General features: G+C 46.0%; 2 protein-coding genes across 3 annotated transcripts; one reads left to right on the top strand and one right to left on the bottom strand.

Moving 5' to 3' along the window:
• Positions 1–60,993: 60,993 nt before the first annotated feature.
• VDAC2 (voltage dependent anion channel 2) lies at positions 60,994–78,438 on the top strand. Its single transcript, XM_066600378.1, has 9 exons — positions 60,994–61,122; positions 64,609–64,681; positions 66,644–66,693; positions 69,213–69,365; positions 72,805–72,857; positions 73,604–73,831; positions 75,021–75,171; positions 75,729–75,786; positions 77,828–78,438. The coding sequence occupies exons 2-9, from the start codon at positions 64,615–64,617 to the stop codon at positions 77,917–77,919; spliced, it is 852 nt and encodes a 283-aa protein (XP_066456475.1). The 5' UTR covers positions 60,994–61,122; positions 64,609–64,614; the 3' UTR covers positions 77,920–78,438.
• A 7,731-nt stretch (positions 78,439–86,169) lies between these two features.
• Positions 86,170–117,999, bottom strand: COMTD1 (catechol-O-methyltransferase domain containing 1). Of its 2 annotated transcripts, none has more exons than XM_066600380.1 (7): positions 117,855–117,999; positions 113,684–113,811; positions 102,099–102,198; positions 97,156–97,274; positions 93,137–93,191; positions 89,614–89,750; positions 86,170–86,949 (listed from the first exon to the last, which is right to left on the bottom strand). In XM_066600380.1, the coding sequence occupies exons 1-7, from the start codon at positions 117,934–117,936 to the stop codon at positions 86,797–86,799; spliced, it is 774 nt and encodes a 257-aa protein (XP_066456477.1). In that variant the 5' UTR covers positions 117,937–117,999; the 3' UTR covers positions 86,170–86,796. The 2 variants fall into 2 exon arrangements, 1 of the variants encoding a protein (XP_066456477.1); XR_010792587.1 differs by having other exon boundaries at positions 86,813–86,949; positions 93,168–93,191.
• Positions 118,000–144,179: the final 26,180 nt, after the last annotated feature.

Raw genomic sequence — 144,179 nt, 5'->3', positions numbered from 1 at the left:
TCGGTCGTCCGTGTTCTCACTAAAAAACATCCACACCTTTGAACACCTAGCCATCTGCACAGAGGCTTGTCGCGAGGGGGTGCTTTGGGAAACAGTTGGGGGATTCTTTGCTCTGGCCCACCCCACTCCCTCTTCCAACCTGTCCTGCTGCTGCACTTGCCTCCCCCTCTGAAGCCCTGTCTTCAGTAGGCTTAGCAAGCCAGGTGGGGTCAGTCACCTCATCGTCCAGCAGCTCTTCCTCCGAATCCTTTGTGCGCTCCTCCCTCAGACTTACTGCCCTTACTACTACCTCACTGACAGACAACTGTGTCTCATCATCCTCATCCACAAAAAGTTCTTGAGACAGTTGCCGGAAGTCCCCAGCCTCATCACCCGGACTCCAGGAACTTTCCAGATGTTGGGCATAGGTCACGACAAACTCCTCAGGTAAGAGAGGAACACTTTTTTCCCACTCAGGGCAGGGGCCCGAGAACAGTTCCTGGGAGTCTGCCTGCTCAGAATCTGTCATTTTCATGGAGTGAGGAGGCTGGGAGGAAGGAGGAGCAGCCAGAGGATTCAGATGTGCAGTCCCTAGGCTGGTAGTAGTGGACAGGGTAGAAGACTGGGTGTTCGATACATTGCTGGACGCGTTATCTGCCATCCACAACAGGACCTGCTTGCACTGCTCTGCTTGCAATAAAGGTCTATCACGCGGACCCGCAAATCGTGATATAAAGCTGAGGTGCCTAGAAACTTGCCTCTCTCCTAATCCCTCAGCACCCAGCTGTGATTCACCCCACCCAGGAACTCGGCCTGTGCCCACACCCTCACTTGAACGCCCGCATTCACGTCCTCAACCCTTAGCCGTACTCCTCATCATGGGGAATTAAGGATAGAGCAGGGCCTAAATAAATTACCCCACTGTACAGCTCTGACAACTGTGGCTAATTCCCCGCACACAGAGACTTGTAGATAGTGGAGGCTCTATGCTGTGACTTAAATTAATGGTTTAAGTTAATTAATGGTTAATTACTCCATTTTCATCCAAGTACTTGCATACATGCTGTTTAATAATTTGTTCAAAGATCTTTCCCGGTATAGAAGTCAGGCTCACAGGCCTGTAGTTTCCTGGATACACCATTTTCCCTTTTTTGAAGATAGGGACAACATTTGCCCTTTTCTAATCTTCTGGGACTTCTCTTGTTCTCCAGGAATTTTCACAGATTATGGAGAGTGGTTCATCAATTACTTCAGCTGCTTCCTTTAGTATCCTAGAATGTAATTCATCTGGACCTTGAGACTTGAATTCATTTAAGTTAGCTATGTGTTCCCTCACCGTCTCTCTGCTTATAGATAGCCTGCATTCTTTTTTCCCCCCAATAACACAGGGAAAATCAGTTGTTGTTGCATCTACTTTCTGAGGGAAAACAGATACAAAATTGGAATTTAAAAGTTCAGCCTTCTCAACATCATTCTTACGTAATTCACCATTTTCATCCTGTAAGCATCCAATGGCATCTTAGAATTTTCTTTTGCTTTTTACATATACCCCAAATCCTTTTTTATTGCTTTTCGCCTCTGTTGCAAGCCTCAATTCATTATTAGCTTTAGCTTTTCTGACACTTGCCCTACAATTTTTGCAGACCGCATCATATACTTCTTTAGATATTCCCCCCTCTTTCCATTTGATAAATATATTTTTCTTCCTTTTTAACATGTGTGTAAGTTCAGTCTTCCTGGTCTCCTTAAATGCTTCCCATTTTATCTTCTTTTAGGGATTGGTAATTATATCCCGCAGCGTTCTGGCCTCCCAGTCCCAATGGCGCCTTCTGCTCATGCGTGCCAGATGTCATACATCAGGCGTGTGCACAGAACGGTGCATGGCCCGGGAAATTTTAAATCTCTCTGGCTCCCAGCTAACGTGTGTAGCCTGGAGCAGAAAGATGTTACGCTGTTTGCGGTTCCTGGTCACATGATCGCTGCTATCCAATGGATAAAAGCGATCATGTAAAGTTAAAAAAAAGTAAGTGTATGTCAAATTTCCAAAATTTGGTCTGGTCATTAAGGCACAAACAGGCTTGGTCACTTAGGAGTTACAACAGAATCGTCCATGGTTCCTTTGTTACTCAGTTTCTCTGCAAACATACTGAGAGCAAACAATTATTTTGCCTATGTGGTCCCCCTTTGTTAACCCGATAAGTAACTTTTCCCCTTTTTTTCTGTACCCAACTAGAGATGAGTGAGTATACTCGCTAAGGCACATTACTCAAGCGAGTAGTGCCTTAGCCGAGTATCTCCCCGCTCATCTCTAAAGATTCGGGGGCCGGCGCCGGTGACAGGTGAGTTGCGGTGGGGAGCAGGGGGGAGTGGGGGGGAGAGAGGGAGAGAGAGATCTCCCCTCCGTTCCTCCCCGCTCTCCCCCGCTGCTCCGCGCCCCCCGCCGGCCCCCGAATCTTTAGAGACGAGCAGGGAGATACTCGGTTAAGGCACTACTTGCTCGAGTAATGTGCCTTAGCGAGTATACTCGCTCATCTCTATACCCAACCCTTAAAATTTACAAATAAAGAATTTATATTAAAAAAAGGAAAAATGTGTTTTTTGAAGAACTTTTTAGAGGCAGAATTTGATATGGAAAGTTCAGTGGCGAATTTGCCATGTGAACATACCGTAAGCAAACCAATTCATAGTTCATCATTCAATTGTTTGCCATATTTACCCACCCACCTACCATACTTACAGGAACCTTCAGGCCATTCACACCCAGGACTTTGCTGAGTCCCTACAGTCCTCACTGTCCCTTATCTCGCTCCTCCCCTGCCCTAACCTGGCTGCCGCACACTACAACACCGCTCTAAAACTTGCCCTGGATCAAGCAGCCCCTCGTGACCCAAACCATCTGCTGCAGACCGCGGCAAACCTGGCTCACACCTCAAACACGTTTCATCCAGCGGTGCTCCAGAAGTGCGGAACGGCTGTAGAGAAAGTTGCAAACATCCGCGGATTTTCTACAAATTCATGCTCAGAACCTACAGCCTTGCCCTCCACCATGCCAAACAAGTCTACTTCACCTATCTCATCTCCTCACTATCGCACAACCCCAAATGGTTCTTTGATAGTTTTCACTCCCTTCTCAGCCCTAAACCGCAGCCCCCAGTGACGGATCTCAGTGCTGAAGAGCTGGCTGCCTACTTCAAAAAGAAAATTGATGACATCCATCAGGAAGTAACCTCCCAATCTCTGACTAGCCCCGACCCTAGTCTTGTCAGCACTGCATCTAGCTCCTGCTCACTGTCTGTACTCACCAACGACAGAGGAAGAAGTCTCCAAATTGCTTTTCTCTGCTCGCCCCACCACCTGCGCTAGCGATCCTCTTCCCTCACACCTCCTCCAGTCCCTCTCCCCTGTGGTTATCTCCCATCTCACCACTATATTCAACCTGTCTGACCTTTGGCATCTTTCGCTCTTCCTTCAAACTTGCTATCATATCCCCACTGCTAAAGAACAAGGCTGTCTTACCTTACCTCCTGACAGCCAAGTTGAGGGGCGATTACTCCCTTCTGATCCTCCTCGACCTCTCCACAGCATTCAACACTGTTGACCACAAACTTCTCCTCAGTATGCTTCGCTCCATTGGTTTAAAGGACACTGCTCTCTCCTGGTTCTCCTCCTACCTATCCAACCACTCCTTCAGTGTCTCCTTTGCTGGCTCTACCTCCCCTCCTCTTACCCTTGCTGTTGGGGTCCCTTAGGGCTCGGTCCTTGGCCTCTCCTCTTCTCTATCTGCACAGCCCCTATTGGACAAACCATCAGGAGATTTAGCCTCCAATACACCTCTTTCTGTGACATCTCTGCACCTTTCCTCCAAAACATCACCGACTGTCTGTCTGCTGTCTCTAACACTATGTCTTCTCTCTACCTAAAACTGAACCTCTCAAAAACTGACCTCCTGGTGTTTCCGCCCTTTACTAACCGACCTCATCCTGACGCTTCCATCTCAGTGTGTGGCACCATAACTCCCAGACAGCACGCCCGCTGCCTTGGGGTCATATTCAATGCCAATCTCTCCTTTACCCTCTACATCCAATCTCTGGCCCGAACATGTCAGCTGCACCTCAAGAACATCACAAGAATACGCCCTTTTCTCACAGTGGACTCACTAAAAACGCTCACTGTTGCACTCATCCACTCGTGGCTCGATTATTGCAACTCGTTGCTGGCCAGCCTCCCCTGCACCAGACTCTACCCTCTCCAATCCATCCTGAATGCAACAGTCAGGCTCATCTGCCTGTCTAGCCGCTACTCGGATGCCTTTGCTCTGTACCAGTCACTGCACTGGCTGCCTGTTAAATACAGAATTCAATTTAAACTTGCTACCTTCATCCATAAAGCCCTCCACAGTGCAGTGCCACCCTACATCGCCTTCCTCATCTCAATCCATCACCCAGCCTGTGCCCTCCGCTCTGTTAATGAAACCAGACTGAGCGCCTCTTTAATTCAAACCTCTCATTCCCGCCTCCAAGAATTCTCCAGAGCAGCACCAGTCTTCTGGAACACACTACCAAAGGCTATCCAGGCAATCCATGACTCACAAAACTTCAGGCGTGCTCTAAAAATATACCTCTTCAGGGAGGCATGCCATATCTCCTAAACCAAATCCCTCTGTATGCGGCATGATAACATTTTCCTTGACCTACTTACTGCAATTCCTGCTAGCTACCATCAACTGTCCCCTGCAGTCACACCGTTTCTGTCGTCACATGGCTTAATGTCTGACTATTGTCTATGTGTATAGCATCCCTCACTCTCCACTTCGTCATACCGTGCAGATCTCCAGCCCCTTTACCTTCTGTATAGGCCTATTTAGACACAACGATTATCACTCAAAAATCATTTAAAGCCATCTTTTGAGCGATATTCATGTCTAACTGCACTGACATCATGCAGTTTTCCTTAAACCATCCCTCATCGTTGTCTTTCAGCGTACACAAAGACAACAATGAGTCTTATCAGGGATTCACAGAAGGATACAGCTGATACTATTGTTTCAGCTGTATCCCGCTCCCTGATGACAGGCGGGGATATGAAAAATGCAGCTATCCAGCTGCGTTCTCCATACCCCTCACGGAGCGCTCAGCTATATAACAGCTGGGCGCTCCGTGCAGAAAACAGCTGGATGCAGAAGACAAGCGGGGCCACCGCACTTGTCTTCTGCACCCTCTGCTCAGAGCGCTCGGCTGTATAACAGCCTGGAGCTCGGAGCGGGGAACAGCTGGATGCAAAAAGGCAAGCGGGGACACCGGGCCCTCTCAGCAGGGAACAGCTGAATGCAGAGAACAAGCGGCCCCCCACTTTTTCTCTGCATCCTCTGGAGCGCAAGGTGATCACTCAACATTTGAGTGATCATCTTGCGATGCCTATGCCACAACGATTATCGCTCAAAAGTAGCTCAAAATACATCTTTTGAACGATAATCGTTGTGTCTAAATGGGCCTTATCACCCCATTATTTGTAGTATGTAAGCTCATTGGAGCAGGACCCTCACCCCTATTGTTTCCATCAACTGATCACTACATGTAACCGTGGTTCTGTTATTTTTGCACTTTTGTCTTCCTGTCTTCCCCCTGTCTTTGTAAGGACTGCGGAATATGTTGGCGCTATACAAATAAAGATTATTATTATTAAACTATTATTGTTCAATTTTGCATGATCCAATGATCTTTTTAGAACGATAACGTTCTGTGTGAGGGTCCTGAATGTTGATGTTCAGCTCAGACCTTCATGTTACCACAGACCCAGGTAAGTGAAGATTGTTATCTTGTCCCTTAATTACTTTATGCACCAGTGACAGCCTACATGGTGGTGTTGTACAAACTGGATCTGTACACTATCAGTACAATACAGGATGCTAAATACCTTCTGCAGCTCATTGTTTTCCTCAGATAATGACCATGATTGGATAAAACTAATGGCCCTTTTACACAGGATGAGAATCTCAGCTCGTCCGCGCTCCAACCGTCTGTTTAGACTACATGATTCTCGTTTAGATTTGTGCAGTTCTCGCTCACTTGTCGTTTAGTGTTTCACATTTCTATGGACAATCAGGGGTTAAACTGCCCAATAACTGCCCAAGCTTGTTTCTATGCCGATTGAAACTGAAAGACAAGTGAAAACCTCACGATTCTCATTTGTTGGCTCGCGTTTAAATTGAACAATTATCGTTCAGTTTTGTGAACTTGAAATAAATAATACAGCAATAAGATTGGCCATTTCAGATTTTCAGACTGGCAAAAACGTGTTTGAAGACCCTAGAAAGGCGTAGATTCCCATATCACAGAGTAGCGGCTTCCAGTCTGTCAAGCTCAAGGAATGTGAAAAGGAATCTGCTAATTGGAATGAAATGAAACCTTCTCCTTGTCGCCGTGTATCACTGTATTCTGGTCACTTCTTACAAAAATGTCCCAAATTTTTTTGATTTTGTTTTTTTACTATGCTAAAAGCTTGAGACTTGCATACTTTATAACTTAAGGCTTAACCCCTTAACGCTCCAGGGCGTACAGTTACATCACGGAGATTCAAGGATAATATAAAGCATTGCTGGTGCTGGTTGTCTTTGAGAGTCGACACCTGCTGGCAACAGCTGCAATTGGCAATCCCACTGATTTGCAGCTGTTAACCCTTTAAATACCACTATAAATTCTGACAGCTGCATTGAAATGCCATAATTGGAGTTAAGCGACCCCAAACAGCCACCCCGAAATGAGATTGCGGTGTGTCATTTGGCTGACATGTCAGCCGGGGGCTCTCTGAAGGCCCCCTGGGCTGCCATGGCTGATTGCCTATGAATCCATGTCTGTAGCGTGGCTTGATAAACTGACTGTCCGATCATAGTATAATGTAATACTATGTTATTACATTATACTGCAGGAGCTATCAAATAAGTTCAAGTCCCCTGTGGCAACTAAAAAAATATATATAAAAATGAATACAATTTTTTAAAAAACAAAAAAACCTTTCCCCATATTTACAATAAAAAAAATCAAATTAGAAAAAACTAAAAATATTTAGTATTGCCACATCTGTAAAAGTCCAATCTTTGAAAGTACAAGATTATTTACCTCACACGCTGAAAATATATACTCAACATCAGAATTGCACTTTTTTGGTCACCCTGTCTCCAAGAAAAATTTTTTTATAAAAATTGTTCAAAAATCGTATCTACTCCAAAATGCTACCAATAAAAAACTACAGAACATGCTGCAAAAAATGAGCCCTCGCTCAGCTATGTCTACAGAAAAAAAAAAGTTATGATGGTCAGAAGATGACAGCAGAAAATATGTTTTTTTCCAAAGAGATTTTATTTTTTAAAAGTAGTACAGAAAAAAAAGACAAAAGTTTGATATCATCATAATCATACTGACCCACGGAATAAAATTATCATGCCATTTCTGCCAGAATATGTACCCCATAGAAACAAAACCCTTGCCCAAAGATGGTGGAATAGCTGTTTTTTTCCACTTTCACTACACTTTTTTAAATGTTTTCTAGTAAATTATGTGGTACATTAAATAATACCACTGAAAAATTCAAGTTATCCCACAAAAAACTGTGAGGAGGAAAAACAGAATTTTTTTTAAAAAGGCGCAGTCCTTTCAGGTTAAGAACACGGCTTATTGTGGCCCTTGGAGCATCACTTTTTTTTGTTTGTTTTTTTCATCCCTACCACCTAAGAGACATAACTTTTTTATTTTTCTGTCCACACAGGAGTGTAAGAGCTATATAAGGCATTTTTTTAGGGATGAAGTGTATTATTATTGGCACCATTTTGTGATAAGTTTTATTAAAGTTTTTCAAGGGAGAATAGAAAAAAGACCATCAATTTCACAAATTTTTGTCTTGAAAAATTTGTGTTCATGTAAAATATCTTCAGAAATAAAGTATAAAATATCATAGTGGTGGCTATTTGAAAAAGGAACCTCCAAACATTCAAGAGCTTCAGAGAATTTCAAAGAAAAATGGAATAAACTACCTGTCCATGTCATATACTGCGTTTCCTTTTTATGTCCTTTTATAAATGACTGCAGCCGTACGCTCTTGAACACGCCAAACGGATATGACTTATGACAGCCAGTGCTCGATGAACCAATCACTGCCATTCATCAAGTGCTGACTCTGATTGGCTAAGCGTCAGCGAATCACAGCCAGTGCTTCCAGGGGGTGGGGATTTTTCAATCCCCGACCAGAAAAGAAGACGACGACCAGTGCCAGGGACCCAGGGAGAAGCTGCAGCAGAGTCACGGACAGCTCTTCTAGGTGATGTATACTTTTTTTATACACTTTTTTCTTTAGCTACAGCTTTTTTTTCGGGCTAGGGCTTATTTTTCAAAATCCGCGCTGCCCCCCCCCCCCCCCCGAAAATCCTTCACGTGGTGCTACAAAGTCACGGTATTACCGTGAGAAACAGCAGCAATATCGCATGGACCAGCGATGCGATATTGCTGCGATTTTCTTGTGGCGATGCCATGTCGCCCGTGTCAATGAGGCCTCAAGTACTTAAGTTAGAATTCTCTACCATCACCACTTTTTTTACATTCTAAACGATAACGGTTCTGCCCTCCCTCAGTGGATTTGTCGTTTTCTGGATTGGCAGCACTTCCGCAATTCTTTCACTATATCAGTACTGGGCTGTTCAGGCTTTATACCATTCACGGGTGGCTCTGCCCACTTTCTCATCTACAGCCTGTCAACATTGGAATTTCTTTGCAAAATTGTTTCAATTTGGCCACATTAGAGACTTTTCGAGCATGAGCTGCCTGTTCAGTGGGATTTAATTCAACTCAATGGGATTCAAGTTGGGGCTGTCAAATTTAAGCAACTGTGAGATGAAGCTTTGCATTCTTTTTGGCTAGCAGTAGTTCTAATTCTTCCATGGATGCCATTTTGCCAATGTCTTATTGTGGAATCGTATACACTGATCTTAGAGGGGTTTTACAAGTGGTATAAAAATGTGCAGAGGGCAGGAAAGGATTAAAAATAAACTAGGATATACGCGCTGCTCTGTTTCGGCGCAGACATTCCCGTGTCCACCAGCAGTATTTGTTTACATTGACTGCAGCTGTTACATCCCATACACACGCATGTCTGCTGTATTCAGTCACTGACCTCAGCAGTATACGGCTCAAAACTGCTGAGCCCAGTGATTGGCGGCAGCGCTCAAGCGTGTGTGTTGAATGTCACCGCTGCAGTCATTCATTGAATGGGTATGACTTGTGGTGTGTTTAACCCTTTTCTGCTATTTTCTCATTTATTTTATATAAATTGGAAAATCCCTTTGAGGGTATTTTTTTTACATGTAGCAGATTTTGGTGCAGATCTGCACAAAAATTGAAAGTATATTTTGCTCTGTGGATTTTAATGCAAATCTGCATCAAAATCTGCACCATTTGCTGCAGAATTTGACATGGATCCAAAGCTAATTTTACTCTTTAAACTAAAGGGCTGACGTTTGCTGCAGATCTGCATCAGAAGTTGCACCAATGCTGCACTTTTTGACACATTTTTTAATGGGGATTTTGGTGCAGATTTTCCACTGTTGAAAATCCACACCAATTCCATTATGTATGAAAACCCTTCACTGGATAAGTGAAAACTGCAGTTCTTTAGTTGCACATCTGTATTTGAACCGTTTAAGATGGTGGCATCATGTGAGTACTTTTTAGCCTGCTTCACATTGCCAGACATGTTCTATTGTGTGATTCTTAGATTAATTAGGTCTGGCAGTAATCATGCCCAACTGCTGCTAGTGAAATTCAATCCAATTGTTAATTAAATGTAGTTGATGTATTAGCCAAAGGAGCAATAACTTTTTCTATATATGGCCAAGTTGGGGTGAACAGCATTTTATGTTTACTTGGGTTATTGTTGTGTAATATTAAAGGGGTTGTCTCGTGAAATCAAGTGGGGTTCAGCACTTCTGTATGGCCATATTAATGCACTTTGTAATATACATCGTGCATTAATTATGAGCCATACAGAAGTTATTCACTTACCTGCTCCGTTGCTAGCGTCCCCGTCGCCATGGATCCGTCTAAATTCGCTGTCTTCTGGCGTTTTTAGACGCGCTTGTGCAGTCCGGTCTTCTCCCTGGTGAATGGGGCCGCTCGTGCCGGAGAGCTGGTCCTCGTAGCTCCGCCCCGTCACGTGGGCCAATTCCAGCCAATCAGGAGGCTGGAATCGGCAATGGACCGCACAGAGCCCACGGTGCACCATGGGAGAAGACCCGCGGTGCATCGTGGGTGAAGATCCCGGCGGCCATCTTGGTAAAGAAAGAAAGAAGTCGCCGCAGCGCGGGGATTCGGGTAAGTAATAAACTTTTTTTTTTTTAACCCATCCCTTGGGTTTGTCTCGCGCCGAACCGGGGGCCTACTGAATTTTAAAAAAAACGTGAGACAACCCCTTTAATATTGGTTGGATGATCTGAAATATTCAAGTGTGACCAATATATAAAAATAGAATGCTTTTTCAAAGCACCTCACCATCTCCTGCTTCCCCTAGCTATTCCTATATTCCCAGCAGTGGATAATGCTGGTCTTTCCTTTTAACTGCCATAGATTCCTAGTGACCCATTTTTATCCAAAAATTAAGTTACAGGATAGTGCTGATCGTGATCCTACCTGGTCGTAGTGCTGAGTGTCCTATCCTGGACGGAGGGTGAGGTGACGGAATTTATGACTGATCTATACATCGCAGCCCGTCGACAAGGATATTTTGTGAAACGTCATATCGCCAAAAACCAGACACAGGTACTCCCATCATGGCGAGGCGCTCAGAATCGCATGTCTGTAAAAATATGTATCTGAACACATTCGTGTGTGGGATCAAACCATATGTAAAATCATGAGAGGAAACAGCTGTCATATTTTCATTGTGGGCCCCACCCACACAAATATCTTGCATATGCCTCTTGCCTATTACCTTGTAATATCATTTTTTGTATTTTTCTGTAAAAAAGGCACTGATTAACTTTTAATTAATTAGTGAGCACAGTGTTAACACAAAACTATATCATAATTGTGGGTAATTAGCATTTGGGTCCGATGCCCGTGAACGTTGGTGGTGGCAGCTATATTGGACACAGGGCTTGGTGAATTGCTGTAGAAATGTGTCTGGAGGTGATGGTTGCCTGTTCGGTTGACGTGCAGAGTCCCAGAAAGTTGGGTACTAATCACTCCATAATCTAAGCCTCGCCTACGTGACAGGGGGAACCATTTTTAGGGAGTCAGGTCACAAGACAATTCATCTAATCACACCACAACTCTCATCCTTTATATATCTGCTTGAGATAGAACTTGATGCTGACTATTGCAGAAAATGACAACTTCTAGGTGCGAGATTGTTTTTGACAGAGTGTATTTAAAGGGGGATTCTCATCTTGAAATACCCAAAGCTCTCACCCATTACAGTCCTATTCTGAAAATGTTCCAAAAGCCTTCTAAGCAAAAAAATAGTAAAGGGCAGCAGTAACTAGAAAAATGATAACTTCTTCTAGGTGTTGGATTGTTTTTTTTTGACAGAGTGTATATAAATAAACATAAACACACACACAACACATATATTTGTATATACATACAAATAAAAAACATTTATGCATTAGATCCCTGACACAGTATATATCGATCACAGTATATAGCTCAAACCCGGGACCTCCTGTACACCAGTCTGCAACTTTCTCTGCTGAGCTATCCAGCACTTGGACAGTTCCCCTACATGACTCTTTGTGTTCTTCCCAGATTCTACAAACCTAGTCCCTGTTCTGGCTCCGCATGGTTCCTGATTAGGCTCACTATAAAAGCCTGGTCCTACCATTCCCTCAGTGCATGATTATTGTGCTCCACTGCCACAGTCAAGCTCCATTGCCAGCCTGCTCTGCTACAAATAAATAAAATAAATCTTGGTATTTGTATAGCGCCAACTTATTCCGCAGCGCTTTCAGGTAATAATTACTTATTATCCCCCCACCAAGCTGGGTTCTCATGAACTGAGACCTCCTGTTACCGACCTCTGGCATTCTTCCTGACAATGCTACCTGTCTCCTCCCTTGTACTGCGAACTTAAACCTACTGTTGCCGACCCCTGGCTCTCCCATGACTACTCTCTAGATCTGCATGGCTACTGCATACGTCACTCTAACCCATTGCCTGAAATGCTACATACTGTATATATACCACTGTGCATGAAACCTTATAGGCACACGCAAAAAAGCACGATAAAATGTTATTTTATTCATAATAACAACTAAAATGCTGGGCTAGCTTTGGCTTTAAGGGGGACAATAATCCTGCTAAGAGAGCTGTCCATCAAAAACTGCTAGATGTGTGGTGATTTTCAACTACAGCGCTTGAGTGGCTGAGCAGCTACTGATGCTCGGAAATGATGGGGGTGTTGGTCGTGCAGTGATGATGTTGTTCCTCCCTAAGTTGTTTAAAGGAATGGATATTTGCTCTTTTCATAGATGAATGAAGTCTGCAAATGTTGCACATCTTTATCATTGCATGTATCTTGGTATTGCGTTACATCATGTAGGTAGAGACAAATAACTGAATTAAAGTATGGCCACAGGTTGAGAAAGTACACATTGGTGTCGAATGTGGACTTCACATAACACTATTGCCATGGTCCTTCCCAGTATGAGGGCATACACCAAATTATGCCAAACATCAATAGCATCGGGCCATTATTCACGAATGCTGATTTATCACCCGAGGGAGAGAAATCCCAGTCTTGGTGTGTTGTGATTAATCTTCCTGTGAAGCCTTTTAGATTTCATGGTTTTAGTATAGCTGTTGCTTCGCTAAGGCTGGGCTCACACGAACAGGTCAGATTGCATGTGCAGATTTCCGGAAAGTAATTGTGAATGATCACAAAAGATCACAGATGCAAGTGTTTTTCCGCACTGGTGTACACAATGCACAGCATGTCGTCTGTGCGGAAGATCTCTCTCCCTCTCCCTGCAGCCCGCATTCCCACTTTTCTATGTATTTTCCTTGGAAGTAGCAAGCATTTCCACCGCTCATACGCATTCATTGACTTTAATGCAGACCTTCCACGTGGAATTCGCGCTAAAATAGAGCCTGCTGCAAGTTTTGTTCTGCGTGTGGAATACGCAATTCGTATTTGGGAGTGTGAATGAAAAAGTGAAAATGCATGCCTTTCAATGTCCATGTTTTACTGTGGTTCGCCCGTGTGGACGCCGATTGCAGAATCCGCAATCCTAATCTGCCCGTGTGAGTCCAGCGTAGTCTTACATCCCCCACCTCTGATAAGCAGTCACCCTGCACAGACTTTTGCCTGTGGCATCACACCATAAACGTTTACTCTGCTTACTGTTTAGAAAAGCAGACATCATTGTACTGTCATGCTACCAATAAACATGAATCGGATGATAAAATTCAATAATATCTCTGCAGTCATGAAATGCTGTAAACGCACACTAAGTGGTTAGCACCAGACAGTGTGGTGCAGCAGAATCTAAAACAAGAATGTTGTGAAGGAGCACTTAAAACATACAGAGGGAAAAAATGATGTAAGGAAAAGATCAAAAATGCCAAGGAGGAGACAGAGAGAGCAAAAATAACCCTAAACTATTCTGTAATTATACAAACGGTAAAAGAATTTGCACTAAAAGCACTGGCCTTTTAACAAATAATGCAGGAGAAATCATAGAACATAATGGGGGAAAGGAGAATCTATTAAATAGTTTTTTCTCAAGTGTATTCACAAAGGAAAAATGAATGTCACACGAGATGTAGGGGGATAAAATGAACCTGCCCAACTCAGCAGGAAGTGCAAAGTCGGTTTAAAAAGATCAAAATCGACAAATCACCAGGTGCAGATGAAATACTGCCATGGGGTTCTAAGCGAACTAAGTGACCACTATTTCTTATATTTAGGGACACTATTGAGACTGGGATTGTACCACAGGATTGGAGTATTGCCAATGTGGTTCCAATATACCAAAAGGGGTCAAGAAGGTAGCCTGGTAACTACAGGCTGGTAAGTCTCACTTCAATAATTGAAAATATTTTCGAGGGGTTTCTGAGAGACGCCATCCTAGAATACCTTAAGGAAAACAATGGTATAACTCATCATCAGCATGGGTTCATGAGAGGTCGATCATGTCAGACCAATTTGATCAGCTTCTACAATGAGTACATTTTGGGCTAGTTCTAGGAAAGTCTATGGATCTGGTATATCTGGATTTTTCTGAAGCATAATAGGCTGATATATAAAATTAAACATCTCAGTCTCGACGAAAATATGTGTAGTGTGGTAAAGAACTGGCCCGGAGATAGAAAGCAGAGGGTGGTAATAAATGGTTTATACTCTGACTGGGCCACTTTTGCTAGTGGGGTGCCACATGGTTCAGCATTAGGCCCCTTTCTGTTCTGCTCAATATTTTTATCAATGACCTGATAGCAGGACTGCACAGTAAAATATCAATATTTGCAGACGATAGGGAAATATACAAGGTAATTAATACAACGGAGGACAATGTATGGGTGCAAAAGGACCTAGATAAGTTGGGAGCTTGGGTAGATAAATGGCAAATGAAGTTCAATATTGATAAATGTAAGGATGTGCACATTGGCAGGAAAAACGGATGTCACCAATATACACTAAATGGGTACTACTAGGGAAAAGTGATATGGAAAAAGGCCTGGGGGTACTACTTGACTGTAGACTTAATTGGAGCAATCAATGCCAGTCAGCTGCTGCAAAAGCAAATAAAGTCTTAGGGTACAGTAAAAGAAGTATAGGGGCGAGGGATAAGTACATTATTCTTCCACTATATAAGGTACCTGTCAGGCTTCACATGGAATACTGTGTGATTGTTCTCAATGAGAGAAACCAAATAATCTTGTAGATATGATACCTTTTATTGGCTAACAAAAAAATAAAAACATAATGTATTTTTGTTACCCATTAAAAGATATCATATCTACAAGATTACTTGGTTTTTCTCATTGAGAACAATCACACTTTGCTCTACTAGCTAACACAGCTACATATATATATATATATATATATATATATATATATATATATAAAGACGAAAGCCCTCACTGATTCACTCACTGACTCACTGATTCACTGACTGACTGACTCACTGACTGACTGACTCACCACTAATTCTCCAACTTCTCAATGTCGTAAGAAACATGAAATTTAGTACGAGCATAGATTATGTCCAAAATAGGAAAAGTTAATGGGCCCCAACTCAATTATTCAATTTTAAGCACAAAAGAATTATCGTCCAAATTTTACATACGTAATCTAATTCTCTCACTTCCTGATGTCATTTTATATAAAGGAGTTGTCGCATTGTTACCTGCACACTGTGTTTCCTGCATAACGCAAAGAACCATGCAAAATGGTCAACATATTTTTTTTCCTGGTATCTCTAAAGTAACCATGATTTCATAAGGTTTTCCGTGTGAACACCAGATAAAAACTAGTACCAAATTAACTCGGGCAAAGCCAGGTATATCAGCTAGTAACTATATATAAATACATTAGGGGACAAGACAAGGATTTCTCTCATGATCTGTTTATACCTAGGACTGCGATGATAACAAGAGGGCATCCGCTACGTCTAGAAGAAAGCAGGTTTCATCTCCAACATAGAAGGTGGTTTTTTACTGTAAGAGCAGTGAGACTGTGGAACTCTCTGCCTGGGGATGTGGTGATGGCAAAATCGATAGAGGAGTTTAAGAGGCAACTAGATGCCTTTCTAGAGTGCTATGAGATTACAGGATATAGACATTGAATGACCAGCAGGTTCTAGATCTGGGTCTTGGAGTGAGGTAGGAACTTTCAAAATGCTGATCCAAGGAATATTCTGACTGCCATTATGGAGTCAGGAAGGCATTTTTTCCCCCAAATGACTAATTGGCTTTTGCCTCATTGGTTGTTTTTTTTTTTGCCTTCCTCTGGATCAACAAGGGGGAGCGGAAACAGGCTGAACTAGATGGACATTGTCTCCCTTTAGCCTAACACACTATGTTTCTAGGTATGTTGTAATTAATAATCTGCTCAGGGATATAAAATATATTTTCCACTTCTGTCACACAGGTGATTTGGAGGTGCAAAGAATCATAGAATGATAGAGTTGGAAGGGGACCTCCAGGGCCATCCAGTCCAACCCTTGCTCAATGTAGGATCACTAAATCATCCCAGACATATGTCTGTCCAGCCTCTGAAGACTTTCATTGAATGAAAACTCACCACCTCCCGTGGCAACCTGTTCCACTTATTGATCTCCCTCACTGTCTAATATCTAATTTGTCTCCTACCTTTCAGTTTCAGCCCATTGCTTCTAGTCTTTCCCTGTGCAGATGAAAATAGGGCTTATCCCTCTGCACTGTGACAGCCCTTCAGATATTTGTAAACAGCTATTAAGTCTCCTCTCAGCTTCTTTTTACAAGCTAAACATTCCCGCATCCTTTAACAGTTCCTCAAAGGACATGGTTTGCAGACCGCTCACCATCTTCGTAATTCTTCTCTGAACTTGCAGTTTGTTGATGTCTTTTTTATGTTGGGGCGCCCTGAACTGGACACAGTATTTCAGATGAGGTCTGACTAAAGAAGAGTAGAGGGGAATAATTACTTCACGTGATCTAGACTCTATGTTTCTCTTAATACATCACAGAATTGGGTTTGCCTTTTTTGCTGCTGCTTCACACTGTTGACTTATGTTCAGTCTGGGATCTATTAGTATACCAAAGTCTTTTTCACATGTGCTGCTGCTTAGCCCAATTCCTCTAATTCTGTATGTGCTTTTTTCATTTTTCTCGCGCAGGTGTAGGACCTTACATTTTGCTTTGTTAAATACCATTATGTTAGTTGCTGTTCAAGCTTGTTAGATTTTTTTGTAATCCTCTCTCTCTCTTCCCTAGTGTTAGCTATCCCCCCTAGCTTTGTGTCGTCAGCAAATTTGATCAGTTTCCCCTCAATTCCCTCCTCCAAGTCATTTATAAAAATGTTGAACAACATTGGGCCCAGGACAGAGCCCTGTGGTACCACATTTGACACATTATTCCACTTGGATGTGTAGCCATTTATGACCACTCTTTGAATATGATCACTCAGCCAGTTGTGAATCCACTTAACAGTTGCCTTGTCAATCCGATATTTGGTCATTTTTTTAATAAGTGAGATACTTCATCAAATGCTTTACTAAAGTCAAGATATACTATATCTACTGCATTTCCCAGATCAACTCAGTCGGTGATTCTGTCATAGAAGGAAATTTCATTAGTCTCGCATGACTTGTTTGTTACAAACCCATGTTGGCTCTGGGTAATTATTCCATTCTCATCCAAGTACTTGCTGTTCACAGATCTTCCCCGCTATAGAAGTTAGGCTAACAAGCCTGTAGATTGTTGTATTCACCTTTTCCCATTTTTTAAAGATAGGGAAAACATTTGCAGTTTCTTCTGGGACTTCTGTTCTCCATGAATTTTCACAGATTGCAGCGACTGGTTCAGCAACTGGTTACCGTACCTCTGCTGCTTCTTTCAGTATCCTACGATGTAATTCATCTGGACCTGCTTATAAATATCCTGCATTCTTTTATTCCATCAATATCACAGGGAAGATCAGCTGATGTTACATTTACTTTCTGAGAGAAAACAGATATAAAATAGGAATTTAAAAGTTTGGCATCCTGTGAGTGTACTTCAGTTTAGACAGCATTATAGCACATACAGAACTGGCGGTGTTGGGTCACAATGAAAATGTTGGTCGTGTACACCTATCAAGCATCCAGGAATGTAACTGTCAGGTCAAGCAGAAAAAAAGAACAGGGTGGAATATTCTAAGGTGCAAAGAGCAGATGGTTAAGATACTCTTTAGGCTGAAGTCTATGGTCTTTACTAGAGATGAGCGAACGCGTTCGTCCGAGCTTGATATTCGTGCGAATATTAGGGTGTTCGGGATGTTCGTTATTCGTGACGAACACCATGCGGTGTTCTGGTTACTTTCACTTCCTTCCCTGAGACGTTAGCGCGCTTTTCTGGCCAATTGAAAGACAGGGAAGGCATTACAACTTCCCCCTGCAACGTTTAAGCCCTATACCACCCCCCTGCTGTGAGTGGCTGGCGAGATCAGGTGTTCGCCTAATATAAAAGTCGGCCCCTCCCGCGGCTCGCCTCAGATGCGGTGTGAGTTAGATGAGGGACAGTGCTGTTTATACCGGAGCTGCTGTAGGGAAAGAATTGGTAGTTAGTGTAGGCTTCAAGACCCCCCAAAGGTCCTTATTAGGGCCACTGATAGCTGTGTGTTGGCTGCTGTTAGCAGTGGGATTTTTTTTTTTTTCTCAAAATCGCCTCTGCAGACCGTTGCACCTGGCATTAGGGACAGAAGTGCTGCATAGGCAGGGAGAGTGTTAGGAGTGAGTGTAGCCTTCAAGAACCTCAACGGTCCTTTCTAGGGCCATATTTATCCGTGTGCAGTACTGTCCAGGCTGCTGTTGGCTGTGCTGCATTTTTTTTGGGCTTCTCAAAATCGCCTCTGCAGAGCATTGCACCCTCCATTGATACTGCAGGGAAAGAATTGTATAGGCAGGGCCACAACACAGTTATTATTCATAGAATATACGCAGTGCTGCCTGTTGGTGGGAAAAAACTGAAAACAAATCTATTTGTCCAGCCTGTGTCCGTCCTTACGCCTGTGTAGACGTGTGAGCTGCGTGAAAAACATTGCTAAATCATACGCAGCCAGCTACGCTTTACTGCTGGGTTCGCCATTTGCTTTCCTTAATTGGGAAAAAAAAATACCTGCTCTCCAAGAGTTATAATAACTCTGCTACCCTCACGTTCTGTGACACATAAGCAGGGACACAGCGCAGTTATTAAACTTCGCAGGTTCATTGAATATACGCAGTGCTGCCTGTTGGTGGGAAAAAACTGAAAACAAATCTATTTGTCCAGCCTGTGTCCGTCCTTACGCCTGTGTAGACGTGTGAGCTGCGTGAAAAACATTGCTAAATCATACGCAGCCAGCTACGCTTTACTGCTGGGTTCGCCATTTGCTTTCCTTAATTGGGAAAAAAAAATACCTGCTCTCCAAGAGTTATAATAACTCTGCTACCCTCACGTTCTGTGACACATAAGCAGGGACACAGCGCAGTTATTAAACTTCGCAGGTTCATTGAATATACGCAGTGCTGCCTGTTGGTGGGAAAAAACTGAAAACAAATCTATTTGTCCAGCCTGTGTCCGTCCTTACGCCTGTGTAGACGTGTGAGCTGCGTGAAAAACATTGCTAAATCATACGCACCCAGCTACGCTTTACTGCTGGGTTCGCCATTTGCTTTCCTTAATTGGGAAAAAAAATACCTGCTCTCCAAGAGTTATAATAACTCTGCTACCCTCACGTTCTGTGACACATAAGCAGGGACACAGCGCAGTTATTAAACTTCGCAGGTTCATTGAATATACGCAGTGCTGCCTGTTGGTGGGAAAAAACTGAAAACAAATCTATTTGTCCAGCCTGTGTCCGTCCTTACGCCTGTGTAGACGTGTGAGCTGCGTGAAAAACATTGCTAAATCATACGCACCCAGCTACGCTTTACTGCTGGGTTCGCCATTTGCTTTCCTTAATTGGGAAAAAAAATACCTGCTCTCCAAGAGTTATAATAACTCTGCTACCCTCACGTTCTGTGACACATAAGCAGGGACACAGCGCAGTTATTAAACTTCGCAGGTTCATTGAATATACGCAGTGCTGCCTGTTGGTGGGAAAAAACTGAAAACAAATCTATTTGTCCAGCCTGTGTCCGTCCTTACGCCTGTGTAGACGTGTGAGCTGCGTGAAAAACATTGCTAAATCATACGCAGCCAGCTACGCTTTACTGCTGGGTTCGCCATTTGCTTTCCTTAATTGGGAAAAAAAATACCTGCTCTCCAAGAGTTATAATAACTCTGCTACCCTCACGTTCTGTGACACATAAGCAGGGACACAGCGCAGTTATTAAACTTCGCAGGTTCATTGAATATACGCAGTGCTGCCTGTTGGTGGGAAAAAACTGAAAACAAATCTATTTGTCCAGCCTGTGTCCGTCCTTACGCCTGTGTAGACGTGTGAGCTGCGTGAAAAACATTGCTAAATCATACGCAGCCAGCTACGCTTTACTGCTGGGTTCGCCATTTGCTTTCCTTAATTGGGAAAAAAAAATACCTGCTCTCCAAGAGTTATAATAACTCTGCTACCCTCACGTTCTGTGACACATAAGCAGGGACACAGCGCAGTTATTAAACTTCGCAGGTTCATTGAATATACGCAGTGCTGCCTGTTGGTGGGAAAAAACTGAAAACAAATCTATTTGTCCAGCCTGTGTCCGTCCTTACGCCTGTGTAGACGTGTGAGCTGCGTGAAAAACATTGCTAAATCATACGCACCCAGCTACGCTTTACTGCTGGGTTCGCCATTTGCTTTCCTTAATTGGGAAAAAAAATACCTGCTCTCCAAGAGTTATAATAACTCTGCTACCCTCACGTTCTGTGACACATAAGCAGGGACACAGCGCAGTTATTAAACTTCGCAGGTTCATTGAATATACGCAGTGCTGCCTGTTGGTGGGAAAAAACTGAAAACAAATCTATTTGTCCAGCCTGTGTCCGTCCTTACGCCTGTGTAGACGTGTGAGCTGCGTGAAAAACATTGCTAAATCATACGCACCCAGCTACGCTTTACTGCTGGGTTCGCCATTTGCTTTCCTTAATTGGGAAAAAAAATACCTGCTCTCCAAGAGTTATAATAACTCTGCTACCCTCACGTTCTGTGACACATAAGCAGGGACACAGCGCAGTTATTAAACTTCGCAGGTTCATTGAATATACGCAGTGCTGCCTGTTGGTGGGAAAAAACTGAAAACAAATCTATTTGTCCAGCCTGTGTCCGTCCTTACGCCTGTGTAGACGTGTGAGCTGCGTGAAAAACATTGCTAAATCATACGCAGCCAGCTACGCTTTACTGCTGGGTTCGCCATTTGCTTTCCTTAATTGGGAAAAAAAATACCTGCTCTCCAAGAGTTATAATAACTCTGCTACCCTCACGTTCTGTGACACATAAGCAGGGACACAGCGCAGTTATTAAACTTCGCAGGTTCATTGAATATACGCAGTGCTGCCTGTTGGTGGGAAAAAACTGAAAACAAATCTATTTGTCCAGCCTGTGTCCGTCCTTACGCCTGTGTAGACGTGTGAGCTGCGTGAAAAACATTGCTAAATCATACGCAGCCAGCTACGCTTTACTGCTGGGTTCGCCATTTGCTTTCCTTAATTGGGAAAAAAAAATACCTGCTCTCCAAGAGTTATAATAACTCTGCTACCCTCACGTTCTGTGACACATAAGCAGGGACACAGCGCAGTTATTAAACTTCGCAGGTTCATTGAATATACGCAGTGCTGCCTGTTGGTGGGAAAAAACTGAAAACAAATCTATTTGTCCAGCCTGTGTCCGTCCTTACGCCTGTGTAGACGTGTGAGCTGCGTGAAAAACATTGCTAAATCATACGCACCCAGCTACGCTTTACTGCTGGGTTCGCCATTTGCTTTCCTTAATTGGGAAAAAAAAATACCTGCTCTCCAAGAGTTATAATAACTCTGCTACCCTCACGTTCTGTGACACATAAGCAGGGACACAGCGCAGTTATTAAACTTCGCAGGTTCATTGAATATACGCAGTGCTGCCTGTTGGTGGGAAAAAACTGAAAACAAATCTATTTGTCCAGCCTGTGTCCGTCCTTACGCCTGTGTAGACGTGTGAGCTGCGTGAAAAACATTGCTAAATCATACGCACCCAGCTACGCTTTACTGCTGGGTTCGCCATTTGCTTTCCTTAATTGGGAAAAAAAATACCTGCTCTCCAAGAGTTATAATAACTCTGCTACCCTCACGTTCTGTGACACATAAGCAGGGACACAGCACAGTTATTAAACTTAGATAATTCATTCACTAGAGGCAGTGGGGCCTTTCGTTTTCCAAAAAGGGCAAAAATTATATTTGGCCTGCAGTCTTGCGCCAATTTATTTCCTGCCTGGGAAATCTAATCACTGGTAATACAGCATGCTGAGGGGTAGGGGTAAGCCTAGAGGACGTGGACGTGGACGTGGCCGAGGACGCGGAGGGCCAAGTGAGGGTGTGGGCACAGGCCAAGCTCCTGATCCAGGTGTGTCGCAGCTGTCTGCTGCGCGATTAGGAGAGAGGCACGTTTCTGGCGTCCCCACATTCATCGCCCAATTAATGGGTCCACGCGGGAGACGGTTATTAGAAAATGAGCAGTGTGAGCAGGTCCTGTCCTGGATGGCAGAAAGTGCTTCGAGCAACCTATCGTCTACCCGCAGTTCTGCGCCGTCCACTGCTGCCAATCCGAATCCTCTGTCTGCTGCTCCTCCTTCCTCCCAGCCTCCTCAGTCCACTACAATGACACCTGCTCAGGAGCGGGAACACTCCCAGGAACTGTTCTCGGGCCCCTGCTTAGATTGGGCAGCAGCGGTTCCTCTCCCACCAGAGGAGTTTATCGTCACTGATGCCCAACCATTCGAAAGTTCCCGGGGTCCGGGGGAAGAGGCTGGGGACTTCCGCCAACTGTCTCAACAACTTTCTGTGGGTGAGGAGGACGATGACGATCAGACACAGTTGTCTTGCAGTGAGGTAGTAGTAAGGGCAGTAAGTCCCAGGGAGCAGCGCACAGAGGATTCGGAGGAAGAGCAGCAGGACGATGAGGTGACTGACCCCACCTGGTGTGCAACGCTTACTCAGGAGGACAGGTCTTCAGAGGGGGAGTCAAGGGCATCAGCAGGGCAGGTTGCAAGAGGCAGTGCGGTGGCCAGGGGTAGAGGCAGGGCCAGACCGAATAATCCACCAAGTGTTTCCCAAAGCGCCCCCTCGCGCCATGCCACCCTGCGTAGGCCGAGGTGCTCTAAGGTCTGGCAGTTTTTCACAGAGACGCCTGACGACCGACGAACAGTGGTGTGCAACCTTTGTCGCGCAAAGCTCAGCCGGGGAGCCAACACCAACAGCCTCACCACCACCACCATGCGCAGACATATGATGGCCAAGCACCCCGCAAGGTGGGACAAAGGCCGTTCACCGTCTCCGGTTTGCACCCCTGCCTCTCCCCCTGTGCCCCAACCTGCCACTGAGATGCAACCCCCCTCTCAGGACACAGGCACTACCGCCTCATGGCCTGCACCCACACCCTCATCTCCGCTGTCCTCGGCCCCATCCAGCAGTGTAGTTCAGCGCACCGTTCAGCCGTCGCTTGCGCAAGTGTTCGAGCGCAAGCGCAAGTACGCCGCCACGCACCCGCACGCTCAAACGTTAACCGTCCGCATCGCAAAATTCATCAGCCTTGAGATGCTGCCGTATAGGGTTGTGGAAACGGAGTCCTTCAAAAGTATCATGGAGGCGGCGGCCCCGCGCTACTCAGTTCCCAGTCGCCACTACTTTTCCCGATGTGCCGTCCCAGCCCTGCACGACCACGTCTCCCGCAACATTGTGCGCGCCCTCACCAACGCGGTTACTGCCACGGTCCACTTAACTACGGACACGTGGACAAGCACAGGCGGGCAGGGCCACTACATCTCCCTGACGGCACATTGGGTGAATTTAGTGGAGGCTGGGACAGAGTCAGAGCCTGGGACCGCTCACGTCCTACCCACCCCCAGAATTGCGGGCCCCAGCTCGGTGCTGGTATCTGCGGAGGTGTATGCTTCCTCCACTAAAGCACCCTCCTCCTCCTCCTCCTCCTCTGTCTCACAATCAAGATGTGTTAGCAGCAGCATGTCGCCAGCAGTCGGTGTCGCGCGGTGTGGCAGCACAGCGGTGGGCAAGCGTCAGCAGGCCGTGCTGAAACTACTCAGCTTAGGCGATAAGAGGCACACGGCCCACGAACTGCTGCAGGGTCTGACACAGCAGACCGACCGCTGGCTTGCGCCGCTGAGCCTCCAACCGGGCATGGTCGTGTGTGACAACGGCCGTAACCTGGTGGCGGCTCTGCAGCTTGGCAGCCTCACGCACGTGCCATGCCTGGCCCACGTCTTTAATTTGGTGGTTCAGCGGTTTCTGAAAAGCTACCCACGCTTGTCAGACCTGCTCGTAAAGGCGCGCCGGCTCTGCGCACATTTCCGCAAGTCCCACACGGACGCTGCCACCCTGCGCACCCTGCAACATCACTTTAAGCTGCCAGTGCACCGACTGCTGTGCGACGTGCCCACACGGTGGAACTCTACGCTCCACATGTTGGCCAGGCTCTATGAACAACGGAGAGCTATAGTCGAATACCAACTCCAACATGGGCGGCGCAGTGGGAGTCAGCCTCCTCAATTCCTTTCAGAAGAGTGGGCCTGGTTGGCAGACATCTGCCATGTCCTTGGTAATTTTGAGGAGTCTACCCAGGTGGTGAGCGGCGATGCTACAATCATTAGCGTCACCATTCCTCTGCTATGCATCTTGAGAAATTCCCTGCAAACCATAAAGGCAGCTGCTTTGCGCTCGGAAACGGGGGCGGGGGAAGACAGTATGCCGCTGGATAGTCAGGGCACCCTCCTGTCTATTTCTCAGCGCGTACAGGAGGAGGAGGAGGAGCATGAGGAGGATGAGGAGGAGGGGGAAGAGACAGCTTGGCCCGCTGCTGACGGTACACCGGCTGATTGCCTGTCATCCTTTCAGCGTGTATGGCCTGAGGAGGAGGAGGAGGAGGAGGAGGATCCTGAAAGTGATCTTCCTAGTGAAGACAGCCATGTGTTGCGTACAGGTACCCTGGCACACATGGCTGACTTCATGTTAGGATGCCTTTCTCGTGACCCTCGCGTTGCACGCATTCTGGCCACGACGGATTACTGGGTGTACACACTGCTCGATCCACGGTATAAGGAGAACCTGCCCACTCTGATTCCCGAAGAGGAAAGGGGTTCGAGAGTGTTGCTATACCACAGGACCCTTGCGGACAAGCTGATGGTAAAATTCCCAGCCGACAGCGCTAGTGGCAGAAGGCGCAGTTCCGAGGGCCATGTTGCAGGGGATGTGCGTAGATCGAGCAGCATGTACATCCCAGGCAGTGCAACAGTCTTTAAGGGCCTGGCCAGCTTTATGGCTCCCCACCAAGACTGTGTCACCGCTCCCCAGTCACGGCTGAGTCGGCGGGAGCACTGCAAAAGGATGGTGAGGGAGTACGTAGCGGATCGCACGACCATCCTTGGTGACGCCTCTGCCCCCTACAACTACTGGGTGTCGAAGCTGGACACGTGGCCTGAACTAGCCCTGTATGCCCTTGAGGTGCTTGCTTGTCCTGCGGCTAGCGTGTTGTCGGAGAGGGTGTTTAGTGCGGCTGGGGGAATCATCACAGATAAGCGTAGCCGCTTGTCAACCGACAGTGCCGACAGGCTAACACTCATCAAGATGAACAAAGGCTGGATTTCCCCAGACTTCTGTTCTCCACCAGCGGACAGCAGCGATACGTAAGCAATACGTAGGCTGCACCCGCGGATGGAAGCTACGTTCTCTCTCACCATCCAAAACGGGGACATTTCTGCTTCATCAATCTGTGTCTAATATTCCTCCTCCTCCTCCTCCTGCTCCACCTCCTGAAACCTCACGTAATCACGCTGAACGGGCAATTTTTCTTAGGGCCACAAGGCTCACTCAAATAATTTTTCAGAACAATTTTTATAAGTTTCAATGCGCTTAAAAGCATTGGAACTTTAACTTGAACCAATTTTTCGTTACACTGGGCTGCCTCCAGGCCTAGTTACCACTTAAGCCACATTAACCAAAGCGATTAATGGGTTTCACCTGCCCTCTTGGCTGGCCATGGCCAATTTTTGGGATGTACATTAGTACTGTTGATACAGCAATTTGTGTGGGCCCTCGCCTACAGTGTAATCAAATTAATTTTTAGCCCACCTGCATTACAGCTGACGTTACCTCAGCTGTGTTGGGCAATGCAATGGGATATTTTTGTGTACCGCCGGTGGGTTCCAGGGAGCCACCCATGCTGTAGGTGCACACTGAGTTTTTAATACATCTGTACACTTCTAAAGAACCCGTCTGACCGGGGCATGCAGTGTGGGCCGAAGCCCACCTGTATTACGCACGACATTACTACCTCAGCTGTGTTGGGCAATGCAATGGGATATTTCTATGTACCGCCGGTGGCTTCCTGGCACCCACCCAGGCAGTGGGTCCACAGGGAGTTAAACCTACATGTGTCCACTTGTAAAGAATCCCAGTCTGACTGGGGCATGCAGTGTGGGCCGAAGCACACCTGTATTACGCACGACATTACTACCTCAGCTGTGTTGGGCAATGCAATGGGATATTTCTATGTACCGCCGGTGGCTTCCTGGCACCCACCCAGGCAGTGGGTCCACAGGGAGTTAAACCTACATGTGTCCACTTGTAAAGAATCCCAGTCTGACTGGGGCATGCAGTGTGGGCCGAAGCCCACCTGTATTACGCACGACATTACTACCTCAGCTGTGTTGGGCAATGCAATGGGATATTTTTGTGTACCGCCGGTGGGTTCCAGGGAGCCACCCATGCTGTGGGTCGACAGGGACTTCACAATAGGGAGTTGTACCTGCCTGTGTCTATGAATTAAAAAGCCCGGTCTGACTGGGGCATGCAGACACCTTGACAGAATGAATAGTGTGTGGCACATAGGTTCCCCATTGCTATGCCCACGTGTGCAGCTCCAGATGGCGGTGGCACAGGATTCTATTTCTCATTGCTTCTGTACAGCATTGTGGGCTATCGCTCCGCCACTTTTAAAGAGGGTCGCTGCCTAGCCGTGCCAACCTCTGCAGTGTATGCCTGCGGTCCCTCGTCATGGCAGACGCAATTCTAAATAGACATGAGCGTGGTGTGGCATGAGGGCAGCTGAAGGCTGCGCAGGGACACTTTGGTGTGCGCTGTGGGGGGGAGGGGGTGCGGTTGGGCAGCATGTAACTCAGGAGAAGTGGCAGTGGAGTGTCATGCAGGCAGTGATTGTGCTTTGTTGGAGGTAGTGTGGTGCTTAGCAAAGGTATGCCATGCTAATGAGCGCTTTTCAGAAGTAAAAGTTGTTGGGAGGGGGGGGGGGCCCACTCTTGCCGCTATTGTGGCTTAATAGTGGGACCTGTGAACTTAGGATGCAGCCCAACATGTAGCCCCTCGCCTGCCCTATCCGTCACTGTGTCATTCCCATCACTTTCCTGAATTGCCCAGATTTTCACACATGAAAACCTTAGCGAGCATCGGCAAAATACAAAAATGTTCTGGTCGCCCATTGACTTCAATGGGGTTCGTTGTTCGAAACGAACCCTCGAGCATCACGGGAAGTTCGTTACGAATAACGAACACCCGAACATTTTGGTGTTCGCTCATCTCTAGTCTTTACACAAAACATTATCAAAGATATTTTAAGCTACGTTAAAAATTAAACAGCACTGATTTTGGAGTCGGGTGCAAAGGACTTTCCTCCCAACATCACCCAGTACCCAAATCACCAAAGGAGGAACTAGATACAAGGTTGAAAAGCAGGTTCGGAAATAGAGATATGACAATGGGGTAAACCGGTCGTAGTAGTGATAGTTACATGGACACTGTAACTATTACAACACAGAGGATGTTACTATGTTGACCTATTTACCACATATTGATGCATTTTTTGATGGTGGTGGGGGAGTGCAGTGGCTTCTAATGCTTTTTGAATAAGTTGCATTGAAAAGGAAACCACAATTTGCACAGTAAAGGCAGCATAATTAAAAGAAATTCACCATCTCCGCAGATGTAAGACAGCACCGGAATAACTGCGCAGCACCAGTTTTAGATCTTGGAAGTGAGTTATTGCAGATTCCCTCTAAATTTCTCAGGATCCAGACAAAATCTGAACGATTGTCATTTAGTCTAAATGTATGCACCAACTCAGCGACGAATGAGAATTTGTGTTTTCTTTATCATTCAGTTGTTGCATGCATAGAGCCGAGTGATGGATTGGCCCATGTAAACGGGCAGTCGTTCATCTATGAATAACGGCCTGTTTGCTGTGAACTGAAGTCGGATGCCAGAAGGATCTCTGACTGCTCTGCTTCCATTCACTGAGTGATGCTCCTTCCTGAGTAAAACCACAAGAGTGGCTATCACTGGGACAATTGTTTGGCGTCTGAACCCTGACAGGTTGTCCCGTGTAATAGGGCCCTTATAACTGTGTGTATGGGGGACAATAGATCTCTTCTTTTTGCCACGGTGAACGTGCATGATGATGCAGTGTATCAAAATACTAACGACCACTTATCCGCGAGTGAGTTACACGCTTTACCCCTAATCACATGACAGTGACATCATCAAAAGTCCAAAAACATAAAACATGCAGAGCCGAACAGCTGCCATGTGCTTACAGGACTTGTAATGGTGTCACCATCATGTGATCAGTTACTTGAGCTTTGTGTCCATGAGTAAGTTATATGCTCTGCCCCTGATCACATGACAGTGACATCATCACAGCTCCTTCATCCTTGTGCAGATTACAGGCGGACTACATTGGCCTCATTTGCTATGGAATACTAATGACCACCTGCCTGTGAGTGACTGTGTGAGTTACATGTGAAATGCCACCATCATTGGATCAGTCACTGGGGGTCTGAGCTCCACCCTTGATCACATGACGGTGACATTATCACAAGTCCTTTACTTCATTAAAAACTTGCAGAGCTGGACAGCAGCTGTGTGCCTACAGGACCTGTCATGATGTCACTGTCATGTGATCAGTCACATATGTAAGATGAGTCCAAGGAGGTGATCAGTGTGTGCAGGACTCTGTGGTGCTGGTTGTGATCCCTGTTTTATGAGATGAAAAATGCATGTAGCAGAGCTGAATGTAATATACATGTAGTAGAGCTGTGTGTGTGTGTCAGGAGTATGTAACAGAGCTGTGTGGCGCATTGCGCCACCAAAAACACCGGTGCTATAATTTCCTAATAATTACTAGTTAAGTATATATAGATTAGAGGTTCATGTTTTAGATTACATATGTGGCTGTCACATTCAGGACCTGTCCTCTGGCTATCTATCCCGCTAACGTTATTAAACTGGGGTAATTTGATTGGGATCAAGCTGTACGTGCTACCTGCACTGCATCACTAGCTGTCGTTTCTCATAACAACTCTGTGGCAAATAATATCACTGCTAGCTCAGAGTTTGCTTCCAGTGCCCCGCCTACTGAGACAGACTAGGACGGTGGACAGACACTGGCACTAAAGACTAGACATGGGGAACAAAGAACTACCATTCATACACATTAAATCATGCACACTATTCATATGGTCTCATTCAAACAGGAGCATTTGTTAGTGAAGCTGAACAAATTTTACTTTTTAATTAATAAGCATACTTGGTCTACCTCCTGCACAGTACTTGAGCAATAAACGTTGCATAAAAACAAAACAATTTTAATATGAAATAATAATAATAGACTATCAAAAAGGGGACATTTATAACTTTTCAGTCCTTTTGGGGCTTAAACTGGCGACAACAAATGTCTCTTACGTAAAGAGTCCTTAAAACTGGTGGTTGCATGGCGGGTCAAACTGGAAACCAGGATCAGCTGAGAATCATCACTGGATGATGATGGTGATGGGTGTTGGCAGATCCTCTCTAGTGGGGACTTAAATCACGAAACTTCCCATTGAGCCGGCCTGATAAATTCATCTGATCTCCTTTTATCACTTATCCAGGGACTCAGACGCTGAATAACTACCTATAGTAAGCGAAGTCAGCATGGAATCCTCCTCTGAAAATGATGTGTCCTTGACAGAGATGTGAGACGTAGCAGGCCTGCATTGGGATTGCCACAGAGGCAGGTTTGGTAAACCATGGCGTGCTCCCATGAACAGGAAGGAAAAGTTCTGGTCCTCAATTTCAACAACGAACTGCTTCAGGATTCTCCGGCAGGTAGTCCCTAACTGCAATGGTGTTGCGTACTTGGTGTAGTACTTGCTTACAACTGCCACTGGAGAGGAAACTTCTGATACAACTGAAGAAATGGCAGGAAAACTTGACTCAGAGGTTTTCTTTGGCTCCAGACTCGACAGAATTTGTTTTTTCTTTTCTTAAGTACCTCTGGGGTAATGCAGGTAGATGTGGTGCAGAGGAATTTGATCCTGTTCCTGACACCAAAAGAAGAGGTCCTGCAGCATCCCAGTGGCCACCTAGACATGGGGCCCACACTGAGGAGCTGGTGGAATAAAGTTGGCACTTGTCACGGTGGTTCTACCAGACTCCTCCCGGAGAGACGCACACAACCTTGGCCCAAGTACTGCTAGGCCTCTTCCATAAATGTGTGGTAGACTTTAGATTTGTCACCGTTTCTTCTCACCATAGCTTGTACCTGGTGGTTAAATGAAGAGAGTCCACATACACAGTTGAGTCGTGATAACTCAGTCACTGGGAGCGGGCAATGGGCAGTGAACTTTACTGGAAGCTTGTCAGAGTATAACATTACACATGCCAGTGCAAGAAAAACAAAGAATGTGAGGTCAAGGAGGAGACACAGGATGACACCGGTCCTACAGTCCACGTTATCTGTAAGCGACCACTCCTGGAAGGGGAACACTCCGGAGGAGGATAGGGGTAGGGATACTTCACAGACACTCAGTATTTGCAGGCAGCTCTTCATTTCAGTTGCTCATTTGAGGTGGTACCTGGAATAGAAGGTCTCAAGATACCTCTCCTCTTCCTCCATCACTTCACCACATGAGGGTTGAAGGTACCCCCATGTGGCCGGCACTCCAATCCACACTCAACCATAGAAGATGACAGAAGCCTTTCCCACTCTCAGACACTCACATTGGGGTCTTACATACCACATGACAGGACATAAATTGATACTTTTCCAGACATATCCCAGCCACTTTCAGACATTAACCTCTCACATGCTGTAGCTGTGCAATACACATAACAGCAGACAAGACACTTTGCACAGTGCATTCACATTTATGACATGGCATGTATGACAGTTATAGAGGAGCCAGAAATATAAACTTCAGGCCACTACAGGTGTAGTAATTGTGCAGGTCACCAGAGAGTAGTCAGGATAGCCAGGAGTCATTAGTGGGAAGTCTTAAGTTTGCCGATTCTGAGCGCCTGGGCCTTGGCTGTGTCTTTCTGCTGCGGGAGAAGATGGGTCCTGCGGAGCTCTTTTCCATCCTCTTCTACCAATGGCTGGTTTTTAATCGGCTGTCTTCTTCTCAGTGGCAGCAGGGTCATCTCCTGGATGACTACACTATCAGAATTGCAGGAAATCCCGTAGTAGCAGCTTTTACCTAAGTGCTCACAAGTCGCCTACACTCTCTCATCGTTAGAGTAGAGTGTGGGACGAGGCTATATAGATTCTCACTAGTGAGGCCTGTTTGCTCCTGCAGTAGTAGGGCCTTGCATGAATCACATCTGAGGACCTTTGCTTCACTTCACATTGAGAGGGAAGAAGAATAAAGGTGTACTCTCCCCGGCAGTTTGAACACAAGGGCTGCAGGTGAGGGGAGTTGGTATATAAAAGTGAGATTTCTGCACCTTGCCCTGCTGGAACCTGGGAGGGCATATTTAATAACTACTGGTGCCTTCATAGTTACATTTAGTACGAAAACCTAAGAAGCGAGCGTTTATGTCAACTGGGCTTGCTTTTTATATCACCACTTAGGACAATGGTAGACTGAATCCTGCATTCTTGAATGTGTGGCTGCAAAGCAGCTCACAACCCGTCCATTCAAGCTAGCTTTTGTCACTTCTCACATTATGTATAATGACCATTCTTGACTCATTGTTTGCAGACCATTAATCTCAATTTTATGTTCTGTGGACTTTCGTTTGTATGTTTTACTAGCTGATATACCCGGCTTCGCCGGAGTTAATTTGGTACTGGTGTTTATCTGGTGTTCACACAGAAAATCTTATGAAGTCGTGGTTACTTTAGAGATACCGAGAAAAAAATATTTTCACCATTTTGCATGGTTCTTTGCGTTACCCAGGAAACACCACGTCGAGGTAACCATGCGACGTTTTCCTTTATATAAAATGACATCAGAAAGTGAGAGAATTGAATAATCGAGTTGGGACCCATTAGCTTTTCTTATTTATGACATAATCAATGCTTGTGCCAAACTTCAAGTTTCTATGACATCGGGAAGTGAGAGAATTAGATTACGTACGTAAAATTTGGACGCTAATTCTTTTGCACTTAAAATTGAATAATCGAGTTGGGACCCAATAACTTTTCCTATTTATGACAATCAATGCTTGTGCCAAATTTCATGTTTCTACGACACTGGGAAGTGAGAGAATTAGATTCCATATGTAAAATTTGGACGCTAGTTTTTTTGCGCTAGAATTGAATAATCGAGTTGGGACCCATAACTTTTCCTATTTATTACATAACTAGCTGATATACCCGGCTTCGCCCGAGTTAATTTGGTGCTGGTGTTTATCTGGTGTTCACACGGAAAATCTTATGAAGTCGTGGTTACTTTAGAAATACTGGACAAACATATGCTCACCATTTTGCATAGAAACACCACAGGGAGGTAACCATGCAACGTTTCCTTTATATAAAATGACATCAGGAAGTGAGAAAATTACACTCCATACATAAAATTGGGACGCTAATTCATTTGCGCATAGAATTGAATAATCGAGTTGGGACCCATTAGCTTTTCCTATTTATGACATAATCAATGCTCGTGCCAAATTTCACGTTTCTATGACACCGGAAAGTGAGAAAATTACATTCCGTACGTAAAATTTGGACGCTAATTCTTTTTCGCATAGAATTGAATAATCGAGTTGGGACCCATTAGCTTTTCCTATTTATGACATAATCAATGCTCGTGCCAAATTTCACGTTTCTATGACACCAGAAAGTGAGTTAAAACATTCCGTACATAAAATTTGGACGCTAATTCTTTTGCGCATAGAATTGAATAATCAAGTTGGGACCTATTAGCTTTTCCTATTTATGACATATTCAATGCCCGTGCCAAATTTCACGTTTCTATGACACTGGAAAGTGAGAAAAATACATTCCGTACGTAAAATTTGGACGCTAATTCTTTTGCGCATAGAATTGAATAATCTAGTTGGGACCCATTAGCTTTTCCTATTTATGACATAATCAATGCTCGTGCCAAATTTCACGTTTCTATGACACTGGAAAGTGAGAAAAATACATTCCGTACGTAAAATTTGGACGCTAATTCTTTTGCGCATAGAGTTGAATAATCGAGTTGGGACCCATTAGCTTTTCCTATTTATGACATATTCAATGCCCGTGCCAAATTTTAAGTTTCTATGTGAGAAAATTACATTCTGTACGTAAAATTTGGACGCTAATTCTTTTGCACATAGAATTGAATAATCAAGTTGGGACCCATTAGTTTTTCCTATTTATGACATAATCAATGCTCCTGCCAAATTTCGAGTTTCTATGACACCGGGAACTGAGAGAATTAGATTCCGTACGTAAAATTTGGACGCTAATTCTTTTGCGCATAGAATTGAATAATCGAGTTGGGACTTATTAACTTTTCCTATTTATGACATATTCAATGCTCCTGCCAAATTTCATGTTGCTATGACACCGGGAAGTGAGAGAATTAGATTCCGTACGTAAAATTTGGATGCTAATTCTTTTGCGCATAGAATTAAATAATCGAGTTGGGACCTATTAACTTTTCCTATTTATGACATATTCAATGCCCGTGCCAAATTTTAAGTTTCCATTTGAGAAAATTACATTCCGTACGTAAAATTTGGACACTAATTCTTTTGCGCATAGAATTGAATAATCGAGTTGGGACCTATTAACTTTTCCTATTTATGACATATTCAATGCCCGTGCCAAATTTTAAGTTTCTATGACATTGGGAAGTGAGAGATTTAGATTCCGTACGTTAAATTTCAACGCTAATTCTTTTGCGCTAGAATTGAATAATTGAGTTGAGACCCAATTACTTTTCCTATTTTGGAGATAATCTATGCTCGCGCCAAAATTCATGTTTCTACGACATCGGGAACTTTTGGCGAGTCAGTCAGTCAGTGAGTCAGTGAGTCAGTCAGTGAGGGCTTTCGTCTTTATATATATAGATCAATGCTCGTGCCAAATTTCAAGTTTCTATGACATTGGGAAGTGAGAGAATTAGATTCCGTACGTAAAAGTTGGATGCTAATTTTTTTGCGCTTAGAACTAAATAATCGAGTTGGGACCCATTAGCTTTTCCTATTTATGACATAACCAATGCTTGTGCCAAATTTCAAGTTTCTATGACATCGGGCAGTGAGAGAATTAGATTCCGTACGTAAAAGTTGGACGCTAATTCTTTTGTGCTTAGAACTGAATAATTGAGTTTGGACTCATTAACTTTTCCTATTTATGACATAATCTATGCTTTTGCCAAATGTAATGTTTCTATATATATATATAGATGGGAGTTTGTCCTATGTATTGGCTCAATTAATTAAAAGACCAAAAATTAAATAAGGAAGGGCTCCGGTTCCTGTTTACTGTGAACCAGTTATATTGGCTGGATAATCACATCATTAACTGCAGTGGTCAACGTTTCCTGTGGGGAGTCTCTCATCCTGGAGAATATTGCCTGAGTAGGTGACTTTCTCTATTTTTTCACAACTGAATATAAGTAGTGCAGACCTTTTTGAACCTCTTTTTTGCTCCACGGTTTATTCAGGAGTGTTGGGTACTTTTATTTCCCGGATCGCTGATTATACAGTATCTGATGTTGTGTTTGGGGTCTTGCTGCTCTCCACCTATCAGTGGATTTGCTTACTACTCTTGGCTCTCACATCTATACAAAATTCTTATTAGTCTTTTGTGATTATCAATTTTACCAAAGCGCTCTACTTTTTCTTTATTCGTTTGCAGACCATGAGAGCAATTTGCTGGAGATATATATATATCCACCTACAACTAACAAGGGAATATTACCAATCTACAAAAAAAACATGCTATTTCTAAAATGCTCACAGACAGCTTGCAGATTTTTTTAACCTTTTGGCACTCATGGTACTAACAAAGACATAGATTCCTATAATCATGACCCAGTTCCAGAACAAATGGCAAAGACGTCTCAGGAGTAACACCCACCGGTATTAGTGCAATATGTCGACACTGGAAGTATGGGTGGAGACTTTGTTTGGTGGGGTTGGAATGCCCACAGCTGTTGATTGGCTGCCAGACATACACCTTCACAGGGGCACACCCATATCATCTACTCCGGTTGTAGACAACATACTACAGGGACAACACACCGTACATCATCAGCACCTGGAAGACAACATGGGATGAGCGTGTCCACAGAAGCCGCTGCTAGCTCAGCACTCCCTCCAGGTGGCAGCAGAGCGGCTCCCCAGCCACCAGACTGGATGGACATATAGGTGGAAAGAGAGAGGTGCCCCAACCCCTGAGTCACAGGGACTGTCTGCAGCATCCTGACCGCTTGATGACGGTGGCTGTCAGGAAGGAAGGCACGCAGCCATTGTCTGCTAGCAGCCGCTTCTCCATTGGCTGAGAGCAGTGTCCTTTGGCTGAGTGTGAGGAGTGCCATGAACACACAATATGCCAGTAAGCAGCTCCCAGGAACTGCGGGGGGGGGGGGGGGAGCAGCGGTACAGCGAGCTGCTGCTGCTGCTACTGGGATGAGGAAGGTCAATCAGTGGAGCAGCCAGCCTCGAGTACCCCCCTGCTGCTGCTGGCTGCAAGATGAGGAACGGCAATGACTGTAGAGCTGAAGCAGTACAGTGGTCAGCATGCTTTGGACTCTTGAAAGTGTGTGTCCACCCAGCCAACAATCAGCAGCTGTGAGTGTTCCCTGTAACTCACCCCTGCCAAACCATGACTCCACTTCCAGTAGAGACATGGTACACTAATACCACACCAATCATCACAGTGTTAATCCATTGGCATTTCTTTATCTGAGATAGCAGAAAACCGACTTGCCTCCAAAGAAGTCACTAAGGCTGTCTACAGGCTTTCTCTAACTCCAAGGGTCCCTCCTCTAAAAAATGATCTCATGAAGACCTCCCGCTTACCAGCCTGCAGTGGGCGCCACTCCTGCTCTTCTCCCTGTTTGTTTTTTCTGTTAGTCTAATAATGGAATCTCTGCACTCCAATATAGATTTGGCTACATCCCCCTGCGTGGGGTCTATGCGGCAGAGTGTTGCCAACTTTCTTATTAAACCCAAATGAAAACCTTTTGAAACATAAAAAATGATCTCATTCTACCAACATCGGAAAATCTCACCTGTAATTTACAATCATATCCAGGCACGGACACCCCTCAAACTCACAAACACTTCTCAAGGTATGCAAAAAATCTACAGTCAACTTCAATCTCACATTGACCATCTCACAATGAACAAAAAAACTGGTGAATTCTCAACCACTCACAATGGGCTGATAGATGCCCATAATATCCTAGAACAAGAGATCTCCCATTTACATGAAAAAGTTACAGATCTAGAAGCTACGTTATGGTGAAACAATATTACATTCTGTGGGATTCTGAAATCAGTGTCTCCTATTGAGCTCTTTCAAATCTTACTTCCATCCCTATCTCTACTGAAATATACTATTGATAGAGCGCCCGGGATTTACCAAAGGTTGCTCCGTCCTAGAGGCTTTTCCACAGGACATCGTAGCCCAAATTCATTTTTATCCAACCAAGGAGAGACTTTTAAATGAAGGAAGGTAAAGATGATCTCTACAAGGCCCATGCGATGATATCTTGATGTTCACAGATCTATCTCTAGCAACTCTGCAACTCAGCAAGCAATTTTCACTAGTTACCTTTGCTCTTTATGGCACCAACATTAAAGGGGTTGTCCCGCGCCGAAACGGGTTTTTTTTTTTTTCAATAGCCCCCCGTTCGGCGCGAGACAAACCCGATGCAGGGGTTAAAAAAAAAAACCGGATAGTGCTTACCTGAATCCCCGCGCTCCGGTGACTTCTTACTTACCTGGTGAAGATGGCCGCCGGGATCTTCACCCTCGGTGGACCGCAGGTCTTCTGTGCGGTCCATTGCCGATTCCAGCCTCCTGATTGGCTGGAATCTGCACATGACGGGGCGGAGCTACGAGGAGCCGCTCTCCGGTACGAGCGGCCCCATTCAGAAAAGAAGAAGACCGGACTGCGCAAGCGCGTCTAATCCGGCGATTAGATGCTGAAAATTAGACGGCACCATGGAGACGAGGACGCTAGCATGGAACAGGTAAGTGAATAACTTCTGTATGGCTCATAATTAATGCACAATGTACATTACAAAGTGCATTAATATGGCCATACAGAAGTGTATACCCCCACTTTGTTTCGCGGGACAACCCCTTTAACTATAAATGGGGCTTCCATACGAAACTTATGATCTCAGAAAATAGCGCATTCTATGTAGCAGCTTCTGTGATGGACGGATTGTTCCTCCTGAAGAAATGTGACATTCCTTTTTGAGTAGGTTGCACCTACTTTAGCAAACAAGCCCCCACTTTGGGTCACAAAAGAATGGTCCTCCGCTGGCTGGCAAGAATGGTGGTCATACCTAAATGATAAACACTTTTATGATAATGTTATCTTTTTTTACTTTTCTCCAAATTATTATTCATCTTTAGTGCATTAGGCACTGTGTGAACATTATTATATTGCTTTTCCGTTTTCTTACTTTACGTACTCTTATTATTTTTAATATATTAATTAGAGGTCATTCTGTATGCTACGTGTCCACCACTCTCTGTCCACCATGAAGATTTTTTAAATTTGTACATCATGCCTATTACTATTTCCTCATTAGATGCCAAAGGTTTGAACAGACCATTTATTAAAGATAGACATCTTAAATGCTCAATCCTAAATCTCTACATCTTTTTCTTCCTTTTGCTTTGAACTCTGATAGGAAGAAAGGAGGATTATTAATTGCAATCAGTAATTCGGTATCATTTTTCAGCAGGACCTATACGTAGATCCTTTAGGTCGTCTCATAATTCCCGTCTGTGAGATTAATAATGTGGCTTTCACCTCGGTGAATGTATGTTTCCCATATAGAAGACAGATTAGATTTTTTCTCACGTTTTGAAAGAAACTGCTAAGATACAAAAGGGCTCTTTGAATTGAGGGTGACTTCAATTCAGTTATGGATCCGTCTTTAGATTCCATTTCTGGATCTAGATTTACTTCCCCTACAGTACAGAGAGAGGAACTGTATGATGTTTGGTGCCGTCTTTAGAGCTCTGAGAGGGACTATACTTTTTTATCTTTGCCTCATTCTTAATATTCAAGAATTGATTTGTCTCTCTTGAATGCTTGAGGATTGAGGAAGGTTAAAAGGACTGAGGTCGGAACCATCATCTGGTCAGAGCATTCCCCAGTGTCTATCGCTATGCAAGAAGATTTCGCATACCCCTTTGTTTCCCTGGAAACTAAACAAATACATTCTTTGCCACCCAGGATACAAATCTAACTTGAAAACCATATTAGAAATGTTTTTTTTACCATTAATTCTTAGTTTCTAGCATCTTGTGGAATACCCACAGGCCTATTTATAAAATATCGCTCCAGAGCTAAGAGCAAAAGAGAGAATTAACGTCTCTGACCTCTCAAGTTAATATCATTGACTCCCTAAATAATACTAATCCCACACCTCAGAGAATGGAAAAGATATTTAGGTTGTGGGCCAAGCTTCAGAGTCTTTTGACAGTAAAACATGATTTGGTTTTTCAAAAATGAATATGTAATTTTACACACATGATAACCATACTGGGGCACTATTGGCTAAACAACTTAAAAATGTTAAATCTAAGGAAAAGATTACATATCTTTTAGACCATGGTGGGCAAAAAAATAACTCATCCCCAATAAATTGCCAATGCATTTGCCTCATATTACTCATCCTTTTACAATTTAGGATACAAATATGAATTATCCACAATTGGAAGAAATTTAGAATTACCTTCAGATTATTAATCTCCTGTGCCTGTCACCTGACCAATTAGCCTATCATTTTAGGTCTGAGATTCTAGAAGCCATTAAATGTTAAAACTTTTCAAATCTCCAGGCCCAAACAGCTTCTCTAATGGTTACTGTAAGAAATAATTGGCCCCATATTTAGTGACAGTGTTCAATGAGGTTCCGTTCCCTCAGAAATTAGGGAAATTGTCACTTTACCGAAACCTGCCAAAGAAGCTACTTCCCCAACTAATTTTTGTCCTATTTCCCTATTGAATACTGATGTATACTAAAAATGTATGCCAAGATCCTCAGCATCCGACTTCCTTCTATTCTTCCAACTTTAGTTCTGGCAGATCAGGTAGGTTGCATTTCTCAGAGACAGGCTCCCGAAGGAATCTGCCGGTTCCTGGATCTCAAATAACACTGCTGGTGTTAGCCACATAGCTTCTTTATTTTTAGACCTAGACGCAGAAAAAGCATTTGATCTGATTCATTGGGGTTATTTGGAGGCTGCCCTAGGAAAATTTCATTGTTTTGGTCCCATTTAATCTGCAATATTGTTGTTATATTTGGCACTATCTGCACAAGTTTTTTTTATCTAAGTGCATTTCCTCTTTATTTACAATTTCTAATGCTACGCGACAGGGCTGCCCTCTCTCACTCCTTATTTTTGCCCTTCTTATGGAACTTCCAAAGCTGAGAGGATTTGAATGAATAGCAACACTAAAGGAATTAAATTAGGACATCAAGAACACAAAATAGGACTATATGCAGATGGCGCCATTTTGGCCTTAGTGGACCCTATATTTTCTTTAAAACAGACCCAATCTGTAAATTCTGCTTTAGGGAAAATTTCATATTATAAGACAAAGAACACAAAGTCTCAATTGCTGGGTGTTTGGACTGATAATAAAACTAGGCAATGTATAATTAATTCTTTCCCGTTTGTATGGAATAACCCTTCCATACCCTATTTAGGCATTTACTTAACAAGCCCTACCTCACATACATTCTCTCATAATTATTTGCTCATGCTTAGCTATACTCTACAACTCTTAAATAACTTTCGCAAACCCTTTATTTTCTGGGCGGGAGGCATAGCAGCAGTTAAAATGATGGTTCTGCCACAAATTATCTACATTTTCAGAACTCAAACGATTTCTATCCCAAACTGTTTTTTCACTAAACTACAGACTATGTAGTGGCCCAGAGTTATTGGGATCGCCTCCAGAATGTTCTATGTTTGTCTCGCGTCAGTATCTTATTTGTGGACTGCATTTGATTCATGTGTATTGGATGGCTGCAGGACTGGAAGGGTTAATGTCTGGTATGTTCTGTCCTGTCTGAAAAATTAATTGTTTTGTATGTGTCATGTGACGTTTTTTGATATATGTGTTTGGTGAATGCAATGCAAGTCAGTCAGCGAGAGTCTGACACAGTGAAGTTGGTAAGTCGGTCAGTCAGAGAGTAGAGAAGAATGTAAGAGACATGAAAGAGTCAGAGAGGTGGTCTGCTGTTCACGCCAGGGCCTAGCCCTGGAAAAAGACTACCTATGGCCTCCATTTGTAGAAAGAATGAAAGCCCGGACATGATGGAACCACGTGGGTGTACAGAACCAGAACCGCATGCATTCAGAATAATGATAAACCGCTACTAAGCGAGAGGAATGTGAGTATATGACAGGAGACAGAGAGTTTGCCGGGTGAGAAATCTTACAGGTAGCTTAGACTGTGGATTATACAAATTCCCCGAGAATCCTCCCTGCTGCCCCACTACAATTTGCTTCTGTGCAAAGACTGTTTTATTTGTATATAATTTCAAGAGTTAAAGTAAACAAACAGAATCAACCATTCCCGATTCTCGTTCAGAAAATACTTTGTGGACTTTATTACATCTGAGAGATCCACTGCAGAGGATGGAATGGGGCCAATAACAAGTGACAACTGGACTACAGGTAACCTCTGGTTACTATCCCTGTGATCTCCCCCAGCAGTACCATGTCAAATCCTGAACTACCCCCAGGGGAGGAGATGGTAGAGCCCTGTGACTAGGTTTTTCTCTATCCCGCTGTCTCCTCGGCTGTGGGCCTGCTCCTCGGACGCTGCAACTATTCTTAGCAAATTTGTTTGGGGCAGTATTCATGCTAGAATTAAACTTTTCACTTTCACTCAGCCTTATGAAATTGGTGGTACGAAAGCCCCTGATATTAAACACTATTTTCACGCAGCAATTCTGGACCAAATCAAACATTGGTGAACATCTTCTTCAAATAACAGGTGGGTATCCATTGAGTCCACCGTCTTAGGATGCCCTCTGATTTGTCTTTTAAGGGTCAAACTTCTCACTTTATTGAGTCATTCTTTAACAAGCTTGCTTAGTCCATGTCTGTCGGCATTATGTGTCTTCATTAGTATCTATGTTACCGATCTTGGTCCTTCTTTCACATTTTATATCCTCTATTCTCACAGATTTTAAATTTTGAGCTTGGGAATCTCTGGGCATAAGGAAAATTGGTGATTTATATGAAAACAATTTCTATATTAGATTTTTCTGCAGTTTGCAAAATGTTTTCAATACCTAGTATGTTTTTTGCCTTTCTAAGATTGAAACACAGTCTTCGAACCCTAGATGTTCATAAACCTACTTTCCCCAAATCCACTTTTATTTTTTGTCTGCTTACTCAGGCATCCAAGGGCATTTCTATGTTTCATGATGATTTTTTTCCCTAGCTTCTCAAAGCAAATCTCTTCATATTCAATTATGGGAACAAGTCTTTAAACATCAGTTCAGAAAGGAGGATAGGTCTGTCTTGGACTTAAAAAGTTTCACATAGAATCAGGCATTGGGAGTCCTCGCAAAAAATGAATGCGTTGGTATCAAACACTTGCTAGAGTTGCCAAAATGAATAATTCTATACCAGAAGCATGTTGGAGAGAATGTGGAATCAAGGATACCTACTTACATATGTGGTGCTCCTGTCCTGTCATTCGTTCTTTTTGGAATATGATTTTTTATTTTGATGTAATAAAACGGGAATCAACTAATTACACCAACACCAATTGTGTGATTTGTCTTGACTTCTGGAGCAGCTCCTGAATACTTATTCTTGCTAATTTGACACAAGCAGGATATACCGGTTTAGCAGATTTAAAACTGCGATAACATGGGTTGAATACTCTTGTTTTTTTTGACTAATTACAAACGAAGTACGAATTGCCTCATACCCACTTTTATAGGTACCTACAGGTTAGACATGCATTAAATGCACAGTTCTTATCTGCTAATCACATTAGCCCTTAATTGGTATATTGCATTCCCAAGGCCCTAGGGGCCTCATTTCCGCGTTATATTTCCATCTGATATTAGCCAAAATATCCCATGCAACACCTCCAGCTCTGACAAAATAGGGAACACTTATACCCACATTAACAGACAATACCTATCAAGAGGTATTGGAATCACCTTTATTTGTTTCTCCGGCTGCAAATAATAAGCTGATACAGCTATACATTGTACACTAATGCTACCTTACTCCTGCAAGGCTACACAAAATGGGTAGAGTGTTATCAACAAGCTGTATTTGTTGCTCATGCGTGTATGCTGATTTTTGGCATATGATTTGGGAGTGCCCTGCCATTCAGGATTTTTGGTCACGAGCCTCCTCTCTGAGATCTTGGGAATTCGTGTAACTTCCAGTCCTGGGATTTGCCTGTTTGGGGTACTTGATGAAGAGATCTGGCAACACCACATAAGAATATTTCTGAGGAAAACTCTGTTTTTAGCCAGGAAAACTAGCGCTTTACAATGGATGGATCAGAAAAATCCCTCATTGTCTATGTGGAGAAAACTGGTAAATTCAGTTGTGCCATTTAACTACTTAGTCTAAAAAGGATGTCAATGTCCTTAAAAGTTTGAGAATGTATGGGGTTAGCGGCACAATTCCCCTCTCACTTCTTATCCTCCACACTTGCTCTCCTCATCAATATCAGTACTCTAGAGGGGCTTCCGATAGCTAGTCTACTTCGAGATGAGACTCATAATGCTCTGGATATATGTTGACCATGTTAATTCTGGTAGCTTAGTTGTGGTAATTGCTGAGAGGATTTAGATCTCTCTCCCCTCCCTTGCTCTTTCTGTTTTGTTGTGCTTTGCCTGTATGTGGAATGTACATACTTCAATAAAACGAGTTAAAAAAATTGTGAAAAGATATGTTCCAGGTCCGGGCTGTTACCGCTCAAGTTTGTTTTGTTAATTACTTCACAATAGTTTAAATAAAGAGAGAATTGTCCAAAAAAGAAATGTAGGTAAAAATGAAGTAAACTGATCACCGGATACCTCTTTACAGTGATGTCAGCCTCTGGACTCCCACCAGTTTCATGTGTGCGCACTCCATATTAAGTGACATGGGAGAACATGCACACCGTTATATGAAGAGAGTCCCTTTTTCTAGCAACGAGCAATCAGCATGGGCTGACAAGGAGGGAGTCGGGCCCTATAAGTAATTCCTTACAAGCTACTTTTATTACGGTCTTGTGGGTACATGATAATTTCCCTTTAACTTTCCGTGCACTGCAGCAGGCAATATGTAAAATCATGTTAATTTAACTTTAAACATGTGTCATACTTACTGGTTATCAGTCACGTCATACAAAAACCTTGTAAACATAGACGGAATTTGCAATGTCTGCTCCACTTGATCCCTTGCCGATGCTTTCTGGTGGAACAGATTGCACTCTGTAATGCAGCTGACCTGACAATCAGGAGGCTGGAACCGGCACACGTCATGGGGCGGAGCTACGCGATGACGCGTACAAGGGGGCGGAGCCAAAACGCTGATGCTGCCGAGCGGAGCCGAAGGGAGAAGACCGCACTGCGCAAGCGCGTCTAAAAAAGCAAGAAGACACCGAAATTAGACGGAACCATGGCGACGGGGACACTAGCAACGGAGCAGGTAAGTGAATAACTTCTGTATGGCTCATATTTAATGCACGATGTATATTACAAAGTGCATTAATATGGCCATACAGAAGTGTATAACCCTACTTGATTTCGCGAGACAACCCCTTTAAGTCCAAAATAGGCCATGTCCTTAAGGGGTTAAAGTCAAAGTTTGAGAACCGCAGCACTATAGGCAAGCTATTTGGAAAATCTGCTCTCAATGCTGACAAAGGCTCCCTTGCTTCCTATAAAGTCTCTTTATTAATATCGCAATGTGGCACATCACATACTTTTGGGGAATTACTTGTGTTACCTGCAGTTAAAGAGATTGTCAGTACTATGCTGAGGCCTGACGCGTGTGCCATGGTGAAATCGACTCCTTTGAGTAATGACACAGTTTCAAGAAGAATTGACGAGATGGCTGCTGACATGGAAGAAAGTCTTTTGGACGTGTTAAAGAACGCAGAATTTGTAATGCAAATTGACGAGTCAATGGTTACGAACAATGACGGAATTAATCGGAATAAAGAGGTAGTGGAGGAACTGTTGTTTACCAGAAATTTAACCACCGACACAAAAGGCTCCTCTTTATACAAAAGAGTGGAGGAATTTTTCCAAGAAAAAAAACACCCCTTTAACAAATTTACTTGCTTGTGCAACCGACGGAGCTGCATCCATAATTGGACGATATCGTGGATTTATAGCCCATTTAAAATCTGCTATACCTGGCATAATGGCAGTCCACTGTGTGATCCATCTGCAGCACCTTGTTGCTAAACATGTATGCGAGAGATTGCATGATTCTCTGCGCTATGTAATTAATGCTGTTAACAAGATAAAAGTGCACTCTTTGAACAAAAGTCTTTTCTGCAAGCTCTGTCAAGACCATGACGAAGAATTAGAATGTCTACTCCTATACACAGAAGCGAGGTGGCTGTCAAGAGGAAAGTGCTTACAACTCTTCTACAAACTTTTTGAAGCAGTAGTGAAGTGTCTTCAGCTAATTGACCTGAGGTAAGTACATAAAGGTACAGGAAGACAGAAAAAGTCAGAGTGAGGGGGCCAATGACAGATGTTGCTGCAATCTCCTAGTATCCATGTACACTGTGTTCATCAGCTACTATATGGGAGACTATTACATAGAGGAGGATGAGATAGAAAAGCAGACTGTATCTACTTTTGTTAAAGAGAGAAACACCTTTTAGTCAGCTACATTTATAAATGGGAAGTTAATAAAAGGTAAAGTTAGTATACAGTATAATATGCTTTAGCCTTCGGGCTAATAACTGAGAAACAATAGCTTATAACTTCACATACCACATTTCCCTCCCTTTGATAGCTAGCACTTGCTTATAGCCTATCATCCTAATTTAGGGGTTGATAACCCCCATACACCTGAGTATAGCCTGGGTATCCCATGCTCCATCAGTGTCTATCCATCATTTAGAGGGAGGATATACTGGATTATAGTATATGATCTGTGAACCTTGTCCACACATGTAAGTGATCTTATTGTATATGCACCCCCCTTCTTGTCTCCCCTTACCAGTATAGTAAGTATGGTACACTAATATTCTTGTGATGAGTATAACCAATCTAGCTTCTTGTATACATTTATCACAATTATTGGCATAAGTCCAAATTTTCTGTATAGCGTAATCCCCCCCCCCCCCCCAACACAGTCTTTAGCAGCATCTGCATTCTTTTTGTTGTATTACAGCTGTAGCTCTCCCACTCTCCTAGGTGTCTGAGGGAAAAACAATGTCTCTGTACAAAAACCACTGCCTCATTGTAGTGAAAACTATCTCTGTGAAGAAATCATTGTCTCTGTGAAGAAAACACTGTCAGCAGGCGCCTTCCCACTTTGCAGGCTTCCAGTAAGGGGCAGGGTCTTTGTCTGGTCTAAGGCACTTCTGGGGGGTTTTATGGTGAGCTTCAGGGGATCTGTTGGGTGTGGTAAGCAGGCATGGTCAGTGTAGGCCACTCTGACTCTGGTCTGATGGATTCAAGGTCCCATCTCAGCAACTTTAACAGCAGTCGGAGTAGATAAAATAATGGTGTATGGACCGCTTTCACCTTTTGTTGTCTGCTCTAATTCCCAATACTACTGGGCCTACCCACATCATCTCAAACAGAGAATAACCAGTTCTTTTGGTGTTATCCAACACTGTACATACAGACGCATATACTAGTAACTCTCATCATTGTCAATGACTTTGCATCTTTTCAAGTATTTCTAAATCAAAACTGCTCTCTGGTGGACAAGTTGGTAATAGCTTTGGCCATTCTATTTCACATAAATATTTTAACCTTTAGTTGTCCAATTTCACATTACTAACTTTACAACACAGTTAACTGAAGTTTTTCTTTTAGCATGCATTCAAGTGGTGATTGTGCGATTGCACTGTCCATACTTGGTTGGTATTATTTTCCCTACGCACTGAAAATAATCAAGATTTTACAGTTTTTTATCTGCAGGTCTGTACCAGGGTATACTACAATTTTTTTCTTCGCTGGACCTGGTAACCACACTATATATAATAACAAAACGTCTTCCCTTGCAAAATCCGATGAGGGTTCTAAGAATTTGTCCAGGACGTGATCAGCGGCCTTATCCATCCCTATGGGATAGGTCATTTACCTGCGATTATCTCATACTAATCACTAACATTAACTCGACAGGGCATATCTCACAACCACAAAACATATTACTTCACAACTTCAGAATATGTCAGGTTCTTACCTTTTCAGCTGATTTCAAAACTATCCCATATACCATTCAGTTCCATAGTCCCATTTGGGTTCTTTGTCACTTACCTTGAGAGTTCAGGCAAGTACTCTTCCAGAACATTCTGAAGATCCCAGCAGAAATCTGTTGGTAGGGACCATGGTCTGGTCTGGGCAGACCGTTTGCCTTCCTTCCCAAAGAATAGCAGATGCAAAAATGCAATCTCCATCAGATCCCGGCTGACGAGCCCCCATTTGATGTACTATGCGACATCTGATGTGATACCCAGGCCATAGGAAGTGACATTATGGACAGGACATTATGCAAGTTACGTACATAAAGGTACAGAAAGACAGGGAGAGTAAGAGTAAGGGGGAAATCTCCTAGTATCCAGTTACACTGTGTTTATCAGCTACTTTATGGGAGACTATTACATAGAGGAGGATGAGATAGATAGAAAAACAGACTGTATCTACTTTTGTTAGAGAAAAACATCCTTTAGTCAACTATGTTTATAAATGGGAAGTTAATAAAAGGTAAAGTTAGTTTAAAGTATAATATGCTTCAGCCTTCGGGCTGATAACTGAGAAACAATAGCTTATAAGTCCTCATACCACAAGACTAGTAGTGTATACTAGTGTATAGTGTGTTAGACTAGTGGTGTGTATAAGTGTACGGTGTGTTCATAGAATCATAGAATGATAGAGTTGGAAAGGACCTCCAGGGTCATTTGGTCCAAGTCCCTGCTCAGTGCAGGATTCCCTAAATCATCCCAGACAGATGTGTGTCCAGCCTTTGTTTGAGCACTTCAATTGAAGGAAAACTCACCACCTCCCGTGGTAACCTGTTCCACTCATTGATCACCCTCACTGTCAGAACGTTTTTTCTAATATCTAATTTGGGTCTCCTCCCTTTCAGTTTCATCACATTTCTTCTAGTCTTTCCTTGTGCAAATGAGAATATGGCCGATACCTCTTCACTGTGACAGCACTTCAGATATTTGTAGACAGCTATTCCGTCTCCTCTTAGCCTTCTTTTTTGCAAGCTAAACATTCTCAGATCCTTTAACCATTCTTCATAGGACATGATTTGCAGACCTCATCTTGGTAACTCTTCTCTGAACTTGTTCCAGTTTGTTAATGCCTTTTTTAAAGTGGGGTGCCCCAGAACTGGACATAGTATTCTAGATGAGGTCTGACTAAGGAAGAGTAGAGGGGGATAATTATCTGATGTGATCTAGACTCTATGCTTCTCTTAATACATCCCAGTATTGTGTTTGCTGCATCACATTGTTGACTCATGTTCAGTCTATGATCTATTAGTATACCCGTCTTTTTCACATGTGCTGCTGCTTAGCCCAATTCTTCTTATTCTGTATGTGCTTTTTTCATTTTTGTTGCCCAGATGTAGGACTTTACATTTCTCCTTGATAAATACCATTCTGTTAGTCATTGATCGGTTTCCCATCAATTCCCTCCTCCAGATCATTTAGAGCCTTGTGGTACCCCATTTGATTAATTTTTCCACTTGGATGTGCAGCCATTTATGACCACTCTTTGAGTATAATCACTCAGCCAGTTGTGAATCCACCTAACAGTTGCCTTGTCAATCCCATATTTGCCATTTTTTTAATAAGTATGCTATGAGATACTTTGTCAAATGCTTCACTAAAGTCAATATATATTATATCCACCGCATTTCCCTGATCGGTGATTCTGTCATAGAAAGAAATTAGATTCATTTGGCATGACTCGTTTGTTACAAACCCATGCTGGCTCTGGTTAATTACTCTATTTTTATCCAAGTACTTGCATACATGATGTTTAACCCCTTAGTGACAAAGCCTGTTTGCGCCTTAGTGACGGAGCCAAATTTTGGAAATCTGACATGCGTCGTTCAACATAGCATAACTCTGAACGTAAATAACTTTCAGAACATAAATTTAGCTTGAAGGCGTTTTAGGCCCCATTGCACTTTTGTAGAGCTCTTGAGCGGCCAAAACCAAAGATAATCCCCACAAATGACCCCATTTTAAAAACTAGACCCCTTAACAAATTTATCTAGGGGTGTACTGCCCATTTCGACCCCACAGTTTTTGAATGAATTCAAGCAAAGCAAAAGGAAAAAATTCTGATTTTCGTTTTTTTGTCAATTCTGTCATTTTAAAAACAGCTTTTTTTGTACAGCACACACATGAATGAAGACTTGCACCCCAAAATGGATACCCCTGTTTTTCCCGTGTTCAGAGACATACCCATTGTGGCCCTAATCTTATGTCTGGATGCACAACAGGGCCCAAAATGAAAGGAGAAGTCGGTGGTTTTCAGAACAGAAATTTAGCATGAAGGTGATTTAGGCCCTATTGCCCACTTGTAGAACCCTTGAGCGGCCAAAACGATAGAGAGTCCCAACAAATGATTGCATTTTGAAAACTAGACATCTTAACGAATTTATCTAGGGGTGTACTGTGGATTTTTACCCTACAATGTTAAAATAAATCTAAGCAAAGCAGTAGGAAAAAATTACAATTTTCATTTTTTTGGCAGTTGTATCAATTTAAAAACTGTTTTTTTTTTGTACAGCACACAAATGAATAAAGACTTTCACCCAAAAATGGATACCCCTTTTTGTCCCGTGTTCAGAACCATAACCCTTGTGGCCCTAATCTACTTAAAGGACACATGGCTAGGCCTATAATGGAAGGAGCACCCGTTGGATTTCAGGATAAAACGGAATAAAACCGCTTATCCCCCTCCTCTCATGCTTTTTGGGGGGTATTTCGTGACCTCAGCGGCAGGGATGGGGTGTAAAAAGTGTCACTCTGTGAGTCTCCGTAAGCTTGCCGAGGTGCGGCGGTCACACACAGAGGGCGTTCAAGAAGCTGCTCCTGGAACTGCATGAAGGCAAGCGTTCCCAGGGCTTCTTGCAAATTACGTATTACAGGTAGCAGTCTGAATAACGCCGGGCTCACATGGCCAGATGTGGAATCCGCTTGCGGAGGCTCGCAGTGGATCCCAGCTGTGACCCTGCGTACGGCCGCGTATTGTACTGCACATAACTGCCTACTCACACAGGCAGTAATGCGCAGTACACTTTTTTTTTTTTTTTGTACTTCCCGCACCGTCGCTTAGCAATGACATAGGTACCCGCAGCCCGTACACAATGTAGTTGCGTATGGGCTGCGGGTATATCTGCGACCATGTAGCACAATGGGCTCTATGTTGCGGATATCCGCAGTAAAATAGAACCTGCTGCGTTCTCTTTTCTGCGAGTGGATTATGCAATTCCGACCCACTAATGTGAGCGGAACTGTGTAATCCAATGTGATTGATCTGCGTATTACCGCGGATCAGACGCATGCGGAATCCATAATTTCTGAGACCGGCCTAAGGTAAATCGCTACCTTTTTATCACGTGACCGGCGACCGCTCAACAAGGTCACTTCTCCAGGCTCTCGGCGACCGTTGGTCGCTGGGAATAAGGAGATTTTAAGTTTCCTGGGCTCCCCGACTCCTGCGCATGTGTCCGGTGTTTTACTGGTGGTCACATGTGCAGAATCCGGGACAGTTCACGGAGGAGGATCCTGTCGGGGTTCAAATACGGAGGCCTCCAGTAAAAAGTTTCATCTCCTCTCACCGATCGCATCACCATTGCTTCACTTTTTTTACTTTTACGTGATCGCCATTATCCATTGGATAACGGCGAACACGTGATCAGGAACCGCTCACCGTGGCCCCCCCCCACTCAACCCGTGAAATCGCCAGGCTCTCGGCTAAGTTTTGTAGCCAGGAGCAGGGAAATTTTTAATTTACCCTGGCAATCCACGGCTTTTGCGCATGCGTCTGCCATTTTGGCAACAGGCGCGTGCGCAGAAGCTGGGGTAAGGTCCGCGGATAAATCCAGGGGCCATAGGTACGTCATTTCATCCTCTCTCACGGATATGATCCGTGGGAGGACATGAAATGTAAGCTTTTTAAACTTTTAAAAAAAAATTTTTACACCTTTTTAGGATTAAAGCCCACTTAGCGAGGACGTAGAAACACTATGGGGCCGTCACTAAGGGGTTAATAATTAGGACATTTGCCCTTTTCTAATCTTCTGTGGATTTCTCCTGTTTTCCAGGAATTTTCAAAGATTATGGCGAGTGGTTCAGCAATTAGCTCTGCTGCTTCCTTTAGTATCCCAGGATGTAATTCATCTGGACCTGGAGACTTAAAGGGGTTGTCTCGCGGCAGCAAGTGGGGTTAAGCACTTCTGTATGGCCATATTAATGCACTTTGTAATGTACATCGTGCATTAAATATGAGCCATACAGAAGTTATTCACTTACCTGCTCCGTTGCTAGCGTCCCCGTCTCCATGGATCTGTCTAATTCTGATGTCTTCTTGCTTTTTTAGACGCGCTTGCGCTGTGCGGTCTTCTCCCCTTCTGCTCGGTCCAGGCACAAGCGGCGTTCTGGCTCCGCCCCCTTCCACGCGTCATCGCGTAGCTCCGCCCCGTCACGTGTGCCGATTCCAGCCAATCAGGAGGCTGGAATCGGCAATGGAATGCACAGAGCCCATGGTGCACCATGGGAGAAGACCCGCGGTGCACCATGGGAGAAAACCGCAGTGCATCCCTGGGAAAGGACCGGCGGCCATCTTAGGGAGAAGATTTTTTAAAGTCCTTATTTCGTCGGATCGGTAAGTAGCAAGCGGTTTAAAAACCGCTTTAATTTGCTATTTTATGCCGGGGGGGGGGGGGGGGGTGACAGGGGGAATGGGGTAAGGTAAAATTTTGAGGTTTGCCGCGAGACAACCCCTTTAAATTAATTTAAGTTAGCTATGTGTTCCCTCACCATCTCTTTGCTTACCGATAGCCTGCATTCTTTTATTTCCCCAATAGCAGGGGGAAGATCAGTTGATGTTTCATCTCTGTTGCAAGCGTCAATTCATTATCATTAGAGATGAGCGAGCACCAAAATGCTCGGGTGCTCGTTACTCGGGACGAAATTATCGCGATGCTCGAGGGTTCGTTTCGAGTAACGAACCCCATTGAAGTCAATGGGCGACCCGAACATTTTTGGAATATCGCCGATGCTCGCTAAGGTTTTCATTTGTGAAAATCTGGGCAATTCAAGAAAGTGATGGGAACGACACAGCAACGGATAGGGCAGGCGAGGGGCTACATGTTGGGCTGCATCTCAAGTTCCCAGGTCCCACTATTAAGCCACAATAGTGGCAAGAGTGGGCCCCCCCTCCCAACAACTTTTACTTCTGAAAAGCCCTCATTAGCAATGCATACCTTAGCTAAGCACCACACTACCTCCAACAAAGCACAATCACTGCCTGCATGACACTCCGCTGCCACTTCTCCTGGGTTACATGCTGCCCAACCCCCCTGCACGACCCAGTGTCCACAGCGCACACCAAATTGTCCCTGCGCAGCCTTCAGCTGCCCTCATGCCACACCACCCTCATGTCTATTTATAAGTGCGTCTGCCATGAGGAGGAACCGCAGGCACACACTGCAGAGGGTTGGCACGGCTAGGCAGCGACCCTCTTTAAAAGGGGCGGGGTGATAGCCCACAATGCTGTACAGAAGCAATGAGAAATATAATCCTGTACCACCGCCATCAGGAGCTGCACACGTGGGCATAGCAATGGGGAACCTATGTGCCACACACTATTCATTCTGTCAAGGTGTCTGCATGCCCCAGTCAGACCGTGGTTTTTTTTAAATAGTTACAGGCAGGTACAACTCCGCAATGGGAATTCCGTGTGCACCCACAGCATAGGTGGCTCCCTGGAACCCACCGGCTGTACATAAGTGTATCCCATTGCAGTGCCCATCACAGCTGAGGTAACGTCAGATTAAATGCAGGTGGGCTTCGGCCCACACTGCATGCCCCAGTCACACTGGGGTTCTTTAGAAGTGGACACATGCAGTTACAACTCCCTGTGGACCCACAGCATGGGTGGGTGCCAGGAAGCCACCAGCGGTACATAAATATATCCCATTGCATTGCCCATCACAGCTGAGGTAATGTCATGTTAAATGCAGGTGGGCTTCGGCCCACACTGCATGCCCCAGTCAGACTGGGGTTCTTTAGCAGTAGACACATGCAGTTTCAACTCCCTGTGGACCCACAGCATGGGTGGCTCCCTGGAACCCACTGGTGGTACATAAATATATCCCATTGCAGTGCCCATCACAGCTGAGGTAATGTTGTGCTTAATGCAGGTGGGCTAAAAATTAATTTGATTACACTGTAGCCGAGGGCCCCCAAAAATTGGTGTACCAACAGTACTAATGTACCTCAGAAAAATTGCCCATGCCCAACCAAGAGGGCAGGTGAAACCCATTAATCGCTTTGGTTAATGTGGCTTAATTGGTAACTAGGCCTGGAGGCAGCCCAGTTAAAATAAAAATTGGTTCAGGCGCAAGTTTCAACGCTTTAATGAGCATTGCAACGTATAAAAATTGTTTACAAAAATTATATGACTGAGCCTTGTGGGCCTAAGAAAAATTGCCAGTTCGACGTGATTACGTCAGGTTTCAGGAAGAGGAGCAGGAGGAGGAGGATGAATATTATACACAGATTGATGAAGCTAAAAGGTCCACGTTTTTGATGGTGATAGAGAACAATGCTTCCATCCGCGGGTGCAGCCTACGTATTGTTTAGGTATCGCTGCTGTCCGCTGGTGGAGAAGAGAAGTCTGGGGAAATCCAGGCTTTGTTCATCTTGATGAGTGTAAGCCTGTCGGCACTGTCGGTTGACAGGCGGGTACGCTTATCTGTGATGATACCCCCAGCCGCACTAAACACCCTCTCTGACAAGACGCTAGCCGCAGGACAAGCAAGCACCTCCAGGGCATACAGCGCGAGTTCAGGCCACGTGTCCAGCTTCGACACCCAGTAGTTGTAGGGGGCAGAGGCGTCACGGAGGACGGTCGTGCGATCGGCTACGTACTCCCTCACCATCCTTTTACAGTCCTCCCGCCGACTCAGCCTTGACTGGGGAGCGGTGACACAGTCTTGCTGGGGAGCCAGAAAGCTGTCAAAGGCCTTAGAGAGTGTTCCCCTGCCTGTGCTGTACATGCTGCCTGATCTCTGCGCCTCCCCTGCTACCTGGCCCTCGGAACTGCGCCTTCGGCCACTAGCGCTGTCGGATGGGAATTTTACCATCAGTTTGTCCGCCAGGGTCCTGTGGTATAGCATCACTCTCGAACCCCTTTCCTCTTCGGGTATGAGAGTGGAAAGGTTCTCCTTATACCGTGGGTCGAGCAGTGTGTACACCCAGTAATCCGTAGTGGCCAGAATGCGTGTAACGCGAGGGTCACGAGAAAGGCATCCTAACATGGAGTCAGCCATGTGTGCCAGGATACCTGTACGCAACACATGGCTGTCCTCATTAGGAAGATCACTTTCAGGATCCTCCTCCTCCTCCTCCTCTGGCCATACACGCTGAAAGGATGACAGGCAAGCAGCATGGGTACCCTCAGCAGTGGGCCAAGCTGTCTCTTCCCCCTCCTCCTCATCCTCCTCCTCCTCAACGCGCTGAGATATAGACAGGAGGGTGCTCTGACTATCCAGCGACATACTGTCTTCCCCCGCCTCTGTTTCCGAGCGCAAAGCGTCTGCCTTTATGCTTTGCAGGGAACTTCTCAAGAGGCATAGCAGAGGAATGGTGATGCTAATGATTGCAGCATCGCCGCTCACCATCTGGGTAGACTCCTCAAAGTTTCCAAGGACCTGGCAGATGTCTGCCAACCAGGCCCACTCTTCTGTAAAGAATTGAGGAGGCTGACTCCCACTGCGCCGCCCATGTTGGAGTTGGTATTCCACTATAGCTCTATGCTGCTCATAGAGCCTGGCCAACATGTGGAGCGTAGAGTTCCACCATGTTGGCACGTCGCACAGCAGTCGGTGCACTGGCAGATAAAACCGATGTTGCAGGGTGCGCAGGGTGGCAGCGTCCGTGTGGGACCTGCGGAAATGTGCGCAGAGCCGGCGCACCTTTCCGAGCAGGTCTGACAAGCGTGGGTAGCTTTTCAGAAAGCGCTGAACCACCAAATTAAAGACGTGGGCAAGGCATGGCACGTGCGTGAGGCTGCCGAGCTGCAGAGCCGCCACCAGGTTACGGCCGTTGTCACACACGACCATGCCCGGTTGGAGGCTCAGCGGCGCAAGCCAGCGGTCGGTCTGCTCTGTCAGACCCTGCAGCAGTTCGTGGGCCGTGTGCCCCTTCTCTCCTAAGCTGAGTAGTTTCAGCACGGCCTGCTGACGCTTGCCCACCGCTGTGCTGCCACGCCGCGCGACACCGACTGCTGGCGACGTGCTGCTGCTGACACATCTTGACTGCGAGACAGAGGTTGCGTAGGAGGAGGAGGGTGGTTTAGTGGAGGAAGCATACACCGCCGCAGATACCACCACCGAGCTGGGGCCCGCAATTCTGGGGGTGGGTAGGACGTGAGCGGTCCCAGGCTCTGACTCTGTCCCAGCCTCCACTAAATTCACCCAATGTGCCGTCAGGGAGATATAGTGGCCCTGCCCGCCTGTGCTTGTCCACGTGTCTGTTGTTAAGTGGACCTTGGCAGTAACCGCGTTGGTGAGGGCGCGTACAATGTTGCGGGAGACGTGGTCGTGCAGGGCTGGGACGGCACATCGGGAAAAGTAGTGGCGACTGGGAACTGAGTAGCGCGGGGCCGCCGCCGCCGCCATCATACCTTTGAAAGCTTCCGTTTCCACAACCCTATACGGCAGCATCTCAAGGCTGATAAATTTGGCTATGTGCACGTTTAACGCTTGAGCGTGCGGGTGCGTGGTGGCGTACTTGCGCTTGCGCTCCAACACTTGCGCTAGCGACGGCTGGACGGTGCGCTGAGAGACATTGGTGGATGGGGCCGAGCACAGCGGAGGTGAGGGTGTGGGTGCATGCCAGGAGACGGTAGTGCCTGTGTCCTGAGAGGGGGGTTGGATCTCAGTGGCAGGTTGGGGCACAGGGGGAGAGGCAGCGGTGCAAACCGGAGGCGGTGAACGGCCTTCGTCCCACCTTGTGGGGTGCTTGGCCATCATATGTCTGCGCATGCTGGTGGTGGTGAGGCTAGTGGTGGTGGCTCCCCGGCTGATCTTGGCACGACAAAGGTTGCACACCACTGTTCGTCGGTCGTCCGCACTCTCAGTGAAAAACTGCCAGACCTTTGAGCACCTCGGCCTCTGCAGGGTGGCATGGCACGAGGGGGCGCTTTGGGAAACAGTTGGATTATTCGGTCTGGCCCTGCCTCTACCCCTGGCCACCGCACTGCCTCTTCCAACCTGCCCTGCTGCTGCACTTGCCTCCCCCTCTGAAAACCTGTCCTCAGTAGGCGTAGCAAACCAGGTGGGGTCAGTCACCTCATCGTCCTGCTGCTCTTCCTCCGAATCCTCTGTGCACTCCTCCCTCGGACTTACTCCAATTACTACTACCTGAGTGATAGACAACTGTGTCTCATCGTCATCGTCCTCCTCACCCACTGAAAGCTCTTGAGACAGTTGCCGGAAATCCCCAGCCTCATCCCCCGGACCCCGGGAACTTTCCAAAGGTTGGGCATCTGTCACGACAAACTCCTCCGGTGGGAGAGGAACCATTGCTCGCCATTCTGGGCAGCGGCCCGGGAACAGTTCCTGGGAGTCTGCCTGCTCCTCAGAATGTGTCATTATAATAGAGTGAGGAGGCTGGGAGGAAGGAGGAGCAGCAGCCAGAGGATTCAGAGTTGCAGCAGTGGACGGCGCAGAACACTGGGTGGTCGATAGATGGCTGGATGCACTTTCTGCCATCCACGACAGGACCTGCTCACACTGCTCATTTTCTAATAAAGGTCTACCGCGTGGACCCATTGATTGTAAGATGAATGTGGGGACGCCAGCAAAGTGCCTCTCTCCTAATCCCGCAGCAGTCGGCTGCGATACACCTGGATCAGGAGCTCGGCCTGTGCCCACACCCTGACTTGGGCCTCCGCGTCCTCGGCCGCGTCCTCTAGGCCTACCCCTACCCCTCAGCATGGTGTATTACCAGTAGTGCAGGAACAAAACGCTGTAATTAAATGTGCCGCTTATTGGCCTGTGGTTGGAGGCTGACTTCGCTTACGGAACGCACAGCAGAGGCAGGAAAGAATTTTGTGCAAGCCTGCTGTAACACTTAGCTGGCTGCATATGAATTAGGACAACTACCCCCAGCAGAGACCCAGTACACTTGTGGACAGGAATACAGCGGTGATGTAAGAGGCAACACAGAGGCAGGAAAGAATTTTGCGCAAGCCTGCTGTAACCCTTAGCTGGCTGCGTATGAATTAGGACAACTACCCCCAGCAGAGACCCAGTACACTTGTGGACAGGAATACAGCGGTGATGTAAGAGGCAACACAGAGGCAGGAAAGAATTTTGCGCAAGCCTGCTGTAACACTTAGCTGGCTGCGTATGAATTAGGACAACTACCCCCAGCAGAGACCCAGTACACTTGTGGACAGGAATACAGCGGTGATGTAAGAGGCAACACAGAGGCAGGAAAGAATTTTGCGCAAGCCTGCTGTAACACTTAGCTGGCTGCGTATGAATTAGGACAACTACCCCCAGCAGAGACCCAGTACACTGAGGACACTCACAGGCAGCCCAAATAGATTTTTTTTCCCAAATGTTTTTGGAAAGGCCCACTGCCTATATACACTAAATATGTCTTCTGTCCCTGCCTCACCACTACTGGCCCTGGACAATGTAAAATTACTGCAGGACGCAATGCTCTGCACGGCCGATATACAAAAAAAAAAAAAGTGCAACACTGCAAAAAGCAGCCTCCACACTACTGCACACGGTTAGATGTGGCCCTAAGAAGGACCGTTGGGGTTCTTGAAGCCTAAAATAACTCCTAACGCTCTCCCTATAGCAGCTCCGGCACCAGCAGCACTTTCCCTGAACTATTTTAGAATGCATCTGTGGCGAGCCGTGGGAGGGGCCGATTTATATACTTGGGTGACACCTGATCTCGCCAGCCACTCACTGCAGGGGGGTGGTATAGGGCTTGAACGTCGCAGGGGGAAGTTGTAATGCCTTCCCTGTCTTTCTATTGGCCAGAAAAGCGCGCTAACGTCTCAGAGATGAAAGTGAAAGTAACTCGAACATCGCGTGGTACTCGTCTCGAGTAACGAGCATCTCGAACACGCTAATACTCGAACGAGTATCAAGCTCGGACGAGTACGTTCGCTCATCTCTAATTATCATGTATCACAGAGAGAAAAATATAATATCAAACAATCACAGAGAACGGACAGATACTTACTGATACAAGAGGGTAGATAGCTGCATCCCCTCAACATGCAGGCAGCCATACTTGCCAAATGAGAAAGCCAATAACACTTGTGCTGGACACTGATGAAACAGCACTCACACAGCCTCTTAATATAGAGGGGGGTGGCTGCTTGTTGTATACTCCTGCACAGAGTGGATACAAAGTGGCAGACTTTCTGATACATGTAGTGCACCATGCAGACCAGCAACCTCTTAATGATGCCATAATAGTTCGGCGGGCTGCTCTGCACCTCAAAAAGTGAACCACATTGGTACTGCCACCCTGGGCTTCCCTGGCATTTAAAAGCCGCACTGCATGTGAATAATATGTAATAAATGCGAGGTATTAGTTGCCCTTGCCCAAAAACCTTAGCTCACAAGCCGATCGTCAAGGTTCCTCACATTTTGTGAGTTCCTACACTAATATAAATGTATCACAGAGAGAAAAATATAAAATCAAACAATCACTAAGAACGACCAGATACTTACTGATACAAGAGGTGCAGAGCAGCCTGCCAAACTATTATGGCATCATTAATAGGTTGTATAACAGCCGGGCACTCCGAGCAGGGAACAGCTGGATGCAGAAGACAAGCGGCCCCTCGTCTTCTGCATCCTCCGCTCGGAGCGCAAGGTGATCGGTCAACTTTTGAGCGATCATCTTACGCTGTGACACAACGATTATCGCTCAAAATACATCTTTTGGCTGCATTCCCACGAACATATATCGGCTTGGTTTTCACGCCGAGCCGATATACGTTGTCCTCGTGTGCAGGGGGGGGAGGATGGAAGAGCCAGGAGCAGGAACTAAGCTCCCGCCCCCTCTCTGCGTCCTCTCCGCCCCTCTGCACTATTTGCAATGGGGAGAGGCGGGCCGGGGGTGGGGCTAAGTTTCGTGAATTAGCCCCGCCCCACCTCTCCCCATTGCAAATAGTGCAGAGGGGCGGAGAGGAGGCAGAGAGGGGGTGGGAGCCCTCTCTCTCTCCCTCCCCCCCAGTCCCCGCTGCAACCCCCCACTCACCCACGGCGCCCCCCGAATCTTTTCGCCCGAGTACGAAAGTACTCGAAAATCGCGGCACTCGGGCGAAAAAGGGGCGTGGCCGAGTAGGTTCGCTCATCTCTAGTAAGCATCTATATGTTAGACTAGTGGTATATGCTAGTGTATGGTGTGTTAGAATAGTAGTTTATACTAGCATATGGTGTGTTAGACTAGTACTGTATACTAGTGTAAAGTGTGTTAGGCTGGTGCTGTATACTAGTGTACGGTGTGTTAGACTAGTGGTGTGTACTAGTTTATGGTGTATTAGACTAGAGATGTGTACTAGTTTATGATGTATTAGACTAGAGATGTGTACTAGTTTATGGTGTGTTAGACTAGTGGTGTGTACTAGTTTATGGTGTATTAGACTAGAGATGTGTACTAGTTTATGATGTATTAGACTAGAGGTGTGTACTAGTTTATGATGTATTAGGCTAGTGGTGTGTACTAGTTTATGGTGTATTAGACTAGTGGTGTGTACTAGTTTATGGTGTATTAGACTAGAGGTGTGTACTAGTTTATGATGTATTAGGCTAGTGGTGTGTACTAGTTTATGGTGTATTAGACTAGAGGTGTGTACTAGTTTATGATGTATTAGACTAGAGGTGTGTACTAGTTTATGATGTATTAGGCTAGTGGTGTGTACTAGTTTATGGTGTATTAGACTAGAGGTGTGTACTAGTTTATGATGTATTAGACTAGAGGTGTGTACTAGTTTATGGTGTATTAGACTAGAGATGTGTACTAGTTTATGGTGTATTAGACTAGAGGTGTGTACTAGTTTATGGTGTATTAGACTAGTGGTGTGTACTAGTTTATGGTGTATTAGACTAGAGGTGTGTACTAGTTTATGATGTATTAGACTAGAGGTGTGTACTAGTTTATGATGTATTAGGCTAGTGGTGTGTACTAGTTTATGGTGTATTAGACTAGAGGTGTGTACTAGTTTATGGTGTATTAGACTAGAGGTGTGTACTAGTTTATGATGTATTAGGCTAGTGGTGTGTACTAGTTTATGGTGTATTAGACTAGTGGTGTGTACTAGTTTATGGTGTATTAGACTAGAGGTGTGTACTAGTTTATGGTGTATTAGACTAGAGGTGTGTACTAGTTTATGGTGTATTAGACTAGAGGTGTGTACTAGTTTATGGTGTATTAGACTAGTGGTGTGTACTAGTTTATGGTGTATTAGACTAGAGGTGTGTACTAGTTTATGATGTATTAGACTAGAGGTGTGTACTAGTTTATGATGTATTAGGCTAGTGGTGTGTACTAGTTTATGGTGTATTAGACTAGAGGTGTGTACTAGTTTATGGTGTATTAGACTAGAGGTGTGTACTAGTTTATGGTGTATTAGACTAGAGATGTGTACTAGTTTATGGTGTATTAGACTAGAGGTGTGTACTAGTTTATGGTGTATTAGACTAGAGGTGTGTACTAGTTTATGGTGTATTAGACTAGAGATGTGTACTAGTTTATGGTGTGTTAGACTAGTGGTGTGTACTAGTTTATGGTGTATTAGACTAGAGATGTGTACTAGTTTATGGTGTATTAGACTAGAGGTGTGTACTAGTTTATGATGTATTAGACTAGTGGTGTGTACTGCAGTACGGTGTGTTAGACTAGTAGTATATGCATGGTGTACATCAAGCGGAGAGAAGCTCTCGCGGCCATCTTTACTTCTGGACTGGAGGATCGTTTCAAACTCATTCGATTAGTGCGCCATCTGCTGCCGAACGGTCAGCCAGAACATTGCAGAGCCCGCCCCGTTCTCTCGGGGGTTATTCCCGCCCTCACAAGGCCCCATGGCTCAGTAGGCTTCCCTGAGTTATGCCGCCATCGAGAATCGTCGGTACGCCGACTACTACGGACCTGCCGTGTCCGCCACATCTCTCCTGTTGTGTCAGAAGGAGGCAGAACGCGGACGATTAGCAGTGCCGCGGCGTTTCTGCTGGATGTGCCGGTTAGTCGTGCAGGCATTGTTGTGGTCACCAGGGGGCGTGGCGGCGGGGAGGAGCCGCCTAGTGACAGGCTCGGTGTCTCCTTCACTTCGCCCTCCAGCCGCACGCTTCGGACAGGAAAGGCCGCGCCGCACGAAGCACAGGTAATGGCGCCTTCCCGGGGTATCCTCATTGCTGGGCGGATGCCGGCGCTGCGGGAGGAACGGGGAGAGGCCTGGGGTGCGGGCCGTTGTGGTGGCCGGCCCTGGGGCCCGGAGTGCGGGGGCACCGGCTCCGCGGGTGGAGAGACTGTACAGACGCGGCTTCCCGGCTCCCTGCGCTCCGGCTCTCACACCTGCTGCCCGTCGCTGACTAGAAGTTCCCATCCTCCTCCCAGTGACTCCCGGCGGCTCCGCTGCGGCTTCCGTCCTGGAGGATGAGGCGGCGGAGCTCCGTGTGTGACATCCCGGGAGGGGGTGTACTTGGGGTTATATAGGTGGTGTTTATGGGGTCAGGAATATATGGGAGGTGGACTCGGGGTATATGGGATGGGTACTTGGTATTATGAGGGGTGTATTTGGGATATCTAGGGAGGGGGAATTGGTGTATATGCGGGGCACTGGTGTATTTGGGGTATGAGGGGGGGGGGGGGGGGGCTACTTCTGTTCTGTTTCCTAATAATTAAGTACTGAATGTAACTTTTGTATTCTGTGCCCCCTGTACCTCCTGACCCCCACCATGTCCCACTGAGTGTATGCCACATGCCATTGTCTTGTTTGTGCCCCCTTCCCTGTGATTGATGGTGCTGCAGAATAAGTTGACACAATACAAAGATTACTTGGTGTAATTGGGGTACATGGAGTACTTTGTGTATATGGGGGTACATAGGGTTCTTTGGGAGTATGGTGTATATTTAGGGGGTTGTACATGAGTGTTTGCATATGTGTTCTTGATGTATATGGGTTAGGGGGTTGTATGTACATGGTGGGTGTATATAAGGTATATTGGGGTGTATATGGTGTGCATGCTCTGACGATGTTTGTCCCCAGCCTTATAGACATATAAGCAGAGTCCTCTGACCCCCTGGACGCTGGCTGTTAGATGTGGGGCTGGTGTGTTGTGGTCACGCAGCGTGTTCCTGGACGGCTGTAGGCTCATCCCCGCGTGTTTCTGCCTGTCAGCAGGCTGTGTAGTGATATCACGGGGTGTACCGATGGAGTTCTGTCACTCGCAGCCCAGTAATACAGGGTGTGCGGGTGGAAGCTGCGCAGCTCCTTGTACGCACCATGTGGTGACCTGATGGCTGTGAGCCGCCTGTAGATGAGGCTCTTGTTCTCATTACCGGATGTTGCATCAGTGAGTGCTGCCGCGGGACGAGCCTCATACTGACAACTCGCATTACAGTCATGCTGTGGTTGGATGGGCAGGAATAGTCTGCAGCCCGGCACATGATGCTGCAGTTAGCTGGGTGGGAATAGTCTGCAGCCCGACACGGGATGCTGCGGTTGGCTGGGTGGGAATCCTCTGCAGCCCGGCACGGGATGCTGCGGTTGGCTGGGTGGGAATCCTCTGCAGCCCGGCACGGGATGCTGCGGTTGGCTGGGTGGGAATTCTCTGCAGCCCGGCACGGGATGCTGCGGTTGGCTGGGTGGGAATCCTCTGCAGCCCGGCACGGGATGCTGCGGTTGGCTGGGTGGGAATCCTCTGCAGCCCGGCACGGGATGCTGCGGTTGGCTGGGTGGGAATCCTCTGCAGCCCGGCACGGGATGCTGCGGTTGGCTGGGTGGGAATCCTCTGCAGCCCGGCACGGGATGCTGCGGCTGGCTGGGTGGGAATCCTCTGCAGCCCGGCACGGGATGCTGCGGCTGGCTGGGTGGGAATCCTCTGCAGCCCGGCACGGGATGCTGCGGCTGGCTGGGTGGGAATCCTCTGCAGCCCGGCACGGGATGCTGCGGCTGGCTGGGTGGGAATCCTCTGCAGCCCGGCACGGGATGCTGCGGCTGGCTGGGTGGGAATCCTCTGCAGCCCGGCACGGGATGCTGCGGCTGGCTGGGTGGGAATCCTCTGCAGCCCGGCACGGGATGCTGCGGCTGGCTGGGTGGGAATCCTCTGCAGCCCGGCACGGGATGCTGCGGCTGGCTGGGTGGGAATCCTCTGCAGCCCGGCACGGGATGCTGCGGCTGGCTGGGTGGGAATCCTCTGCAGCCCGGCACGGGATGCTGCGGCTGGCTGGGTGGGAATCCTCTGCAGCCCGGCACGGGATGCTGCGGCTGGCTGGGTGGGAATCCTCTGCAGCCCGGCACGGGATGCTGCGGCTGGCTGGGTGGGAATCCTCTGCAGCCCGGCACGGGATGCTGCGGCTGGCTGGGTGGGAATCCTCTGCAGCCCGGCACGGGATGCTGCGGCTGGCTGGGTGGGAATCCTCTGCAGCCCGGCACGGGATGCTGCGGCTGGCTGGGTGGGAATCCTCTGCAGCCCGGCACGGGATGCTGCGGCTGGCTGGGTGGGAATCCTCTGCAGCCCGGCACGGGATGCTGCGGCTGGCTGGGTGGGAATCCTCTGCAGCCCGGCACGGGATGCTGCGGCTGGCTGGGTGGGAATCCTCTGCAGCCCGGCACGGGATGCTGCGGCTGGCTGGGTGGGAATCCTCTGCAGGACTGCGCCCTAAACTCAGACCAGCTCCCGGCTGCCACGACTGTTGGGCTCCTGCTCTCCCACCATCCTACTGCTGGGGTTTCCCCTTCGCAGGGTGTGCTCCATGACTGATCAGTGAAGTATGCAGGAAGACCTGTAGGTGCTGCTGATTAGTTTGTGACCCCTGCCAGGCATTTGTCTTAAGGCCCATTTAGTCGCAATGATTATCGCTCAAAAGATGTCTTTTGCGTGATAATCGTTGTCATTTACAGAGCAAGATGTTCCCTCAGACGTTGAGCGGAGCCGCTTGTCTTCTGCATCCAGCTGTTTCCCACTTGGAGCTCCCAGCTGTTATACAGCCGAGCGCTCCGAGTGGGATATGGACGACTCTATTCTTCATACCCAGCCTGTCATCAGGGAGCGGGATACAGCTGAGACAATAGTATCAATTATATCCCGCTGTGAATCCCTGATAAGGCTCATCGTTGTCTTTCAGCATGCTGAAAGATCAGTGATGGCTGAATAAAAACTGCACGATGTCAGTGCAGTTACACACAACGATCATCGCACAAAAGACGGCTTTTGAGCGATAATCGTTGTCTAAATGGGCCTTTACTTCTGACAGGGGGAAAGGTTTAACCCTTTGAGTGACACTTTGTCATCTGTCATCTTCCTCATTACAAGAGTGTCCCAGCTCTTACCCCCCACACACACTTTCTCAGAAGGCTTTTTATTTAAACAATGTTCGCTGTGTCGGATATTTCACTAGATTACTGCAGTCGTAGAGGTCGGCCGCAGAGTGGCGGACTAGCTACATAATGGGTGGAAAACAAAAGCCACTGGAGTGGCCCTTTTAAGTATTAATTTACAGCTAATGTCTGGGCGTAGCATCCAAATTGGGGGGAGATGCGGCCTATTTACAAAGACAATGTGAAAGCAGCCACGTCTCGGCTCTAACTGTTCAGGCGAACATCTACGAGGTTGGGGTTGTTGATGGATGTTTCCTTCTCTTTAAGGTAACAATGGCTGTCCCACCATCTTATGCTGATCTTGGCAAATCTTCTAGAGACATCTTCGGCAAAGGATACGGTAAGACTATAGTGGACTAGAGTGTAATGACTCCTATGTTCTAGAGCGGTTACTGACCCATTATGGCATTGCTCTATTTAGGGTTGGAGTGCTGCCTTCTGCCCCCTATAGCTACTAAGAGAAAACTGCACACAAACTTAATGAACTGTCAGGTCCCTCCAGGCTCCCTCACACGGGTGTAGGTGTGCAGCAAATACACGTTAAATCCCCATAGCCTGTATTGGTCCTTTCTAGATGCATGAAAAAAAAAACGCAGGTGTGAGTGGCCCAATAGAAATCAATGGGCTTTTAGCACCGCATTTTAAAAGCATGAAAAATAAAAAGGAACGGTTAAGTTGCCCAGACCAGTGTTCCCCCAACTCCAGTCCTCAGGGACCGCCAACAGGTCATGTTTTCAGGATTTCCTCAGTATTGCACAGGTGATGTAATTATTGTCGGTGCCTCAGACATTGCAACAGGGGTTCTTACTATAGGAGATCCTGAAAACATGACCTGTTGGTGGTCCCTGAGGACTGGAGTTGGGGACCTCTGTCCTGGACCGTGGACAGCCAGGTGTAGTGACAGGCATGCTGAGCTCAGCGGTCTGTCACTTATGCCAACCGGTTTAGTGGTTCTGCAGGCTTCATAAAACTCTGTAGTCTGCATCTGGAGGGAGCAGGAGGCCAGGAGTTGTGCATATGGGAACTTGCAGGAGCTTCATTGGATTCCTCCGGCCCCACAGAGTTTTTAAAGTAAGATTTGCAAAACTACCAAACTGACTTGTATAAATGACTGTCGGTCACTACACCCTGCTGCCTGGACAGCTTAAGGGACCTGACAGGATTCCCTTAAAGGGGTTGTCCCGCGAAAGCAAGTGGGGTTCAGCACTTCTGTATGGCCATATAAATGCACTTTGTAATATACACCGTGCATTAAATATGAGCCACACAAGTTATACACTTACCCCCTCCGGTGTTGGCGTCTCCATGGCGCCGACCGAAGCCTTCTGCCTGGATTAGACGCGCTTGCACAGTCTGCCCTCTTCTGTCCGGCTCCGGCGTGCTCGCGCCGCACAGGTCTTCTGCGCATGCGCAGAAGACCTGTGCGGCGCGAGCACGCCGGAGCCGGACAGAAGAGGGCAGACAGCGCGTCTAATCCAGGCAGAAGAAGGCTGCGGCGCCATGGAGACGGGGACTCCAACACCGGAGGGGGTAAGTGTATAACTTCTGTATGGCTAATATTTAATGCACGGTGTATATTACAAAGTGCATTTATATGGCCATACAGAAGTGCTGAACCCCACTTGCTTTTGCGGGACAACCCCTTTAAGGTGACTTTCCAGAACTGAACTATGGATGTCCTATTCTGAGGCTTGTCCAGTAAAAAAAAGTATATGACCGTATCTCAGGTTCAAAAGAAAAACTAGTTGTTCCTCCATCATGCAGTGGTCTTGTAGTACTGGTAGGTTCTGGTGACAGTGGTGGTCTTTTACTACTGGTAGGTCCTGGGCTCAGATGACTTCGGTGGTCTTGTAGTACCGTTTGCTTCTAGGCTCTGGTGACTGCGGTGGTCTTGTAGTACTAGTAGATTCTGGGCTCAGATGACTGCGGTGGTCTTGTAGTACTGGTAGGTTCTGCTTACTGCATTTTCCAATATATGAAGACTACTGCGGTGTCCCAGAATGTGGCTGTAGGCGCAGTTCCCATAGAAGTGAATGAGAACTGTCTGCAGCACCGTCCCGAACCAGTGCAATCTGTCCAGACCTTGTGTTGTCAGAATAGATCTGCTTCATGCACTAAAACAGCAGCTGATTGGCAGGAGTCCGGGACCACGGACCCCACCGATCTGCCACTGATGGCCTATCAATAGTTCAGTCCTGAAAAGCCCTTCAAGAGGCAGAAACAGACTTGTGTGGGATATAGAATTGTTCTTATAACGATAGAATGAAAACCTAAGTTTACACCTTTTTATTTCTATTTTTAGGTTTTGGTTTGGTGAAACTTGATGTGAAGACCAAGTCTGCAAGTGGAGTGGTGAGTGCATTGCTTTATTGGTTTATTGGCAGATAACCCACCTTACTGGGATGTAGACTGGGAGCGCCGAGTGGTCGTCCTTTTGTTCTAGTGGTACATAATGTCACCAATATACACTAAACTGGGTACTGCTAGAAAAAAGTGAGATGGAAAAAGACCTGGGGCTACTAATTGACTGTAGACTTAACGGGAGCAATCAATGCCAGTCAGCTCCTCCATTTGGTAGTCAGCTACCTGCATGGTGAGAGGAGGATGCATTTATATGCACTCCTCAGTCAGTAACGGCCATTTTCTGTGATTGTGTTTAATTCTTGATTTCCCCTTCTGTGATGCATTTATATTAGTGTAGGGACGCACTACAACGCAAGGAACTGTGAAGTGGTTAGTGGGCTCATGTATCTTGGCCAACATCCAACCAATGCCTTGCATTTATTATCTATCATTCACATGCAGTGTGGCACTAAGACTCCAGGGGGAGCCCAGGTTGGCAGTACCAATGTGGTTCACTGATGGATATGCAGGGCAACCCGCCGAATTATCATGGCGTCATTAATAGGTTGCTGGTCTGCATGGTGAACTACATATATCAGAATGGTCTGGCACCCTGTATCCGCTATGTGTGGGAGTGTACGCCAAGCAGCCACACCCCTCATTATCAGGAGGCAGTGTGAGTGGGTGTTTTATCGGTGCCCTCACAGGTGTTATTGGCTCCTCCATTTGGTAGTCAGCTACCTGCATGGTGAGAGGAAGATGCATCTATATGCACTCCTCAGTCAGTAGCAGCCATTTTCTGTGATTGTTTTTAATTTTTTATTTCCCCATCTGTGATGCAAACTTTTACATATAGTTCAGGGCTCCCCAAACTGGATTTTTCTTTTTTTTTTTTTTTTTTTTTGGACCTTTTACTTTTGAATATGTTTTCATAAAAACATGGCTGCAGCAGATTTATGGCACACGGACTGTTTTACTATAAAACTGTTTTTTTAAGATCTTTTTTTTTTCTGTCTATAAATGGAAACCTCCTGACTACTTGTAGAGACTGAATACCTTTCCTGTTCATTATGAGAGGCAGAGATTTTGATAAAAACTAGAATGCTTCTATCTACTAATAAACAAGTATATTAACCCTTTCCAATCCAATGTCGGGCCTGCCCCGACATCATCATTTCCCTCCACAGCTCCAATGTCGGGAGAGGTCCGACACTGCAGTGCAGGAGTGCATCTGCACCCGATCGTCAGACACATCGAGTACAGATACACTTGTGCACTGGTCCTCATCGAGGACCCCCGAGGAGAAGGCAGAAAGGGTTTTTAACCCTTTGTGCCTTCTCCTTTACACATTACATAGTGCTCAATTAGCGCTACGCAATGCATAGATTCCGGCCGGCGATCATGTGACTGCCGGTGTTACCTGACCCCCGGCGGTCACTTGAACGCCGAGCCGGGAGCCTGCACTGTGGGAGGACCTGCTTACCTGACTGGCGTCTTGCGCATTCTCCTTCGGTCTCCCGGCCCGACGATCATGTGACCGCCAGGTGCCACCTGACCCCAGCAGTCACATGATCGCCGAGCCGGGAGGCAGAAGGAGAATGCGGAAGACGCCGCACAGGTAAGCAGGTCCCCCCACGGTGCAGTGAGCACCTGCACCCTCCTGAACTGTCAGTTCAGGAGGGTGCAGGGAAAATGTATTTTTTTTTCTCACCCATTCTCCTCAGCTCTGGAGCTGGGGAGAATGGGTGAGAAAAAATAAATGGATTGGAAAGGGTTAAAATGGCTTACACCTTTCAATTGTACTAAAATTACTTTAGTCTCTGCTGAGTCTTTGCTCCTTCTGTGGTTTATTGACCACTATAGCCTGATCTAAAGCCTGAGTAATTTACAGTCGTGCCTGAGTTTGTGAACCCTTCAGAATTTTCTTGTACTTCTGCTTATATTTGACCTGAAAGTGCATTAGATTTTAACGCAAATCCTAAAAGTAGGTAAAGAAAACCAAATATTAGGTTTGGCCATTTATCTGAGCTGAGTTTTTAGTCATCCGGTGTGAGGCCACCCTGACATGATGACTAAATATCACAGTGGTAATCCTGAAATCATTCAATTGTCTGGTCGGTAACCTCGGATGCTATTGTGAGCCTCTGCTTAGCCCGACATAGCTGGTGATGGCTGAGAACCGTATACCATCAACGGCAAATAGAAGTAAGGCCAGTTTCATGTAAGCATAAAGCAGGCGCAGTTCTGTACTTGTATTATGGCGGCAAGTCCCGGCCAACCCACGAGTCTGATGACCCAATCTGACAGCATCGTAGAGATGGATGATACTGCAGGTCAGGCTATTAGATCTGCCGTCACACCACCGCTTGCAGCTCTAATACTTGTGCAGAAATGTGCTCGTATTATGCTTGCATGACACTGAGTATTTTCTGTCCTCTTTCAGAAACCGACGGTCAGGGAGGTGTTTTTAAGAATGAACTTGTTCTGAGTAAAATATTTGTTCCTAATTTTGTCCCCTTATTTTTCAGGAATTCTCAACATCGGGCTCCTCAAACACAGACTCTGGGAAAGTGAATGGCAGCCTAGAGACCAAATACAAGTGGGGAGAGTATGGACTGACCTTCACAGAAAAATGGAATACAGACAATACTTTAGGGACAGAAATTACCATTGAAGACCAGGTAAGAAGCCATATAGCTATAGGTGGTCAGCAGTATGTCACATGTCTTGGCAATTATTACTTAAAAGAAGAAAATACACAGCTTCTCATAATGTAGATATCCCTGAACCATAGGATGAATAAGGATGGGCGATGGGTAAACTTCACCTTTCAGAGTTGTACAACGACTGGCACAACTCTGGTAATGTCGTGTATTGATGGAGTTGTCCGCTGCAGCTCCTTTTGCTGGATTGATGCGACTGATGATGCTAACACCACCACTGGGTATGCAGGGTCAGAAGAAAATGTTTCATGATGAGGTTGGCACAGACAATGAGTGTCCAGATGTCTTCAGGTTAGCAATCATGCTTCCTTTTTGTAAAAGATGCGCTTCTAGAGACTGACTTGCTGTCTTCCTTGGGCCAAATACAATAATTAACCTTTTTAGGGATTTTATTCTGATGCAGTCCCCTTTTCACGGCATGGGACCTGATGGGTTGCTACGGCAGGCACCTGGGGTCTTGAATATGGTTTCAATGTCTTCCAGCTATGGTGGCGTATGAGGCTTTGGCTGAGCTTACTAGGCTGTGTAATACATTGCTATAAAGCATAGCAGCATATTATAAGAATAATAAAAGATGGTGATATTCAAGTCACCAAGTGGGACAAAAATAGTGTTTTAAAAATAGTCGAAACCCCACCTTTTTCCCCCTTTACTGTATATAATTTTAAAAAGTCTGGTATCCGTTTTAGTAAAAACCCAGAAAAAGTTAGTACATTTAACCCGCACAGTGTATGCCATGAAAACAAAACACAAAAAACATGGTGAAAATGGTTAATTTTGCCTATTTCACCTTACAACAAAATGAATATATATAAAGCACTTAGAAAATATTAATTAACATATGGTACTGCTTAAATACAACTAATTCTGTGAAAAATCTCAGACAGCATCCCCCCCTCCTCCATAATGAAAATTAATACATTTTTGTACACACAATACATTACATGTACCCAAGTCATTAAAAAATAAATTTGTCACGGAAAAAACAAGTCCTCGTATGGCAGTCGACAGGAAAATTTAAATTTTGACTGCTGGAATGCAACAATGAAGAAAAAATAGAAATTCATTGGTCATTAAGTTGCAAATGGGCTTTGTAACTAAGGGGTTAAACATTCTAGTGTACAACGAATAGGGTGGAAAAGTGCCAGGAAAAGCTGACTATTCATATCTTTACAAGGGTTGTCCCACTTTGAACTATTGATGGCCTGCTCCCAAGAGAAGTCCTCAGTAATTGTCCGGTTCAGCTGGTCGCTGGACTGTTGGTATACCGGGTGGCTTTGTACGCTTTGCTGCGGTCTGGGTTGGTATTGCATACACTGTTCCAGTTAAATTCATGCCTGTGAGGTCCCAAGTGGTGGACCCCTGCCAACCAATGCCTCAAATCTGGCCAAACCATTGTACAGTAGAGCAGTGGAGCACAATGCATGCAGACGGAGCAGAAAAGTATTTTAAAGGTAGGGCATCATCAGAATGACCAGTGATATTAAAAAGTTTTGTGTTAAGCATATTTTAAGATTACCATTTTGGGTACATGTGACTTTTTCAGATTGCTATGTATTGCATTTTTGGGAGGTGTATGAAAGATAAATAGTAATTCTGGTGTTACTTTTTAAATGATTTTTACATCTTTCACCACGTGAAATAACAAAATATTTTCATTGTTTGGGTCCTTACAAACACAGTTATGCCTACTTTTTTTTGCTTGTAGCTTGCCAATTTAAGAAAGGGTTTTTAGGTGTGTGTGTGTTTTCTTTTTAAACTGGTGCTTGAAAACCTATCCCTTCTGGGATAGTAAATATCAGCCAATCCCTTCCTTTAGGAAGTCACTATTTTTCTCTTTATACAATTTTTTTTTTCACTTCCCTTCATCAACTTGGCATTCAAATCTGTTTTACTTTTTAGCCTACAATTTGCAATTGATATCACGGGTTAACTTTTCAAACAACTTTTGTTTTATGTTATAGGCAAAATTGCTAATTGCTTTATTTATCAAAAATTAAGTTTTTCAGCTGAAAATTCCTTGTAAGGTGCTGCCACTGGAGGTCGGTCTTCCTTCTAATTTGCTGCCCCACTGACTTAAGTAAAGTCTGTCTAGTAAGCACACTCCCTCTGAACGCTTTATATGCCATGATGTACATTGACTGTGGCATATAGGGGGTTAACAGCAAAGATTAATGTTCTTATCGATCCCTGCCGTTGCAGCGTGAGGTTGACTATTGGTCACAGCCAGGGATGGCGCGGGCTCACTTCTCAATCTGCTTCATCCACAGGATATAGGTTTACGTCCTTTAGCGTTAACCCACAGCCAGGACGTAAACTTATGTCCTGTAACATTAAAGGATTAATGTCTTCAAAGGTGGCTGACCTTGGGGGCTATCTTTAGGCATCTGGCTGCCCTAACAACCCAGTGACACCCTGCAGCTAGGTGGTTCCCTCTGGTACTGTTATGCGCACCCTTGCTGCTATTACCTATGACATCTATGGTGCTAAACCGTCCTGATTCCAGCCTTGCAGCAGCTGACAGTACAAACCTCTCTTGCGGTGATCTGTGTTCAGCTCCTCTTCTATAACTGCACACACTTTGGGCTACAAACTGCAGAGCGGTGAAAGACCCAAAACATGCCAGATTTCTTTACTTTCTCACTGTACTGTGGGTGTTCTAGTCTGGAGCATTAGAGAGTTATCAGTCGGCTGCCCCTTACAGCACGAGTGTCGCACAAAAAATACCGTGACGTTACCTTCCTTTCCTGCTCCCCAAATATTCAGGTACAGAAGAGAAGCTTTGTGATGCGTGGGGGACTCCTGAAAAGTCAGGTACACCATGTATTTACAAGGGAATCTGCAGCAGCAATCAAGGCTGACTATAGAGTCTGCGCTGTAGATGTGTAGTTAATATGTTGTAGAGTTTTCATCGGATCCATTTGTGTACAGACTCCTATAGAGGTCCAACAGGCATAGAAGGGAACTTCAGGCTATAAAACTTTCACCAGAAGCCATGATAGGTGGATGTACATCTTGGTGTCAGTCTTGTGGTATTAAGGATTAAGGGTGGTTTCTCATCTGCGCTCGGGGTTCCCCTTTCCTGCTCCCCAAACAACTCAGCCTCTGGACGGAACTGAACCGGACAGACAACATTGACTATAATGGGTCTGTCCACTTTCCACCCAACCAGACGGCTTTTGTACTGAAGAAAGTGTTGCACGCAGCACTACTTCTGGTATTTTCAGCCGGATCTGTGATGGAACTTCCAACCGGCGCAGATGTGAAACTGGCCTAATCGTGTGTGTATAAGCTGAAGATGCCACTGGTGGTGCCAGGATGCAGCCTTGTTTGGCACATAATACTTTGTGAGAGATGAGCCTTGTTTTGCAGCACTGAACTTTTTTTTTTTTTGCAGCTTGCTAAAGGCCTGAAGCTGATATTTGACACTACGTTTTCACCAAACACAGGGTGAGTATTTCTAGAGGAAGGGATCTAATACATTGCACATCACCATTTGTAAAGGGTAGAATTGCTTCGTATAATGGGAAACCATCTTCTGCAGTGTTCTGTCTGTTGCACCTTGCTCGGCACAAAGTTTCTTTCCTTGCTGAGATGATGGTACACAGCTGACAGACTTCAGATGTCCTTTATGGTCAAGCCTGAATCCTAGTGCACTTTATTCCAGATGTATGCTTCTCTGCAGGGAAAGCAACTTTCTGCCTCAGTTTGCTCAGTAGGTTCTCAGTAAAGAGTGGCTTGCATACTAGTGAACAGATTGCAGCTCCTTCTGCTCAGTTCGGTGAGCTGGTCATAAAGGTTCTCATTCACTTCTCTCTAAAGTTTGAATCCCTAGCGGCTTAGAAAGCGCCGACTGTTCCCAGCACTCCTCATATTTACACAATGGTATTGAGTTTTCACTACTGTTCCTCTCTTCCACTTTTTATTGCAGTATTCTGACCTGCAGATCCTGGACATCAGGTCTCATTTTATTTCTTGGTGACTTCAGACAAGTTCATCCCTTAGTTAGTAGTATTTGAGGGCAGTGGTCTCCTAAAGACTGTGTATATAGTAAGCAGACTCCTCCAGGTTTGGAGCCATTCTGGCTCGTAGGTCCCCCCATGATTCCTATATACACAATGTAACCGCTGTCTGCAGATCTGCTAGAAATTGCTTTTGTTAACATTATGTTTTTATACATTTTCCGTGTTAATCAGCAAGAAGAGCGGCAAGGTTAAAGCGGCCTACAAGCGTGAGTTTGTGAACCTCGGCTGTGATGTGGACTTCGATTTTGCTGGTCCTGCTATCCACGGGTCAGCGGTTGTGGGCTATGAAGGCTGGCTTGCTGGTTATCAGATGACCTTTGATAGTGCCAAATCCAAGTTGACCAAGAATAACTTTGCAGTCGGTTACAAAACGGGAGACTTCCAACTCCACACAAACGTGTGAGTACATCTCAAGTGTCTACAAATGACAGTGACTGTCTTATGTCTGGGTGTTGTTGCCTCCCAGGGATTGCTGAGCCAGTTGCCCAGTCAGATTGACATTGGTGAGCGTGGGCCGTTCTCTGGCTGCAGCAATCTGTCTGGTTTAGGCCCCCTGCACACGGGCGGAAATTCTGCGGCGGGATTTCCTGCAGAATTTCTGCCCGTGCCCACCTGCATAAGATTGCATTACAAAACACAATACTATGCACACAGCCATGATTTGTCCGCGTGAAAACATGTGCGGAAAACAAATTGCGGCATGTTCTATTTCTGTGCAGGTCTTGCAGAGACCCGTACAGAAATGTCAGTGACGGGTCGGCTCCGCTCTGCACATGCCGTGAGCAGGTGAGCCGCAGGTCTCTGCAGGCACACGGGTCCGCATCCCGCTGCAAGAATTCTCACAGCGAGATCCGACTCGGCCGTCCGCAGGCGGCCTTAGCAAAATGTTTTTTATTGTTGTATTGTATTCAGAAGACAGTTAAAAGTAAATGTGTTTTTTATGGACCACAATTACTTTAGATCCTAGTGTTTCAATGTTCTGATGGGAAATTAGTAGAATAAGCTGCCCTGTATACCTGCACTAACTAAAAGCATGTAAAGAAAGTGTCAGTAAGGTCCAATGTCTACAGGCAAATGTGAATTGTGATCCGAAATTCAAGCCACCCATAGGGAGACATGGTCGTCCGCAGCTTAATTAAAGCATACGGACTTGTTTTGCAGACCTTCTGGTCCAGAAAACAAATAGCTGCATGCTCCATTTTGCTGTGGTTCCCGCACAATCTGCTTCCATTGAAGTCAATGGAAGCCATCCAATCCACTTGAATTGCAGATGGGCTGCGGATTCTGCAAGAAAGCAGACTTAAAAAAAAATACTGCGAATGTGCAGCGGCATGCTGGCCGGCACTACCGCACACATCTGCAGTGAAGACCCGGACAGGTAAGCAGGGTCTTAGGCTGCGGGTAGGGTCTAATTTAGCTGCAGACTCTTGATCTGTTTAGAGAGATCCTGACCTGATTGCATATGGCTTCTAAAACTTTAGTGCTGAAAACCTATTGTGATCCAAGTTTAGCATCTTAGGTATGTGTTTTGCTGACTGTTACGCTTGCACAAACTAGGACCATACTGACTTGTTCCTTGTCTCTTCAGTAATGATGGAGCTGAATTTGCTGGCTCCATTTATCAGAAAGTTAGTGATAAATTGGAGACAGCAGTTAACCTTGCTTGGACATCTGGAAACAACAGTACCCGTTTCGGCATTGCTGCTAAATACCAGTTGGACTCTAATGCATCTATTTCTGTAAGTATTGGATCTCGGCCATTTTGTGCAACCAGTTTTGTTGTAGCTGCTGATGCATGCTCACCATATGTGAGCGCCAATGCGGAAACACAAAGGATTTCCTGGCCTTCCGCCCGACACTTAGTCATGTAAGCTATTAACATTGCATCTGACATGGCAGGATCTTCAGGAGGGCATCCTTGTTTTCATGAATTATATACATGATTGGGATTTAAAAACCTGCATTGTTTTCACATCGCCTTATTTTAGTCTGTGCAGAAACCGTATATTTTTCCCAAATGGTAGCATATCCTGTGTCTCTTATAATATGCCTTACATGAACTAGTAACATGGCTGAGTGTCCTAAACAAGGCGTATGTTAAGCTTGCTTGTGTATTTTTAGCTTTTTGAGGTCTCACACCAGGCAGCAGTGGGTTAACACTAGCTCTACAATGTGATATTCCTGTTTGTATCCACATATCTATGCAAATATATAATGTCTGAATGAAAGAATGTTTCACACAATGTATGGAGGAATAAAAACTAACCTGAACTCTAAAATGTGTCATTTTCATTAGGCAAAAGTGAACAACGCCAGCCTTGTTGGAGTAGGTTATACCCAGACTCTCAGGCCCGGTGAGTGCACGGACAGATAGTCACTGCTGCAGAATTTGCCTGTTTGAGATCTCTTGTCCTCTATAAATATTTGATGTTTCTAACTTGGAGATTCAAGGTGCACCTAATTACTGCATGTTAGACACTTCTGTGGGATTGCATGTCTTAACACCTGTATTTCAACTTGGCTCCATTAAGGTGAATGGGGCTGAGCTGTAATACCACACCCAACCTGTTGACGGGCATGGTGCTGTTCTTGGAAGAAAGCAATCATGTTTTTCTAATCCTGGGCAGCACTGTTTTAAAGGGAATCTTTCAGCTGTAGCCTGCTGTCTGTTCTGCGGGCATGATGTTATAGAGCAGGAGGAGTTGACCAGACTAATATATAGTTTATGGGGAAAGATTCAGCAGAACTTGTATGTTATTCCTTTATAGCTCTCCAAATTTTGAGCTGAATAGTCCAGTGGGTGGTGGAGCTATCTGTGATTGACAGTTGTGTATGACTGTACATACAGGGGTAGCTGTCAATCGCTCATAGCTCCACCCACTGGACTGTTCAGCTCTAAAGCTTGTATTCTATTTCTCTGCTTATTTAACATTGGCCTGCAGGGCAGCCTGCACGGTCCACCTGACCGACTCCTTTTTTTTAAAATGAGAAATCCTTGTAAGTCTTGTTTAAAAGTACACGGGTAAACTGTTTCCTAATATATGCCCCTTAGCTAAATGAAGTTTTACCCTGTAATCATGAAGCCTCGTGGAGGCTGTACGGAGACTCGCTCAGCCGGTAGAGCCACGCTGTTCAGTTTTTATTTTGTGGAGTTCTAACATCAGAGCAGTCCTTCAAGAATTGCTCCCAAGTGTGGCGGCGTGATGGACATGGCACAATGTTATCTCTGGATTCTGCAAAAGGAATATGTATGTACGATGGGGCCCTATTGAAGTCTGTGGATATTATATTACTGCTTCCTTTAGCTCTGACATTATTTCAAAAATGGCAAACTTCTGAACATGTGAACTTTGTCAGATTACACTGCTGTTTGTTGGGAGCTCTAGTCTGTTGGCCGCTGAATGTGGTGGAAAATATTCAGCCAACGAGTGCGTTGGTTGTAGATTGTATTCCTTATGTGTCGCACCTTGAGAGATGGATTGTGTGTTTGTGTTTTTTTGGGGGGGTAAAACTTGTAGTTGCATTTATCATAGAAAAAGAATGCGGAGTTCAGTGTGTTGCTATACTGGAGCACTAAAAATCTGTCAGGACCTATAGCATTTTTTTCCATCCAGTGTGTCTGTCCTCATGCAGTCATTCGACATCTGTATGGCACAGAACGCGAGCACTGTGCTAGTGCACTTCAGTTGTGTCTTGCAAACCTACAGCAACCAGAGAATATCTAGGGAAAATATAGTGCCTGATTCTGCATGCTATACGGTGCACAGTTTGGTACATAGATTTTATTACTAGACTTTTTTTTTCTCAGTAAAAACTACCTGATCTAGATGAAACTGAATGTTGAGCAACCTAAGGCCTCCCACACGGAATCCGCTGGCAACCCTGTGTACCTGTCCGTGTTTTGAAGTTCTGTACTGCGGATGTGTGTGGAAATGCTGGCTGGCGCACATGCGCAGTACAGATTTACTTTTTTTAATCCACTTCTCTTCCCATGGAATCCGTGGCCCATCTGCAATGTCAACTGCGGACGGTCCACGGATCGAACAACTTACATTGACTTCAATGGAAGCCGTCCGTGCGGGAACCGCAGTAAAAATAAACCATGCTGCGTTTTTTTTGTTCCATCCGCGAGCGGAATCTGCATTTGGTTTTCGCTGGTGTACAGGAAAAATCATTTCTCCATAGCATGCTATAGAGGGTTATTGCTGTGGAATCCAGAGTGGAACACTCGCTCCAGATTCTGCAGCACAAATCCGCCCGTGGACATGAGGCCTAATACTAATAACTTTTAATGTGTTTGAAGAAATGTTCATAGTAACCCTTGTGATTGCTTGTGTTCAACTTGTACAACTTCTAATGGTTGGATTAAATTGCACTTTTTGCCTCTTTCCCCAGGTGTGAAACTAACTCTCTCTGCATTGGTGGATGGAAAGAACATAAATGCTGGTGGCCACAAGCTTGGCTTAGGTTTGGAATTGGAGGCTTAAGCTTTTCTCCCTTTTGTTTGCATCCACCACGGGATATCCAGGAATCTCAGCCTTACCTATATATTTGTCTTCAAAATCATAACCAGCAAAGCTCCTATTTTGCCCCCTCTGTTCTCCCCCCCCACCATTTCATAGGACAGAAGGTGCATTGAGGTAGAATTTCCATGCTCTGGATGAGCCTAGTTAAACTTGCCAGTAGCTTCCCTCTTGGGATCCTACAGAGAAGCACTCCTCCTTTACACGTTATTTATGTGCATTTAACTAGTAGGCAGTGCTTCACATGACGGTCCACGTAGACCTCTGAAGAGGGGAAACACAAAATGTACATGTGTATGCATGTCTGTTTTTATGTTCCTTTTTACCATTTGATAATTCAAGTCGGACACAAGCATTGGAGCCGTAGATCTCATCATCCAGAGGGACCGCAGTTTTCAGTAAATCACCTTTATTTTGTGAGGGTTTTTGATATCCCATACAGGAAAAACAAATATGAATAAAAACCTTAACTTACATGTGCAACTTGAGCCATTGTCTTACTTTATATACAAAGGTGGAATTGTGATGCTGATGTGAAACTCCAAGCACATTTGTAGAACTGGTAAAATAAACTTGCTGGGGTTTATCACCTGGTGAGGCAGTGGAGTAGTTCACCCAGTCCCCCAAGTGTCTAAGGAGCTTTGTACACTAAAGATCTTCAAGAGCATAGGGGAGAAGCTATATGGTTTCTGGCTGTACATGAGATGTTGCCAGAACTGTACCCTCTGATAACACTTGCTGCTCTCCCCCCTCCATGCCTGCACTAGTAACATCTTAAAGGTGGTATATCCCTCACAGACATATCTCCAGAACTGCCCCCTCTTGCCTAAGGCGGTAGGTGCCACAGAAACAGCTGAACTGGTTGTTCTGCATTCTTTGCATAACTCCCATAGTGTTTTCACAGTTCACATTATATGAACTTCTTAGCTTGTTATGGTTTACTTCCATCCAATTCCATGGGAGTTAGAGATGGTGTACAATGGGCCAGTTTAGCAGTTTCTGTAATACCACCCACTGGTGCTGGAGAGAGTGGAGCAGTGTTCCATCGCCACTAAGTATACGTCTCTAAGAGAATACTTTTGGACTTGAGAATGCAGCTGCATTTTTACTTCTGCTATATCTGCTTTATCCTGATATGCATTTCTAAAGTTTTTATTTATTTTTTTTTAACTCAAGGAAGTCAGAAGGTAAAGTAGTAGCAATAATTGTTAAATTATAGGCTATAAATTGGTAATCGGCAGCATAAGTGGATCCAGGAATCTTCCACTGGTATTTTAGCCTTCACTAGGCAGGAAGGGAGATGCACAGCCAGACCAGGTCTGGATCAAGATCAACTAAGATATCCACTAAAGCAGTGTTCCCCAACTCCAGTCCTCAGGGACTGCCAACAGGTCATGTTTTCAGGATTTCCTTGGTATTGCACAGGTGATGTAATTATGGTCAGTCCTCAGACATTGCCTCAGGTGTTCTTACCATAGGATATTCTGAAAACATGACCTGTTGTTCTCAAGCTTGATAAAGACCTGTTTAGGTCGAAATGTTGCCAGTTTTATCATGGAGGAATACAGATATGCTTTTTTACAAGTTTCATCTGATGCTGTGACCTTATTCTTTAGTATCTTAAATTAACAGAATCCATAATCTATATTTGTGGGTGGGGGATTGGAACTTTAATTCTAAAGTGGCTTTGAGGGGCCTATTCCATCACCCTATCTTAAACTACATTTGGGAAGTCTTAGGCTGGCTGCACATGCGATGACACAGGTACTCGCAGCCCATCCGCAATGTCGATTGTATATGAGCTGCAGGTCGGACAGCCTCCATTGATTTCAATGGAGGCCATCCACTCTGAGTCTGCAGCAAAATAGAGCATACTGTGATTTTTTTTTTTTCTTTTCTCTCCTCTGCTCATAGAATATGTAATTTGTATCCATGAAAGTACATACCTTTCAATGCATGCGACTTGCTGCAGACGCCGACCGTGGTTTTTGCAACAGGAATCAGGTCATGTGATTCACATGAATTGATACAAAATGAAAATTAAATTTTTTTTTTCAGATTTTTACACTTTATGCTCTACACAGGACAGTCAACAAAGCTCAGTATCTATTACCCTGATTGTTCTGTATTCTGAGATATCCCACTTGTGACCGCAGGTTTCCCCAACACAGGCACTTTTTACCACGATTAGCGTGGCGCTTTCAGCACTATGCTAATCGTGGCACAATGCTCATTGTTTTCAATGGGGGCTTTCAGAAAGCCGCCCCATTGTTGTGCTTTTCGAACGTTGCATGTTCTATTTTATGGGGGCGTTTTTAATGCTTCCAGCAATGCCTTAGTGTGCAGCTGGCCTCAAATACAGGACTCAAATGTATCTACACTTTTGTGACGACCTGTTTTATTGGGATTTATTTCGGGCACTATTTCATGTTTGCAAATGTCTTGTAGTGCCAAATCCTAAGAACCATGCCATTTTAGAAACTTTAATCCAGATAAGAGTTCTACGTGCTTCTTTGATACGGGGTTGGGTTATAATCAATGACCAAAGGGTCTGTATTAACCTAATTTTAATTCATCTTATGCCATACAACGCCTTTTTCAAGTATACATACATCAGATCACAAAAGCACACCTTTATAGCCATAGTCTACTTGCGTTCCATCCTGCACCAGATGCCGGTAGTGTGACATAATTAGATAGGGGGGAATTCTCCTCTGTTTGGTCACGTCGGACAGTTTGTGGAACGCTACGTGCATTCCCTTCAGAGACCTCTTGGTTGAAGTGCAGACGTGTGCTTCATAACGGGAACAGCGTGACGTCACGACAATGTGCCGATCAGCTGTGACACATCAATGAAAGTTATTTAAATAGATTCATAAATGTGGTGCTGTGGTTATAAGACATTTATGAATCTCCAAATAACTTCAAGAAGTCTCTGAATGGAATGCACGTTGCGGTCTATGTACTGCCCCACCTGACTAAATGGAGGAGAATGAATCCTCCGTCCATCTAATTATGTCACGCTACTGGTGCCTGGTGCAGGATGGAATGCAAGTACACTATGGCTATATATGTGTGCTTTTGTGATGTATGTATACTTGAAAAAGGCGGCGTATGGCATAAACTGAATTAAAATTAAGTTGATTAATACAGACCTATCTGTCATTGATTATAGCCTAACTTCGTATCCGAGGAGCGTGCAGAACTTTTTCGTTTATCTGGATTACATTTATCAAGACCCTGCCACTACAGATCTTGCACTCTCCTAGACACACCACCAGTACCCCTGGGCATCGCATGGGAAAAGAACTATACAAGCTAACTTGGACAACAGGTGCAGGTGGGAATCCCCATGCAACGCAATGCACCAAAAACGCAAGTTGCACTGCGTTGCGTTTTCTTACATTAGAAAGTCTCATTGACAATCACGTTAACAAAAACGTGTGTGTGTGTGTGTGTGTGTGTGAGTCCTTATAGTAAGGCACTGCGGCGCTGTTCTCATCATTTGTTGTATTTTAGAAACTATAGCCCTCAATAATTTGGTGTTGTAAATGATTTTGACCCCTAAGGTGTTTCACAGAATAAGAGCCTGCATACAAAAATAGTGGTTTTCTAATATGTAGGTTTAGATTACATTTTTCTTTTTCACAAGGAGTAAGGAGGAAAACTTCTAAAACACTCTAGCATTACTATACTTCTTAAAATTATATATATATAACACATTTTATTAATTCGTAAACTGTGGGCATCGAGCAGAGCTCCAACGGGGAAGGATGTTTGACTTTTGGAGTGCAGATTTTGCTGGAGCCTTTGCCTGTTAAGTCCCCTATTTGCAGAGCTGAGATTACCAGTACAAGGGAAATCCCCAAGTGACCCGTCATGGAAATCCTACTCGGAGCACTCAATGAAGTGAATGGGAGCTAAGGAAACGGTGCACTATGAAGTTTCAGTAACTCTACAATGGTACAGATTGAAAATTGTGAATTTATGACCGTTATGCTATTTCAGAGATCTGTTATGCCAATGAAGGCATGTACCTCATAAATTGCAAGGTCTGCTTCAGACAAGTGTAATAGCGATGCATTTCGGCATCTGTGATACGGATGTGTATCCTAGCCCGAGCACTAGTTTTACTGACCTGAATTCGGAGCATCATAGAGTCCTATCATGCCCCAAGTTAGTCAGTAAACCCCATGGTCAGTGTGGGACACACACCTGGATTACAGACACCAAATATGGCTGTAATACGCCCATCTATCTACTAGCGGTTGTGGTTAGCTTGGCAGCTCTTGAGTCCAAGTTTTCAGCCAGATGTCTCTGCTTATTTGCTTGCGGCACAAGATAACTTTGGAACTTAAATATGTAAATATATGGATCCTTTAAGAAAGGAGGTCATTAGAAAAGATTCATATTTCAACCCCTGCCAAACAGTGAAGTAAGTTTTAAAAGTGAGAGTGATGCAGCTTACATTTAACCCCTTCCTAATGTGCATCATGTAAGTACACTGAGTTATTGCTGTATGGAGTGGGCACTGGAACTCAGCCCACACCATACATGGCAGGTGTCAACTGGCAAAAACAAGTGTTATAAAAATAAATATGATGCCAATAAAAACTGGTTCTCGTCACGCAAATTGCACACCGTTACAATTTGTTTGAATGATCAATAAATGACACAGCGATGCGAAGTTCTGTCTTTTTGCTCTATTTTGATTTTAATGGGGTACATTTGGTTTCCATCTGCCTGGCAGGCATTTTCACAGAAGAAATAGCATAGTGTATAGTGCTATTTAATCCAGCATGTAAACAGAAGTCAGCCATAGGAATGGACTGTTTGTTGGCTATTCACCTCAACTTCCTTAGACCAGCAGGAAAGTTTTAATTGGCAGGAAATCTATATATTTTTGTAAACCTGGGGGTGTCTAGTCAAAAAAAAAAAAAAAAGTGTATATGTGGGCTAATCGAGGGGGACTTGACACCTAATTGTTTATACTGTAGAGGACACTGGTCGCACACACCAGCCGGGGCACTGGAGGTTGAGGGAGGACGATGCAGTGCCACCCACTCAGCAGTATAGCGGAGAGCGGCTCTCACAGCTCCTACATTGAAGTGCTGTACAGGAAAGTATAGCATGATGTGAGTGATACTAATTGGGGTGTGGGGGAACCATCTCATCCACACTCACTCCACCGTGCCCTGCACTCAGCAGTATCGTAGAAGGCGGCTCCTGCTACAGCAACCTGTGCATTTGACTCAGCTGCTTCTGCTTCACCAGAAGCAATATCCATCACAATGATGGGGTGTGTTAAAAACTGCTGTCAAACTCAGAGGCATTTTGTGAACGCATGTGTTAGAGCAGCCTTGCTTTGAATTAATTGAAGTTACACTTCTGTGTTAAAGATGTGTGTCTGGACACGCTGTGCTTCAAGAAACCCTGTGACATTACCAATGTTTGTTAATCCTGCACCTAAGGGCTTGTGTGGTGCATCCCACATATTGTAGATGACACGAACATTGTAGAACATAGATTTGATGAGCAATTCCTGAAGGTATTTGGTAAATTTCTTCAATAGTACGCCTCACTACATTCGTGGTTTTATTAACGACGTTTCAGAAACATTTGCAACCTCTCTTGTTACACCTGTTACTACCTGTTAAATTTGAAAGAATATGTTGGATGCCTCCTCTGCATTCCCCAGATAAACTTAATGTACTTGGGGGAAGACACATTTTTAGAGATCAAGCCCTCCTAAAAATAACTTGTGGTTCTTGTGGGATAATTCTCGACAGGTACGGTTCCTGGAAAAGGATGGGCCAATATGTTTTTAGAATCCTTCTAATAGTTGGATGTAACAGGTTATAAGTGGTGATGAAACAAAGATTCAATTTGTCCAAATCACTATCCGCTTCCCTTGTCGTTTCAAGGGCTTCCACTTGAGATTTGCTTTTTGCCCTATTGAAAGCTGCCTTTATCAGGCATTCATTAACACAACAGATACTCTAGTTATCAGTATCGGGGACGGTTAGGTCATCGCCTTATTCGATTTTTACTCAATCTAATTAAACTAACACCTATATAGTTATCACTTCAACATGTGGAGGTTTAGTTTATTTCACCTCTGATTGCTACATTGTAAATACATACCCTGACATGTTACACTTCCTAAACACACATTTGGCTACAATTTTTGCATTCATTTTATGCAGCTTTTTGAATCATTTTTAAAGAGGATTCTCATAATGTTTCTAATACCAATATCCTGCAACATCAATTAGCTTTTTTGAAAACAAGAAATTAGTTATGAGTAAATTTCATACTGCTATTTGTAGGACGTTTTTACGCCATGCATTAGGATATACAGTCACAAAGCATTGTTTTCCCAGCTTTTTTATTCTTTGATCTGACTAGATTATTGATGACAAGGCTTGTTCAATATCCAGTATTTACTATTCTATATTGCTTATTAGTGATTCAATCATGGTTATTTTTATATTTCCAATACTTTTTTTTTAAAGAGTTATTCAATTGATTCTGTCTATTATGGAATTATAAGTGTATTTATTCATTTTTCGGTACTATTTTCTTCTCTATACCTGAATTATGTTATTCCCTACTCCCTATGGTTTTATATGCATTTGCGTAGTGCATCTCCAGCGAGTACTGAGGAAGAGGTTCGAAAGTACAGCGTGATGTGTATGCTAAGCGGCTTCTGTGTCAAGTGGTCCCTGCTGCCCAAGCAAGGTGGATTGGGAGGGGGTGGAGGATGCTCACCTCTCAGATCCCTGGCTCCTATGCCTAGCTGCTCTTGCACTGGGGTGAAAGGAAAAGGTTGCATCATCCAATCGCATTGCACTCAGCAGTGTAGCAGAGAGCGGCTCCTGCTATTCTGAACCATGCTTTAACTGAGCTGCTTCTGACGCACTCAGCGCCCACATGGAAGCACTGTACAGGAATGTAGAGCATGGTGGGAGTAGAAAATATTGTAATGATATGTGCTAACAGTAAAATAAAAGTCTATGTAGGTTTAGGAAAACTTCCACAAGTGTCTACAGTGGTAGGCCGGTGGGGCAAGACCTAAAGGGATCTCAACGTTGGTTTGTCTGAGGGTATTCTGTGTATTCATAATAGCTGATGCCTTTGAATTATACCTATTATTCCTAATACCACTGAATAATTTTCAGGAACATGGATATTATATATAGTGTGCAGTTGTTGTCATTGGACAATAACTCTACTCTTAAAAGTGTTTTCCAGGGTTCCCCCTCGCCCTCTGGGATGCAGTGGGTTCGCAGCGGAAGCTGCTGCTCCGACCCCTGTGTAAGGGCCGGCGCTTGTATTTGTAGGCGCAGCTACCCCGTTGTATCCCAGTGTGTACACTATTATGGTTAGTAAGAGGACTACGCGTTTGGGACAAGACACAAGTTTAAAGCCAAGCAGACTGATATATAGTTTATGGGGAAATATTCAGTAGATCTTATTTTATTTGTTTAAACCTCTGCACATCCTGGTACAAAGTGTCCAGTAGGTGGTCCTATATACAGTCATACATAGCTGATAGCCCTGCCCACTGGACTGGTCAGCACAGAATAAGCAGCGATATAAGTGAATAAAACACAAGCTATCCGTCTGCACGGCTCCACCTGCTCTATAATATGATTCCTGCAGTTTGGACAGCGTGTTCCATTGGACAGATTTACTATAAGAAAAATAAAAGTCCCTTTTACATCACAACTTCCCCCCTGACACACCTACATTAGACATACCGGTAGAAGTTGGCAAAAGTGTTAATTTTACTGAGAGAGACCTCTTGGCATAAGCATATTGTCCATTGCATTGTGGACATCTGTCTCCTGCAACTAAAGTTACTATGTTTCTTTGCAAATGTATAAATTTCCTATCCCATAAGTGTCCATGTCCACGGTAAGGTCATGTGCAGAGATTCTATAGAGTGACATATGGAGTCCCTGGGGGTATATATTATGGATCCATGAACATGCAGTGTGCCTTGTGATATTCTCCCCTATTACCTCCGTAATGCAGCATATGTTATAGAAAAGCTACAGTCGGAAACCGAGAAACATTACTAGGTAGAAGTCTATGTGCGGCTTGTTTTGTGTCTTACAGATCCATAAGATAGCCAAGTCCAAGAAGCCTAAGACTGCAGTCTTTTTTTTAAGATACAATGTACAGATTTTCTATTGGAACAGAAGGTAATTAATTTTAAAAGTAATTGTCATTTAATTCTCTTTTCCATAACTCCATAATATAAGCTATGATAATAGACTTTGTAGTATAGCTTATTTCAGAAAAATGCCCTGCTGTCCACTCATCAGTGACTCCTTTCCCTTCCACCTTCCTCCTGCACTAAGCATTCACTGGAAAAATCAGTCTATAGAAATACACAGAGATCAAGTTACAGCGGCAGCCAACAGAAGTCTATAAAGAGAGAAGTGCATCAGGGGGATGGAACCGCTTGAGGGAGACACACAGATGCTGCTGCAGCTTCTAGGAAGTGTTGTATCTCACCTTAGCTCCACTGCTGGATAATGTCCTCCATGCTGCAGGATTTTGAGAGGGGGGGGGGGGGGTGCTAAAGATAGAGAACAAAGGATTTGGCTCCACTGTCTGCTGTGTATGATAGACATGGTACCAGATAAACTCAGCGCACTCTGGAGTTAAGCTCAGGTAAAGCTTGACAGAAATTGAGCTAACAGAGGGGTGAAACTGCTAAAAATGCAGGTGCGCAGGATACAAGTCATGTAATAACCATATATAGTGTTGTTCCTCATGTGCACAAATAATGGCTTATACTGAAAATTCACCGAGAATGATAGGGACACTCTAAAGCTTAAAACATAACATCAGTCCATCAGCGAGAGGTAGTATACTTATAAAAACACGGGCATCCCTTAAGATGGCTTCATTCATCTGCTGTATGCTTTGCACCTTATCCGTCATGGAGTTCTTTGTCAGGACCGCTCCGTTGCACAAAACCTGAAAACAATTTGCGGCTTAGTTTTTTTCCATAACTTTGAAGTAAAACTACAATACTGTGTACAGCTATATACCTATTTCACCTCTCTAGTCTCCTCACTATCCCACAACCCTAAACGGCTCTTTGATACTTTTCACTCCCTTCTCAGCCCTAAACCACAGCCCCCGGTGACAGATCTCAGTGCCGAAGAGCTGGCTGCTTATTTCAAAAAGAAAATTGATGACATCCGTCAGGAAATAACTTCCCAACCCCAGACTAGCCCTGACCCTAGTCTTGTCAGCACTGCATCTAGCTCCTGCTCACTGTCTGTACTCAGACCAGTGACAGAGGAAGAAGTCTCCAAATTGCTCTTCTCTGCTCGCCCCACCACCTGCGCTAGCGACCCCCTCCCCTTACACCTCCTCTGTTCCTTCTCCCCAGTGGTCATCTCACCACTATATTCAACCTCTCTCTGACCTCTGGCATCTTTCCCTCTTCTTTCAAACACGCCATCATATCCCCACTGCTAAAGAAGCCGACTCTGGACGCGACTGATGCTGCCAACTACCGACCTATCTCAAACCTCCCCTTCATCTCCAAACTACTAGAACGGCTGGTTTACTCCCGCCTTGTAAGCTATCTATCAGAGCACTCTCTCCTAGACCCCCTACAGTCTGGCTTTCGACCTCAACACTCGACAAACTGCCCTTACAAGGGTATCCAATGACCTACTGACAGCCAAATCGAGGGGCGATTACTCCCTACTGATCCTCCTCGACCTCTCCGCAGCATTTGACACTTGACCACAAACTCCTCCTCAGTATGCTACGCTCCATTGGCCTAAAGGATACTGCCCTCTCCTGGTTCTCTTCCTACCTATCTGACCGCTCTTTCAGTGTCTCCTTTGCTGGCTCTACCTCCCCTCCTCTTCCCCTTGCTGTTGGGGTCCCCCAGGGCTCTGTCCTCGGCCCCCTTCTTTTCTCTATCTACACAGCCCCTATTGGACAAACCATCAGAAGATTTGGCCTCCAATACCACCTGTATGCTGACGACACCCAGCTATACACCTCTTCCCGTGACATCTCTGCACCTTTACTCCAAAACATCACTAACTGTCTGTCCGCTGTCTCTAACACCATGTCCTCTCTCTACCTAAAACTAAACCTCTCTAAAACTGACCTGCTGGTATTTCCACCCTCCACTAACCGACCTCTTCCTGACATCTCCATCTCAGTGTGTGGCGCCACCATAACTCCTAGACAACATGCCCGCTGCCTTGGAGTCATATTTGATTCTGATCTCTCTTTTACCCCCTACATCCAATCTCTGGCCCGAACATGTCAGCTGCACCTCAAGAATATCGCAAGAATCCGCTCTTTTCTCACTGTGGACACGCTAAAAACGCTTACTGTTGCTCTCATCCACTCCGGCTCGATTATTGCAACTCGTTGCTGATCGGCCTCCCCTGCACCAGACTCTACCCTCTCCAATCCATCCTGAATGCGGCAGCCAGGCTCCTCTTCCTGTCCAGCCGCTACTCGGATGCCTCTGCCCTGTGCTAGTCACTGCACTGGCTGCCCGTTAAATACAGAATTTAATTTAAACTCGCCACCTTCATCCACAAAGCCCTCCACAGTGCAGCGCCCCCCCTATATCACCTCCCTCATCTCAATCCATCAACCAGCCTGGGCTCTCCGCTCTGCTAACGAAACCAGACTGAGCGCCCCTTTAATTCGAACTTCTCATTCCCGCCTCCAAGACTTCTCCAGAGCAGCACCGGTCCTCTGGAACGCACTACCAAAGCCTACCCGAGCAATCCAGGACTCGCAGAACTTCAGGCGTGCTCTAAAAACGCACCTCTTCAGGGAGGCATACCGAATTCCCTAAACCAAACCCCTCAGTACTCCGCCTGATAACATGCTCCCTGACCTACTGACTGCAATCCCTGCTAGCCATCATAAACCGCTCCTGCAGTCACTGTTTCTGCCGTCACACGGCTAAATGTCTGACCATTGTTTATGTGTATAGCACCCCTCTTTCTCCACCTCGCCATACAGTGCACATCTCCTGCCCCTTTACCTTCTGTATCACCCCATTACTTGTAGTATGTAAGCTCGTTGGAGCAGGACCCGCACCCCTATTGTTTCCATCAATTGCTTACTTTGTAACCGTGTTTCTGTAATGTTTGTCTTTCTGTATCCCCTGTCTATGTAAACGCTGCGGAATATGTTGGCGTTATAGAAATAAAGTTTATTATTATTATTATATACCTCATCAGCTGCTTTCTGTATAAGGGCCCTTTTACATGGGATGACCTCTCGGACGCAGATGCCTGACAGTTTGTCCAAGCGATTATCTTTCCTGTGCATTTACACAGGAACCAACATTGCTCAGTGAATAGAGGCGAGTGGCCCAAGGATTGTTTCGTCTGTCCGTCCCATTCATAGTAAGCAGGCCGTCGTTTATAAGTGACCGACTGCCTGTTTACACATCCAATTCACCGTTCAGTCTTATGAATGCAAAAAATGAATAACGAATGAGAAGTTGACGAATTCTTGTTCATCGTTCAGGCAAAGCTGCATTTATACTGAGCGATAATATTTCATGTAGGAACATGAGCAATTTATCGCCCCATGTAAAAGGGCCCTTATGTATTCTCTATTATGCGCAGGCCATGAACTTACCCCATCTATCGCCAGTATTCCTCTGCTCTTCAACAGACGTAGACACTTCTCATAGTATTTTCGGCAATGTGTTTGACCAGCCATATTTATAAAGATTAAGTCAAATGTCTCGGCTTCCCCAGCAGATATGAAGTCATCTACACAAAAGAGAGTTCAACAGAAGCAATATGATATGAGAGGTTCACTTGACTGGTTGTTTGTTTATTACTAGAGATGAGCGAGTATACTCGCTAAGGCACATTACTTGAGCGAGTAGTGCCTTAGCCGAGTATCTCCCCACTCGTTTCTAAAGATTCGGGGGCCGGCGGGGGTGACAGGGGAGCGGGCGGGAGAGAGGGAGATCTCCCCGTCCCCGAACCTTTAGAGACGAGCGGGGAGATACTCGGCTAAGGCTCTACTCGCTCGAGTAATGTGCCTTAGCGAGTATACTCGCTCATCTCTATTTATTACATTTATGATGATATATTCCTTTTTCTGAGCTTTCGCTTATAGTTTGCAATTGAAGAAATGTCTCAAAATGTATCCATTTCCAAATTGTGCCCTTTGCAAGAGAGAGAATTCAGAAGTAAATCATGAGCAGCGACTGTTTTAGAGCAATCACAACTCTCTCTTCACAGAATGCCAACACATGAAACTGCTCACACCTAATACTCAAAATCGATGTCACTCCATGGGAGCAATATATATATTACGAATTCTAATTCATTGACATGCTGCGGTTTACAGAAATCGTGGCAAAATTAAGCAGATTTGCTATTATTATGGAGCATTTGCTGCAAAAACTGCTACATGACTGCGAAATGTGAATAATTCTTTGGCCAATTGCTTCAGATATGATTCACTTTACAGTAATACAACTTTTGGGACCATGGCGATCCATGAATAGACCACATTTTGCATACAGCTGTAACAATTGTAATACATTGTAGTTACGCAATCCTAGTAATTCCATGCTAAATAAGCACAAAAAAGCAATGTTTCCAGTACGACCATCTCAGATCTTCACAAAATTTGGTAGGATGGTAGAGGCATAAAGTAACTGACAGATGTAACATTTTAGCCCTCAGTGATATTAGATTCACCAACTGCAACTTCATTATTAGAGATGAGCGAACGTACTCGTTTCGAGTAATTACTCGATCGAGCACCGCGATTTTTCGAGTACTTCAGTACTCGGGGGGAAAAGATTTGGGGGGTGCCGGGGGGGGGGGGAGGCGTGGTGGCGCGGGGGGTAGCAGCGGGGAACAGGGGGGAGCCCTCTCTCTCTCCCTCTCCCCCCACTCCCCGCTGCAACCCCCCACTCACCCACGGCACCCGCCGAATTTTTTCGCCTGAGTACGGAAGTACTCGAAAATCGCGGTATTCGGGCGAAAAAGGGGCGTGGCCGAGTACGCTCGCTCATCTCTATTCATTAACACTGTTAAAATAAGTTTAGATTTACACTGTGTAAGAGCCCAGTATAATGTGGTTAAGCTCCAATGTGGCTTAGTGGTTAGCACTGTTGCTTTGAAGTGCTGGGGTCATTGGTTCAAATGTGACCAATGACAACATCTGTAAGGAGTTGGTATGTTCTCTCCTTTTTGTGAATGTGTTATATAAGGTGATTATTATAAAGAAACACAAACATAAGGAGAAGATACAAACTCCACCCAGACAGTGTCCTTGGCCAAATTTGAACTTAGGACTCTAGCACTGTCCGGTAATAGTGCTAACCACTGAGCCACAGTGCTTTTCTCTCTTTCTTTCGCCTTCTTTTTCCTCTGGCAGAGGAAGGGAGGAGGAAATAGCAGTCTGGTGACTCAGAGGTTTGCACTGTTGCCTTGCTATGCTGGGGCCTTAGGTTTCTACTGTTTCGATTTGCTCAACACTACTCCTGTTCCCAAAGCCATACCAAAACGAATCTTACACCAATGAGAGGTTACACTCACCTGTATAACACACCTATCTGAACATACACTTTTTTAGGTCTTCAAATTCAAGCTTTTTATTGTGACCTTGAAATTAAAAACTTAATATTTATTTTAAAATAATTTTGTTGTGGCAAAGGTGCTCTTTTAGCTTAAAAGCGAGCCCAAGATGAAATTTCTACAATAATTAATAGTTATGAATCTTTGGAATTTTTCCACAGTAAAATCCGCTGTGTGAACATACCCTTAGGTCGTATTCACACAAGCGCAAGCGTATTTGCTCCATGTTTTTATGCATCGAGTGTTATGTATTTGCATGCGCTACTATGTTTTTACTTCACTTTTTGTGCATACAAGGCGCGTGCAATTGCCCGCACAAAAAAAACCAAACACCAATGATCACAGCTATAGAGATGGGCAATTAGTTTAACCCCTTAACGACATGGCCTATTTTGAGTTTAAGGAAGCAACGATTTTTGGCGGATCTCTATTTTTCAAAAGCCATAACTTTTTTATTTTTCTGTCGACGCGGCCGTATAAGGGCTTGTTTTTTGCGTGGCGAACTGCAGTTTTCATCGGTGCCACGTTTGGGTACATAGACTATATCGTAAAACTTTTATTATTTTTTTTATGATAACAGGGAGAGAAAACGCATCTATTCTGCCATAGATTTGTTTGTTTTTTTTACAGGGTTAATCATGCAGCATAAATGACACAATACATTTTTTCTGCAGGCTGGTACGATTACAACGACACCAAAATTCTTATTTTTTTTCGGTTTTTCTACTTTTTTTGCAATAAAAACCCTTTTTTTGGCAATTTTTTTTCCTCGATCACTGCATTCAAAGTCCTGTAACTTTATTTTTTTATGTACGGAGCTCTCTGAGGGCTTATTTTTTGCGAGACGAACTGTAGTTTTTATTGGTACCATTTTGGGGAATATACGGCTTTTTGATCACTTTTAGGGAGGCAAAATGCTAAAAATTAGCATTTTGCCTCTTTTTTACGCTTTTTGCCTTACAAAATAAAAAGCATGTTCAACTTTTTGTACACGTCGTTACGGACGCGTCAATACCAAATATGTGCAATTTTAATTTTTTTAACCTTTTTTTAATGCTAATATTAGAAAAAGCACAAAAGTTTTTTTTTTAAACGTTTTTATTTTACATTTTTTACAAAATTTGAGTCCCTTTGAGGGACAGCACAGCACTTATGATCGCTGTGATAAGGCATGGCAGGGCTACTGCCCTGCCATGCCCTATCGCTTATACAGCGATCCTAGGCATTGGCACTACAGGACGCCAGTGTCTCGCGTCCTGTTGCCATGGCGATAGGCCGGGCTCTCGCGATAACATCTGACTACACGCAGAGATTTTGAAAGTCACAGGGAATTAATTTGTATAACATACGGTTGCCTGTACCGGAGATAGCGCATGCCGGCTGTGGGTAATGCATGCGTACATATTACTGCAAGTTACAAGTACAGGTGCTGCACGGCAATTAGCAGTAAACCACGAGCTATACGCACAGCTGGACGTACGGCTCCCCAAAATGTTACACTGTGTCTCAGCTGATTGGTAAATAAGGAGCAAGTCACCTGTTAGTGAATTAATTACCCAGTGTTTGCTCTTCAGACTTCCCATTTACCTGAATCCTGCTCTCTATTCCAGCCTGCAAAGGAAAGTAGATGAAAAAGAAATGCGGTTAATTGTCACCAATCACATATATACAGATGCAGCAGTCACATTGTTTTGTCATGATAAATTGAAGTAGCCTGCACTTGGGGGGTAATCTATAGTGCCGGTGGGACATCCGCACATTTCTTGCATTACACGCTTGCCTTTTTTACAGTATAATCACATGTAACAGTATTACAATAGCTTAAACCGCATATGTGGTTTTACAATGAAGCAAACATTTACTTTACACCTATGAAAACCATTTGATCAATTACCGCATCTCAAAACCGCATCCAACTGCTGTGTGAATGCGCACTAAGGGATTTTGTGTGGCATTTCTGTTTTTCCAAAAGTGAAGATATTTGGCTAGATATTTGGTAGGATGTTACAAAAAATTGTAAGAATGTCTACATGTAGTGGCCCAGACTTATAGGCCACTTCAGAATGTATTTCATGTTTGTCATGTGCATTTGTATTGTCAGCAAGTCCTGTATGCATAAAGTGTATGTAGTGCACCTCTGCAGCACTGAAAGGGTTAATGTCTGGAAATGTATCATTTTGTGTTGTGAGTTTGTGGTCACCTGACCATGCTTTATATTAATGTTTGCAAAATGTGAGTGCAAGTCAGTCTAAAGGCCCAATGATGATCGCTCAAACGTCATTTTGAGTGACCGTTTTGAGCGATCATTTTGCATAAACTCTTAAGTAGCTACTTAAGAGTTTATTAGCATGCAAATGAAGCGTTTTGCTGAATGCAGATAACAGCTGGAGGTCTGTTATCAAAATTCAGCTGCTTTGTTCTCGAGTGGGACTGTAGCTGAAAGAATGCTATCAGCGCCATACCGCTGAGAACTCAGCGTGCAGTCTTGATAAAACACATCACTGACTTCAAGCTTGCTTGAAGTCTGCGATGAATGAATAGTGCAGGAAAAGTGCACGATGGGCACACGTTTAGATGCAGTGATTATCGCTCACAAGATGGCTTTTGAGCGAATCATGTCTAAATGGGCCTTAAGTCTGAGTCAGTCTTAGGCCTAGTGCCCACGGCTGTGACGGGCTCCGCAAGCGAAATTCCGCAGCAGAGTCAGTCACGGCGCCCCCCAGAGACCCCATACTTATCTCTGGACCCGCTGCCCAACATCCCACATGATGCTCCGGCACGCATGCGCAGTACAGCACATTACGCATCGGCAGCGTCATGTGACGCGGCCAACGGTGGGCGGCGAAGCGTTTTCACGCTATCTTCCGCTGTGCTATAGCGGAAGATAGCATGACAGACGGCTTCCATTGACTGCAATGGAAGCCGTCCGCGGGTGATAACAGGTGCTTTCACAGGGCAGAATTCCGCACCGTGAGCATTGTGCTATTAGGTTCAATAGAACCTAATAGCTGCGGGGCAATGCGGCAGAAATCCGCCCGTGGGAATTAGGTCTAAGTGAGTTAGCTCTGTGCAGACTGACTAGACTGATTCAGACTGCACACTCTAGCTAAGACACTTGAAATATCTGTTGATGTGTCTTTGAAGCGCTGTGGAAGTGAGAATGGAAGAAGCTTAAAATTATGGCCCGTCTTCCTTGGACATCTCTGATCTCAGGAGACCTCGGGATAACTACAAGCCTCTGTGAGAAAGGGGAGTTCGCCATGGAGCACTGAAAGGCGTCTGAAAGAGCAAGTGTTGAGACAGGTTGAGAGTCCGGAGAAGAAAGAAGTGTGTTGTTTTCCAGGAGCAGAGCTACACATATAACTAGGACTGTGGGCCCGATATTCATCCTGTGTTCTGCCTCCCTGTCTCGCCACCAATTCTGCCTAAACCAGTGCTGTGCTCTGGCTTATGTACTGTTGAACTGTTTAGTTTTGGCATTCCAAGTAAAACAACACTGATGACCTTTCCCGTCTTTGTTTTCAACTTTACTCTGTGTGTGTGGACTATCATTTTATCATCCAGCTTCACCACAGAGGAAGGAACGGTGAAGTCACCAGTGACAACCCAAAGGAAGAACCAAGGTAACTTAGTGCCCGGTTACCCACTACTTTAAAGGGGTTGTCTCGCGGCAGCAAGTGGGGTTATACACTTCTGTATGGCCATATTAATGCACTTTGTAATATACATCGTGCATTAAATATGAGCCATACAGAAGTTATTCACTTACCTGCTCCGTTGCTAGCGTCCCCGTTGCCATGGTTCCGTCTAACTTCGGTGTCTTCTTGCTTTTTTAGACGCGCTTGCGCAGATGCATCTTCTCCCTTCGGCTGGTCTTGGAAGCATCAGCGTTTTGGCTCCGCCCCCTTTTCGCGTCATCGCGTAGCTCTGCCCCATGATGTGTGCCGGTTCCAGCCTCCTGATTGGCTGGAATCGGCACATGACGGGGGCGGAGCTACGCGATGACGCGAAAAGGGGGGCGGAGCCAAAACGCCGATGCTTCCAAGACCAGCCGAAGGGAGAAGATGCATCTGCGCAAGCGCGTCTAAAAAAGCAAGAAGACACCGAAGTTAGACGGAACCATGGCAACGGGGACGCTAGCAACGGAGCAGGTAAGTGAATAACTTCTGTATGGCTCATATTTAATGCACGATGTATATTACAAAGTGCATTAATATGGCCATACAGAAGTGTATAGACCCACTTGCTTTCGCGAGACAACCCCTTTAAAAGCCTGCCCGCAGCCCTGCTGGACTTGTTCCTGGCTACCCTTCGGGTGGGAGACAGTAGTGCAACCGTGACAAGGCCTGCAGCTCATTCTTGCTGCCTCTTAGGCTAGGGCCGGCTCCTCGGACGCTGCATACACACACACAGATTTGGTTTGGGGCATTTTTGAGGCTTTTTTAGATGGATCAAAAGGGCCTAAAAGAAGTGACAATGTGAAGAGGAGCGGTCGACTCTCCCAACTTGTCTATTTCAGGAAACAACAATTCTGGAGCATCTTTCCTCATAATTGGATGGGGGAGGGTAACGACTGAATTGGTAACCCCCAATCATCAATCTGTTTATAAATTTCAAGGATGAATAACCAAGAAATGGAGCCACATTACTAAAAGTTACTAAGTTACTTGCACCAGTCTTCTGTGTTAGGACAAGTCACATATTTTGGCAGATGCTATACTTGCAATAACATTTTCAAGTTTTCTTTGTTTTTTTTATTTCACGGTATAGCTCCACCAACTGAGGTGGACATCAGTACCATGAGAAACATGTCAGTGGTAGAATATCATTATCAAAAGACTGTAGATATCAGATCCTAAAGGGTTTTTCCATGCAAAATCAGTATTGGTCATCAATTCCGGACCGGCTCAGGAACCAACAGTTCAGCTGCTCAGGCGCCCGCTGTGAGTGCCACAACACAAGGGGTATGGAGCAGCTGCATATTGCTCCAAGTTCCGTGTAGTGGCCAGCAGTGGTAAAAATTAAAATCAATGAGAGTTTCGCTTGCAATTACAAGCGCCAGCCATTACACAGTGGTCAGAGAGATCTGCTTCCACTTTGTGCCCTGTGTGTTGTGGCACTGATAGCGGGCACCTGAACAGCTGATCTGGTAGGATTCTAAGCACTGGACTGGAGCTAAGCAATTACTGATAACCTATCCTGAGCATAGGTTGTCAATAACATTTGCCTGGAAAACCCCTTAATGTTACAAGAGGTAAGTTCACATCCAGGCAGGTTGGTAGTTAACACAACAAAGCGTAAACTTATGTCCTGTGGATGGCAGGGCCTCAGCAGTAAGCTCACACCATTCCACTGCAGGAGCCAGCCGTGCTCAATGCCAGCCTCCGGCTGCATCAGCGGGGATTGGTAAGAAAAAAATTCCAGAAACAAAGACGCGATTTTGCAGTGACTGCCAGTGTAAAGGAGCCCTAATTGTGACCTGTAAAATTACAAGTAGGATAACCTGCATGAGCTCCTTACTGCAGACATTGCCAGACGTCCCACTGCTGTACTGGGATCATAAGTAGGTACCTACCTCTCTCCAAAATTGTCTTGCATGACTCACATCTTCTGCATCTCGGACGTGGGATATTAGTTTTCCATCAGATGGCAACACCAGGGCAAGGACCAAGGGGTTGTAGCCGTAGCTGCACCCTATGATAGACAAGAGGAGTTTTCAGATGGATCTCAACAGCCTGAAGATAGACCAGGCTCCCAAAAATTCTATGGAGCACCTTCATCCCAACAGGAAAGAAGTGCTGGCACAAAAATGGCGTAAACATTAATATATGGTGTCTGGCTAGCAACCTGTATCTGTCCTCCACGATACGGTTCTACTGCAGATTAGAAAGGATTTCAAATATTCTGCTGTTTCCCTGCATCATGGACATACTGATGCAATGCAGAGCTTCTATAAGGTAAAACAGTGTGACGCCATCAGTACTGGCCACATCGCTGCTGCAATGTGGCTATGTGTAACCTCACCCTTATGGGTGGCATTGTGCTCTTTGATTTTTAGCTCATGGTCATGGCACACATTGCGGATCTTGTTTTACTGTGAATTGCTGTGGTTTATGTAATGATCTTCACCTATGCTGGCTGTGGCTCTGTGGTAAAACTGCCTGCCGTAAACAGTACTCACCCCATAGTGTGAGCCGCTCCTCAACCCCCAACAGTCACATGAAAATTGGAAAAACACTCCCAAAGATGTCACTTTTTTAATTGTAAATTTTGAATTTGTTTCATGTAAATATATTTGGCGCAGAACTCAGTCGCCATAAGTGCATTTTTAACCCATTAGGCTAGTTTCACATGGGCAAGCGCAATATCGCATTCGCCAATGTGCGAGGTACTTGTGGATGTGAGGCGTTTTTGTGTCAAAAATGCCTCCCATCACTTCGGTGACGTTGCAATCCTCTGGCATGGCTTTCAGCCGCGGCGGAGGATCAACAACTGGTTTCCTTTGTTTTCAATAGGAAACCTCGTATCGCTCTCACGTGTACATAGCACGCCGTGCAATGTGTTTTCTGGCTCCATTGAAAACAATGGTCGAGAAGTTCCGAGGGAACGCTCAAAGATAGTTCATTCTGCAATTTTTGCCTGCACTGCGGTGCAAGAAAAAAGAATAAATAAAAATCACACATATATATGACCCCATTCAAAAGAATAACGTTGGTATTAGTGCGAGATTTGTACATCTTGCAATGCAGAAATCCTGTGCACTTTTCACAGCAGTGTGAAAATGGCCTCAGTGACGAAACTAATTTTAGCCTTAAGAACCAGAAACGGAGCTGCAGCCGTTTGAAGTTGAACAAAATCAATTTGTCCAAAACCCACCCACAATATACGATACAAGGTATCACACAACTTGATTTTACATTGACATGATTTTAAATGTTACTCTTGGGAAACCTTCATCTCTGTTGTGGCATTAATAATGCACTTCACAGATATAGATTAAAATTAATAGCTTTTATTAACAACTAATTAAAATTAGGGCCACATACATCATATAACAAAACAAACGTGGACTGACAACATAGATCATGCTCAATAACCCAGTGACCGGGTGGTGTGAGGGTATCAATTCCCCTCCAGTAGCCAGTCAAGTTAGACCCTATTAGCAATATTAGGGGACTGGGTCACTAGTCTATAGCGGCACGTCACATTACGTGGAGTAGTCAAAAAGTGTCAGATTTCCAGTCTTAGGTAGTAGAGTAACTCAAATATTCCTATTTATGGTTCAGGACTGGAGGCTAGCTGACTGTTCGTGTTGCCGCTTAGATATTTCAATATACCTTTACACAGTAGGGATTATGTAACTTATCGGAGACCACACCTAGTCGCACTGAGACACCGGTTGGGGTGTATTAGTCTCAAAGCGAGTAGGTGGGAGTTAAACGTCCCAATACCTCCCCACAGGAGAGATGTCAGGAGGCAGAGATTTATCTCCTAAAGCGCATTCTATATCATGCCCATATATGTCATGGGGCTATTCCAGATGGACCATATGGTCCAAGCACAATAGCTCTGGAATCGTCTTCTGTTATTAATTAAGGACAGGAAAAGCCTATAGAGGATAATCAGGCTCTTGGTCCATAAAAGATCCCTATTGCGGGAATAAATCAAGTGTCCCAATGCGCTTATGTGGGTTAGCAGCAATACCCAGAATGCAAGGCAATGCTGCGTTACCCCACTAGCTAGGGGAGGTATAGTGCAGGTGGAGGAAAGGAGAAAAGGTGTAGCGCCTGTGGCTCTGATGGTGAGCGGCTGGCAATCACCAAGGTCCTGAGCCAGGGCAGGTAGAGGAGTCTTAGGAGAATTCTGCTTTAATCAATGACAAAGTCTAACTTTCTAAAGGACTACCAACAAGGGTCTGAATCACCGTGATAGGACAAATAGGGATAACCACGCATATTTCAGGGCGATCATCGGCCCCGCTCCTGAGGAACCGCCCCAGACAGGGACGGAGAAACGCGTCGAGCAACTACCCCACTTCTAACGTTGAAACACGCAAAAACACCTGAGCGATTACTTACCTTTGAGTAATTACTCCACTTCTAACGTTGAAACACGCAAAAACATCTGAGCGATTACTTACCTTTAATGGTGAAACATATAAAAACATCTGACCAGTTACATAAATCCCTACTGTGTAAAGGTATATTGAAATATCTAAGCGGCGACACGAACAGTCAGCTAGCCCTTAGTCCTGAACCATAAATAGGAATATTTGAGTTACTCTACTACCTAAGACTGGAAATCTGACACTTTTTGACTACTCCACGTAATGTGACGTGCCACTATAGACTAGTGACCCAGTCCCCTAATATTGCTAATAGGGTCTAACTTGACTGGCTACTGGAGGGAAATTGATACCCTCACACGACCCGGTCACTGGGTTATAGAGCATGATCTATGTTGTCAGTCCACGTTTGTTTTGTTATATGATGTATGTGGCCCTAATTTTAATTAGTTGTTAATAAAAGCTATTAATTTTAATCTATATCTGTGAAGGGCGTTCCTATGACCATATAGATTTGAAATACCACTGTGATTTTTGGCATTAATAATGCAGCTCTATAGATACTTCAGTTCTGGTCTTAGGCATCGTTCAGACGAGCGTGTTTATGTGCGCACAAAACCGTGCGTCTATTAGAACCATTGGTTTCCTATGATGTGTTCACATGTCCGCGTTTTACAGGCATGCAAATGCGTGCACCTGCAAAAGATAGGACATGCATGTACCATAGGTCCATGTTGCATGTAAATATTTCCTGCGGGGTGTCCCCTCATCACTGAACACTGTGACAGCACTGTCAGTGTTCAGTAATGATGGCACTCCCCAAGGGGAGTAAATAAGGGCAGCAGTGGCAGAGGATCGCAAAGTTCTCCCATTGCTTTCAATGGAGCCGCCGCTGCTGTCGGCGGCCCCACTGAAGGCAATGGGCTGCTGGCAACCGCTGCAGTGATTTTCAGGGAATGGCTTTAAATATAAGCCCTTCCCTGAAAATCATCCCTAGCTTGTGTAAAAATTTAAAAAAATATATATACTCACCTCACTTCATTGAATTATGAATGGCTGAACGCTGCCTGTGATTGGCTGAGCGCTCAGCCAATCAAACATAGCCATTTCAGCAGATGGCGATTTAAAATCCCCGCCTGCTGGAAGAGATTCAGAGCAGTGCAGGGGGACCAAGCAGCTAGATGCGCTTGAGCCCCGACAGCAGCGGAGAGGTGAGCATAAATATTTTACATTTTTTTACATGCTGGGGATGTTTTTCAGGGAAGGCTTATATTTAAAGCCCTTCCCCGAAAATCACTGCAGGGGGTGCCTGCAGCCTATTGCTTTTAATGGGGCAACCGGCAGCGGCATCCCCATTGAAAGCAATTGGCATGGAGCTTTGTTCATGCTTTTTCTGCAGATCCGTGCAGCGCTGCATTTTGTGCAGCACGGATGCGTGCAAAACAACGCTCGTGTGAACGAGGCCTTAAGCAAATGCAACTGGTCTGAAAAAAGTCAGCATGTTCACAAAATGTCCAAATACAAAACTAAATCCACAAGAGGTTTTCTGCTTTCAGGACGTAAAGCTTATGCTTCATGTCAGGAGAACTCAATATACCTTCTGGATCAGTTTACTGTCAGTGGATAAAAGTCTGTCCTAGTCATGTGACCAGCTCCGACCCACTACAGCCAGGGAGTGCATTTGCTCATCTGTCACCCGACTGAGGGCTTCTTCACACGGCCGTATTTGTTCAGGTGCATAAAATATACGTGCACATAACGCAAAGAGTATATCCCATTTCAATGGGCTCATTCTCATGAGCATGTTTTGCGCACGTGGAAAAAAGTGTATGTTTTGTGCACCAAAGGCCCCATAGAAGTCTATGGGAGGCACACAAATACCTAAAAATATGCGTGAAACACTGCGCAAAACCGTGAAAAAAATAACACAGCTGGACCTCAATAGGCCAATAAGCCTTTTAATTCACAAAAAGGATGGGTCATGCGCACGTGTGTAAACTGGCCCAGTGTACACAAAAAGAACAGTACAATACTCAGACATGCGAGGATATGTACCTCATCCAACTTCGTTCATGCGCAAATACCTAGCGATGCGGCAAGCGTTTTTGCGCATACACTTGTGTGAAGAAGCCCTAAGGGTGAGTGATGAGGCACACGGACAAACCATGCTGTGACAGCGCCATGCAAATACACACAAACTGTAGCTACATGTGCACCTCTGTGTATGTCACATGACCAGGTCACGTCTTTATCCTCTGGAAAACAATGAAGTTTCCTATTCAATGACAGCAAACAGAGATCTAAAAACGACGAGCGGTATGAAGAGAATATATTAGAAAGTTGTAAAACCACTGGGAATGTATAAAGAAAGTATATTAGAAAGCTGCGCGACTTCATTATACAAAGAATGACATTAGTGAATACACCTTTAAGTGAACGCGCCGAATCCTCACCCATTTCCAAAATCTTCTTAGCGTTGGTAAGTTTGGCCAGATTTGCCAACAGTTGGGCTGCATCGCTGCTGACCTCCTGGGACGCGGTCCCTAAAAGATGCTGGAAATGAACACCCGCATATATTATTGTGCGCTTTCCTGTAAGTTGGTACAAGATAATCAATAATACACTGCAAACTCAAAGGTCGAGTTAAAACAATTAGCCTATAATGAGAAAAGTATAAAGCACAGATGTGTAAACTTCTACAATACTAGACTGACACGATGTTCGCTACACAAACATAAAATGGGTTCATCCACATTTGTGATGCTATGCATGGAAAAAAATTGCTGCATCTCTTTTCTTTTTGCAATATCGCCCATTGTTCTTAAAGGGGCCAGCGGCAGCAGCGCAGACCCTATTGAAAACAATGGGAGAAAACTGCATCCGTGTGAAAAGCCTCGCGTCCAGCGGTTTCCACATGGATTGAGAGGGCGAGATCAGGCCGTGATTCACAGCCCGATATCACCCTCACCAGTGTGGAGGAGCCCTGACTCTCCCTGGCGCCCTGTTGGCTGAAGCACACCAGTGCTGCTAGCCTTAAAGGGGTTGTCCCGCGCCGAAACGGTTTTTTTTTTTCAACAGCCCCCCCGTTCGGCACGAGACAAACCCGATGCAGGGACCTAAAAAAAATCCGCACAGCGCTTACCTGAATCCCCGCGCTCCGGTGACTTCTTACTTACCGGTTGAAGATGGCCGCCGGGATCTTTTCCCTCGGTGGACCGCAGGGCTTCTGTGCGGTCCATTGCCGATTCCAGCCTCCTGATTGGCTGGAATCGGCACGTGACGGGGCGGAGCTACCAGGAGCCGCTCTCAGGCACGAGCGGCCCCATTGAGAAAAGAAGAAGACCCGGACTGCGCAAGCGCGTCTAATCCGGCGATTAGACGCTGAAAATTAGACGGCACCATGGAGACGGGGACGCTAGCAACGGAACAGGTAAGTGAATAACTTCTGATAACTTCTGTATGGCTCATAATTAATGCACAATGTACATTACAAAGTGCATTAATATGGCCATACAGAAGTGTATAGACCCACTTGCTTTCGCGGGACAACCCCTTTAATATAGGAATTTTGCCCTTGCCTGACAGGTCACAACTCTAATGACATTAAATTATCCACCAAAGGTCAAGCAAAGGGATCAAAGTGTGGTGCAAGAAATTAGATTAGATTCACAAGGTTTCTTCCTTTTTTTTTTCCTGAAGTGACAACTGATACTCCATTGTGATTGATATTTTGCAGCAATTCACACACTTTGTAACCACAGCCATAAGGTGCCTGTACACAGGATGATTATCACCTGAATTGTCACTGGAAACAGCAAATTGGGCCATAATCATCCTGCGTACACGTGGCTGAGGGCCTTGAGCGATAAATCGCTCACTTTTGGGAGTCGCTTGGTTTATCAAACCACTAACAAACACTTGTGTCAGTGAGTGTGTATGTATGTCTGTGCTTTTCATGCTTCACCCATGGTGATGTCATGGCTCAGCCCCTGGTGACACCATCGCAGGTCCTACAACATATATAAAACACAGAGCCTGACTGACAGAAGAACAACAAAGTTAGGGCTCTTGGAAAGAGCGGACAAAAATAACAAAATGAGAATACAACTAAGCTGTTATTATCTCAGACAAAACTCAGTGGTCCTGATAGAAGACACCGACCTACCACCACCACAGAGATCTGGTGGGCTGAAGGACCTGTGGTGACATCACTGCTGTGGGAGGAGCCATTATGCAGTTGGTAAGAGATCCGGTGGTCTGAAGGACCTGTGGTGACGTAACTGCTGTGGGAAGAGCCATTGTGCAGTTTGGTAGAAAGTACTATATACTGGAAAAACCGACAGCAGCTACTACCAGGACCTGTGATGATGTCACCATCATGTCATTACCTGTATGTGTGGAGTCAGGGATCACATGACCAAGGGCTGATCACTGTATCCAGGAGTCTGCAGAGTTGGTGATGTCTGGAAATCAGCATGGATTTAACGCAGCTGTGTGTGTGATGTGTGTGAATCAGCATGCATATAGTAGAGCTGTATGTGTAATGTATGAATCAGGATGCATGTAGCAGAGCTGTATGTGTAATGTATGAATCGGGATGCATGTAGTAGAGCTGTGTGTGAATCAGGATATATGTAGTAGAGCTGTGTGTGTAATGTGCAGGAATCAGGATGCATGTAGCAGAGCTGTGGGTATAATGTGTGTGAATCAAGATGGATGTAGTAGAACTGTGTGTATAATGTACTATGTGTGTAATGTGTGGAAACCAGGATGGATGTAGTAGAGCTGAGTGTGTGTGTAATGTGCTGTGTGTGTAATGTATGGGATCAGGATGGATGTAGTAAAGCTGTGTGTGTAATGTGTGGGGTCAGGATGGATGTAGTAAAGCTGTGTGTGTAATGTGTGGGAATCAGGATGGGTGTAATGTCTGGCCATGAACATGGATGTAGTAGAGCTGTGGGTATAATGTGTGGGAATCAGGATGCTTGTAGTAGAGCTGTGTGTGATGTGTGGGAATCAGCATGGATCTAGTAGAGCTGTGTGTCATGTGTGGGGAGTCTGCATGGATGTAGTACAGCTGTGTGTTTGATGTCTGCACATGAACATTGATGTAGTACAGCTGTGTGTGTAATGTGTGTTAATCAGGATGGATGTAGCAGAGCTGTGTGTGTGATGTCTGGGAATCAGGATAGATGTATTAGAGCTGTGTGATGTGTGAAGTCAAGATGGATGTAGTAGAGCTGTGTGTGAGTATCATAATGGATGTATCATATAGCACAGCTGTGTGGCGCATTGCGCCACCAGAAACGCTAGTACTTTAATTTCCTAATAATTACTAGTAGCAGAACTAAAAACTAAGTGACTAGGGGGCGTGGCCAAGCAGCCGAGGACACCGGCCGCATGTAAGAGTAGCTCCCGGACAAGCCGACTTACCAGCCATCCTGAGCTAATCCTGAGGGCCCCCAAACCCACCCGAACACCTCCTGAAGCAGAGAGGGAGAGGAAGGAGCCAGCTGTAACATCCGCGCGGCTCCCACAGCAGAGGTAACGCCGGCAGCAGACCCGCGATACCGCGACCGCCGCCATTTTGAGCGCGGCGCTGACCGCCGGGGGATCGGAGGACAAGGGAGGAAGTGGAGGAGACCGCCTGAGCAGAGAGGGCAGCGCTGAGACAGGGGTAGAGTGAGCGGCAGTGCAGTGAAGAGAGCGGCCGTACCGGAGCCCTTATACAGCGCTGAGTGTGGGGGCTGCGCTCCTTCCCGCCACAAACACCGCGGGGGGGGGGCCGAGGGGGAAGCTGCACAGCCAAAGCTGCATACTCTCCCATAGAAAGGGACACCTGCTGGCACCCTTACACCACAGCCAGTCCCAAAGTGCACAGCCATCAACCCCAGACAGCTAGAAGTGCAGCACAAGCAACTGCCACCCCAGGGGGGAAGAGGAGAGGCACAAATAAATCAAGCTCCCTCCAATGTGAGCACTACACACCTAAACCAAAAGGTACCATTGAAGTCCTAACAGGCACAAAAAGGTGAATCACCAGGCGACAGGCATAAGGCGCACGCTCCAAAGAGAACACTGCAGAGCACAGCCCTTTATAGGCCCCCTACCAGGAATCCAACACTCCGTAAAGTCATCCGCCATAAGAAAAACGATACAGCACAAAGATCCATTATGGGACCCACTAGGCAGAGCTCCTCAGTTGACAAACTAAAGGCGTTCGCTAGAGGGGAGACCCGCAAAGACCCTGGCCCTGAACCCACCATAGCAGGAACATCAACGGCGAAAGACGCTAGCCCAGGTCCACCCGAGGGCTCAGTTCAAACCCTACAGCAGCTATCTGATCAGCTCCTATCCGCAATACAGACATCCACGACCACTCTCACGGGAAAGATCGACGAAGTTAAAATGGACGTAAGCCTATTAAGGCAAGACCTCCAAAACCTGAGAGAACGAGTCAAAAGTACAGAAGACAGAATCTCCACACTAGACGACACCGTCCCTCCAATGTCGGCTGCAATACGTGACCTCACACAAAAAGCCGAATACTGGAGACAAAAAGCGGACGACCTTGAAAACCGGTCAAGACGGAATAATTTGCGCATAGTGGGTCTACCAGAACGAGCTGAGGGGCAGAGACCTGAAGAATTCATGGAAAAATGGCTCCGCGAACTCCTCCCAAATGCTGGACTATCACAAGTATTCGTGATTGAGCGAGCCCAGCGGGTCCCTATGAAGCCGCCTATACCAGGAGCACCGCCTAGACCCTTGCTGGCAAAACTACTCAATTCCCGAGATAGAGACACTATCTTACAAGCTGCCAGAAAAGGAGGCCCTCTGCGATTTGACAACGCCGCAATATCCATTTTCCCTGATTTCTCGGCAGACCTCCAGAAACAACGGGCCTCATTCACTGGAATTAAAAGGCAGCTACGAGACCTGCAACTGCCATACTCCATGATGTATCCGGCGCGACTACGAGTGATAGACGGAGACCGCACGCGCTTCTTCTCTACACCATCCGACGCGGAGGAGTGGCTGGCCACCAAACGCCCATCAAAGAGACTGTAACGTATAAATAACCGCTTTTCTTCCCCCCTGTAGGCACTGGGACTCTAATGTGAATAAGTAAATATATAATTAAAGCTACCCCAATGCCCACCAGAAATTATACCCTAGCTGCGCCCTGCCAAGATTCGAGACCGAGACACGGGTCTGAAACCCCGACTATATACTACTACTGCCCGGTCTGGCCCCCCTTCCCTGCAAAGGGTGGTGGACTGTCCTCCCCCCGGCGTTGGCAACAACGCTAGTAATTCTTCCTCCTTGTGTTATTATTGTGTGCCCCCCTGATCCCCCCCTTCGTTCCCACCCCCTCCCTACCCCCCCTATAGGGGCCCACCTAGTATAAGCCCACTAAGCTAGTAACGGCTCCTATCAATATCATATTAATCCAATAATACCTCAGGTATAGTCTAGGATATAGCTATACTATGTAGGTTCCCACAAATATTAGTCGGCCACGAACGCTATCCCAGCAGAGGAAGCACTTAAAGTTTGTTGGAAACAAGTTATCTGAGTTCCAAGTTGGTAGTAAACTACCGTAATGTTGACGAATTGTGTGCATCAAGAGCTCCATGTTTTCTGTAAAAACGCATTGAAATACTGTTGCATGACGTATGTTAGAGATGTAATGGTGTGTCATGGGGGGGACTCCTGACAGGCAGAATGTCATAAAGAAATTTATCCGGACCCGATTGACCTGTCCTTGCCTATGGCGGAGGTAATTTTCGTGTCCTGGAACGTCAGGGGACTGGGATCGACCAGGAAGCGATCCTCGATAAATTCCCTAATACGCTCCTGGCGACCACATGTACTATGCCTGCAGGAGACCCACCTCACACCTGAAACCACAAAAATCTTGTCGAAACCGTGGGTGCAGTGGTCCGCTCATTCATGTCACACATCCTACTCCAGGGGGGTGTCTCTGCTGATAGCAAAGTCACTAAGATGGGAAGTAGAACAAATCAAGAGAGACCCAGATGGTAGATATATTTTCGTAAGATCCAAAATCAATAATGACCCATACGTTCTCCTGTGTTGCTATAACCCACCGCCAGCAACAACAGCCATTCTGGCAGAGGGCGTCCAATTTGCAGCATTCTCACCAGACGCAACAGTTGTCTGCATGGGAGATATGAATCTAGTGATGGATCCTGTGGTGGACAGATTCGGCGGTGGTGCTCGGAGGGAGGGGGACACGAGCAGGACTCGTCTCGCCTCTATCATATCGGTGACAGGCTGGCTGGATCTGTGGCGCGTATTCCACCCACAAAGGCAGGAGTTCACTTGCCACGCAGCCCACAATAATGCACTCAGTCGAATAGACTATATATTCGGGTCCCCTTCACTATTCCCCAAAATCAGCTCCATAGAATTTCTGCCTCGAGGGATCTCGGATCACACACCAATCCGCATGATCCTTAAAAACCAAGGCCAGGCCACTATCAAGAGAATAAATGTACACCCTTTCTGGCTGTCACTGCTCGGCCCCAATGACCGTATTCCAGACCAAATCCAGATCTATTTTGAAGCACACGAGGCGCACATAGACAAACTATTAGTGTGGGAGACATTTAAGTCCTACCTTAGAGGTTGCTTCAGATCCTCAATATCCTTTATCAAAAAAGCCGCTGCGCGAGAAGGAGAGCTTTTAGCAGAGCAATGTCAACTACTAGAAAGAGAGTTTATCGCCGACCCATCAGACATTAAAAGAGACAGATGGCTCCAGACTGGTAGGGACTACTTGCTATATTTGAGAGAAAAAGCCCAGAGGAATCTCTTTTACACCCGACAATCCTTTTTCGAGCTGGGAAACCAATCTAGTTGCCCCCCCATCCGTCCTGAGAATAAAAACAGCCCAAGGAGAAACACTCACTGACCCAAAAGAGATCCTAATTAGATTCCAACAATTCTACGATGACCTATATCAAACACGAACTGATTATCTACCAGAAGAACTAGAAACATACTTGACAGACATAACATTCCCAGTACTGCAAGACACCCACAAAGCCCTGTTAGATTCCCCAATTACAGAAGAGGAGATTGAGGAAACATTAAGTGACATGGCAAAAAACAAGACCCCTGGCACAGATGGTCTGCCGATAGAAGTCTACATACAATACAAGAAAGAAATAATACCACACTTGCTCTCCCTATACGAACACATATTTGATAAAAATCAGCTCTCAGAATCGATGTCAGAAGCCAATATAGTCCTCATTTTAAAGCCAGATAAAAACCCAGACGACTGTGGCTCATACAGGCCTATATCATTGTTAAACACAGATTATAAAATCCTTACGAAAATATTGGCCACCCGTCTAAACCAAGCCATAAAGGACATTATTCACCCCGATCAGACGGGCTTCATCCCCGGAATGTCCACATCAGACAACATTAGAAGGACGCAAGTAATCACGCAGGTGGGGTGGAGGTGGAGGTCAGACTGGGCCTTGGCCTCATTGGACGCGGCCAAAGCATTTGACTCGGTCGAATGGCCATACCTGATGGAGATTTTACGGAGGTTTGGGCTGGGAGAATTATTTATTAAGTGGATCTATATACTCTATAGATCCCCAACCGCTAAAGTAGTGGTGAATGGCCTGGCCTCTACCTCCTTCCAGCTGCATAGGGGGACCCGACAAGGTTGCCCTCTTTCCCCCCTCTTGTTTGCGATCGCAATAGAACCCCTGGCCTTGAAGATCCGACAGCATAACGCATATAGAGGCATCTCGATAGGACCCAGAGAGGACAGAATCGGGTTATACGCAGATGACATAATACTGTATATGTCGGACCCCAAAAACGCCCTCCCGTTAGCCATCTCCCTAATAGACGAATTTGGAAACTTCTCAGGACTACGCATAAATTGGCAGAAATCCGTTTTTATGCCCCTAAGAACAGAAGGATGGCAGATGGGAGACATACTTTGTGGGCTGCAAGTCAGCCCCCAATTTAAATACTTAGGGATATGGATCACCAGAGACCACACGCATAGCTTAGACCTAAACATTACCCCCTTACTGACAACACTACAACAGAAATTAAAATCCTGGAGCTCCCTGCCACTGTCTGTGGCAGGTAGAATTAACCTCATTAAAATGATAATACTCCCCAAGTATCTATACTGCCTAGAACATGCAGAAGCACCCATACCACAGAAATTCTTCAAAAAAAACAACTCTCTAATAATACCATTCATATGGGGGAACTCTAGAGCCAAACTCCGTATGGATACTTTACAGCGGCCTAAGGAAATGGCAGGAATGGCGCTACCAGATTTCAAAATTTACTACCTAGCGGGACAAGTGAGGTACATCCGACATTGGTTATCGGGCTCCCCTCTCCCAAACTCCGAGCACCACCTGATGTTCTTTCTCTCAGAGGCATCGCTCTGGATCCTCCTAGAAAAACCGAGACTATTGACCAAGCAGATGCTCCCCATACATAGACTCGCAGCCAATGTGTGGCAGGCATGCAAGCGTTTGACTAAGCGGGAAGACACCCCTCTGGAGACCCCCCTATGGGATAACAGAGAGCTACCACATTTGATAAATCTACCAGACAAACAATTTTGGGTAAACCTGGGAATCACCACTCTAGAACATTTATACTTCGATCAAGTCTTAGCTTCCTTTGAACAGCTACAGCAACTATACCAAATTCCAAGATCCGGTTTCTTCAGATATCTACAACTCAGACACGCCTTAACTGCACAGTTCCCAGAACCCAGGCAGCCTTTCTCCCATTACCCGCTAATAGGTATACTGCGCACCCAGGGACCCAAAGGCCTGATATCGGTACTATACACCCATCTACTACGATCTAAGATCCCCGATACGCCCATGACAGTGATGGAGAGATGGAAAGATCTCATCCCCACCCTCATGAATGAAGATTGGGAAACCGCGATGTCCACGTACACCGCGGTCTCACCAGCCGCAAATAATAAATTAACACAATTATATATACTGCATCAATGTTACTTGACACCGACCAGACTCCACAAAATGAACAGGACACCCACAAACCAATGCCATCGGTGTAGAGCACCTAACGCAAACTTTAATCACCTAATATGGAACTGCCCTAATATAGCCACATACTGGGGAGAAATTACTGAATTCCTAACCCAACTGATGGGCGTACCGGTACCATACGATCCAGCGATATGCCTCCTGGGTATCTTAGATGAAGAACAGTGGCAATATCACGATAAAATATTTCTCACCAAGGCGTTATTCTATGCCCGCAAAACAGTGGCCCTACGGTGGATGGACAGACGCCCCCCGACACTCACAAAATGGCAGAACATAATTAACGCCATACTACCATATGAAAAAATAGTATACAAAAACAGAAAGTGTCCAGAAAAATTTGATAAAATATGGGAAAGATGGTGTGGATCGACCAGCACAGTATTCACGCAAGACCGATTCCAAAGCCTAATGAGAGCAGCTGTGCCTAGAAGGAACCCGTAAAATAAGCAAACATTATTGACACCACTAGCAAAGATAATGACGCATTGTAAATGATCTCTGTATATGTTAATGTGACGCATTTAAGAGCAACTGTACGATCACATGGAGCCAAAATGTAACCAAAGTTGTTTATTCATGTTTTGTATGGAATATACACTGTTCAATAAAACGAGTTTAAAAAAAAAAAAAAAAACTAAGTGACTATTGGGCCATGTAAACAGGAGCTGCTCAATGTTTGATTCAAACTCATTTACTTGAGGCTTAGATTTTTTTCTTTCAGTTTCACATTATTCCCATGATGCGTCAGCACAGCTATACCATTGGCTACACCACTTTTGCCTGTTGGGGTGACAGTTTAATTATCATTACCTTCTATATTCACCTCAATAAGCTACAGCCCATAAGTATACAGTCAGGAGGATGAGCTGTGATTAGAGATGAGCGAGCACCCAAATGCTCGGGCCCGTGTTATTCGAGTCGAGCTTTCGTAAAATTCGAGAGCTCTACTCGAGTAACGAACCCCATTGACTACAATGGGAGACTCAAGCATTTTTGTATGTGGGATGCCGGGTCCCGAGTTTTTTTTTTTTTTCTAGGTTCGTGTTCTCTCTCTCTCTTTTCTCTTCCTGCCAGACAAAAAATTTGGCAATGACGTTCGCTGCGTCATGGCGTGGAGGGGCCAAAACAGGCACATCACAGTGGGGAGGAGCCAAAAGCTTGGGCGGGGGTCGAACACAATTTGATGCTCGTTCGAGTAACGAGCACCATCGAGTACGCTAATATTCGAACGAGCATCAAGCTCGGCAGAGTATGTTTGCTCAACTCTAGCTGTGATCTTTTCTATTATACCTTTGTGATCACCATCAGTAACTGTGACAGGATTGCATGTGTTCCCCTCAACACAGTTTCTGTGGTAGATCCATGTAACATCACACAAACTGAGAATTTGACTAGAAGATGATTCCATAACCCCAAGTAGATTTAATTGTTCTGGAACTTCAGACAGAAATAATTAACCAAGGTAACACTAGCCAACTTATATATACGGAGGGAATAGCTGCATCATGAATGAATTTTTAAAAATCACCGGAGTGGCCCTTTAAAAAGAAAGGGCAGTGACAAATACAGCCATGTGAATAGATCCATAGATTTACATTATCATGATCTGCAAAACATGGAAAGTTCTGTAACATTCTGGTCTACTTTGTATTCCAATTTCTTACCATATTCAAGATCTCTGATTTCTGTAAGTGAATGGGAACATTCTTTACACCAATAGGATGAAACCTGCGCAGCCCTAATACGGCTCATAAGGAGGGTCTATTATCTTCAGTCTCCACAAGAATCTGTGAGCGAAATACTTTTTGCCAAAACTGGTAACATTGTAGCAAACCATAAGGACAGAACAAAAGACATCAGTGCTGCTCATGTATCTAGCTTTTGTTTTCATTCTAGAATTGGTAGATTTATTGCCATAAACCAGGGATTCACATTAAAGTGCACAGATTGCGGAAGAAATCAAAACGGGTATTTTGATGGTGAATTTGACTGAAGAATTCACTTACTGAATTCCGCTGAGTGAAAATCTGTGCTATTCAACAAAAAATATACTACGGATTTCAAAATCCACAGCATGCTTCTCTTCTGCAGCTGCTTTTTCCATCATAAGTGAATGTGGTTTGTCAAACCCCCGTTTTCTTGCATTGCACTGCACATTGCTGCGGAATTCTGACATGAAAACCTCAACCGAAATTCTACAGCAGATTTGCAATGTGTGAACTTACCCTAAAGAAGTTGTTCCAAGTTGTACACTTACTCCATATCCACAGATGGGTGTCTGATCCGATCACTGTAGCTTCCACCAATCATGAAAAAAAGAGTCCTGTGTTCCCCCATATTAATGTAGCAGTGATTGAGCGAGTGTGCTGCTGTGCCATTCATTTCTGTGGAACAGAATGAAATAGCTGAGCGCTGTACTCTCTTGTCTCCAGCAATCCCACAGAGATGAATGGCAGAGGACATGAATGACCATCACTACATTCAGATGGGGGTACGTGGGACCTCTGTTTTCATAGCTGGCGTGGGTCACAGCGATTGGACAACCAGCTGTCAGACACTTAAGTGTACAATTTGGCACAAACCCTTTAATGTAGGAGAGACAATAACTTGCAGTACGATAACACATGCGTAATAATGCTTGAGAGTTTAACCTGTGTATAACTAGAGCAATCAGTGGCTCTGAAACCACATGACTCTTGGAGGGAAGGGGGATCAACAGCTGTTGTAACCTGCAGGTATTGTTGTGCATTAGTGACATCAAGGATGTCATATCATAACCAGATCTTGTTACTAGAGGTCAAAACTATTTTGGGTGGTTGTCTCAAAGAGATTTCACTGTGTTTGAAAGGGATTTGTGACCTAAAAAACTTTGGAGCCGTCTACAGAACAACATATGACCTTATTCCCATGGGGGACCGCTGTGTAGTTTATACCTGCCGTAATCTCTTTGCAGATGGGTGCTCTCTGAGGGACAAGTGTAATAGATATGTTCTCCGTGGGTCATCTGCGCCATCAAACATCTTCTGGGACTTTTTCCTTTGGTATGTTAAGTAGCTTTTTCCTGAAACAGAATGGTATCTCATAAAGCAATAGCATTTCTCTAGATTCTGAGAATGAAGGGCTGCAGTGCTAGTTTAGCAGTCTCTTTTCTTCCCTACACAGGGGCTCCTGGCCATCTGCTATGCAGGGTAACACTGCACAGCTCCATTAATAATGAATGGGGTTGTAGTGCAGTCCCTTGTACAACAGGTGTCCAGGGGCGATGTTCTGCAGGATAGTGAAAGAGATAAAAAGCTGCACAGGGTATCGCAACTCTTAATAACCAAAGAAGCCAATGGCTCAGACCCCGACTCCTCTTTATTTACCAAGATTAGGTTATTTGTAGAGAGGAGCTAGCATACTCGCTAAGGACAAATACTTGAGCGAGTATTGTCCTTTTCGAGTACCTGCCCGCTCGTGAGAAAAGATTTAGGTGTCGGTGGGGGTGAGCGGTGTGTTGCGGGAGTGAGCAGGAGGGAGTGGGGAGAGAAATTTTCCCCCCTTTCCCACCCGCTACCCCCCACCGGCACCCGAATCTTTTCTCACGAGGAGAGGGGTACTCGCTAAGGACAATACTCGCTCAAGTATTTGTCCTTAGCGAGTATGCTCGCTCATCTCTAGATATTTCCTGTCTCAGACCTATTGAAATAACATCAACACTGCTCAGTACTGCTGCATAATGACCTCCATGATGCGTTTGAGGTGAAGGTGTCCTACCGAGAGATAGAGACAAAGCAGTCCCGCTACATGTGTTGTGTATAGAGACATAGTAGCAGCTAGTCTCCATCCACTACCTCAGAGAAGACTGATGGAGCCTGCAGTGGGGAAAACAGATGAAAATTATGTAAACAAGTTATATCATGGATAGAAATACTGCTACTCCTCATGTACACACAGCAGTTTATGCTCCAAAAGAAGAGGAGAAGAAGTAGTGCCAACAAATAATACACTAAATGTGCAGTCAGAGAGGTTGGAGGAAAAGCAGGAGAGAGCAGAATCCTTAAAGCCCATAGAGCCGAGCATACTGAGGAGAAGTTGGTGATCTACAGACTCAAATACTGCAGAAAGATCCAGAAGAATTAGTGTAGTTGCCATTAGATTTAGCTGTCCTTCAGTTATGCGACACTTTTGTAAGGACGGTTTCTGTAGGATGGAAGGTACGAAAACCAGATTGTAAGGGGGTCGAAAAGAAAATTTGCAGAGAGATTCTAGTAATGGGCATATGATGGCATGTTTAAGGAGCAGGGAACTTTACCAGAAGAAAGTAAGAACTTAAACGGGTTATCCCACTGCTTAAAATTGTTTTGTAATCCCTCTGTCCTTCCTGGTTACTGCTGACCAGGACATGTGACTGCTGCAGCCAATCACTGACCACAGCAATGACTATCTATACCCAGTGATTGGCTGCAGCAGTCACATGTCCTGGACAGCAGCAACCAAGAAGGACAGAGGGATTACAAAGCAATTTTAAGCAGTGGGAAAACTTTAAAATATTGTAGTAAGGAGAACCCACGAAAAAAGGCTGGAGGAAGTGTGAGGAATAGGGTCACTAATGCTGGTAGTAGGGTGAGAAGAAGAGAAGAGCCTGGAGACTTCTATTGTTGTTTGGCCAAATTCTGAGAATGAACTAGAGGGGTGCGGGATAGAAGGGGATCAAAGCTACTCAGGGATTTGTTTTTTTTTTTGTTTTTTTTTTCAAACTTCTCTTTATTTACTCAGGGATTTGTCATCAAAAAGTTTTGAAGTGGTTAATGTAACACTCCCTTTATTTGTAAATAGTTTCTGTGTCTCCACAGGTCCACTGCATAGTATATATGGTTATACTATGATCTACCGCATGTATTAGGGGCAAGTGATAACAGCAAACAACAGCAACATAAAAAAAGTTAAACACAGCCGGTAGGTGATTTTCCACAGAAGCAGTTCTTGGGATGCTTTATAAAACGGGCAACAGTTTGGGCACACACCAAATAATCAGTTCCTGCACAATTCACTCATATTTACATGTTTGCATTGCAGTGGGGTTTACAGGTGAATCACTATTGCTGCTATGTGGGACACAATGGCTGTGGGGTTGCACAGTGCTTTCTCCTAATAGGGGTACACAGCCGCTTTTAATACTATGGGGGATGAGCAAACCGTAGTTGCTCCTTACTATGAGGGGATGCACAGTGGCTGCTGTTCCTGGGGGTGAGGCAGGTGCCCTTACTACGTGGAGTGGGTACACAGTAGCTGCTCTAAGAATGAGGTGTGGCTGTACAGTGGCTGCTCCTATTATGGTGGGTGCTCAGTGCTAGTCCTACTGTGAGGGGGTGCACAGTGGCTGCTTCTGCTGAGGTAAGAGTGGTGCCTAGAAGAGTGCTTCTATTGTGGGAGTTGAGAACACAGTGGCTGCTCCTACTGGGGGTGAGGTGGTGCATGGGGGGGTACTCTTACTATGGAGCGGACACACAGCGTCTGCCCCTACTATGGCAGGTGGGCGCAGAGTGACTGCTATTATGGAGGGTGGATATACAGTGGCTGCTGCTCCTATTATGGGGGGTGTGCTCACAGTGTCTGCTCCTATTATGGAAGGGGGGGGGGTGCTCAATGGCTGCTCCTACTGGGGTGAGGTGGTGCATGGGGGGGGGGGTACTCCTACTATGGGGTTTGGATACACAGTGGCTGCTGCTCCTACTATGGAGGGTGAGAGCACAATGACTGCTTCTACTACTGGGGGTGGGCACACAGAGGCTGCCCCTATTATGGGGATTGGGCTGACAGTGGCTGCTCCTACTATGGAGGGAGGCTGCACAATTACTGCTTCTGCTACTGAGTGTGGGCACACAGTGGCAGCTCCTACTATGGAGGGTGGGCATACAGTGGCAGCTCTTACTATGGAGGGTGGGCACACAGTGGCAGATCCTACTATGGAGGGTGGGCACACAGTGGCAGATCCTACTATTGGGGCTGGGCACACAGTGTCAGCTCCCACTGAGGAGTGGGGAGGGAGTGCACCGTGGCTGCTCCTACTACATGTGGGAAGGGAGCATGTACAGTGGCTGCTTCCACTATGTGGGAGGTGCACACTGTTGCTTTTACTATGAGGGGACTTACAGTGGTCATTCCTTCTGAGGAGTGAGGGGGTGCACAGGTGGGGGGTGGGTGGGTGTGTTCCTACTGTGAGAGCTGGGTGGCATTCTATGAGATAAGGCCCTTTGGAATTTGAAAATAGGCCATGTTGGACTGTCCCACAGGAGAGTAAAATACCCCAGTGGGCCCTGAGCAGTCGTGGTCCCCAGCCTTGCACCTACCTGCACTATATACAGAGGGCCGGCATATAGCATCCCAACCAATCTATTTTCCATATAAGAAACCTATTATATAAATGCATTGCCTGGCGGAGATGACATCTAGGTGCGCTGACAGACCGGCTGCTATCGTCCCTTCTAACTTTCTAGGCCCCTTGCTGAAGTCACTCATCACCAAGCACCCTCTTACTACTGCCTGTGACCTGGTAGTCCCTGACCTCATATTCTTGGCATCGCTGTGCGGCCCGGTATGTATTACTGGTCACATAGTTGGGGGGGGGGGGGCACTAGTCAGGCAGCAGGTTATTGTGAGGACCCTCAGAACAAAAACAGTCTAAAGAAATGGCCAGTCAGCAGTTACTACTGAAGAAAGTATTTGTGTCCCCTCACCTACCAGGGAAGGGAAATACAGTCATTCTCACATTTCTGTCATCCCTTCCTCCTCCAGAGGGGATTATAACTCCCAGCATGCTCTGACAGCTGCAGACCCTCAGGACCACAAGGAGCCTTCTAAAGGGTGAGGTCACATACAAACCAGGGGCACTCCAATGCAGCCCCCCTCCAATGATGTGTATGGAGATGTGGCTGCCGGGAATCTGGGAACGGACCGCAGGTAATATTTGCATGTAGCTGCACAGGTGGATCCAGAATGAATTTTACTGGTGGGCTCCGGGCACCCAGTTTGACACTGGCCATGGAAACTGTTTGTCTCTTACAATGTCCACATCCAGGTGTGATTACAGAATAGTTCTGACACTTGTATTCATGCACTTACCAATGTAGACCCCCGCAGCGAAGGTGACCCCCAGCACACCTATGCCAAGCGCGGCTTCCCTGGTGATGGTAGAGAGGGACATGGTTCTGGAGCCGCAGGAGGTACAAAGGACAGACACGGAGGACGCCGCACATCCTCATACTGTCACGTGACCTTCCTGCGAATAGGAAGCAGACAGTTCTTGGTGACATACCGTAGCGTACGACTGCCACCTGCTGGTTATGGGAATTACCAACTCACGCAGCCTGGATGGATTAAAAGACATGAGCTGCTAGATATACTACGTAGTATAATTTGATTGTATTTCATGGTTATAATCAGTGCCTCTATATAAACATTGGGCTAGAATTTAGGTTTGGGACATTAGAGCTCTTAGCTTTGTTATAGACAGCAGCCCTACAGCGAATGCACACTGCGCAGCTGACGAGCAGACCAAAGTTGTGTATTATGCTGCCATCTAGTGGTCACCAATTCATAATACAACTATTGGATTATAGAGCTCAAATCTTTATAAAGTTTTCTTTAGGCCAGCTTCACACGGCGATAAAATCGCACGACATTTGTGCTTTGCAAGAGGCACAAATCTCGGAGAAATATGAACCCCATTATTTTGAATGGGGTCATGCACATGAGCGATGTTTTCCTGGATGGCACTGTGTTGCGATGCCATGCGGGAAACAAATTGCAGCATGTTCTGTATTGCTGCATGATCTCCCTTCGCAGACCATTATTTTCAATGGGGCTGTGGCAGCAGCGCTGTCCCCACTGAAAGCAATGGTAGAAGCTCCACAATCCTCTGTCACGGCTGTGACATCTGCGGCGAAGTACGTCTGCTAAGACAGTGTATCTAAGCAGATCCTGGGTGATACGTCTGTTGATACACTGTATCTAAGCAGATCCTGTTTGATACATCTGCTGAGCAGATGTATCTAATCCGATCATGTGATACATCTACCGAGATGCTGTGTCAGACAGGATAAGCTTAGACACAGCAGCTCAGCAGATTTGTCACACAGAATCGGCTTAGATACATCTGCTGAGATGCTGGATCTTAGCCTGTCCCATGTGATACGTCTACTGAGCAGATGTATCTAATCCGATCATGTGATACATCTACCGAGATGCAGTACCACACACGATCGGCTTAGATACAGCAGCTTAGCAGATGGATCACACATGATCACCTTAGATACGTCTGCTGAGATGCTGTATCTAAGCCGGTCCTGTGTGATAAGTCTGCTGAGACGCTGTATCACACAGGATCGGCTTAGATACAGCTGCTGAGCAGACATGTCACACAGGATCGTCTTAGATACAGCGTCTCAGCATAGTGGCCAGGGCAGTAATACAGACCCCCAAATAGTTGCCACAGTAATAATACAGACCCCCAACACTTGCCCCTGCAGTAATAATGACCCCCAATAGTTGCCCCAGTAGTAATAGTGACACCAATAACAGAGAAAATGCAGTGTTTCCCTGAAAAATGCTGTGTAAAGCCACACTAAGGCCGATTCCACACGTCCGAGAAACTAGGGCAAGATTTGTGTGTTGCGAGATGCACAAATCTTGCACAAATATAAACCCCATTCTTTTGAATGGAATCATATACAAGAGCGAGGTAAAAATCGCTGCATGTCCTATCTTTTCATGTCCTCGCAAGGCATTGCCCATTGTTTTCAATGGGACAGTAAAACATATTGCATGTCCAAGTTCACACCACCATCCTGTAGCTCAGGTAGGGACACCTGTGGCTCTGGGCATCAGGCGGTTCCTGACTGACAGCTCACCGCCTAACTCCCAGAGCGCTGCTCCGTGCATGGAGAACAGGGGTCGACCACCGGAAGATACTTCACCAGAGCAAGTATTCAGTTGCCCGGCTGGGCCTGGGGAAAATGGTGTTGCTGCAGCTACATGACCCGGGTATGTTAGACTCACTCCCCCATTGTTACCCACTCTCTTCCTTACTTAACTACAATAAACCACTGAGACCAAATTCTTTGGAAATTTTTGGCCACAGCAGCCAAGTTTATTAAACAAAAACACATACAATTATTTCTTAACCTTTTAATACGAGGGGAGGCCCTGGAGGCAAACCAAAAATACCAAAGGGGTCTGGTGTTAAATAAATAAAACCGTACCTTGCCTCCAGCCGTCACCCGCCTCGGAGACACCACTAGCCCCCCTCCACCGGGATGCTAGAAAAACAAAATATCTTAAGGCCACCCGGAATCCCTTCCCTGGCCTTCTCCCACACACCAGCCCCAACACCATAACACCAGGGTGATAATACCGGTGAGGCCGTCCCCACCAATACTTCCTTTCACCCAACATACCAACTCAGCCTCCAAGGACCCCTCCCCCCATCCGCCAATGGCTGCCACGACATGTTATACATATCCTTTTGCGCCACTTCATCGTTGTACCTGAAAATGTTAAATAATGTAATTCATTCTATCTACAAACCATATCAAGGGAGGGAGGGTGGGACTCAGCTAATACCAGTTTGAAAATGGCGCTCCCACCCAAACTACCCTTTTTATGAGTTCTTTAACCCCTCCCCTTACTTAACCCCTAACCAACCCAATTGAATATAAACAGCCCACTCTCCTATGTCCTCCCCCCCCCTTCCCCAAGCTTACTTTACTATTTGTTAACCCTATCCTACCTGTTCCATTCCCTAACAACCCTGTCATGCAGGGCCTTCTCTCATGGGCCCCTGCAGGGCCCGATCCGGCCCCGAGCTTGACCCGGGTATGTTATACTCACTCCCCCATTGTTACCCACTCTCTTCCTTACTTAACTACAATAAACCACTGAGACCAAATTCTTTGGAAATTTTTGGCCACAGCAGCCAAGTTTATTAAACAAAAACACATACAATTATTTCTTAACCTTTTAATACGAGGGGAGGCCCTGGAGGCAAACCAAAAATACCAAAGGGGTCTGGTGTTAAATAAATAAAACCGTACCTTGCCTCCAGCCGTCACCCGCCTCGGAGACACCACTAGCCCCCCTCCACCGGGATGCTAGAAAAACAAAATATCTTAAGGCCACCCGGAATCCCTTCCCTGGCCTTCTCCCACACACCAGCCCCAACACCATAACACCAGGGTGATAATACCGGTGAGGCCGTCCCCACCAATACTTCCTTTCACCCAACATACCAACTCAGCCTCCAAGGACCCCTCCCCCCGTCCGCCACAGCCAGCAGAACTTACTACCTAATTCTGCGCAGCCACCACAATCACAGAGCCCTCTCGATCCCCTCTTGGATCGCCAGTGTCCACATATCGGTACCAACCTCATTGAGGTGTACCCCATCACTCCTCCAATAACCCTCATAACCCCCTTCAAGATCATGGTGGCGAATCTTTACCCCACCATTACGAACCACAAAATTTGAAATGTGTCTGTTGATTTTAATGCGAGCTTTATTTATCTTCTCTACTGATCTTGCCATCCGCCACGTTTTCCTAGGCAAGATCTCCGACCAGACTATAATCATGTCAGGGAATAACCTTCGCAGGCGCAAGAAATCATGCTGTATGTCCCTGCGTACCTCCCTCGCTGGTCTTCCACCCAGGTCATTGCCACCGGCATGCAGCACTAAGATGTCAGGAGCCTTGTCTAGCTCAGCAAACCCTTTCACCTCAGGAAGCACCCTGCCCCACATCATGCCCGTTATACCTATCCAGCGGATAATCGCGTCATCCCTGGAAAAACCCAGCTGACGGCCTTCTGGTCTCAGCTTAGCCCGATCAGCTGCCCAGAACACAAAAGAATGGCCGACGATCCAAATCAGCGCTGGATCTTGACCTGTTAAGACAAAACCAAACAACAAAGTTTCCAACAATCAAATAACCGTTCAAATGTGTATACATACCCCCAAAACCCTATATAAAAATTATTTTTTTTTGTCTCATCCTCTATCATTAAACCATCCCTCAGGTCTAATATAGATTTGGTATCTTTTCGATTCCCATCTCCCAATTTTTTGCACCACTGACTGGCTCAAACCCCATTCTGCAGCCTCTGTAGCCGCACCAATCCTAAAAGAATGGGACGAATAACCCACTCCTTCAAGGCCTAACTGCTCCAGCGCCTTTTTTAACACCGCACCAAATTGAAACTTGGATAGGTACAGGCCATTCCTGTGCTTCAATAACGGACCATCCTTTATTACTAAACCTTCCAGCAGATTCTTCACACACCCCACCGGACACATCCTTGCCCCAGGTACTGACCCAAGGACAATCCTTTTTCCTTTTCCTAATTGGTCGGTCTTGGAGCTTCTCAACCAGATTTCCACCTGGTCCCTCAATAACGTAACGTCTGTGCACATCAAACCACCCCCTATTTTTGTGCTGGGTGATACCAACTCACTGATACGAAAAGCCCCGAAAAAGGCTAATGAGAACGCCGCCTTAAACAAACTTAATTCAAACGAGTTGTGACAAACCACCTCCAATGCCTTCCCCAAATTCTCCAAAACAGCAAAAGATATCGGCCGTCTACCATCTTTTCCCCGTTTACCTTTTCTGAAACCTTTTAAAGCTTGCCGTACTATAAACTCTTTAGTAACATCCCTCAAACCTTGCAATTTCAAATTAAACGCTATAGCCGCCATAATGCGATCCACCTTAGCCACTGACCACCCACTACTAGACGCCTCACTCAATAACCATAACAAAGCCCCTGTCCTATCTTCATCACTATGGACTTCCCCCAAAATTCCCACCCAACGTTCCCACTCTTTCCATGCCGATTCATACGCTTTCCGCGTATTCTCAGCCAACGATCCTCTTATAAGGTGCTCCGCTGCACGTGTACCAGACTCCAAAGTTCTCAAGGGCATCGGATTCCTTCCTCCTCTGCATCCGGCACCAATGTTCGAAAACGCTCCCACTGAAAGCGAGAAATTGAGTCCGCAATGGCGTTCTCAATCCCCGGAACATGCACAGCAATTACCCATGTGTTAAGTGACAAACACAACAAAACCAAATGCCGTAACATGTCCACCACTGGGGGCGAATGCGCACTCAGTGCATTGATAGCTTGTACCACCCCCAGATTGTCACAACAAAACCTAACCTTTTTATTACGAAACCAATCTCCCCAAATTGTCACTGCCACGACAATTGGGAATAACTCTAACACCAGATTTTTAACCAAACCTGCTTCCACCCATTCTTTTGGCCATGCCGCCGCACACCATTGTTTTCTAAAAATTGCACCAAAGCCTGTGCCCCCTGCAGCGTCCGTGAACAGTTCCCAATCCACATTATCCACCCCTTTTCCATCATAATTGACCGACCATTATATTTTCAAGAAATGACAGCCAAACTGATAAGTCAGCTTTCATTTCCTTTGTGACCCTAATGAAATGGTGAGGAGATTTTACCCCCGCCGTTGCCCTAGCCATTTTTCTACTAAAGACTCGCCCCATGGGCATAATCCTGCAAGCAAAATTTAATTTTCCTAATAAGGATTGCAGATCTTTAAGCGTCACTTTTTTGCTTGACCTTACCTTAAGTAAATCATGCTCCAAAGAAGACAACTTCTCTGGCGGCAAACGACACTCCATAGCCACAGTGTCAATTACAATCCCTAGAAAGCTCAAACATGTTGTAGGGCCTTCCGTTTTTTCCGGAGCCAATGGCACACCGAACTGACATGCGACCCATTGCACCGTATCCAAAAGGTTCTTGCAAATATCATTATTTGCCGGCCCTATACACAAAAAGTCATCTAAGTAATGGATGACTGACTGAATCCCTGCCACGTCACAAATCACCCACTCCAAAAACGAACTGAACGCTTCAAAGTAAGCGCATGGAACTGAACACCCCATTGGTAAACATCTGTCTACAAAAAACATCCCCTCCCAATAACAACCCAGCAAACGACAACTGTCTGGGTGCACCGGCAACAAACGAAATGCTGATTCAATATCAGTTTTCGCTAGCGTCGCCCCCACCCCATATTTGCGTACCCATTTTACGGCTGCATCAAACGACGTGTATACCACCGAACAGAGTTCTGGATCGATCCCGTCATTTACTGACGCCCCTTTTGGGTAAGACAAGTGATGAATGAGCCGAAATTTGTTCGGCTCTTTTTTAGGGACCACCCCAGCGGGAACACCACTAAATCCTCCCAAGGCGGGGCCTCAAATGGGCCCACCATTCTACCTAAACTAACCTCCTTAAACAATTTTTCATTCACGACCTCCTTATGCTCCGCCGCCGACTTCAAATTTTTCAACGAAAACGGAACTTGATGCCTCGGTCGAGGTATCCTAAAACCCTGTTCAAAACCTTCAAACAAAAGTAACCCCTTTTTCTTATCTGGGTATCTATTTAGATAAGGGACCATCCTTTGAAGATTCACCGGTGTCATCCCTTTTCCAATTGCTCCCCCCCCCCCCTTTTCCCTTATCCTTTCTGAAGCACCGAGAGGCGCCGTGAGATGCGCCTTCACAAACTGAGCAGACGTGCTTAAACTTGCACGTCGCTCCAAATTTACATTTTCCCTCATTAAATTGCCAGCATACTCCTGGCTTTTTTCCTCCTGCCTCTCCCCCCTGTTGTCCGCTCCCTGAAACCCCACTTGTGCCGGCTGCGCCGGCTCCTCCCTGAAAGGGATGCCCGTGTCTAACCGGGGCCATCACTCTAAGCCATAGACCAATGTCCTTATGGTCCCATCGGATGCTGGGCCTAACCGACTTCCGCTGACGAAATTGTTCGTCATAACGGAGCCAAGTTTGCCCCCCGTATGTACGGTATGCCTCTCCAATCGCGTCCAGGTAGCAGAATAAACCTGAACAATTCTCGGGATTCTTCTCGCCAATGACGCTCGCTAGTATTGCAAACGCCTGTAACCAATTCTGAAAAGTTTGCGGGATCAATCGCCACCGCTTCTTTTCCTCTTCCTCCTTCTTGTATTCCGTCCTTTTTCCCTTTTCCAAATTAAATTTTTCCAACGGGAGTAGAGAAAATATCTCCACATACTCATCCCGCCAGATCTTTTCTTTTATCTCTTTTTTCAGGTGTGCCCCCAAAGGACCCTCAAAGCACACATACACCTCTCCCTTAGCCTTGTCATCAAGCCGCACTGCATTCCCGTCCTTCTCTGTCTGAACGGCAACTGTTACCCCTGACGTCGCCGACGCTGTACTGACCGGCTGACTGTCCATTAATGTTCCTGCATCATTTGCCGAACCGCCCCCCCCCCCCCCCCTGCTAGCCAAGCCGCCACAGGCGACGGACCACTCAGGCCCCTTGACGCTAACCCCCTTTCACACCTTACCAAGATTTCCCGCACATTCCCCAATAACTGACTTAGATCAGCCTCACTGCTGCCCCCCCTTTCTCTATCACCTGCTCCCCCTCCCCCCACATTACTGCCAGCATGGATTACATCACTATCTTGCATTGTATTGCTATCTTGCATCACATTTCTACAATGCATAACACTTCTACCCCGCACTGCATCTAGCATTACATTTCTATCATGCAATACATTACTATCCTGCATAACATTTCTATCTAGCGATAAAGACAAATAGGATAACACATTTTGCTCACCAGGCCGCATGGGCGCTGTGTCCTCACCAGCCGTACTGCGCGGATCCTGTGGAATCTCCGACCTCCTATACGCCATGGAGTCCTCAATCGTCGCTGAACGCTGACCTGTCAGCATGTGACTCGAGCCACCCTGATGCTCGTGCTGTGTCGGCACCATAACCGCCGACCTAATATAGCTCCTTGATGGTCCTGCCGCTGCACTGTCGCCTGACAAACTCCTCTCACTGGTGCGCTCAGCGGAACGCACCGTTGCCCTGGGCGGATTTTCATGTTGCTGGTCTCCGTCCATACCCGGCCCTGCTCTCCTTGAGCCGACCGTCCTGCACCTAGATCCTTCCTCAGATGGCCCCGCACGCGCCTCACGCTGCCTGGCTGGCTCCTGGACCGGTACATCATCCAGGGCACCAGCCGTTGCTTCTCCTCTGCCTCTCATTACAGGCTCCGCTAGCCCGCCCCCCGAGGAGAGCGGGACCTGCGAGAAGCCGTTACTCCAGGCCGGCTTGCAGGATTCCTCCTGACCGGTCTATTGCTGCTCCCTTTTGCTCTGGGAGCAGGACGGCCGGCCAAAGGGTCCCCGGAGGGGCTCCTATACCTGCGCCTGGATTGTGGCTCAGTCTCCTCCGCTATCAGCCTTGTCGGAGGACGGGCCCTGCGCGCGCGCCGCGCTCTCCCACTCGTCTCAGTCGTCGCCGCTACCGCTGGTCCCGATGCTGCCGCTGAACCGCTCAGCATGCCGACTACCTCCTGCTGTAGCCACCCCGCCGGGTGGCGCTCCGCCGCTGCCCTCAGCTGCTCCAGAACTTCTTCAACCGAAGCCATCAGTAAGTCTGCAAGTCTTTCTCCCACTACTGCTGATAACGCTCCGCTTTTAACTCACAGCTTTTCACCCAGCTGAATACTGGTATGTCACTCAGCTAATACCAGTTTGAAAATGGCGCTCCCGCCCAAACTACCCTTTTTATGAGTTCTTTAACCCCTCCCCTTACTTAACCCCTAACCAACCCAATTGAATATAAACAGCCCACTCTCCTATGTCCTCCCCCCCCTTCCCCAAGCTTACTTTACTATTTGTTAACCCTATCCTATCCGTTCCATTCCCTAACAACCCTGTCATGCAGGGCCTTCTCTCATGGGCCCCTGCAGGGCCCGATCCGGCCCCGAGCTTCACCACTGCAAGCAGTGACTCTTAAGGGTCTCCAGACACCACCGAAGGATGAAGCAGCGTGAGACCCCCGCCATGCACCTCCTCTTCTGGGCTGGTAATGCCACTGATGGTGAAGCAGCTTCCTGAACAGGCGGCTGGATGGCAGAGGCCTGCTACCGCACTGAGGACCCTGCCTGAAAGGTGTGAGGCTGCAAGTGATTATGGAGCCTCTGGTGTAATAAACACAGAGCTCATTCCTTATGCAACACCCCAGAGGGGTGACCCTGGGCACCTGGCTAACGTGGGGGGGGGGGATAAGTGCTGACTTGTCACGTGGCACTTACCATACTCTGGTCCCAGAGGGATGGCACGCAGCCAAGATCAGTGTAGTATCTCAGGCCAGCTTCCACCCCTATGATAGGGAATGCCAATAAATGGGATGGGGGAGTAGTAGTACTTATCACTCGTGACACCACCGTTCCCACACACCAGTAAACCAACAGGCTACAGCTCAGAGGTAGGGAGCATACACAGGATGAATACGCTCCTACAGTCCACGTTATCTGTATATCACCGATCATGGATTGAGAGCACTCCAGAGGAGGAAGAGGGGTAGCGGTCACTCCGCAGACTCTCTGGCAGACAATTATTAAAGAAGGCTTAGCCAATAAACACCCCGCACGGCAGGCACGTGGGTGTCACAATAAGGTGCACCTCTGTGTGGTGATCCTAACTATGGATGGCCGCACAGGAAAAGCCTGTAGTGTAAACTGGGAACTGTTTGGAACTTTTGTAGGGCTCTCTCTGTTTGCTGATGGGACTCTCACATCCACACTCCAAATGCTACGGGATGCCGCTCCTCTTACTCTATCTTCAACTACATAGAAGCTGAAGGTGCTTCCATGTGGCTCTGTGTTAGCACTCCATAGCAGGCAAGATGGAAGACCTCTTCACACTCTCAAACACTCAAATTTATAACCTCACGTGTACCACATGACAAGACAAAACTGATACATCTACATGCAGGCAGTGATTTTATTAGTGTTAACCTCTCAAGCGCCGCAGCTGTGCAACAAACACTGGATATGACAGAACAAACTTTGCACAATGCATCTACATAGGACAAAACATGACATTTATGGAGGGGACCAGGATGGTGTTCTGGGCCATTACACTTAAACCTATCCCCAGCGCAGGATATGGTGCTTTCAAGAGGAGTACTACAACACCCATCCTCCCCTGCTCAGGAGACCCTCTGGAAAATGGATGAGTCTTCTCCTGGCTGGGGAACCCTCCCTTAGGCCCATGTACACACAACGATTATCGCTCAAAAGATGTTTTTTGTGCGACTTTTGTTGTGTCATTTACAGTACAAGGTGATCGCTCAAATGTTGAGCGATCACCTTGCACTCCAAGTGGAGAATGCAGAAGAGAAGCGGGGACGCTTGTCTTCTGCATCCAGCTGTTCCCTTCTTGGAGCGCCCGGCTGTTATACAGCCGAGCGCTCCCAGCGGAGGATGCAGAAGACAAGAGAGGTGGCCCCGCTTGTCTTCTGCATCCAGCTGTTTTCTACTCGGAGCGCCTGGCATGCTGAAAGACAACGATGAGCGACAGCTTAACGAAAACTGCATAATGTCAGTGCAGTAAGACACAACAATCATCGCTCAAAACATGGCTGTTTAAGACACTTAAAGGTATTGTAACACAATTACAAGTTATTCTCTGAAGCACTGGCGTGACTATAGAGGATGCAGTTGCACCTGGGCCCAAGGCCCTTAGAGGGCGCATAAGGCCTCTCTTCTCCATATAGGGAGCGCAGTACTATGAATAAAGCATTGTAGTTGGGGGCCCTGTTACAGGTTTTGCATTAGGGCCCAGGAGCTTCAAGTTACTCCTTTGCATAAAGGGGTTAAGAGAAGCTGGGGGGCCCCAAGATAATATTTTGCACCCGGGCCCATGAGCCTTTAGCTATGCCCCTACTCTGAAGGAAAGGGTATAGCTTGCTGATCGGTGAGGGTATCACCACTAATACTCCTGCCGGTCCCAAGAACAAGGTCCTGTTTTCCCCGCCCTCCTCACTGCAGGGTTACTGCACCCCATGTGCTGCTTCACTAACTTTTAATGGGACTGTTGATCTAGCTGAGCAGTAAGAGCTCCATGCACTGTGATATCACTGTGGGGGAGAAGCATCTTCTTCGTGACGTGAAGAGGAACCCCCTTTCTCTGGATCAGTGGGGGTTTCAACAATGAATCCTCCACCTATTTGCAAGCCATCCCCTATCCTGTGGATAAAGGATAACTTGTGATTCTGCCACAACCCCTTTAATAAAATGTATAAAATATTATGTAGTGTCCCAGAACGTCATCCCGGTCCCCTCCATAATTGTCATACATGTATTGTCTTATGTGGATGCACTGCGCAAAACTGTCATGTCAATTTTCTGTATGTTTGTTGCACAGATGCGACGTCTGAAGGATTAACTCCCATAAAATCATTGCCTGTAAGCTCTTCTGCTGAATGTATCTTTCCTTCTGTGTCATGTGGTACAAGTGAGGTTTAAAAAGTGAGTGTCTGAGAGCGGGAAGGGGTCTGTCTGTCTTCTTCAATCTGTTTTAGAGCAGGGTTCCATCTTACCTGCTTCAGGGACTAACACAGAGCCGCATGGAAACTACTTTAGCTTCCATATTGGTGAAGATGGAGGAAGAGAAACGACTAACCATAGCTTCTGGAGTGTGGATGATATAGGAGTGATTCCCTACCAGGGAGAGAGCATATTTCCCCGGTCCACTCTTTTAACCAAATCCAAAACAATAATCGAAGGATAGCTATATTTCCAGTTTTCTCCTCTTTTTTCCCCTCTCCCTGCCCGTTGCAATTATCTTGATCTAAAAATTTGAAATGCACACAAGAAATGTAACTTTATAATATATTAAAATTCCCATTTGCCGGGTCTGGGTTATGGCTGGAAAATGTATCTTGTTGTGACCTTGGGTACTGTTGTATCTTGTCTCCACCACAGTAATGAGTGGAGACATGGACTGGGCCTGCCGGAGCTAGCCCACAGCTCCGGATTGGCTGGCAGAGACACACACCTGTATCGGAGGCCGCTGCTGTAAGTGTGCCACTGGCATCTCCCAGCTCCCGAACCCGCTGCCGTCAGCTGGCCTGCCATCTCCGCTGTCACAGTAGTCCCCAGCGGTCTTGCATCTCCGCTAGCGGCCATGCTGTCACAGTCCCCGGGGGTTGTCATGTGTCCGCGCACGGGCCAGTGCACAGTCTCCCCACTGGCCTCCTCTCTGCAATCCCGGCTCCGGGCTACAATTGGTACAATGCATCCTTTGATGCACTTCACCACCAGCTCACACCTCCGTCCCCCGATGGGTCACAGCCACGGTAGTGTTGTATCTTGTCTACACCACAGTCAGCAGCTGTGGGTGTCACCTGCATCTCAACACAACTCACCCATCTCTCCCCTCCTTGTTTCCAGTGGAGACAAGATACAACAGTACTGTAACCTTGTTATATATATGTGTTTGCAAGATGCATCAGGTTGTTGTTGTTCTTTGGGTCCTGGAAAGTGTGAGCTAGAGTTGGAGTGAGACCTTTGGTGATTAGAAGAGAGTGCACCTTGTCTTACAAGAACCCCACAATGGAAGAGGCTGAACTAATGCCTTGGGCCCAATCTACCCAGGCCTTTATGCTAGTGACTTGGAGAACTGCAAGCGTGCAAGAACCCACAGTGTAGCGCTGAGTGCCTATCTTTAAGCATGAGTGTGTACCGGTACAGATAACTGGAATGCGAATCGTCTGGAGCAACCCGAGAGTACCTCCCTGTCACACTACTAATTTGCCTGCACCAGTGTCCTGATGGTGGATATAATTTGTTGTGGACTGTTTCAAGTTATCCTCAAGTAAATGGGCTTTACCGACCGTTCCTGGTTCAGCTCTGAAATGTTAACTCTATGTGTGTGTGTGGACTCTTTATTTACACCTGATTCACAGCAAAGGACAGAACGGATGCGTCACACATGACAAAGACTTAAGGTAAACCACAGTTTAGGTTACCCTTTGAATGGCCTGCCATTGGACTGATCCTGTGCTACCCTCAGGGTGGGAGATGGTAGAGCCCCGTGACAATGCCCAAACTCTAACCCGCTGTCTCTTAGGCTGGGGCCTGCTCCTTGGACGCTGCACAATGAAGTCAGAGTGACTGTTCCATATAGTCTTCACTGTCCTGAAGAGCTTGATGCCCATCAAATGCCTAAACAATGACAAACATTTGTCAGCTGGACACTCGGAGAAGAAGCTGGTTTCTTTTTAACTCATTTGCGTTTATCATTGACTGTAAACATTGTATACACTTTCCATGAAAAAGCCATAAAAATGGTTTCTTGCATTCATTTTAATAGTGTTATAACCTGACAGTTCTGATCTATGATCTAGACAAAGCCAGTTTATGACACAATTCTGATTACCTGAGTGAGTACACGGTCATGCACAGTACAATTTTGCTACAATACGCGACTGTATGCAGGGTCATGGCCAGGTTCACAGCTGTAAAACGCTGTGGGACCCCGCGGCGTTTTATGCTCATGGCTGTGGGAGCCCGGCTTTAAGCAAATTAAGCAGCACTGTGTGAGGAGCACCTAAGAGGTAAGTCTTGTTTATTTAAGCCAACGAAAAAAAAATGGCAAAAGTATTTGTGTATCAGGGGGCAGTAACTGGAGGATGCCTGCGAATGTGTAGCAACTATACGCCATTCCTTTTGGAGAACAAAAAAATACAGTTGTGTTCCCCTGTTGTGTAGCTTCACCACGTGTCCTACTTGGTGCTGATCTGACATGACACTATTATGTGTCGTTTGGTTCCATCTTCCTTATTTGGATATATTACCCAGAGGATCATGCAAGACCTTATCAGTCTCCTCACTCACCTCCTTGGTGCTCTCCTTAGAGCAGTGGTGGCGAACCTGTGGCACGCGTGCCAGAGGCGCCACGCAGGGCCCTCCCTGCTGGCACGCGTCGCCATCGGCCACTCACCACTTGTTAATGTCGGCAGGGGCTGCGGCTCCCCTGCGGCCATTCACTCAGCGCTGCTGATAGCAAAGCAGATCCCAGCACACACTGTGACGTCAGTGTGCAGCCGGGATCCTCCTCCCCCTCCCCCGATGTCTTCTACTACTTAGTTTTGTGAGAGCAGGGGGAGGAGGCGTCCAGCAGCACACTGACATGGGGGAAGGGGGGGGGGGGTCGCTGTTATACTGTGGGCCGCCGTGGGGGGAGGGGTCACTGTCAGACTGTGGGCCGCCATGGGGGGAGGAGGGGAGCGCTGTCATACTGTGGGCCGCCGTGGGGGGCGGGGTCACTTTCATACTGCGGGCTGCTGTGGGGGGGTCACTGTCATACTGTGGGCCGCTGGGGGGGGGTTCGCTGTCATACTGGGGGCCGCTGTGGGGGGGTCGATATCATACTGGGAGGCGCTGTGGACGTTCTGGAGTATTTCAGCATCCAAAAAGCAGTCAAAATCTGCACACTGTCAACTTTGAAGCGACCCTGTGCTTTTTAGAATGGTGGGTGTAAAATCATCCGTCGTGATAAGCCCCGCCCCCTGATGTGTTTGCAGTAAATAAGTGGGTTTTGGGTTGCAGTTTGGGCACTCGGTCTCTAAAAGGTTCGCCATCACTGCCTTAGAGAGTGATGATACCCCTCCCCATCCATGTCACAGGCTTTTCACTAACCAAGCCAGGATCTTACTGCACACTGATGGGAGGAAAACACCCCGAAACAGCTGTCTGTGCATGGATTCTGGCTTGGCTTTCAATGACTAATTACTGTTACAATGACCTGTATGAAGGGTCAAGCATTGATTTACAGGAATGCTGCCTTCCTTTGGTGTAGAGGGATTGTTCCATCTTCCTTATTTGCATTGGTTAAAGTCATCGCTATGCTGCTGTTTGCATTAGCACAGTGCAATGAACAGACTGTCAGCGAAGTTGGGGGCTCTTCCATGGTTTTTCTGTTGAGCTCTATGAATTCTAGTTATGTCCCCTAATCAAAGAAAGGGCTGTAGGACGCTGACCCATCACTTCACGGTGTGCTAATACTTTTCTTCAAAAAATTTCTACACAGACACTTAGGATTCACTCACACAGGTGAAAAAATTGTGCGAGATGCACAAAACATGCACGAAGATACAACCCATTATTTGCAATGAGTGTATTTAGATGGGTGACTTTTTAACTTTTCTTACGCGATGCTGCAAGCCAAAAAAATCACAGCATGTTCATTTCACATGAAAATAGAACATGCAGATTTGCGGGCTCCCACACATCACACAGCACACAGGTAGAGTGTCCGTGTACTATGCAATGTAAGTCACACCTGAGAATGCCGGGCGCAACCCGCTGTCGCCCGTGTAAATGCACCTTTAGACTCAGTGACTAATCTACCATTAGGGTGCTGTCTCAAGTAGTAGTCACCACGCGTCCACTGCATGACTCTGATGCAACTAAAATCCCCATGTCGGTGCGGTTTGCAAATGCATTGAGTGTTAACTTATCGTTAATGGCTGCACGGTTTTAAGGCGTCTCATTAACAATCAACAATTGGGTCACACTCAATTCATTTGGAAATCGCACCGACAAGGAGCTTTTGGCCTCATCATGAGTGTTGCTGCATGAGCCCCAAGCCTTATAGGTATTTTATTAGGTTGGTTAACAGACCTAATCCAGGTTGTTGCCATCTGGAAATTAGAAAAGGTGCCGCACTTCACTGCGGAAGGGAATCTGTGTTGCAGCTTTGGATAGTATATAAAATGCACAATTATCTGTATTACACTTCTTGGTAACACTTCTACCTGCTCTTCTTCAGTCCAGTACATAACTTTATTCCTGTTTGCTATATGCTGCAGAAATTTGGCTCCCAATCATTCCCAGTTATTTGCACCCTCATTGTCCTTCATTGACCTACATCCTGAAAGACATGATACTTCATTAGATGAAAATATAATAAAAAAGCCAATTAAGGGAAAGGGAATGTGGTTAGAAGCTCATTAACAGCACACATCTCTGATGATCTGCATTCCTGGCCCTCTCAGCCACTCTGAGTGCTCATTTGCTCATGTTAACCTTGCAGTGTCTCCAAGCCAGACCCGTGTCCAGCTCACATCTGCTGCGCTGACTTCAGACCAACATTCATCCTGGTCCAGAGATGTTACTCACAATGCCAAGTCCAGGTAGCTTCCAAATATAAGAGCAGCTGCAAATTACAAGCTGAGCACCTGGGCACTCTCTGCAGGTGATTCACAGCTAACTAGAACCGAGAGGCCGAGGAATGGGCAGCGTTGACTCAATATGTTTGTGGCAGATGGAGCTGGGGTACTTTTAACTCATTCAGAACACTGCAGCCTACAATTACATCACATTGTCAAACAACCTTAAAGAAGATATTTTTGCTCTTTATTACTTTATATCTCTTTATCAAACATTCCTTATTGAACACTATGATTTATTGTGATTCTGTGGAAATATAACCGGCAGCTCCTTGTTGTGTCAGTTTGAGCTTGACTGTCTGTTTGGTGGTCTTTGCCTCTGATAGGTGTGTCAACTGTTGGTGTACACCAGGGGGCAATTAGGGAGGGGATTTTTAGTTCAGTCCTGGCCTGGGTCCTATGCTGGTAAATCTCAGTGCAGTCTCTTTCTGTTGTAGAGTGAGGACCTCTCTGGATCTGGTTTCGTGGTTCATTCAGCTGCTCTTCAGATGAGTCCTGAGATTTATTACTGAGATTTATTCTTATGGTGGTTTTTCCTTTATCAGCGTTAGTGAGTGACACAGGCAGAAGGGTGGATGCGTCCTTATTAGAGATGAGCGAGCACCAAAATGCTCGGGTGCTCGTTGCTCGAGTCGAACTTTCCATGATGCTCGAGAGTTCGTTTCGAGTAACGAACCCCATTGAAGTGAATGGGCGACTCGAGCATTTTTGTATATGACCGATGCTCCGCTTAGGTTTTCACATGTGAAAATCTGGAAAAGCTATGAAAGTGATGGAAACGCCACAGAAATGGATTGGGCAGACCAGGGGCAACATGCAGGGCTGCATTTCAGGCTCCCAGGTCTCACTATTAAGCCACAATAGCGGCAAGAGTGTGCCCCCCCCCCCCAACAATTTTTACTTCGGACAAACCCTCATTAGCAAGGCACACCTTAGCTAAGCACCACACTTCCACCAACCAAGCACAATCACTGCCTGCAGGACACACCGCTGCCTCTTCTCCTGGGTTACATGATGCCCAACCCACCACACGACCCTGTGTCCGCAGCGCACACGAAAGTGTCCCTGCGCAGCCTTCAGCTGCCCTCATGCCACACGCTCGCTTCATAGCCACACCACCCTCATGTCTATTTATAAGTGCGTCTGCGATGAGGAGGAACCGGAGACACACACTGCAGAGGGTTGGCAGGGCCAGGCAGCGACCCTCTTTAAAAGGGGCGGGGTGATAGCCCACAATGCTGTAGAGAATCGATGAGAAATTAACATTCGATCTTCATTCCAATCCTGTGCCACCTCCGTCAGGAGCTGCAAACATGGTCATAAAGGGGACTCAGTTGCCAGCCCAGCACTTCTACACATCTCCACAATGCAGCAATACTCTGTGTGGGAAGTATGTAAGCGGGCCCCGGGTCTGCCTCTGTCCCAGCAAACACCTTGTATGGCCCAAGGTGCTGCAAGTGACATAGCAATGGGGAATCTATGTGTCCACACACTACTCATTCTGTTTGGGTGTCGGATACCTCATCGACAACGCAAGGGGTAAACCATCTGCACTCTGCACCCTACCCAAGTCTGTCAGTGTTTTGGGGACAGAAAGGTAAAACACCTCTATGGGAAGTCTGTATGCACCCACAGCATGGGTGGGTCCAAGGAACTTAAAGACAGTACACATAAAGAAAATCAGAGTGCCCAAACATGGCAGATTTTCACTGCGCCAAGGACATAGGCCTCTGCACAAATGCTCAGCAATAGAGGCATAGAGCAGGCTCCAATGCTAGCATAGCAGTCATGTGTGCCTGGGTTCCAGTACGCAAGACATGGCTGTCCTCACTAGGAAGATGACTTTCAGGCTTCTCCTCCTCCTCTTCCACAGGCCATACACGCTGAACAGATGAGAGGCAAGCAGCATGGCAACCCTCTGTAGTGTGCCCAGCTGTCTCTTCCCCCTCCTCCTCCTCCTGCTCCTCCTCCTCCAAAACGCGCTGAGATATAGACATGAGGGTGGTCTGGCTATCAAGCGACATACTGTCATCCCCGTCTCCTGTTCCAACCGCAAAGCGTCGGCCTTTATGCCTTGCAGCGAACTGCTCAGCAGGCATAGCAGCGGTATGGTTACGCTAATGATTGCAGCGTCGCCGCTCACTATCTGGGTAGACTCCTCAAAGTTTCCCAGGACCTGGCAGATGTCTGCCATCCAGGCTGACTCCTCGGTAAAGAATTGGGGAGGCTGACTATCACTACGCCGCCCATGTTGGAGTTGGTATTCCACTATTGCTCTACGTTGCTCATAGAGCCTGTCCAACATGTGCAGCGTAGAATTCCACCATGTGGGCACATCGCACAGCAGTCGGTGCTCTGGCAGATTAAACCGATGTTGCAGGGTCCTCAGGGTGGCAGCGTCCGTGGTGGACTTGCGGAAATGTGCGCAGACGCGGCGCACCTTGCCGAGCAGGTCAGACAAGTGCGGGTAGTTTTTCAGAAACCGCTGAACCACCAGATTGAAGACGTGGGCCAGGCATGGCACGTGTGTGACGCTGCCGAGCTGCAGAGCGGCCACCAGGTTACGGCTGTTGTCACACACGACCATGCCAGGTTGGAGGCTCAGCGGCGAAAGCCAGAGGTCGGTCTGCTCTGTCAGACCCTGCAACAGTTCGGGGGCCATGTGCCTCTTGTCACCTAGGCTGAGTAGTTTCAGCACAGCCTGCTGACGCTTGCCCACTGCTGTGCTGCCGCGCCACACCGACTGCTGGTGACGTGCTGCTCACATTTCTTAATTGAGAGGTAGAAGTTGCGTAGGAGGAGGAGGAGAGGGAGGGTTTAGAGGAGGTGGCATAGACCGCCACAGATACCAGAACCGAGGAAGGACCCGCTATTCTGGGTGTGGGTAGGACGTGAGCGGTTCCAGGCTCTGACTCGGTCCAAGCCTCCACCAAATTCACCCAGTGTGCTGTCAGGGAGATATAGTGGCCCTGCCCGCCAGTACTTGTCCACATGTCCGTGGTTAAGTGGACCTTCCCAGTAACCGCGTTGGTGAGGGCATGATTGATGTTGCGGGAGACGTGCTGGTGTAGGGCTGGGGCGGCACACTGGGAAAAATAGTGGCGACTGGGGACCGAGTAGTGTGGGACCGCCGCCGCCATCATGTTTTTAAAAGCCTCCGTTTCTACAAGCCTGTACGGCAGCATCTCCAGGCTGATCAATTTGGCAATGCGCATGTTTAAAGCTTGAGCGTGGGGGTGCGTGGCGTCGTATTTGCGCTTTTGCTCCAACGCTTGCGCTAGCAACTGCTGGATGCTGCGCTGAGAGAGACATTGCTGGATGGGGTCGAGGACAGCGGAGGTGAGGGTGTGGATGCAGGCCGGGAGGTGCTTGTGCCTGTGTCCTGAGAGGGGGGTTGGATCTGAGTGGCAGGTTGGGGCACAGGGGAGAGGCAGTGGTGCGACCCAGAGGTGGTGAACGGCCTTCATCCCACCTTGTGGGGTGCTTGGCCATCATATGCCTGCGCATGCTGGTGGTGGTGGCTCCCCGTCTGATCTTGGCGCGACAAAGGTTGCACACCACTGTTCGTCGGTCATCCATGCTCTCAGTGAAAAACATCCACACCTTTGAACACCTAGGCCTCTGCACGGTGGCTTGGCGCGAGGGGGTGCTTTGGGAAACAGTTGGGGGATTCTTCGCTCTGGCCCTGCCTCTACCCCTGGCCACCCCACTGCCTCTTCCAACCTGTCCTGCTGCTGCACTTGCCTCCCCCTCTGAAGACCTGTCCTCAGTTGGCTTAGCAAACCAGGTGGGGTCAGTCACCTCATCATCCAGCGGCTCTTCCTCCGAATCCTCTGTGCGCTCCTCCCTCGGACTTACTGTCCTTACTACTACCTCACTGATAGACAACTGTGTCTCATCATCATCGTCCTCCTCACCCACTGAAACCTCTTGAGACAGTTGCCGGAAGTCCCCAGCCTCATCAACCGGACCCCGGGAACTTTCCAAAGGTTGGGCATCGGTCACGACAAACTCCTCAGGTGAGAGAGGAACCATTTTTTCCCAATCAAGGCAGGGGCCCGAGAACAGTTCCTGGGAGTCTGTCTGCTCATCAGAATGTGTCATTTTCATGGAGTGAGGAGGCTGGGAGGAAGGAGGAGCAGCAGCGAGAGGATTCAGAGTTGCAGCAGTGGACGGCGTAGAAGACTGGGTGGTCGATACATTGCTGGATGCATTTTCTGCCATCCACGACAGGACCTGCTCACACTGGCCTGTTTGTAATAAAGGTCTACCACGTGTACCCAAAAATTGTGATATGAAGCTGGGGACCCCAGAAACTTGCCTCTCTCCTAATCCCGCAGCAGCCGGCTGCGATTCACCTGGACCAGGAACTCGGCCTATGCCCACACCCTCACTTGGACCTCTGCATCCTCGCCCGCGTCCACGTCCTCTAGCCCTACCCCTACCCCTCAGCATGGTGGATTACGAATAGAGCAGACACAAAGCGGTGAAAATAATTATGGAATTATTTGCATACAGTTGGAGGCTGACAGCGGTATTATAACGCTAACTCCAGGCAGAAAAAAGAATACGGAAGGCTGCATACAGGGCTAGCCATGCAATAGTGATTCACTACAACTCCCACCAGACACCCAGTAAATTTCAGTTGGTCAGAGCTAGCCATAAGAAGGAGCTTTTATTTAAATATTTTGAAAAAGAATACAGGCTATATAGCATGTATTTGACTTTCCCTCTATCAGTGGCTGTGGCCGTACGCTTTGCGTGAAGTTAACGGCGGACACAGAGAGGTGTAAGAAATTATGGAATTATTGGCGTACAGTTGGAGGCTGACAGCGGTAATGTAACGCTAACTCCAGGCAGAAACAAAGAATACGGAAGGCTGCAAACAGGCCTAGCTGTGCAATACAGATGCACTGCAACTCCCACCAGACATCCAGTAAATTTCAGACGGTCAGAGGTAGCCCAACGAAGGAGCTTTTATTTAAATTTTTTTGAAAAATAATACAGGCTATATAGCGTGTATATGACTTTCCCTCTATCAGCGGCTGTCACCATACGCTGTGCGTGAAGTTGACGGCAGACACAGAGCGGTGTAAATAATTATGGAATTATTTGCGTACAGTTGGAGGCTGACAACGGTATTGTAACGCTAACTCCAGGCAGAAACAAAGAATACGGAAGGCTGCAAACAGGCCTAGCCGTGCAATAGGGATTCACTACAACTCCCACTAGACACCCAGTAAATTTCAGACGGTCAGAGCCAGCCATAAGAAGGAGGTTTTCTTTAAATTTTTTTGAAAAAGAATACAGGCTATATAGCGTGCATATAACTTTCCCTCTATCAGCAGCTGTTGCCGTACGCTGTGCGTGAAGTTGACAGCAGACACAGTGCGGTGTAAATAATTATGGAATTATTTGCGTACAGTTGGAGTCTGACAGCGGAATTGTAATGCTAACTCTAGGCAGAAACAAAGAATACGGAAGGCTGCAAACAGGCCTAGCCGTGCAATAATGATTCACTACAACTCCGACCAGACACCCAGTAAATTTCAGACGGTCAGAGGTAGCCGTAAGAAGGAGCTTTCATTTAAATTTTTTTGAAAAAGAATACAGGCTATATACCGTGTATATGACTTTCCCTCTATCAGCGGCTGTCGCCGTACGCTGTGCGTGAATTTGACGGCAGACACAGACCAGTGTAAAAAATTATGGAATTATTGGCGTACAGTTGGAGGCTGACAGCGGTAATGTAACGCAAACTGCAGCCAGAAAAAAATTATACGGAAGGCTGCAAAAAAGTCTGCCTCTGCAATAGTGATGCACTACAACTCCCAGCAGCCGCACAGTAAAAAGCACACGGTCACAGGTAGCCGTAAGAAGGAGCTTTTTTAAGAATTTTTTTGAAAAAGAATACAGGCTATATAGCGTGTATATGACTTTCCCTCTATGAGCGGCTGTCGCCGTACACTGTGCGTGAAGTTGACGGCAGACACAGACCGGTGTAAAAAATTATGGAATTATTGGCGTACAGTTGGAGGCTGACACCGGTAATGTAATGCAAACTGTAGCCAGAAAAAAATTATACGGAAGGCTGCAAACAGGCCTAGCTGCGTAATAGTGATGCACTACAACTCCCAGCAGCCACGCAGTAAAATGCACACGGTCGCAGGTAGCCCTAAGAAGGACCGTTGGGGTTCTTGTAGACAGGATTCAACACTACCACTGTCCCTGTCTCACCAGCACTGTCCCTATACTCTGCATAATTGACTGCAGACTGAGAACGCTATAGCTGTAATAGCCTGCACAGCCCGAGATGAAAAAAAACATTTTGGTGCAAAACTGCTCCCAGCAGCCACAACAGTAATCCACACGGTCAGATGTGGCCCTGAGAAGGACCGTTGGGGTTCTTGAAGACAGGAACCTACACTAACACTATCCCTGAATGAGCAGCAGCACTTTCCCTGATCTCTGCCAGCGTGTGTCTGAGGCGAGCCGCAGGCAGGACCGCTTTAAATACTCGGCGGTCACTTGATCTCCCCAGCCACTCACTGCAGGGGGTGGAATAGGGCTGGAACGTCACAGGAGGAAGTTGTAATGCCTTCCCTGCATTTCTATTGGCCAGAAAATGGCGCTAAACATGCAGGGAAGGAAATGGAATTGACTCGAGTACCGCGTGGTGCTCGTCTCGAGTAACAAGCATCTCGAGTACCCTAATACTCGAACGAGCATCTAGCTCGGATGAGTATGCTCACTCATCTCTAGTCCTTATCAGGGCGAGTTATACATTAGTAGGCAGGAGTTGTCACCCTCTAATTCCCCTTAGGCTGCATTCCCATGAACATATATTGGCTCGGTTTTCACGCCGAGCCGATATACGTTGTCCTCATGTGCAGGGGGGGGATGGGATGGAAGAGCCAGGGGCAGGAACTGAGCTTCCGCCCCCTCTCTGCCTCCTCTCCGCCCCTCTGCACTATTTGCATGAAAGGAGGCGGGGTGGGTGCGGGGCTAAATTTTGCGAATTAGTCCCGCCCCCGTTCCACCTCTCCCCATTGCAAATAGTGCAGAGGGGCGGAGAGGAGGCAGAGAGGGGGCGGGAGCTCAGTTCCTGCTCCTGGCTCTTCCATCCTCCCCCCCCCCCTGCACACGAGGACAACTTATATCGGCTCGGCGTGAAAACCGAGCCGGTATACGTTCGTCTGAATGCAGCCTTAAGGAAAGTTTCCCTCCTTTGTTTACCTTTTCCTTGTGTGCATTTACGCAAGCCTCTGGACTTCAATGGACTTTTGCAATGTGCAAATGTGCACAAGATAGGTCATGTCATGTATTTTTTTCATGCAAACAAGCCCTCATGTGGCTATTTAGATTTAAAAAAATGAGAAACTTATAATTTTTTAAAAGTGGGGAGGAAAAGATAAAAGTGGAGAAATGACAAATGGCTGTGTCTGCAAGGGGTTATAAAGAGAGGACATTCTGTGTTCCAATTCTGGTATCAAGTGATTGAGCAGGTACATTTACTATGGAGGGAAGGCTACTGTATACATATTCTGCAGGGCTCAGTATGGAATAAAAAATTCTTATTTAACCCATGGAATACTGAATAGAATTGTTTCCATTGTTCTTACGGAACATCTGCATCCCTGATAGAGTTCTGGCTTGTTGTGATCACTTTTGTATAATCTGTTTTCCATCTTAAGGATAGAAATGCCTTCTGTACTATAAATGGAAATATTTTATCAGTTGCTGATGTCATCAATTGTGTGATGTCATCGGTGTGACTGAAGGATGATTAGTCCCTGTGGATTCCTTCCATATTTATTCACCTTATATCAGGATGGGATATGCTTTTATACTTTTCACATGATTTCTGCCATCCAGGCTGTCCTTATATACTGGTAGGCTGTTGTGTACACTTAGATATACTATTTTCTAAGTGATACATGTTTTGTTTTGTTTCATGATTTTAAGTGTTTTTAATGCAGGTTTCTCATCTGCATTGGACCCTCCGGATGGATGTTCTGTCACAGATCCGGCTCAAAATACCAGAAGAAAAGGCACTACATGCTAGGCAGGTGGGTGGAAAGCGTATGGACCCTATTACAGACAATAGGATCCGCCCAGCGGTGTTCGGTTCCATCCAGAGACAGAGCCTTTCAGCAGCAGAAATTCCCTTTTCTTGGCCTGGAGTGTGATTGTTCCCAGAAAGAGAAAATAAGTAGAGATGAGCGAACGCGTTCGTCCGAGCTTGATATTCGTGCGAATATTAGGGTGTTCGGGATGTTCGTTATTCGTGACGAACACCATGCGGTGTTCTGGTTACTTTCACTTCCTTCCCTGAGACGTTAGCGCGCTTTTCTGGCCAATTGAAAGACAGGGAAGGCATTACAACTTCCCCCTGCAACGTTTAAGCCCTATACCACCCCCCTGCTGTGAGTGGCTGGCGAGATCAGGTGTTCGCCTAATATAAAAGTCGGCCCCTCCTGCGGCTCGCCTCAGATGCGGTGTGAGTTAGATGAGGGACAGTGCTGTTTATACCGGAGCTGCTGTAGGGAAAGAATTGGTAGTTAGTGTAGGCTTCAAGACCCCCCAAAGGTCCTTATTAGGGCCACTGATAGCTGTGTGTTGGCTGCTGTTAGCAGTGGGATTTTTTTTCTTCTCAAAATCGCCTCTGCAGACCGTTGCACCTGGCATTAGGGACAGAAGTGCTGCATAGGCAGGGAGAGTGTTAGGAGTGAGTGTAGCCTTCAAGAACCTCAACGGTCCTTTCTAGGGCCATATTTATCCGTGTGCAGTACTGTCCAGGCTGCTGTTGGCTGTGCTGCATTTTTTTTGGGCTTCTCAAAATCGCCTCTGCAGAGCATTCCACCCTCCATTGATACTGCAGGGAAAGAATTGTATAGGCAGGGCCACAACACAGTTATTATTCATAGAATATACGCAGTGCTGCCTGTTGGTGGGAAAAAACTGAAAACAAATCTATTTGTCCAGCCTCTGTCCGTCCTTACGGGCGGTGGACACGTGTGAGCTGCGTGAAAAACATTGCTAAATCATACGCAGCCAGCTACGCTTTACTGCTGGGTTCGCCATTTGCTTTCCTTAATTGGGAAAAAAAATACCTGCTCTCCAAGAGTTATAATAACTCTGCTACCCTCACGTTCTGTGACACATAAGCAGGGACACAGCACAGTTATTAAACTTCTCAGGTTCATTGAATATACGCAGTGCTGCCTGTTGGTGGGAAAAAACTGAAAACAAATCTATTTGTCCAGCCTGTGTCCGTCCTTACGCCTGTGGAGACGTGTGAGCTGCGTGAAAAACATTGCTAAATCATACGCAGCCAGCTACGCTTTACTGCTGGGTTCGCCATTTGCTTTCCTTAATTGGGAAAAAAAATACCTGCTCTCCAAGAGTTATAATAACTCTGCTACCCTCACGTTCTGTGACACATAAGCAGGGACACAGCACAGTTATTAAACTTCTCAGGTTCATTGAATATACGCAGTGCTGCCTGTTGGTGGGAAAAAACTGAAAACAAATCTATTTGTCCAGTCTCTGTCCGTCCTTACGCCTGTGGAGACGTGTGAGCTGCGTGAAAAACATTGCTAAATCATACGCAGCCAGCTACGCTTTACTGCTGGGTTCGCCATTTGCTTTCCTTAATTGGGAAAAAAAATACCTGCTCTCCAAGAGTTATAATAACTCTGCTACCCTCACGTTCTGTGACACATAAGCAGGGACACAGCACAGTTATTAAACTTCTCAGGTTCATTGAATATACGCAGTGCTGCCTGTTGGTGGGAAAAAACTGAAAACAAATCTATTTGTCCAGCCTGTGTCCGTCCTTACGCCTGTGGAGACGTGTGAGCTGCGTGAAAAACATTGCTAAATCATACGCAGCCAGCTACGCTTTACTGCTGGGTTCGCCATTTGCTTTCCTTAATTGGGAAAAAAAATACCTGCTCTCCAAGAGTTATAATAACTCTGCTACCCTCACGTTCTGTGACACATAAGCAGGGACACAGCACAGTTATTAAACTTCTCAGGTTCATTGAATATACGCAGTGCTGCCTGTTGGTGGGAAAAAACTGAAAACAAATCTATTTGTCCAGCCTGTGTCCGTCCTTACGCCTGTGGAGACGTGTGAGCTGCGTGAAAAACATTGCTAAATCATACGCAGCCAGCTACGCTTTACTGCTGGGTTCGCCATTTGCTTTCCTTAATTGGGAAAAAAAATACCTGCTCTCCAAGAGTTATAATAACTCTGCTACCCTCACGTTCTGTGACACATAAGCAGGGACACAGCACAGTTATTAAACTTCTCAGGTTCA

Source organism: Eleutherodactylus coqui, chromosome 4 (genome assembly GCF_035609145.1).
Source record: "Eleutherodactylus coqui strain aEleCoq1 chromosome 4, aEleCoq1.hap1, whole genome shotgun sequence".
Classification (NCBI taxonomy): Eukaryota; Metazoa; Chordata; class Amphibia; order Anura; family Eleutherodactylidae; genus Eleutherodactylus; species Eleutherodactylus coqui.
This window is presented reverse-complemented; position numbering and strand designations above follow the sequence as displayed.

Coding starts and splice junctions, on each gene's coding strand:
- VDAC2 (XM_066600378.1), top strand. CDS start 64,615: ATGGCTGTCCCACCATCTTATGCTGATCTTGGCAAATCTTCTAGAGAC. Junction 73,832..75,020: donor TTCCAACTCCACACAAACGT/GTGAGTACATCT, acceptor TTGTCTCTTCAG/TAATGATGGAGCTGAATTTG. Junction 75,172..75,728: donor ACTCTAATGCATCTATTTCT/GTAAGTATTGGA, acceptor CATTTTCATTAG/GCAAAAGTGAACAACGCCAG.
- COMTD1 (XM_066600380.1), bottom strand. CDS start 117,936: ATGTCCCTCTCTACCATCACCAGGGAAGCCGCGCTTGGCATAGGTGTG. Junction 113,812..117,854: donor CGCTGCGGGGGTCTACATTG/GTAAGTGCATGA, acceptor ATTCTGTTTCAG/GAAAAAGCTACTTAACATAC. Junction 86,950..89,613: donor GAATACTGGCGATAGATGGG/GTAAGTTCATGG, acceptor AATTGTTTTCAG/GTTTTGTGCAACGGAGCGGT.